This window comes from Myotis yumanensis, unplaced genomic scaffold, assembly GCF_028538775.1.
Source record: "Myotis yumanensis isolate MYYU_CA2020_CCGP unplaced genomic scaffold, mMyoYum1.0.hap1 SCAF_3, whole genome shotgun sequence".
Taxonomy (NCBI): domain Eukaryota; kingdom Metazoa; phylum Chordata; class Mammalia; order Chiroptera; family Vespertilionidae; genus Myotis; species Myotis yumanensis.
Genome location: NW_027223754.1, coordinates 212,057,417 through 212,195,420, shown reverse-complemented (window position 1 = coordinate 212,195,420; position 138,004 = coordinate 212,057,417). Strand labels below are relative to the sequence as shown.

At 58.4% G+C, this 138,004-nt stretch overlaps 6 protein-coding genes across 6 annotated transcripts in view; 2 read left to right on the top strand and 4 right to left on the bottom strand.

Moving 5' to 3' along the window:
• The window catches only part of PARVB (parvin beta), a 66,021-nt gene extending 58,647 nt beyond the window's left edge, over positions 1–7,374 (bottom strand). The window contains exon 1 of the mRNA XM_070411269.1: positions 7,141–7,374. Within this exon, the coding sequence (XP_070267370.1) occupies positions 7,141–7,255 (115 nt within the window). The 5' untranslated portion in view covers positions 7,256–7,374. The remainder of the gene's footprint in view (positions 1–7,140) is intronic.
• An 18,244-nt stretch (positions 7,375–25,618) lies between these two features.
• Positions 25,619–47,187, bottom strand: SAMM50 (SAMM50 sorting and assembly machinery component). Its single transcript, XM_070411268.1, has 15 exons — positions 47,013–47,187; positions 42,262–42,372; positions 41,492–41,593; positions 38,929–39,016; positions 36,764–36,870; positions 36,158–36,288; positions 35,864–35,951; positions 35,564–35,692; positions 34,988–35,059; positions 33,985–34,071; positions 33,753–33,823; positions 32,281–32,348; positions 28,402–28,548; positions 27,631–27,772; positions 25,619–25,767 (listed from the first exon to the last, which is right to left on the bottom strand). The coding sequence occupies exons 1-15, from the start codon at positions 47,031–47,033 to the stop codon at positions 25,722–25,724; spliced, it is 1,410 nt and encodes a 469-aa protein (XP_070267369.1). The 5' UTR covers positions 47,034–47,187; the 3' UTR covers positions 25,619–25,721.
• Positions 47,188–54,206: 7,019 nt separating this feature from the next.
• Positions 54,207–65,751, bottom strand: LOC139006546 (1-acylglycerol-3-phosphate O-acyltransferase PNPLA3-like). The gene is made up of 9 exons (XM_070408861.1): positions 65,511–65,751; positions 62,806–63,038; positions 61,686–61,751; positions 60,706–60,915; positions 58,723–58,783; positions 56,675–56,890; positions 55,635–55,767; positions 54,648–54,752; positions 54,207–54,237 (listed from the first exon to the last, which is right to left on the bottom strand). Exons 1-9 carry the CDS (start codon positions 65,749–65,751, stop codon positions 54,207–54,209), a joined length of 1,296 nt encoding a protein of 431 aa, XP_070264962.1.
• A 9,873-nt stretch (positions 65,752–75,624) lies between these two features.
• Positions 75,625–88,438, bottom strand: LOC139005810 (1-acylglycerol-3-phosphate O-acyltransferase PNPLA3-like). The gene is made up of 8 exons (XM_070408020.1): positions 88,144–88,438; positions 85,585–85,817; positions 85,234–85,299; positions 83,820–84,029; positions 79,971–80,031; positions 78,849–79,064; positions 77,886–78,018; positions 75,625–76,705 (listed from the first exon to the last, which is right to left on the bottom strand). Exons 1-8 carry the CDS (start codon positions 88,391–88,393, stop codon positions 76,591–76,593), a joined length of 1,284 nt encoding a protein of 427 aa, XP_070264121.1. The 5' UTR covers positions 88,394–88,438; the 3' UTR covers positions 75,625–76,590.
• A 9,314-nt stretch (positions 88,439–97,752) lies between these two features.
• Positions 97,753–108,954, top strand: PNPLA5 (patatin like phospholipase domain containing 5). Its single transcript, XM_070408860.1, has 10 exons — positions 97,753–97,945; positions 98,363–98,595; positions 100,523–100,588; positions 100,870–101,079; positions 102,247–102,307; positions 102,444–102,629; positions 104,592–104,724; positions 108,002–108,118; positions 108,449–108,578; positions 108,802–108,954. Exons 1-10 carry the CDS (start codon positions 97,753–97,755, stop codon positions 108,952–108,954), a joined length of 1,482 nt encoding a protein of 493 aa, XP_070264961.1.
• An 8,714-nt stretch (positions 108,955–117,668) lies between these two features.
• Positions 117,669–136,672, top strand: SULT4A1 (sulfotransferase family 4A member 1). The gene is made up of 7 exons (XM_070411266.1): positions 117,669–117,868; positions 127,969–128,099; positions 129,082–129,162; positions 129,713–129,839; positions 131,225–131,319; positions 132,124–132,262; positions 135,275–136,672. Exons 1-7 carry the CDS (start codon positions 117,700–117,702, stop codon positions 135,385–135,387), a joined length of 855 nt encoding a protein of 284 aa, XP_070267367.1. The 5' UTR covers positions 117,669–117,699; the 3' UTR covers positions 135,388–136,672.
• Positions 136,673–138,004: the final 1,332 nt, after the last annotated feature.

Genomic DNA, 138,004 nt, shown 5'->3' with positions numbered 1-138,004 from the left:
TGACACAGAGGCGGCCCTGGCCGGTGTGGCCCAGTGGGTAGAGCGTCGGCCTGTGGACTGAAGAGTCCCCAGTTCAATTGCGGTCAAAGGCAGTCACCTCAGCTACAGGCCCGATCCCCAGCAGGGGCCACGCAGGGGGCAGCGGGTCAATGATGTTCCTCTCTCATCGAGGTTTCTCTCTCCCTCTCCCTTCCTCTCGCTCTAGAACAGCGGTTCTCAACCTGTGGGTCGCCAACCTGTGGGTGCAACCCCTTTGGGAGTCCAACAACCCTTTCACAGGGGTCGCCTAAGACCATCGGAAAACACATACATAATTACATATTGTTTTTGTGATTCATCACGATGCTTTAGTTATGTTCAATTTGTCACAATGAAAATACATCCTGCATATCAGATATTTACATGACGATTCATAACAGTAGCAACATTACAGTTATGAAGTAGCAACGACAATAATTTTATGGTTGGGGGTCACCACAACATGAGGAGCTGTATTAAAGGGTCGCAGCCTTAGGAAGGTCGAGAACCACTGCTCTAGAAGATCGATAACAGAGGCAGGCGGTCATAGAAATCGAGCCCGGCCCCTGCTCCGCCTCAACCAGCTCTGAGGTCTGGCTTCCCGGCAGCCCCTCCCGTCAGCATTATCAGCCAGGAACACGGAGACGGCCCAGGGCTGATAACACCCCACGCCTTCCTCAGATGTCTCCTCTCACCGCCTACGGGCGAGCGCCCCCAGCACCCCCGTGGCCCCAGGAGCAGAGGCTGGGGAGACGCCGCACAGACCCCCGGGGCAGGGTGCGAGCCGGACCTGGTCCCCCTGCATTTCTGAGACCCAGCCGGGTCCCGTCTGCTTGGAAACTGGGGCTGGTACTCCCCCCACAGTCCCGGGCCTCCCACACGAGGAAGTGAGACCCCAAAGCTCTAAAACTCAGAGGGTGACACGCAGCCCCAAACGGGTCCCGTGGCCGGACACTCGGAGTCGGGACAGAATGAAAGGACCGCGCTGCCGCCCAAGACCAGACAGTGCCGGGGCCAGAGGGGACGTCTCCCGTGTGAAGTGAGGCACGGAGGGTCTCAAGGCTGGGGGAGCCCTAAGACCTCGAGCCGACGCAGTCCGGGTCTCTGCTCTCTCCCCGCAGTCCGCAGAGGCGCGGGTTAACGCCGTGGCCAGCCTGCTTGTGCTGCGCCCCCAGCCTCACCAGCGTTTTCCTGCCGCCGAGCGTGCTACACAGTAAACCTGCTCCTCCGACGTAAAGCAGTTTTACTGGAAACCAAAGCATCTCGGCTCGCGGAGAAAAGGTGCTTCTCGGGCTGCGTCCTGCGTGCGTGCGAGGGGGCCGCGCATTTGGAAACAGGAACAGAGCGAGGCCGGCACCGCCCCTGCCAGCCCGGCGGGAGGGTCCATCAAGGGCAGCCCTTCCGACCACTCAGGGCAGGCGCGCGCCCACTTGGGCGGACAGACACCCCTGAATTATTCCGACGACCGACAGGGAGTGCAGTCAGCGACGTCGGGGGTGCGAGAAATCCAATTCCCGGAGTGGAGGCTGCATGTCAAAGCCCAGCTCCTCTCAGGAGTGAGGGTGTCACGGCGACCTGCCTCTTCGGGGACCGGGCAGGTCCAGCCAGATGCCCGGAGAACCACAGGGAGTCAACAAGTCCCGAGAGAGGCCACCCGCCCGCCCCCGGGCACAGGAGGTGAGGCCACGAGGCCACCCCTCTGGACCTGGTCTCACTTCCCTTCTCCACGGAGGCCCAGTGTCCAGGAGCGTCACCGGCGCCACACACAGCCCGCGGGCCCAGGCCGGCGCCTCCGTGCTTCCCTTGTCCACGCCCTGCACCCGGGGGCGGGGGACGTGGAACAAACCCGGAGAAAGGCTGGGTTTGAAGATTATGACCAGAACAATAATCAAAGGAAACTGGACAAAGCCAGGCCAAGCTCTCCCGCCTGGAAGGCCACTTCCGCTCAGCCAGAGAGGAAACAGGCAGCGACTTCCAGGTCCTCCCCCCGCCCCGCCCCCCCGCCCCCGCCCCCAGGAGCCGCTGCCATGCAGGAGGCGGACAGAGTCACAGACGACCTCCGAGCCCCACAGACAGAGGCCGCCCTACCCAAGGAGACGCGTTTGGGTGTTTTCCTCTTTGTTGGCAGGGTCTGCAGAGAACCTTACGGGCCCGACGGGCCCAAACAGCACTTCTACTGGCTTCTCTCCCCAGAGAACATTCTAGAACCCACCATGTGCATGGCTCCTCCACGTCTTACCAGCCGCTCTCTCCCCCTTCTCGGGTCAGGAGTCCAGGACCTTCACCGGGACCGTGGCTCACTCCCTAAGGGCCTCCTGCAGGTGGTCGGCTCCCTGCCTGGAGATGCGAAGAGTCCCAGTCCCGCCCGCCTGGCGGAGGGACACGCATTACACAGCCTCTCGTCTATCTTGCCAGAGAGAAGGTGCTGTTCCTTTCATTTTTAAAGGGAAGTGGAGGAGCTGTTGGGACCTGCTACCTAACGGGACCTGGCGATCCCTTCAAAGTCACTACGCCCCCCCCCCTCACCAGTTCTCCGTGCAAACCATCCGGAACAGGCACTCTGCCTCCCGCCGGGCGCCTCTGCAGGAGCTGGGTGGGTCCTGGGGAAGGCTGCTCCCTCAGCGATAAAACGAGGGGCTCCCTCCCGCCAGGGCTGTCTTCCGTGGCGGGCTACAGGGCAGTGTCAGTGGCTGGTGCTCGGGCGACACAGTGTCCACACAGCTGACGGCTCTGCCTTCAGGGCGATCCGAAGGGAACCCCCCGGGACTAGCAGGGAGGGTTCGGGACGGGGGATTCCTCCCCTGGAAGTAATTTAAAGTCCACGAAGGACCCTGCACACGTCTGACCTTCAGCTCAAGGTCACAGCCACCTAGTGAGTTCTTTAGATCTGGTGGCAGAGGCGCAGGCAGCATCTGGCTTGTTTGTTGCTATTTCTGCATCAGCTGCTTAGCGGACGACCCGGGGCGAGGGACAAGACAGGCCGCAGACCCGGAGAAAATAAGGTGCATCTGATGCAGGAGTCGTATCCAAAACACACCCGGAACCCTTACAGTCCAACAATTGAAAAATGGGCCAGAGAGCTGACACACAGATGGCACCCACCATATGAAAAGGTACCACCCAGCCGAAACCGGTTTGGCTCAGTGGATAGAGCGTCGGCCTGCGGACTCGAGGGTCCCGGGTTCGATTCCGGTCAAGGGCATGTACCTTGGTTGCGGGCACATCCCCAGTGGGAGATGTGCAGGAGGCAGCTGATCGATGTTTCTCTCTCATCGATGTCTCTAACTCTCTATCCCTCTCCCTTCCTCTCTGTAAAAAATCAATAAAATATATTTTTTAAAAAAAAGAAAAGAAAAGGTACCGCGCAGCGTAAGTCATTAGGGGCTGTGACCCTAATTCTGCTCTAAAAACATCTACACTAATAAAAGAGAAAGATGCAAATTGACCGTACCTTCACAACACCCACCAGCCAATCAGGAGTATGCAAATTAACCCAACAAAGATGGCGCGTTAATTTTGCATACACAGGCGCTGAGCGGCCGGGGGCGGGGTGGGGCGGGAAACAGGCGTTCCTCCCCGCCCCAGCCACTCCAGGCCTCTGGACAACTTGGGAAGGCGGAAAGGCGGCTCCGGCCGGAGCGAAGGCGGTGCCGGCAGCCAGGGGAAGGAAGGCCCATTCCTGCACGAATCTTCGTGCATCGGGCCTCTAGTATTTAATAACAACAACAACAAACAGGCAGCCGGGGGCTAGGCACTTCCTTGATGCTTCTCTCCACAGGAAGCCTCTGTGTGGGCTCTGGTGACCTCGGCTCTGGGGGCCTCAGCTCTGGTGGCTCCAGCTCTGGGCAGTCCTGTGCTGGTCCCGGGTGGCTGGGCAGAGCAGCGGGGCCTCGCGCGGTGCATGCATGGAGTGGACTCTGTCCAGTCCCTCCCCGTCAGGGTTCACTGGCCCAGAGCCGGCCTCACCCCTCAAGGATGTCACACAGCAGCTGGGGCATCCCTGGGGCACACCTTCGCCCGCCTCCTGGCCAGAGGGACCTATGGGGCCTCCATCCGTGAGGACAAGAGCACCTCACGAGGGACAAACGGACCGGGCTTTTAGCAGGTTGCCCCTGAGAGTCCCGGCTTTCCACGGGGAGCCCTGGCGTCTTTTCTAAGTGCCCCTCGCCCCCGTCCTCAGTGCCCACAGTCAGTCAGTCCGAGTTCCACTTTCTGAATCGGCCGCCACGTGACATGACACAGCCTGGGTCCCTCCCGAGAGCATGAGCCTGAGTCACACCGTGAATTCATCCACAGATGCTTCCTGCCCGGCTCCGCCAGCGCAGAGCAAACTTCCCTGCAGTGATCGCCCCTGGAGGCGGGCAGGAGGGTCCCCACACACCCCCACATGCCTGTCAAACCCAGAACGCTGTCCACTCAGGCGGGCAAACGCTACAGGCTCCCCGGTCTCTAACTTCTGGGCAATGCTGTGGGGCCTCACCCCCAGCCACCCCCCCCCCCCCCACACACACACACACACACTCTCCTGAACTTCCTAACAAAAAGGAAGTGAAACCCACCGCGCAGCGGGCAGCGCCCAGCACACCTCCAAGCGCCTCTTCCTGACCATCCTGCGGGGGGCAAATCAGTGCCGTCCCACAGGGCCCAGCGCCTGGGCCAGGCCCTGCTCCGGCTCAGGAGCTGAGACCGGCACAGGGCGAGCTGCCGGGCCAGGCCTGCAGGGGCGCTGGCAGCCCGATTCAGAACCGCGTTTCCTAGTCTACACGGCTGCCTCGGCTCATGCTCCTTCCCCGCTTCCCAAGGGACCAGACAGAAGCCACCGCAACCTTCCAAGTCCAGCCCTCCCCCAACCCCTGCATCGGAGCCCAGTTATGCTGTGAGGCCTTAGGTTTCTATGGGGGAACCCCTGAGGGTGCCAGGCACCTCAACCTGAGAACTGAGGCAAGGGATCCAGCGGACGCACACACAAGAGCAACAGCAGCATCTGCTCCTTCTGCTGTGTCCACGTCTCCTCTGCTCCTCACCAGGTGCTTTGCCTATTGGGGTACCTGGTGCATTTAAATGCCTCCTAAGTGAGATGAACTTGGGGTACCTCGTGCATTTACATACCCCCTAAATGAAATGACTTTGGGGTACCTGGTGCATTTAAATGCCTCCTAAGTGAGATGTACTTGGGGTACCTCGTGCATTTACATACCCCCTAAATGAGATGAGCTTGGGGTACCTGGTGCATTTAAATGCCTCCTAAGTGAGATGAACTTGGGGTACCTGGTGCATTTACATGCCTCCTAAATGAGATGAACTTGGGGTACCTGGTGCATTTACATGCCCCCTAAATGAGATGACTTTGGGGTACCTGGTGCATTTACATGCCCCCTAAATGAGATGACTTTGGGGTACCTGGTGCATTTACATGCCTCCTAAATGAGATGAACTTGGGGTACCTGGTGCATTTAAATGAAAGCAGACTGGCCCCCAATATTCCGGCTCACAGGAGTTCATTGAGGCCGGGACCAGCGGCCTCCCCTTTGGAACTGGGGACCCGTCCATGGCTTCAGACAGGTGCTCTTCGCATTCCGAGAGCCTAAATGGCACCTGTGGAATGTGGGAACAGTCCAGGACATTCCACTTACTCGCTATTCTGTGAGGATGTCTTTCCTGGTTCCCAGGTACCCAGGCCTCCCCCAGGCACTCTGACTGGAGAGGGGGGGCTTCCTTCCTGGAACCTGTTATCATGGTCCCCTTGGTCTGGCTAATACAACTGCCTCGGGCTCCCTGAGAGCCAGGGCGACAGTGACTGCCCGTGGGGACGCGCTCGGAGGGCGGGAATGAGGGAGAGAGCGTGACTGTCTGTTGAGGAGGCATGACTTCCCGGGGATCACTCCCGGCTTCGGGTCCTTCAGTGGAGGCTCAGGCGAGGCCCTGACTCTGGGAACTGAATAACCAACCGGTTACAGCCTCCCTCGTGGAAATGTGCCCCCAATCCCCATTTGGAGGGAGCATGGGGTGCACACATCCCCGAGGGCACCGTGTCACAGCCCAAGGATACAGCGGGGCTTCATGTGGGTGCCCTGTCCCTGTGTGTCCGGGAGGGACACGAGCCCGGGGCTGTGCCCATGGCGAGGTGCGCGCAGACCTTCCAGGAGATAAGTCCTCCGCACACTCGCCTCCGGGTCCTTCCCCACCACCGCCTGAGGCGGCCCCTGGGCCCTGCCTTCTCACAGCCGCCCTCCCCCGACTCGGCACCTTCAGGCTGGCGCCCTTCTCCCCCCACACGTCCCCGTCCCCCACCCCCACCCCCCCCCACCCCCACCCCCCACCCCCCGTCCCCCAATCAGTCCCAGGGGAAGAAGCTCCCGCTGAACAAAGGAAATTCAGGAACTTTAGGAGCGCAGCCCCGGGGGCGGCATGAGGTTAAAGCTCGCGCACACAGGCGCCAAGGTGACACCCTGTAACCCTGAAGCACGTGGGTGAGGAGGTGGGCAGTTCTTAGAACGATTTCCAGGGGCGCACGGAGTAAACACTGGGGGCCTCCGTGGTCCTTGCTGGCCAGACCCCTCAGCCGCGGGGCGGTCCTGTCCGCTCTGCGCCCCTTCCCTCCGCGGACCTCCGCTCCCCACCCCCTCTCCCAGCCCCCACGGTGCAGGGCAGGGGCCGCATGCGCACCGTCCGCGGCCACCAGCGGCCAGCCCCGCCGGGAGACAGTGCCGTGGGCGCCCCGGGAATGGGGGGCACGGCGCGGGGCCACCAGGAGCCTCCGGCCCGCGCTGCTGCCCTTGACCCGGGCTCAGCAGGCTGGCGCCGCTCCCCTGACTCTGCTCCAAGCCCCGCCCTCGGCCCGCGGTCACACTACCCGAGAGCCCGGGAGGGGGGTTTAAAGGTCCCCGGGACGAGCGAGGAGCAGGGGTCACGGCCTGGACCAAAGGTCGCGGCTGCGCGCCACCAGCCTGGCGGGCAGGACTCGGGGGGCAGGGGGGGGGACGACGTGCGCGCGGGACGCGGGGACCGGCGGGGAGCGGGGGCGCGCAGAGACCAGCGGTCCCGGCGGAACTGGGTGGCGGTGCCGGGACGCGTGGTCTGCGGGCGCAGGCGCAGCTGCAGGCCCGCGGAGGGCACACTCACCCTCCCTGGCCTTCTTCTTCCTCGCCAACGTGCCGCCAAGCTTGCCCAGGAAAGTCTCCTCCTTCTTCATTTTGGGGGTCCGCAGGGGCGATGAGCGCAAGGACACGGAGGACATGGGCTGCGGGGCACCGGCTGCCGGGCGGGCGGGGCGGGCGCAGCGCTTTGGAGAGCCGCCTGGTCGCTGCCCCGCCGCTGCCCGCGCCCCGGGGAGTGGCCGGAGGGCGCGGCCCCAGCGATGGTCCCCGCCCCGCCCCTGGCCCTGCAGCGCCCGCCGCCAGAGGTCCGTCTGGACCGGATCTGTGGTCACTCCTTCTAGCCCGCGGGCTGCCCACGAGGCAGCCGCCGTTCCCACGCCGCGTCCCTCTGACTCTCCAAGTGGAGGCGGTGCTGCTCCTCGGCCGCAGCTGGGACGCCCCAGGCCCACACTGCGCCCTTTGGTTCTGCGGGGTGAGCCCTGCGCTCCACGGGCTCTGCGGACGCCCAGTGGGGAGCGGGGCGGCCCACGTGCATCAGATAACCACGCAAACGGGTCGTTCCACTGCTGAGCTTCTCCCCAGAACCAGGCCTGGGGCCGGAGGGACCCCTGTGAATTGTCCCGTCTTAGGGGGCAGGGGGGTTTCCTGAGGAGGTGCCGCTGAGCCACAGGAAAGAGGCTGGCAGTGCGCCAGGGGGTGTTCAGGCCCAGGGAAGAGCAGGGCTGGGGGGGGTGGGGGGACAGAATGGGGGCCTGGGGAGGGGAGGGGGCGGGGGAGGGGAGGGCAGGGCAGCCTGGAAGAGGGAAGGGTTTGAAGACCTGAGGTGACAGGGTCCGATCCAGGACCAAAGTTAACTCCCAACTCCCGTGTGCACAGCGGGTGGGGGAGAAAGGCCAGGGGCAGGGACAACCTCCCAGGCCCGAGGGAATTCAGGAGGGAAGTGCACAGATTCCAGGAGGCCCTCCCAGGGAGGAGCCCCAGGCTGCCGGAGCTGGGAGAGTTAAGGCCGGTTCTGGCTGGGCCGGGCATGACGGGTGGGGTCAGCCACCCCCAGACAGGTGCTATCAGGTCTACCTCGGAGGGTGGGTGAGGTTTGTCCCTTCGCCAGGCTCAGAGCCTCACACCCACAGCAACTCCTGTTCCGCTCAGCAAACACTGGTGGTGGCCGGGTGGATGCCAGGCCCTGACCTGAGGGGGGGGGGGGGGGGGGCGGGGAGTGGCGGCGCATGGACCCCAAGGACAGCCTTGCCCTCCGGGAGCCAGTCACCCAGGAGACAGAGGCCCCAGCGACACGGATGCCAGAGTCACAGTCAGGAACCCGGAAGACGAGGGGAGCGGAGGAGGAGAGGGTGCGGGAGGGGGGACTGGGGCCCAGGAGGCTTGTCAGGGAGGGGCCTCTGACCTGGGACAGGGCTGCATCACCTCCTGCCCGCCTTCAGTGAAGCAAGAGAAGTCTCCGCAAGCGAAGGGAAGGGAGAAGGGGACGCGTGGGGCCTCGTCCTGGGGGGTGTGGAGGGCAGGGCAGGACCGGCAAGATGCCCGGGTGGGCAGGGTGAGGGGCAGAGGGAATGAGGTCAGCGACCTGTGCGGGGACCCTGAGCCACTGCAAGCCCGAGCTGAGGCCTGACACGCCCACGGCTGCAGAGACAGACGGAAGCAAACCCAGGGAGGCCAGTCCCAATCCCAATCCCCAAGCCGCCCGGGGAGCAGAGGCGGGGCCAGGGCACGGACAGGTGGGTGGCCTTTCAGGGCCGCAAGCCACACACATGGGCCACAGTGGGATGCGGGGGTTCGGGACGGTGAGGTCAGAGGTCTCTGAGGCGTCCATGGCCCGATTTGGGGCGTCACTCAGCAAGCTGGGGAGAACCCAGGCCGTTGTGAATTGGGCTTTTGAGATCCCAGTGGTGCTGGCAGAGTCCGGGCCGGCAGCGCGCTCTGTGCTGGGGGCGCTGTCAGCCACCCTCAGAACCCACCCACAGGACGGGGGTCCACTCTGGGAAACGCACGAACAAGAGGCTGCGTAGTTTCGGGGGGCCCACGGACGTCCGCCTCCCACTGCCCTGGGCGCACACAGGCCCCCGCTGGGGAGCTGTGACCAGGAGAGGGTGAGCAGAAAGCAGCCTGGGAAAGCAAGGGGGAATGCGGTCCCGGGCCCAGGACCAGGCAGCCCGGTGGCGTGGGCGCGCCTAGAGTGCCCGGGAGACCCGTGTCTGAGTATTCCGTCCCCGGTCCGGCTTCCAGTGGACGCACGGGATTTACAACTGTCATTTGCGAACTGCTACTCAAACCCTGACGGGTAGACTCTCTTTTTTAAAATGTCATGATGGCCACCAGCTGGTGAGCTCAGTGGTTAGAGCAACGGCCCGCACACCGAGGGGTCACAGGTTCGATTCTGGTCAAGGGCACGTACCTGGGTTGCGCGTCGATCCCCAGCCCAGGTGGGGTGCGTGCGAGAGGCCACCAATCAGTTTGACACTGATGTTTCTCCCTCCCTCCCTCCTTCCCTTCCTCCCTCCTTTTCACCCTCTCTGAAAAGCAATGGGAAAAATATCCTCAGGTGAGGATTAACCAAAATTTTTTTAAAAATTAAAAAAAATTAAAATGTTGTGGCGCCGTGAAAGGGTTTCTCTAGTGGGCAACCGCACACTGACAGCTGCCCGCCTGCTTCCGGCAGGACCGCCCACGACAAAGGAGACTCGGCTGGAAGGGGAAGTAGGCTCTGGGATTTTGTAGGCGTCGTTTGTATAAAAAGCATAATCATACGTAAGCGCAAGCGTGGTGCTTTTACTAAGAAATCATACGTCAGGGGGCGGGCTAGACGGGGTCAATGGGGAGAAGAGGGGGACATAGGTAATACTTTCAACAATAAAGATTTTTTAAAAAGAAACACGTGGTTCCCACCCCGCCGAGAGCCGAACCTGCGGTCCGGGGCTGAAAGCCTGCCTCCGCCTGCTCCGTCTTCGCGCACCTGTGGGCCAGAGAAGGGGAGATGTCCAGTTCGGAAGGTGTTTTATTATTGTGTTAGTCGTAGTGGGTTGTCTTGTCCCCTGTGTGCGCGGAGGACAATAAGTGGACTTGCTGGCTGTGGATTGGGTTGCACTTTTTCAGGGCTGGAGGAAGGAGTGACAGATGATCCAAACCCCCTCGCTTCCCCTGCTTCCCCTCCTTCCCTCCGGGCTCCTGGGGGGCTCACTGGCTTCTCTCTGGGGGGGTCCTCAGCCGGGAGGACTCGCCAGGCTGCCTTACAGAGCGGTAACCGTACGTGTTTGCCTGGAGTTCAGAAACGTTGGCTTTTACTAAAAGAGAATTTAACAAGAAGCAGAAATAGGACCTCAGTCCTCATCAGCTGGGTCCTCCACCGCTCGGCATGCTGGGAGAGGAATTATGGAAGTCGGTTGCAGGCAGTGCCGCTCAGAAAAGAAAGCCATTCGATTTGCTGTTGAACGGAGGCGACTTCCTTTTAAGCCGAGTTAAGGCCGAGGCACGAGCATTTCGTGAGCGCGTGCGGGGCCCACGCGCTGTGATCTCATCGGCCTCGGTCTCCCAGGGGCCTCTTCCCCGGGAATGGACGCGCCGGCCGTGCGGGCGGTGGAATTTGCCCGAACATTTCAGAGGACGAACCAGGCAAGCAGCCGTCAAAGGAAGGAGGCGGAGCCCTGGCCCGTGCGGCTCAGTTGGGTGAGTGTGGTCCTGTCTCGGGTTCAATGTCCAGTTAGCGCACATACCTGGGTCCTGGGCTCGATGCCCAGGAGGGGCGGGCAGGAGGCAGCGATCCACGTTTCTCTCACTGAGGTTTCTGTCTCTCTCCCTCTTCCCACAGTGAAGACCATGCAGCAATAGAACCGCAGCGCGGACGTGTCTCAAGACCATGTGAGCGGGAGCGGCCAGACGCCAGGGTCCACGCGGGGTGGATTCACGCCTTCGAAGTTCCAGGACAGGCGGTGCCTTTCCTAGGTTGCAAGTGGTCACCCTCAGAGGGGAGGCACCCTCTGGAGATGCCAGCGGCCCAGGCATGGTCTCCGGTAGGCGAGCAGGTGCGCACCCAAGGAGTCTCTGTCCTTGCCCCGGGCACCAGCGGGCGTGGTGCGGTTCACTGCCTCCCTGCCGCCTCCCAGAAGCCTTTGCGGGGAGAGTGAATAATGACTCCCCCCCCTGCCCCCGCGCGCACACATACACACACACACACAGGGCAACTCGAGGTCTCTCCGTACTCGCTTCGGGTTCCATTCCTCACCAACCTGTCTGTTACGATAGCAGGTGCTGGGCAAGCGCTGAGAGAGGCTAGAGCCGCCTGCTTCCCGCAGAGCTTCCCTTGCTTCCCGTTCACATAACAATAAAGAGTGGTTTCCTTGGAAAACCTAAAAAGAGGCGCTAGCTCTCCGAGAGAGGGAAGGGAACCTGTTCCAGGGAGTGACAGCCTGTGAAGCGCTTTCTTGTGTTGCTTGTTGCAAACCTCCCAGCAGCCGGAGGAACGCGGGCCGCCTGGCAGGCTGCCTCGGTGGTGGAGGCGCTGAGCTCCCGGGGCCTTCCCCGGCCTCCCTGCGCTCCGGGCGGCGTCTGCAGACGGGCTGCCCCCGGACAGTCAGGCAGCCCTCTGAACAGTGTGATGTCATCAGTTTGCTCAGTGACTGCTCGGGCGAGAGTGAGCTGTGGCTTCCGCGGTGAACGCTGGGAACGTGAAGAGATGACCACACGCGCCTGGAATTCTAAAACCGTGCAGCTAACACGTCTCCCCACGCGGGCCAAGCATGCGCCGCGGGCTGCCGCGCTCGACGGCCTCTCACTCCAGTGATTTTGGAAACTTCAGCAAATTTTGAGCCGAGGGAAGTTGGATTTGCATTTTCTAGCAGCTCCTCGGAGTTCTGTTTCCGCATCGTCGGCAAATTAAACTGCAGACGCACTTGGCTCCCTTACATGTTTTATAGATGAGGGATGAATGAAAAGTCGGCACCGGGCGACTGGTTGCTAGTCTTCTGTGGAGACTTGGTGACGGCCCCTAAAAGGTTATACGTTCTGAGGGCAAATGCCTTGGAAAATGTCGGTGCATCCAATGTGTGAAAGAACAAAGGCAGGCCTATTAGACATTCACACTTTAGTCTGAATTTCTTTCCCCATTCATTTGCCATACGCGTAGCACCTGCCTGCAAAGATGGAAGGCTTTGCTCTCCCCCTCCCCCCCCCCACTGGACTTGGGAGCAGTGAGGGAATGAGAGCTGTGCTTGGGGTGAGGGTGGGGCCCTTTGGGACAGCGAGCTTGTCCCGGCTGCTGCTGGAGCAGGAGATGTGGCCCCCACAGACCATCATAAGAACACTGCTGGGGCCAGGGGTCTAGGCAGGCGTCTGTAAGGAGCCAGACTGCTCAGCCAGCATGGCTCCACGGTTGAGCGTCGACCTATGAATCAGGAGGTCACGGCTCGATCCCCAGTCAGGGGGTTGCAGGCTCGATCCCCAGTAGGGACGTGCAGGAGGCGGCCAATCAATGATTCTCTCCTCATTCATGTTTCTCTCTCTCCCTCTCCCTTCCTCTCTGAAATCAATACAAATATAATTTAGAAACCTGTACGGAGCCAGACAGGGAGGATTTTTGAGTTCCGGGGCCACCCAGCCTGTCGCGGCTCCACCACGTTGGTGCTGTGGCGGGAAAGCAGCCACAGACGAGCACACGAGCGTGGCGCCTCCACCGAAGCTGCATCATGCACTCAGGCAGTCGCATCTCCTGTCGCTTTCACACGTTGTGAAATATTCTTCTTCTGACTGTTTTTCAAAACATGTTAAATAGAAACTCATTCCTAGCTCATGGGCCGTGCAAAACCAGACACTGGCCCAGATTGGGGAACAGACTGTGTCGAAACTGATGTCACTTACTGCTCATTTTTGCCTAAAAACCCTAATAGTGGCCGTGATGGTGGCACCACTAAAAACAAACCAATGTTTAAAAGGTAACAGGGCCCGGCCGGCATGGCTCAAAGGTTGAGCATCGACCTATGAACCAGGAGGTCACGGTTCGATTCCCGGTCAGGGCACATGCCCGGGTTGCAGGCTCAGTCCCCAGTGGGGGGTGTGCAAGGGGCAGCTGACCGATGATTCTCTCGTCATTCGTGTTTCTATCTCTCCCTCTCCCTTCCTCTTTGAAATCAATAAAAATATACTTTAAAAAAATAAATAAACATCCAAATGGCCCTTGGCAGAAAAAAAGGCTCCCACCCCTGCTGTAGAGCAAACACCTCATTTCAGAACCACCTAGAATACAGCTGAGCAAGTGGGTCCTCAGGCTGAGCATGGTCCCTGGTGAAAACAGTCACAGAGAAATGAGACACATTCTTCTTCGCTCAGGTCCACAGCGTGGAGGTGGACCTGTGCCCCGTGAGCCTCTGACCCCGCCGGCCGGTGGCAGATAGGACAGGAGGCTGGGCAGCCACAGGCACATTGTGCTCTTGAATCGGGAACGTCGTTTTTTTTGTTTGTTTGTTTGTTTTGTTTTTCGAATTAAAGAGTCACATTTATTGCAATCCGGGACTATGAGAGGCCATTCCCAAATCTCATAGCAATAAGATGGTGGCAAAGCCAGACTTATATAGGCAAAGATCACAAAGGTATTGATTATATCTCAAGGTTTGGAATGAGGAACCTGGTTCGCAAAAAAGCAGTTTACAGAAGCAGAATCAAGCATGTTAATTACAGTTTCGGGTCTCGGGGTCACTGAATTGACAGAAACACATTATCTAGAGCCCTCGGGTCTTGATACCACTGAGTTGCCAGGAACTCTATCTAGAGCCATCGAGGTAATTTAGAGTAATTGTGCTCTCCTGGTCTTGGGACCACTGAGTCAACTGGAACGCATTATCTGTGGCCACTAAAACAATTTAGGATAATTGTACTTTCCTGTTTCCCAGGTACAGAAGAATGTGCTTCGATAGGGAATGTTGAGAGTGGCGCTCCACTCAGCGTGTACGTCACCAGGGACGTCAGCGAGGACATCAGGAAGATGCCAGGCCTGCGGAGACCTTCAACCCCCGGGGCTATGCAGTATTTATTACCAAGAACCACGAAAGCGGGGCTGAGGGTTCTGGAAGCCCTGTGGCAGCCGTGGGGGCCCTCGGGGGACAGAAGTCTCAGGCGCCCTGACAGCCAGCTGGAAACTGCAACTGAAACGCTGTGCCCTGGCCCCGTCCCCTGGCAACCGAAACACATGCAAAGCGGGCCTTTCCCAGAAGCGCCTTGCGCCCAACAGACACTCAGGAAGTATCTGATGAGTCACCAAGTCCTCTCTGAGCAGGAACCACCCTAACGTCCATGGGCAGATAAGCGGGTAAACGAAATGTGCCCACACGGCACATACACACGGGTCCTGACCGTGTGACCACACGGATGAGCCTCGGGGGCTGCAATGAGCCAGACGCCAGGGGAACAGGTGAGGGTCCCACTGTGCGAGGTTCCTGCGGGTGGGAGTCCCACTGTGCGAGGCTCCTGGGGGTGCGAGTCCCACTGTGCGAGGTCCCTGCGGGTGCAAGTCCCACTGTGCGAGGTTCCTGCGGGTGCGAGTCCCACTGTGCGAGGTTCCTGCGGGTGGGAGTCCCACTGTGCCAGGTTCCTGCGGGTGCGAGTCCCACTGTGCGAGGTTCCTGCGGGTGGGAGTCCCACTGTGCCAGGTTCCTGCGGGTGCGAGTCCCACTGTGCCAGGTTCCTGCGGGTGGGAGTCCCACTGTGCCAGGTTCCTGGGGGAGTCCCACTGTGCGAGGTTCCTGCGGGTGGGAGTCCCACTGTGAGAGGCTCCTGGGGGAGTCCCACTGTGCGAGGTTCCTGCGGGTGGGAGTCCCACAGTGAGAGGTTCCTGGGGGAGTCCCACTGTGCGAGGTTCCTGCGGGTGGGAGTCCCACTGTGCGAGGCTCCTGGGGGAGTCCCACTGTGCGAGGTTCCTGCGGGTGGGAGTCCCACTGTGAGAGGTTCCTGGGGAAGTCCCACTGTGGGAGGTTCCTGCGAGTGGGAGTCCCACTGTGTGAGGCTCCTGGGGGAGTCCCACTGTGTGAGGCCCCTGCGGGTGGAGTCCCACTGTGCGAGGTTCCTGCGGGTGCGAGTCCCACTGTGCGAGGTTCCTGCGGTGGAGTCCCACTGTGCGAGGTTCCTGCGGGTGGGAGTCCCACTGTGCGAGGTTCCTGTGGGTGCGAGTCCCACTGTGCGAGGCCCCTGCGGGTGCGAGTCCCACTGTGCGAGGTTCCTGGGGGTGGGAGTCCCACTGTGCGAGGTTCCTGGGGGTGGGAGTCCCACTGTGCGAGGTTCCTGCGGGTGCGAGTCCCACTGTGCGAGGTTCCTGCGGGTGCGAGTCCCACTGTGCGAGGTTCCTGGGGGAGTCCCACTGTGCGAGGTTCCTGGGGGTGGGAGTCCCACTGTGCGAGGTTCCTGGAGGTGGAGTCCCACTGTGCGAGGTTCCTGCGGGTGGGAGTCCCACTGTGCGAGGTCCCTGCGGGTGCGAGTCCCACTGTGCGAGGCTCCTGGGGGAGTCCCACTGTGCGAGGCTCCTGGGGGAGTCCTGTCCGTGGAGGCAGAGGGAGGGGCGGGACGGGGAGTCAGTGTCTAACGGGCAGAGTTTCACCAGGTGAAGAGCCGGGAGATGAACGCTGACAACTGCACCGCGTGTATTTTACCGCGATTTACTTGTAAAAAGAAAAAGTAAACGCGGCTTGTATCTCAGACCCTCCTAAACCAGGCCCCACGCTAAGGGCAACGGAACAAGCTGAACAGCGCTGCCCTGGGAGAGAAGACGAGGCCTTTGTATGCGAAGTGACGAGAGGTGGCCTCCTGGGGGCAGGAAGGGCGGACAGGAGCCGCTGGGGACAGAGATGAGGGGGCGCAGCCGCACAGGGGAGGATGGAGCCCCTCACTCCGCCTCCGGGGAGCCGCGTGCAGCCTGCTGAGCCTCCAGCCAAGCTGCCAGCAGGAGCAACTGTCTCGCAGAAGACGGCCCCTCCTGCCCCTCCTCCCTCGGGCGCAGCCGGCCCTCCCTCCCCCAGCCGCCTCGAGCACCCAGCCCTTGGCCCTGTTGGGGTGTCTGTGCTCCCCAGCAGACAGGCACCGCCTTCCCACCCCAGATGGGGCCTCGCAGCACTAAGCCCGTCGGGGCTCTGGTGGGGGCTGAGGGGCACGTGGTTGGGGCCACGGGCTGGTGCTGGTCACTGAAGGAGATGCCTAGGCCGCGTGGGGTGACTGTGACGCCCCCACACAGAGAAGCCTTCATCTACTGATGCTGGCTGAGCGGGGCTCCCTCTCCCCTCCGCCGGTGACGGATGTGGTGATGCAGGTGTGGGGGAAGGTGTGGCCCCAAAACCGGAGAAGCTTCGGAAACAAAGCTTGGCTGCCTGGCCCTCCTGCTCCCCGTCACCCGCCCGGTGTCAAGGTGTCACCATGGGCTCTGGGAAAAGATGGTGCCAGCCAGGGAGCCACTTGTTTCCTCAAACTCTGCAGTTGATGGCGCTAAAGCAGTGATGGCGAACCTATGACATGTGTGTCAGAGGTGACCCGAGAACTCATTTTTTTGGTTGATTTTTCTTTGTTAAATGGCATTTAAATATATAAAATAAATATCAGAAATATAAATCTTTGTTTTACTGTGGTTGCAAATATCAAAAAATTTCTATATGTGACACGGCACCAGAGTTAAGTTAGGGTTTTTCAAAATGCTGACACGCCGAGCTCAAAAGGTTCGCCATCACTGTGCTAAAGAAACCCCACCTGAACCGGTCCCACAAAAAGAGAAAACAATTGGACCCCAAGCGCCCCGAAGCTTTCTGGACTTCGCAACATATTTTTTTAATTATTCAATTACTTGATTCAAATAGTTACTTTTTAAAAATCGTGTGCTGGCCCGGCCAGCGTGGCTCAGTGGTTGAGCATCAACCTATGAACCAGGAGGTCACGATTCGATTCCCGGTCAGGGCACATGCCCGGGTTGTGGGCTCAATCCCCAGTGTGTGGCATGCAATAGGCAGCCGATCCACGATTCTCTCTCATCATTGATGCGTCTATCTCTCCCTCCCTCTCCCTTCCTCTCTGAAGTCAGTGAAATATATTTTAAAAATAAATAAAGGAATAAAATAAAATAAAAATGGAGCTCAGAGGGCATGCACAGCCGTGCAGGGTGGAGGCACCTCAGGCTGTGCAAGAGGGAACAGGGGCCCCGGGAGGGGCTGGCTGTCCCCTCCGCCACTGGGAGGGTCTCCCTTTCAATCCAGCTTCTCCAGTAAAAGAACCATTGTCCCCAGCGAGGCTCACTGGGACAAGGGTCTCTCCAGCCCGGCCCTCCCTCCACCCCCTCCTGATGCCTTTCCTGAAAGAGCGTTCTGTTCTCTGCCCGCCCATCCCAGCTGCCCCGTGTCCCTGCGGCCTCTCACCCCGCCGCCCCGGCCAGCCCCACAGCCATGGCTGTCCTTCCTGCCTTGTGTTACTTGGTGGCCACCTGTTACGGCTAGAGTGGTTTCCACCGAAAAAACCCTGCTGAAGCCCTAACCCGCCCCTGGGGAGGCGGCCTTACTTGTAAACAGGATCTTTGCAGATGGAACTGGTTAAGATGAGGTAGCAGACGGGCCTCATTGAAGCAGGAATTTTGGGGGGTAAAATAGGCAGGTTGAGGACATGTTAGAAATTAAGGGGACCAGAGCAGCAGCAGGGGTATCTCCCTAGACTAGGGGAGCTGAGGCGCTGCCATGGGCACATGCCCTAGAACGAGGGGTGGGAGCAGCAGCAGGTCTACAGTCACTAAGTGGAAGGAAGCCGTCATTCAGAGGAGGAAGAAGGCCAAAGGGATCGGAAAACAATAAGGGAGGAGGGGAGAGCCTCCCGGGTCCCAGGTGAGGTTTGACCTTTGACCCAGGAGTTACTGTAGTAACCAGTCCAAGGGAATAGTGACCCATCAGAGGGGATGCCAAGGCACAAAGGTCTGCAGCCTTCGTAAGCCGCAGGGAAAAGGAACTCAGGGGCACCCTTTCCCCTCCCCACGTGGGAGTCTGTTCTGCGGGACCCTTCCCCCTCCACCTTTGCTATACACCTTCCGTCCGTGGATTCATTCTTCGACTCCGACAAAGAATCCGGGAACCATCCTGCCCGGGGAACACCGAGTGTTCCAGTCCAAAAAGCCCGCTTCATTGTCCAATACGCCTGGGAGGGCCCAGGTGAGGATGGAGGCCACGGGAGCCACGACCCACTGAGGTCACAAGGGACCCCAGAGGTAAGAGAGGCCGAGCGCCTTCCGAGAGGGTCCCCTCCTCACACCTTGATTCTGGGCTTCCCGCCTCCACAGCAGGGCCATGCCCCTTACACTCTGGGGACAGGAGAGCACACCACACACACACACGCACACGCACACACGCGAGCACGCGAACACACTATGGGCGTGCTGGCAGGTGCGTGGGTTTAAACCCTGAGCTGGTGTAGATGACCCGCAGCCGCATCTCGGCTCCAGGACCAGCCTCGGGGCCTGATTCACAGCCTCGGGGCTCAGCAAGCCTCCTCCACAGCACAAACCCCGCCTGTTCTGTCCGGCCCGGAGCTAAGGTGGCTTCTCTATTTTTAAAAGGTTAAAAAATATCACCACCATCTTCCAGTAATTCACCAAAATGACTAGCACAAAGGGAGAGAGGGGCAGCGCTCCGTGTCCCCTAGGCCTTTTAGGAAACACGGACTTGTTCCTCCGGCCACGAACTGCGAAGCTACAAGGAAGGCGATACGGCGGACATGGAGGGAATGGGCTGTTCAGAAAGGAAGGCCCCACCCACGTGCCCACAGCCACGCTGGACGAGGCTGCGTGCCACCCAGCGCGCCATGGCATCGAGAACGCGCAGGTGAGGGCAAGGTTCTGGCCAAGGGAGTCAGTGTCCGTATTGAGCCTGTTAAGCCCTCAAGAGCCGAGAGAGCTTCCTGAAACGTGTGAAGGGAAATGAGCAGAAAGGAAGGAGGCTGCAGAGGAAGGTGCTGGGTTCCGTGAGCACCCGGAGGAGCCTGCGCCCCAGACCCTCCCCACGGCCCCAGGGCCGGGGGAGTCGGAGACTTCTGTGCTGGTGAAAAGGTTTCTCGTAATCGAGTAGAAGTGTGGCGTCCCTTCCCCCCAAAAATAATTAAAGAGAACTTTGTGTCCTAAAAAGCAGATATAATCAACAAAAGAATGACGCTTCCTGACAACTTCCTGCTTAAAAAACAAAAACAAATTCTTGGCGACTATTGCAGGATTTAACACAAGAACAGTCATTTTCCAGTGCCCCCGGTGGCCCGGCTCTGTCTCCTGCTCCAGGGACGCCCCTTCTCCCAGCCTCCGACCCCCTCCTGCGTCTTATCCAGGCTCCACCTGCAGAACCTCCTCCGGGACCAGCCGACACCGGCTTTTCCTACCTTAACTCCTCACTGCCCAACAACCCTGAGCTCCCGGATCCGTCAGCACTACCCCAGCAGGTGGAGGCTGCGGTCACCGCCTGGCCCGGCCTCTGCGGCCTCCACACCCACCTCTCTCTGGGCGTCTGTTCCCACGGGGACAGGGACGGTGTGGCTCTCCAGGGCGGGGCCACCTCTTCCTCCAGTTGGCGGAGAAGATGGGCGAGGGCGCTGAGCATCTCAAAGCCGAGAACCGCGTTCTCTTCCAGGACGTGCACCATGGAGGCCGCCCTGGCCTCGGAGAGGAGCCTGAGCCAGGCCCTCGGGGCGCTGCAGGCCACGGTTCTACCTTCAGGTCCTCAGCTCTGCGACTTCCTGCCGAACTGCTTCCTGGGTGAGGAGGTGAAGCTCGTCAGGAAGATGGGCGCCACCTGCCTCCCCTCTGGGCTGCGGGCCCAGGCTGGCCGGGCGAGTCGCTCTTCCAAAGGCTCCCCCTCCAGCACCACCAGGAGCCTGTGGGCCCCTCTGCGCCCCCTGGGCTCTGGCTTTCGCCTGAGCCTCTCGCGTGTGCATAACCCACAGACACAGACGGTGGGTATGAAGGCTTGCGGGGGCGGGGGGGGGGCAAGGGGAGAAAAGGCACATATGTAATACTTTCAACAATAAAGATTTATTTTAAAGAGAACGGTCATTTTCCTTGAGGAAAAAAGAACATTGTTAAAGGCGTGGTCTTGCCCTAGCCGGTTTGGCTCAGTGGATGGAGCGTCGGCCTGCGGACTGAAGAGTCCCAGGTTCGATTCCGGTCAAGGGCATATACCTTGGTTGCGGGCACATCCCCAGTGGGGAGTGTGCAGGAGGCGGCTGATCAATGTTTCTCTCCCATCCATGTTTCTAAGTCTCTATCCCTCTCCCTTCCTCTCTGTAAAAAATCAATAATATATATATATATTTTTTAAAAGGCGTGGTCTTGCTTGAATCCGGCTACCGACTGCTTGGAAGTCACCCAGGGCGTGAGGGCTGCGTGTGCAGAGGCGCGTCCACAGCAGCCCCGCAGGCCGCCTGGGCCGCAGGTTTCCATCTGGGGCCGGAGCTTCACCTGGCCCCACGCAGAACCGGGGACCTTCTTACCCAGAAACCTCTGCCTGTGTGTCTGCTGGGACCTTATTCATTTCAGAAACACGTTTTCCATGTCCCCATGAGGCAGCCCGGCGGGAGCTGTCAGGTCTGGGGCAAAGGTGAGACAGAGCCCTTTGGTTCCCGAATGTCCCAGCCCCTCAGCCCTGCTGGCAGCTCACGGCCCCGCCTGTTCCATGACCTTCCACCCCGTCCCACGTGTGAGGAGGGCGGCTGGGCGGGAGCGCCGGGGCCACTACGGTCACGTCACCGGGTCTGCCTGCAGAGCCAGTTTCTATGGACCCGCCAGGCGCTCGGGCACCGCCGCGCAGTCAGACGTGTGGGCAGCACGGGAGGAGGACACTCCACCTGTGTCCTCGAACCCTGACTCCACAGACCTCCTGTTTCCATAGGAGCCCCGGACAAACCCAGAGGAGGGGCCTCCCACAGAATCCCTGCCCGTCCTCCTCACACGGTCACGGTCACTCACACAGGGCCGTCTGAGAAACCGGCACAGCAGGAGGCGCTAAGGAGACACTGGTGTCTGTGGGGTTCTCCTGGACAGGAAAGGGCAGCGGTAAAACCTAAGGAAATCTGAGACTTTAGTCAGTAACAACGTGTCCCCTTGGCTCATTAATCGTAACAAATGTAGCCGGGCTCACAGATGTTATAACAGGGCCAGCGGGGCGGTGTTCTCGAACTCCCTCCGCACACTGTCTAAATTCTGTGAATCTAAAACTATGGGATGGAAAGTTTATTTTTTAAAAATAATATCATCCTTGATTTGTAAAGAACTGTTGTATTTTTTCCACCTTCATTGCAAAATAAAGATTTTCAGGCTGTTCAAAGCGCATGAGGAAGTCAGGCATAAATCAGCAAGACCCTTAGCAAATCAGTCAATACATTCAGAATCCTTTGTCCATTTTCCAAAATGTATTTCCGCTGTTTCCCCCTCTGCCTGCTCTGTCCCGGTCAGCTGGGCCGGGGAAGCGCCGTCAGGGGCACGGAGGGCAGGCCAGAGGCGGGGCCAGGTGTGCACTCAACACTCACCCCGGCCACCTGCCACCTGCGGGGACCTGCACCTGCCCCCTTGTAGCCCGAGGGGAAGGGGGAGGGGGGGGACAGCCGTGCACCAGACTCCTGTCCGTTCCCTGGCCTCTGGCGCGGCCTCTGGTGATTGTGTTTTCATTACCGGCGCCCAGAAAAGGTGGGGCTGACTATTTTCTCTGACAAGGGAATGAAATGCAGGACAAGCCTTTCTTAGCCACTAGTCTCAGATGGGGTTCTGGAAGGGCTGTGTGAGCAGGGTTTCAGAGAAGCAGACCAACAGGAGAGAGAGATGTAGATGCCTCCTACAGAGGCAGAGGCAGGGGCAAGGGCAGGGGCAGGGGCAGTACAGTGTGGGTGGGCCTCGTCCAGCCCACCGAGGGCCTAAAGAGAGCCAAGGGCAGAGGACAGAGGGCCCCCCACGTTTCCCTGCCTCCCTGCTGGAGCGGGGACACCTCACCTCGGCTCCCCTGCTCCCAGCTTGGACTTACGCCAACTCCTGGTTCTCAGGCCTTTGGACTTGGAATGAATTCCACCAACGGTGCTGCCTCCAAACCAATTCCCTACACTCTCCTTTCACAGGCACATGTTTCCTGTTGGTTCCGTTTTCCCGGACAACCCTGCCCTCCAGGTCCTCCCCCAGAGGCCTTTGCACCTGCTGGTCCCTCTTCCTAGAATGCTGTTCCCTGCACCTGCTCACCACTGGCTTCCTCCTACTTAACCCTCAGCTCTCAGCCTGAGAGTCCCTTCTGAGAAAAGCCTTGTCTGACACCCAGCTGGGTCTCGAGGCCCCTGGAGAGCCAACCCAGGCTCCCGGAGCTCCGACGGGGGAGAAGGGTGCCCTGCAGCTGGCAGCGGGGTCCTTGGGAATGGCCGCCAGGAAGGGGGCACCCAGGGTGGGACGGGGATACAGTGAGGAATGAACAGACTCGTGCTGAGGGCCTGTGGGGCGAACAGGAGGCCGTCCGCTCTGGAATCACGCAGGGCACGGCGGGAGCACCAGCCCAGCCAGCGCCTCACACGTGCGTGTTGAGCTCGTGAACGAGGTGAGAGTCCTGAGCGCGTGCCCCTCCTCCTCTGGGAGCTCCCTGCTCCCGAGCCGAGCCAGGAGGAGGGGGAGGAGGCTGTGTTCACAGAGACATGCGGCCCGGCCCTGCGGGCTGAGGCTGGGGCGGGGAGGGTGAGGGTCCAGGCGGCGCCCCGTGGAGGTGCCCCGTCCTTTCTCTGGATTGAGGTGGGGTGAATGCTATCTGACCCGGGAGGACAGATGTCAGCTCCCATCCCTCCGTCCAATGTCAAGGCTGTACCGTCTGTTATGTCTCATTTTTCTAGCGGGAGCTCTGCCCACAGGCATTTCGGGGAAATGACACTGAGATGAGCAGCAATTTCTGGGGCCGATGCTCCGACCGTGGAGCCTGGTTCTGCCTCAGTGTGGGGTCTCCTTCCGCCTCAGTGGCGGTGCCTCGGCACGGGAAGTCGGGGCATTTCCCTGACCGCACGCCCATCTCAGATGAATGCGGGAAAGGCTCCGCCAGCAGACCCTGGTTGCTTGAAAAGGGGAAAAAAACCCAAAAACACCGGGGCGAGGGGGCGGGGGTGCGGGGGGAATAGGCTGTGATTTTCACAGTTGGTCCAAATTCATCGAATGTGCTTTCTTTTCAAAAAAAGACCATGCTGAATCCCCTTCTGCACAAGCGTGCTTTGTTCTTAAAAGTCATCCAACGATTCGGCAAAGGAGCCCAGGAATTCACTCGTCAGGGAACACCATGAAGTCACAGCTGGGCGTGGGGACGAGACGCCCCTCGGGCGAAGCACGGGTCGCTCTCGGAACTGAGACGGCGGCTGACCCAGCACAGCGGTGAGCAGCTGCCCACAGTTCCCCCTCTGGTCTTTAAAAAAAAAGCAGCAAATTAAAAATAACTCTCCACCTGGGTAGCTGCAGGGAGTGGAGGGCGTCAGGTAGCCCGTCCTCCTCGTGGCCTCGACTGTCCTTTGTTCTGTGGCTGCAGACGCAGCCGGGCACACCGGGCAGAGGCATCGCCGGTGAGCACACTGCCCACGGAGCCACGCGTGAGGCCACACGGTGCGAGGAGAGACCACGCGTCTGCGGGACGCGGGACACGAGGCGTCAGGTGGGCTTCTCTCCCGTGAGCACCGTGCGGATCAGGTTCACCTAAGTGAGCTCCTGTTCAAACGGAAGGCGACACCCAGCACGGGACCGTGGGCGTCCCCCGTGGGTGTCCCCCGTGGAGACACGCTGGCTCGTGGCCCCTTCGTGCAGAGTGGAGCATAAGGTTAATTACGCGAATGTCCAACGGCTCCAGCCCGAGTGCTCCGGGATTCAGAGACAATGGAGTAAAACTGATGCAGACTCGCTGAGGCCTGTGGCACTTTGTGTGGGACTTGCTTCGTGTCTTCCTGTCACATCTTGGTGCCTCAGCAGCAGCGAGGCCTCCCGCGCGGCGCTCGCCGGCTCCTGCCTTTCCCGGAGAGCCCGTGTGAAGCCTTCGTCTGCCACTTCCTCCCACCTGAGCACCACAGGGCTCCGATTCCCACTCCACCTGCAGGCGACACGCCCTTCTCCGTGGGAGACAGTGGCCCTGACGGCTGTGGTGAGGGCCCAGCAGCAACCCAGGTGCCGGCCTCGCTCGATTAAACACGCAGCTTTTCACAAGGCTCCTTTGGAAGAACGGTTCCCCGCTGAAGGAGCAGACAGACCTCACAGGTCAGCGCCTGGGACTAGATCTCGGCTGTGTGGCTCTAATTTACAGTCTGGCCATGCCAGGGCTCGAACGGGTTTCTCCCCAAACAAGGAAACTATTTGGGGGGTGGGGAGGGGATCTAGTTTCCCATGTTCCCAATTATAAGAAAGGGAAGCTGTTTCTTCCTACAGATTCTCTGCAAGTCCCCGCAGCTCCTGCAGGCGGAGGGCGAGACAGCCCTCAGGGCCTGCAAGCTTGAGCCCCACGACCTGACCTGACCCCCAAGCTCACTTGGCAAAGACACGAAAAAGATCCGGGAGGACAACGTGAAGGGAAGGGACGCAGCCCCGGCTTGGAGCGGGAGGGAAACCCTGCAGGGACGCGTCCTGGCCAAGGCTGGGGGCGGCACCTCTCCCCTGGACATCTTCACGCGGCAACATTTTTCCTAAGAATTCAAAGGAAGTTTAACTTAAAAAAAAAGTTTCCCACATGTGACTAATACATATATCCCAAATATATCCTTTGAGATACAGGTGGGTTAGGCAGAATAGTAATCGCCTCCCGCACTGCCCCCATGAAACTGTCCACGCTCCCATTTTGGGATTGTGTGATGATGTCACAGAACACGGGGAGGGGTGTGGGCTGCAGGCAAGAACTGAGGGGCCACAGAACAGAGGGCCTCAGAATAAGGAGGGAGCCTGAATGATCGGGTGGCCCAACAGTCACCAGGAGCCATCAAAGGGCAGAGGCAGAGCCCGAGGGAGACTGGAAGGCGCCACGTGCTGGCTTTGAAAACACAGGACGGGCCGTCAGCCCAGGCAGGTGGGACCTCTGGGAACTGGACGAGGCCAGGAAAGAGTGTCCCCAGAAGGAACCAGCCGGCCACTCTGGCTCCAGCCCGGGAGACCCACCCTGGACTTCCGGCCGCAGACGGCACAGTGCCTGCTGTGTGCTCGAGACACCGGGTTGGCGGTGGTTTGCTGGAGCGGCCGCAGGAACCTGGGACACTAACCGGTCTAACTGATGCAGCTCTTGCTCTCCAGGGACACGGCCCTCTCTGCTTCAGTGTCCCCGTTACACACACTTCCTCCTTCCCTGCCACTCACATTCAGTGACTCAACAGGCGGAAGGCGCGCTGGCACATGGGAACCTATCCCAGAAGCCTCGCGTCGGGAAGAGAGGACTGGGGACTGTCTGGCGGGACGGCTCCTGCCCCGGCCCCCGGTCCCCAGGAGGAGCCCGCGTGCGATGCTGGTCCCGAAAAGCAAACCGCGGCCACAGGGCATCTGAGTGTTTGTCTTGAACATTTATTGACAGGGATCCCCACGAGGGCTGCGGCCAGAGAATCGCTCCAACGTGTTTCCGGGGAGGGGCTGGAGGACGCTCGCAGCTACAGGAACCTGATCCCAGCTCCAAACTGGACGCCATCACAGATCCTAGAAAAAGGGCAGGAAATCAGTGCTGTAGCGGCTCAGAGGCGCTCACCCTCCTGGTCTCAGAGGCGCTCGCCCTTCGGCCGAGATGGCCCTTTCTCGCCTCTGCCTGTCACTCCTGGGGCGCAGCTCCCCAGGCGGCTGCCTCCCCGCTCAGCCACACCGTGACAACGCTGCTAGATCTCAGAGACAAGGGGCCGCAATCACCCCCAGCGTTAAATCAAGCGAACATTTCAGAACCGTTTCCATTTCTGTGAAGGCCCGAAATCCAATTAGAGATGCCAGCATGAACTCGGGGGAAATCTGTGATTTGCACACATCCATTGCCAGCCTGCTGCTGCTGAGTTTCAGAAGAGCCGATTACACTGACAACTTCACTCAAATGTTCCCAAGTTCCAATCTGGACGGCACATGAGTGACGGCGCGGCCCCGAGGCACCGCGCCCCCTGCCCAGGATGCTGAGCACAGCGGCACCCGCTGTAGCGCCTCAAGCACAGACAGCCGTGCAGCCCGGGCGCAGGAGCGGCTCACGTTCTGGCCCCTCAACACACGCACACAGCAGGCTCCTTCCTTCCCGAAGAAACCACACTAGACTCCGCCTCTAAGACCTTTCCTGATTTCACCCGGAGGGAGGGAAGCCTGGCCATTCTCTGTGAAGACACAGAGAAAGGGTGAAGGGTCCACTCCACGGGCTCCCACAACCACAGGGCTGCTTCTTGGGGCACAGAGACCTCCAGTGGCCCCAATAACAATGCAGCCTCCGTGGCCACAGCCCGGGGGGAGATGCACCCCACTGTCTGAAGGACAGGACGCCCAGGGCAGGTCCCACGGCCAGGGAGCGCCAGGGCAGGGCTGGCGGCCCGTCCAGGAGGTTGAGCCTCAGGCCGGTGAGCGACGATAAAGCTACAGCTAAACCCACCTGCACTTCGGTTTTCTTTGCAACAGAACATTCGTAACGTATTTCCGTGTGTAGTTTGGACTAACAGTGAACACAGTTAATACACACCAGTTGCCTGACATGGGAACAGCCTGTGTGTTTCCTGAGGCAGGGATTGGTGCAGAATTAGTTGGGACAAAAACTCCAGCAAGGTCAGCAAGGAGAGGTGACTTGTCTCTCCGCAGCTCCGAGCCCAGCAGAGCAGACCCGCGGGGGACGGAGCCCCTGCGCGCTCTCGCACTCGGCTCTCGGAGGAGCAGAGGGGGTGGCGGGGCTCCAGCCTCCGGAACAGGGAGCGAGAAACGTGCTGCTTATGCCCTGAGTCTATGTGTTCTCTTAGAGCAGCCGAGCTGCTGACACGTACACAATGACAGGGATTTCTTAAAGCTTCATCAGGCACCAAATAACAGAGAAGGAACGCGTTTCTGTCACTGTAAATGGCCCTGTGCCATCACCATCCGTGTGGTGGTGAGCACCTTGCTCAGTAAGATGACTGCGGAGAAAGGGCAAGGTGGCGGGTTCCGCCAGGGCCAGGAGCGAGGCTCTGCCCTCCAGCCCGAGTCCCCGGCCGGCGGTCACAAGCAGATCGGTAACGCCTCGCCAGCCCCCGTGGCCTCGCCAGCTCCTGTGGCCTCGCCAGCCCCTGTGGCCTCGCCAGCCCCCGTGGCCTCGCCAGCCTGAGGCCGAGCTGAGGAGCTCCACCACGCGGCAGCAGCAAGTGCAAGCGTGTGAGTGGGGACACATCACATATTTCCCTCCAAACAAGACAGAAAAAAAACAATGGAGGAAAACACGTATACTTTCAATCTCTTGCTACCTCTTCAACTTCTCCTAAATCTTGAATCTCAAAGGCCAATGAGACGACTCACACACCCAAGACAGAGTGAAAGTACAAGGAGGGGCAGTGACTGAGAACTCGCGGCACCTACCTGTCCCCCGCCTGCACGCCCATGGGCACGCAGTAGTTGAGCTCCAGCCGGGCGATGTTGCCCAGCCGCAGCACGATGCCCGCGCCGTAGGACCAGCGGATGCACTCGGCCAGCTTGCGAAGGTGGGCGTTGGGGCCCTCCCCTGAAAGGAGAAGGAGGGGTGACCACGGTGCGGCCCTGCCCTTCACACCTAAACCATCCCGGGCCAGCCTCTCGTTTGCTCTGTGCCCTCCGGCCACGTTCAAAGCCAGGCCTGGATAGTCAGGAGACGCGGATAGGACCCGGATGGAGAGGGCGTGGGACCACACTTCTCCCTGTCCCAGAGCCAAGCTTCTCCATCCTCTGGGCCCGGCACACTCTGTCCCTTTGCCAGATGGCACGCCCCCTCCAGACACCACGCTGAGGGCCTGTGCTGCGTGCAGCGCTGGACACCTCTGACGTCCCGCCGGCTGGATACGCCCCCGGGGTCTCCCCTCGCCCTGAGCGCCATGAGAACGGAACCCAGTCATGGCCTCACTGACGAGCAGGGGAAGGGGCGCCAGGCATGTCTGCTGGGCAAATGCATCGATGTGTCTTTGCAAGACAGCATTCGAGGGGGGTTTTCCATGTGCAACCCACTCACTCAACCAGAGACGTTACTCTGCACACAGTGTCAGGTGTCGTATGAGTTTTTTAAGGAAGGCACAGCCCTAAAATTTACAGACTGTGTGGTCTAGACAGACACCTAGCTGGCACTGTGCTTGCAAACAGCAGTGTCTGAGCCCAGCTTACCGTAGTTGAGGTTGCAGAGGTTGCCTGCGTTGAGGAAGAAGTGTGTTCTGAAGAGCTCGCCGAAGCCGCCCTGGCCGGGCCGGAAAGGTAAGGGGGTGTACAGGTGCAGGCCGCCGGCCCAGTACGCCTCTCCGCCCAGGTAGTCTCCTGCAAGGCGGGGTGCAGAGACAAGGTCACAGTGTACGAGGCCCGGCCACAGTTCCCGTGAGCAGGGGTGTGCTGCGTGCACGCGCACAGCCTCCGGCCTGGCTGCTCCCGACACCGAGGCTGCGGCCTCTCTGTGGATAAGCTTTGTCCCGCTGACTTTGCACTCTGTCTTAGCAGGAAAAATGCCAACGCCGCTTAGAAAGCAGCGAAGTCAGACACACAGCATCCCTGTGAAGTGCCCGAAATAAAACAGGCTCACCGGGGCCGCAAGCACCTCCAGCATTAAACAAAGTGAGGCCTCCTGGGACTCACCGTCCCCTAAGCGCCCATCGCCACCACCTGACAGGCGGCATTTTGCAACAACTCCACATGGAGACAGACGAACGTGTCTCTGCACCCTCCGGACATGCTGCCCGCGCTACGAATCCACAGGCACAGCCCTGCCACTCACGGTGGAGGCAGCACCCAGCGCCACGCGAGAGAAGGGCTCCTTGGTGAGGGCTCATGACTCCGGGTGTCTGCCCCTCGGGTTCTGACAACCGCTACCTGCTCCATTTCAACTACAAACAGCCATAGCATGAAAGTGACAAGAAAACACAACCCTGAAATGTTTACATGTTGTTGCAAAAAACCTTTGTAAATGGTCTTAGGACCTTTGATACGAAACGACAAACCTGTAACAAGGAGAGACGGCTGCCTCCGAGACTAGCCCGGAATGAGCTGCTGGACGACGTGGAGACTCGTCTCCTGTCCCTGCCTCACTGAGGCTCTAGGGAACAGGCAGGACAAAGAGCACAGCCTCTCTCCATCTGATCATAACGTGAGAGGCGGGTGGGAACCTGATAGCACAGGGGTGGGAAGGAGAAACTTTCACTTCTGCTCAGAGATAACCACTACGCCCTGCCGTTCACCCAGTAGGCGGTAAGCAACCATAAATAAGAAAGTAAAATGTGAGCCATTCCCAATCACATAGGGAGCTTTCCGTGCCGCCTGCTTCCTTAGCTCATGTGCTGTAATGAGCTTTCCTCTGACCCCTCCTGCTCCGTGACCAGGTGAGGCTGGTCTGAGTAGTCACCTGCGGCACCACACATACTCATCTATTCCTCACCCACGGCATGCTGGTGTCCAATTTCTTAGTAGTGCACAGGAACCTGTGATGTGTTTCCTTGCACACACATGTACATGTAGACAAATACATACATCCTGAGCGTACAGCCCTAGTTTCCACACACGGACACACCACGAAAGGAGCACCTGGACGGAGCAACAGGCGTGGGCAGCCCCTCGCAGGCCCTGTTCTCAGTCCCACCCGCCAGGCTGCCCTGGCCTCACTGCACAGGTCGGGTAGCCTGACGCCCCCTCACATAAGGGCCACCAGGCACGACCTCTGGGCCAGGCTCCTCGCGGTGCCGCTCCTGAGGCTCCTGCTGCCCTGAGGCAGCCAGAGACGGAGACGCTCGCCCTCACGGCTGAGAAACAGTCCACGTGTGGCCATTCCACTCTTCACCGTCTCATTCTATCGACGGCACCTGGGTTTCCAGTTTTCAGTCGGGGGGGGCACGTTATTAAAAGTCCCTGCACATACAGACTTTAGGCTCTTGATACATACCGTCAAACTGCTTTCATGAAAAATGAGGACAATTTACTTCTTGACCACAGAATTCACCAATGGGCTACCTGACAGCTAACCGAGTGGAATCTCACTGTGTATACCTTTCAGGCCAGTGGACGACTCCTACACTTTCATAGAAGCACTCACAGTGCTTACTTATAATGAAAAATAAAATAAAACTACCCGTAAACTATGTTACTTTTCTAAGAAAATGACACGCCCAGAAAGCACTCCAAAAATAAGTGAAAAGGGATCATCTGCATTTTGTACAAAAGTCTGTGCATGGGCCCTCATTATTTATAAAATATAAAATCGAAGCAACGAAGATATTAAAAAACAGGAAAACCGGGGCAGAATATTTTGAAATGGAATGAATGTGCCCACTGAGTGATGTTTTCGAAGTTTATCATGACGTGTGGAGAGACCCGACACAATGTCAAGTGCCAGAGGCTCAGACACCAAAATTCTCTCACGTCTCAGAGCAACACGCAGGCAACACGCCTCCACACACAGTCCTGCCACCCAGAGCTCCACTTCCACGTCAGACGATGAAGTAAGTTACAGAGGAGCACGAAGACTGCCCTGTACTCACTGCGTCACTGCTTCACAGTCACAGGAAAAAGAACCATTTCCATGTCTAACACTTGGCCTGTTTAGAAGATGTTGGTGTGGCCAGCAGATGACGTGTGCAGCCATGACAATGACACTGTAACAACTATGGAGGCGCCAGGCACTGGGAGCACGGGGGCCGCTTCCTAAAGCATGTGACCGTCTCACCACCACGCTGTGCACCCGAGTCGAACACAAATGCTACTAAAGTGTAAGTTCTCATCTCTGTCCACAGCGGAGGGAATGTAACGCGGTGCGGCCCCTGCGAAGACAGTCGCCCGACTCTTCCCTGTGACTCAGCAATTGTGCTCCTTGGCACTGACCCAAACGAACTGAAACCTATGTCCAAACAGAAACCTGCACGTGAAAATTTCATCAGCTTTGCTCCTAGCTGCCCAAAACCGGATGCCCTGGCGCCAGCCAAGATGTCCTCCAATAGGGGAGTGGATGGCAAACTGGCGTACTGGAACGTTATTTGTAAAATTATTTATGGAACCTTATTTGGTGATAGAAGCATCTGAGCAATCAAGCTATAAACAGACTCAGAGGAACAGTAAATGCCACTTAGTCAGAGGCAGCCTTCAAAGGCTTCGCACTGGACGATTCCAACTACGTGACTTTCTGGAAAAGGCAAAACGACGGAGACAGTAACAAGTTCAGCGGTTGCCGGGGTTGGACAGGTGGAGGGCTGAGCAGGGAGCACGGTGGGCGTGTGGGCGGTGAGGCTGCCATAGGGCCCTGTGCATCTGTGGAAGGCATGGCGTGAACCTAACGTGCGCCACGGGACGTAGCGGATACTAACGCACCGCACCGGCTCAGCAATGACAGCAACAGTGCAGCACAGCAGTGCACGTTAGCAACAGAGGCGCACGGCAGGCCACAGGAACGCTGTGCTTTCTGCTCAGTTTTTCTTTAAACCTGAAACTGCTCTCAACAATAATGTCCATTGATTTTAAAAACTACAGTATGTCACCTGGCCGGTGTAGCTCAGTGGTTGAGTGTCGACCTATGAGCCAGGAGGTCACGGTTCGAATCCCCGTCAGGACACACGCCTGGGTTTCAGGATCAATTCCCCAGTAGGGGGTGTGCAGGAGGCAGCCAATCAATGATTCTCTCTCATCATTGATGTTTCTATCTCTCTCCATCTCCCTTCCTCTCTCTAAAATCAATAAAAACATTTTTTAAAAAAATTATAGTATGTCAAATTATAGAGTCATTTAAAATGATAAAGTATATATTCTTATAAAAATCTTCATTTTTGTTATTGGTGGGAGAAACAAGGTTATCTCCCACCAATAACACTCACACACGCCATCACCGGGAAGTGGGATGACAGGTCGCTCACTGCGCTGTATTTTTGCTTGGATATCTTTTTCCTACAATTCCCTTAACAAGTATCTTCCCAGGCCTGCCGGGTGGTAGGCGCTGTGTTGGTGGTGACACCTACTATTGTGGTGGTTTAAACAAACACATCCTTTCAAAGCTGAGGGTGGGGCTTGGGGAAGACAGACCTTCACTCTGCGGCCCGACGCTGTGCATGCTGAAGCCGCGCACGCTCGTGGGTCCCCCGAGGTAAAACCTGGAAGGGAACGCAGCCATCAGGGGAAGCCGGCGGAACGTCGCACAGGACCTCGCAGGAGGCGCAGAGTGAGCTGGCGTGGGCACGGGGAGAACACTTCAGCCCCGGGCAGGTGCGCAGCGACGGTGGATTTCATAACCATCTAATCCCATTCCTTTCATACTTCCACGTCTTCTTCCCCATGGCTGTGCGGGAATGAGCCCCCTGCTGGCAGTTCTAGAACTTTTGCTATCCTCAACAAGGCTACAATGGGCACCCTTGCACATGAATCTTCCAACACTTCTAAATGTATTTTTGTGCATTATATTCGTGGAGGTGAAATGTTAGGTCCCAGAGTTTAGAAATTAAAAGTTTTTATGCTTCCAAACAGCCAGCCAAAAGGCTAGGTTAAGCTCATGCAAGGCTGAAGGAGCTTCTGGCCCTGGAGAACAGGCGGGGCCTTTCCGAGCAGCCAGGACAACGGCACCCCCTGCTGGCCAGAGCGCAGCCGCTAGCACCAGCTTCTGAAAGGCCAGCTCTGCCTCATCAGCCGGAAAACGTTCCTAGGCCGTGGAGACGTATTTCCACATTTAGGAATCTCTTCTCAGAAAACAAAGTGAACAAAAGTCATTTACAAAATCACATTCTTCACAGTGTCGTTCATGTGCAAGTAAAAAAGCATTACAATGCTGCTTATGAAAAACTTCTCATGACTTGGGGAATGGTATATACGCTATAATTTCTTTAAAACTTTTTCAGTGCTGGCCAGTTTGGTCAGTGGTTAGAGCGTCGGCTCACATACCAAAGGGCTGCAGGTTCGATCCCGGGTTGGGATGTTAACTGGAGGCAGCCACTGATATGTCTCTCTCACGCTGACATTTCTCTCTCTCTTCCCCTCTCCCGCTCCCCACCTTCCACTCTCTAAAAAAAATCAATGGGAAAAAAATCCTCGTGTGAGAATTTTAAAAAAACATACAAACTTTTATGAAAACAGGGAGAACACAAATCTATACACAACATATATGTCAACAACCAACAGATGAGTATATACATTAACATGTATAAACTCACGTCCACAAAAAACAGAAAAAAAGGAAGGCGTCCCAAATGTGAACTCCACTGAGCAGGACTGTATCTTTACCTCCTTAATGTCTATTTTTATATTTCAGCCACGTGTGCCAACTATTTCCTTCCCTACTCAAGAGAAAGTACAAGTTCTTTAATATAACAAAGTTAACTCCCTCCCCCAAAAGGCAAAATGTTAAATAGGAAGTATGCTGGGTATTTTGAAACTCACTGAAACATAAAAACTAAAGTAAAACTGGAAATATTTCTCTCCTAAACGTCTCTGAAACGCCTTACAGAAACCAGCCCAGAAGAGCGGCAGGAAAACACGCGCCATGCCCAGGATCCCTCCCCGCTCACCTGTCGGCGATACTCGACGGTTTGTCTCCAATGGGGACCAGCATCCCACCCCAGAGAGAGGCTGAGACGACCTAGTGAGACATAAGCAAACCACTGTTTCCCTGCAGCTCCCCATGTCAAGAGAACAGTTACACTTGCCCGCGAACCTTCAGCCCTGGGACGGGGGAAGAGCGAGCCTGCAGGCCGAGCACGAGGGATAAGAAGGCGCGACAACATCTGCCCAGAGACTCACTGAGTCAAACGCAAGCTGCTTATTCAACTGAAGCTCAAAATCTTCTTTTATGAAGTTCACGTCCCCTCCGGTGTAGCCGGCCAGCTCCTGGGGGCGAAGCCACAGGTCAAAGAGGGGCAGATGTGCCGCACAGACCGCTAAACCACTCCCTGCAGCGCCCTGTACTGTGCGCTCTGCATCGCTAGGAACAGACCACTGTCTCCCAGAAGCCGTGCCACGCGGTGCAGGGCCTGACAGACAGAACCACCAAACACCCTGAGCAGCTGGAGCTGCCGATCCCACATGAGAGGAACGCGCGGGCGCATGGCCGTCTCATCACAGAGTCTGCAGTGGGTGATACCGCTGCTTGGCCAAATCGGTGTTTGAAAAAACATCAGCCAGGCACTGGCCGATTTAGCCCAGTGGTTAGAGGGTCAGCCTGCACACCAACGGGTCTTGGGTTTGATTCCCGGTCAAGAGCACGTACCTCGGTTACAGGTTCGATCCCCAGCCGACTGGGGCACGTGCAGGAGGCAATTAATCGATGTGTCCCTCTCACATCGATGTTTCTCTCTCTCTCCTCTCCTCCCTCCCCCCGCTTCCACTCTTTAAAAATCAATGGAAAAAATACCCGAGGATGAGGATTAAAAGCAAACACCATCAGGGACTTGCACATTTCCCACAGAAGCCGACTGCCAGCTGCTCCGACCCTGCGATCAGGACAGAGCCGCAGCGCGCAGCCTGGCCGCCTGTGTCCCTGGCACCTCAGCCGGGCCCCCGCCGGCCCTGCGTGAGGAGTTCTCTCATGGGAAACCACTCACGCCAAAGCACCACTGTCCTCCTGGCCCATCAGTGACACCAAGAGGCCAGAGTGACGCTCGCTCCTCTGGGTGAAGGTGGACTGACATCCTAGCGGGCCGTCCTACCACGGCCTTTACAATGAAAGGAAAACGGTCAATACCGAAAACGTGACCCCCACCCCCAGGGGCCCGAGTGCGGGAGGGCCCAGGAGCAGGAACCCTACCTGGTTCACTTTCAGCAAAGCCCCTCTCCTGGGCAAGATGGAGGAGTTCCGGGAGTCGATGACCATGGCGTGCTGCAAGAAACCCGCCCGGTGTTCTCAGTTCAAAAGGGCTATAAAGCCACGGCTCTTATGAAGCTCTAGCTGTGTGCTAGGCCTTGTGCTGAGCACGGCACAACCCTGACATCACTCATCTCTGTGAAGCCCCGTGAGGAAGGTGGGACCGTCACCCCGTGTTGTACAGGAGGGACCTGAGAGAGCGAAACAATCAATTCTCGCTCATGGGGCAGGAGACGACCCGCCCGGGGTCCATTCTCTTAAGGAGCTCACCACCCCGACCGAGGTCCGCTCAGCAGCTCTCAGCTGGAACCCAGCGGCTCTTCCGCACCCCGCTCCCCGTTACACCAATGCTATCTCAAACATGACAACGGGAGCCCATGAATCCAGTGACAGGGCGCACCATCTTTCCACCCAACCTGGGACACCTGTCAACCGCCCCATGTTGGTGAAGGCTACTTCCCAAGGTGCAACGCGGCTGCAGCAGCGTGTGCAAACCGTCTCACACAGAGAAGCCCTTACCGAGAGAGAGGACTTCAGGGAGTGGCCGCTCTCCTGTCGGACGGCGAAAGACGCGGTCCTGGCGAGGCAGCCCAGCTCACGCCACACGCCCTCCCACTTGACGGTGTGGCTGGTCTTCCAGATGGGGAACTGCAAGCACACGGGCGGTCACCTTCCACTGGACGACGGACGGCGCCCACCAGGCCTCAGAACGAGGCCTCCTTAGGTTACTAATTAAACACGTAAGATCCCGGGGAATCGGGGAAACAGGCGTTTGCTCCCACGCGGGAGCAGGGAGGGAATGCCGGGAGCGCCACTCACACTGTACTCGGCTGACACGCCTCTGTCGGTCTCCCGCAGGGAGCTCCACGGGAACTGCCCCGTCACTTTATACAAGTTCACAGAGAAGCTAGGAGACAACGGGACGGAGCTTAGCCGCGGACGCAGTGACTACAGCCCACACACATTGAAAGCCACAGACTCAGAAACACTCTGGGCGCAGCGCTGTGGCTCCGCAGGAGGGGCGCTCACTCTGCACGCTCTCCCCGCAGCCAGCCAGCTCCTGAACTTTAACCCTTAACCAGGCCACCGCACCAGGGCCTGCTGGGATCCTACTTTCTCTCGAAGTGTCCGGGCTGCGGCCTGAAGAAGGACAGGCCGTAGGAAGTCTCTTTTGTGCCGTAGGAGAACTGGAAGGTCACCTTCTCTGCCCGGCCCAGCAGATTGGGGAGCTTGAGGCCAAGTACCTGGGAGGGAAAGAAAGGCCATGGGTTACGATGAAGGAATAACTTCTTAAGAAAGACCCGCTAGCTGAGGGGCCCTCCCACACGGGACGGAAACACGGACTGCAGATCTGGAGCCGGGCAGCCATCATCTGTGGTGGCTTTTGCCTGTAACCCTGTCCCTGCCCAGAGCCCAGAGCCACTACACCCACCAACTGCACTGTGAGGCCCGGGGAAACCAACGCTGGGGTCTGGAGAGCAGGGGAATTTGAACAAGAAACTGAATATGAACGTTCCCCAAATCATTCGTAGTTCACCACTGATGTCAATATTGCCTCCACCATCTGAAACATTATGATCAATCAGGGAGACGAAGGAGAAAGCACGGGTCACCCCACAAATGAAGATCAAGGTGAAGGGTGTGGAAACGACCCCCGGGTTCAGAACAGGCACATTTAGCAGCGCGACGGATGCCCCTGGAGGAGGGAAGCCCTCGTACCATGCTGCCCTCGTTGTTCCCGACCATGGTGTTGTAGCTGCCCGTCAGCCGCCTCAGCTCAGTCACTTCAAAGGTCACGTCTAAGCCGTTGGGAAGTGCGTCGTCACCTGGGAGAGTAAAAAGCACTCAGCACTGAGACTGCAGACACGGCTTCACTCCGGGTCCCCCTGCCCAGCAGCACCCGCAGCGTCTGTTCCGCAGCCTCCCCTGGGAAGCGCACCCTCTGCTGTGGGGCTCAGGGCGCCGCGCAGACCAGCACACCGCCGCCAGGACGCCCGCGCCCACTGCGCAGACCAGCACACGGCCGCCAGGACGCCCGCGCCCACTGCGCAGACCAGCACACGGCCGCCAGGACGCCCGCGCCCACTGCGCAGACCAGCACACCGCCGCCAGGACGCCCGCGCCCACTGCGCAGACCAGCACACCGCCGCCAGGACGCCCGCGCCCACTGCGCAGACCAGCACACCGCCGCCAGGACGCCCGCGCCCACTGCGCAGACCAGCACACCGCCGCCAGGACGCCCGCGCCCACTGCGCAGACCAGCACACCGCCGCCAGGACGCCCGCACCCACCACCGGCGGCGGCGGGAGGTCTCGGAAAGCAGGGGTGGCTGCACGGCCGGAACCACGGCAGCACCTAGGTGAGCACGTTATCTGCCTCTGTTCTCACGTCAGGAAGGGCCTGAAGAGATTTGGGGCCTCGATCAACTGACATTAAAACGTGGACTCCGTGTGCCAAGAGGGACCGTAGTAACCCTGGAAGAGCAGCATGAGCCGCACACAGATGCTCCGGTCGGGGTTGGGGCCTTCCTCAAGCGGGGGCGGGGCCTGGGGGGATGAGTGTCTGAATTCAGTGCAGCCGCCTCATCACCCACCAAGGGCCCTGGGTGCAGGGGACCAGGCCACGCTCTGCGGGGCCGTGGCCTCTCATGGGAAGGAAGCGGCTGGCCCTGACCCTGGCTGGACAGGAGGGTACCTGCAGCTGTCCCTCCCCGACGCCCACCCACTAGCTCCCACCGGCTCCCACTCTGAGTCCGTCCTCAGGGTGGAGGTCGGAGCCATTTATTTTTCTTTAATGAGATTTTATTGTCTAAAGTGGTTTTAGGTTCACTGAGAAATTGAATACAAAGTGCAGTTTGCATACACCCCCTCCCTGCCTCTTCACACCGTTATTAACACCCTGCATTAGTGAGGTACCTTATTACAGCTGAGCCGGCAGTGGGCACTGCTGTGAACTAAAGTGCGGTTTCATTAGGGCTCACGCTTGCTGCTCTCGGTTCTCGGCAGCCCCACCATTACAGAATCATCCGGAATGACTCCTGCTTCCGTTCCCAGGGAGTTCCGGTGTGTGGCCAGGGTGGCTGCTGGCGCAGGTGGGCCAGCTGACCACGCGCACATCACACTGACAGCAGGCGGGGGTGCTAACGCTAAACACCACCAAGACTCGCCGCCTGGATCAGCACGCCAGCATGGTGGCTGGGCGCGTTACTGAACCTCTCCTTTTTCTAAAAGAGTAACAGTGGCACTTGCCCAGCTGTGAGGATTCACTAGATCGAAACGCCTGCGCAGAGCTGGGCTCGGGCATGACTGTCACTCTGAGGATGCAGGCAGCCGGCCTCGCCCCCATTTCTCTCCTCTTGTCCAGCCAGTGGTCTCCATCCTCACGGCATCACAGCCGCCCGGGGCTCATTATGCCAGTTGCTGGCTACACCCTAAGTTCCTATTTTGATCAAATGTGCGTTTCTGCCACGCCCCCGGGAGAGCAGCGCTGCTGGCCGGGACCACACCTTGAGATCCACTGTCCCAGCGTAAGCGGAGCCTCAACTCCTACTGGACCCTCCTCACACCCTGGTGGCGTCCAGGCCGGGCTCCCTCCTCTGGACCCTCCTCACACCCTGGTGGCGTCCAGGCCGGGCTCCCTCCTCTGGACCCTCCTCACACCCTGGTGCCGTGTAGGGCAGGCTCCCTCCTCCGGGACCCTACGCAGGCCCTGGTGCCGTGCAGGCTCAGAGGACATCTTCACAGCCCGCCCGCCCGCCCTCCCTGAGCCTGACACTCAGTGGTGACTCCTGAGGCTGCCAGCTGCCCAGCCTGGTGCTTGATAAGCCCCTGTGATCCTGGAGGACGGGTGGGAGGGGCCGCCACCCACAACACCACAACACGTACCTTGACACGTGTCGATCAAGACGTCCACTTGTCTGAATATTCCCAGGCGGAGCAGTTTCTCACGGGCTTCGTGAGACTTGCGCATCACCTACAAGGGAAACAAGGATGCATTTCTCTATGGTACCGGCATGGACGACAGCCCCGTGTCCAAGCTGGGGGTTACCATGAGGCTTGCTGGCCACTGAGAAGACAGCGCCCCTGTGACAGACATAAAAGAAGGGATGGAAGACGAAGGGGCAACAAGAAGTCCTTTTCAGAGAGCAGGAAGCAGAGCACGTAATAACCCCCTTTTGTGGAAACAAAAGCCCGGTTAAAAGGCCACAGCGCTGCAGGTTCTCCGGGCAGAAGCGCCTCGGCATGAGTCACTGCCTGGAGAAGGGACCCTCCGTGTGCGCACGCGCTCTCTGTCCTGCTCTGCTCTTCCTCCTCATCAGCCAAGAGCATCCTCTCTGGGGCAGGATCCTCCTGGGGGAGGGCGGGGAGCTAAGCTGAAGGCCGGGAAAGGACGAGGAGCAGTGGGAAGGACCCTGTGGACAGCAGTGTGGTTTCGTCCTGCAGAAAAGGGGTTACTTGAGGCTGTCAGCAGGGGCGACAGGACGGCGTTTCCTTAGGGCAGGAGCTGGCCGGGCGGGTGAACACAGAGGGAGGAGGAGGGACCCCACCGCAGGCCGGCAGCTGTGATGGTGGCTGGCCGAGCCGGTCCCTGTGTCAAAGGGAGGACAGACCCACATTTCGCAGGCAGGAGCCGAGGAGGGCCACTGACTGGATGGAGCAGCTGAGTGGAGAGGGGAGGCTACGAAAACGGTCAGCTCTGGGCTCTGGCTTCTCGGGGCCATTGGAGAAGTCAGGGGGGGATGGGCAGGGCTGGTGGGAAGAGGCCAGGAGTCCAGTGTTCAGCCACTAGGGTTGGCGAAGTTTGTGGCAACTCCGTGAGGAAATGCTGGTGGGCAGTTGCCCGTTCAGGGCTAACGCTCAGTAAGGAAAATGGCTAGAAATGAGGTTGGGGAGCCCTGAGGCTGTGGATGAGATCCCCAGGAGGGTGACAGCACCCGGAGACTGACCTCGTGGGTTGGTCAGGGAGGGTGGTCACAGGGAATGAGGCTGCCACCGGCCTGAAATGAATGACGAGGTGGGAAGCAGCCAGGAGAGCATAGATTCATGAAAACCGAGAGGAAGGAAATGTCGAGAAAGGATATAAACACATTCCAAAGACAACAAAGCAAGCAAAACATATGTGAGGTGACAGTCATCATTTTCAACATGCAAGCAGCTTATTAACACAGGCCCACAGTCCAGTGGAAAACAAAGATGCCAACAGGTAATTCACAAGGGAGAAATGTGAATGGCCAACAGGCATGGAAATGTGCTTAATCTCATTCATAATTAAAAAGTGCAAATTGAAACAACGAGATGGTATTTCTCTCCTTACAGGTTGGCACGGATTCTTAAAGTGCAAGGACGCCCAGTGCTGCGAAACAGGCCCTCACACACCGCTGGGAGGTTCGGACCGCACTGCTCTTTGGAGGGCGAGACGGCACAATGTTAAAGCTGGAGCACACAGCCTTGGACCAGAGAACCACTTGCAGGCAAGCGTCCTGCAGATATGCCATCAAGGACACACAGATGCTGGCTGCAGCCTTGCTCGCCTGAGACCCTCTGTCTAATGCTCATCCACAGGAAACGACACAATAACTGATGGGGTACCGGGCAGCTGGTTCGTGCTGACGTGAAAAGATGCCCATGGTCACTGGTAATGCCAGCCGTGAAAGGGGCAGGAGAAACGTGGAGCTTGGGGCTGCTGTGCACAGGCTCGGCGTGTTCTGCCCGGCAGGCGCCATTCCTGAAGGATGCACCAAGCCCTCCGCCTGGCTTTCTCTGAAGGCCGGGCGGGCCTCAGCGAGGCAGTGAGGGAACAGCCCACACTCATTTCAATGCCCTCTACGCCATTAGATTGTTTTATACTGATCTTTGAATTATACTTATATATTACTTCAATCTTTTTTTAAAAAATACTAATTTTTAAAAGTGGGAACGGCCAAACACTGCTGCAGGTCAAGTAGAACGGGGGCTGAAAGCAGCCGCGGGCCCTGCCACGAGGAAGCTGGGGGACCCTGCCCGGCACATAAATGTGGTTCCCAGGTCAGAGGACAGAAGAGACCCCAGGGGACAGAGTAGATGATGCACCCCAGGGAGACTGCGGGAAAGGAGCAAGGGCCAAAGGGACCGCAGGGAGGGTAACCCCGAGGGTCCCCACAGGAGAGTGGGGGGCGCTAAGCGGGGTGCGGTTAGGCGGCAGCACTGGCACTGCAGCCCCTTCCAGTGCTGGGACCTGTGAGAACACAGGGTGGGCGGCCTGGGGAGGGACAGACACCCTGCTCAGGGACAAGGGGGAATGCGAACGTGTCAGTTTGAGGGAGGCACCGGGGAAGTGCGGGGGTTCAGCCTGGGGCGCCCATGCTCCCTTCAGGGCCAGAGGCCGGGGCGGGGCACGCAGCAGTGTGAGGCCACAGGGAGCCCGGGGTCTCCAGAGGGAATGGAAGATGCAAGCAAAGAGAATACTTGCCTCAATGAGGTTTTTCGCCTTGAACACGTCTCCGATTTCATACATGATGATGTCATCCTTGGTCCTCCCGAGCCCGTCGAAGTGAACGTGCTGCACCACCACCTGAGTGACGAGAGGACAGACTGCTGAGGGGACACAGTGTGCAGATGTTTAACTTGTTCAAGAACAAGGAGTTACTTTAAACACAGGATACAGCAGTGAGCAAAACATCAATTCCTGCCTCAGTGGAGCTTATATTTTAGGGGAGAAAAAGGCAATGTGTATAGTATAGTAGATGGTGCTAAGTAACAGAAAGATAATAGGATATACTGGGGAAATTTATAACTTGTAGGTGATTGGAATACCGCACAGAGAAGATCTTAATTTAAGAATTAATGAAAATGTGCTTTCATTTCTTCAGCTGCATTTAATTTCAAAAGCAACAGAGTTCAGGAAAAGTTGCATTCAAGAACCAAGGTCTTTTTTTCTGGGAGCAGGGAATAGAGTATAAACTGAAGCAGAATTTGAGTTAGTCTTTGAAACAATTTTTTGTAATGACATAAATACAAAAATAAAAGTTCGTTTAAACCTTCCACATAAATGATCAAGGAAGAGCCATTTTTCTAAACCAGAAGCTATTTCTCTAAGTCACCGGTCTCTCTAAAACGCAGTCGGCTGCAAACTCTTCTTCGATGGAGTCACGGAGACAGGCCCGTCCTTTCCCTTCCCTGGAGGCTGACAGAGTGACTGTTCCTCCCAGCATCACATCAAGCCCTCGAACAGATACTCACATCTTTGTTTTCAAGAACTTCCTGTTTAGCTTCAGGTTCAACTTCAACAAATTCAGCTTCTTCTCCTAAACCTCCAAAATCAGGCCCACTGGCTGGAAGGGGCTCCAAGCTCTGAAAGGGAGGAAGGAACCACAGACAAATGAACTTGTAACTTTTAAACAACCAAAATCTGTTTTGTCTTTAGATCAGCGGTTCTCAACCTGTGGGTCGCGACCCCTTTGGCGGTCGAACGACCCTTTCACAGGGGTCGCCTAAGACCATCCTGCATATCAGATATTTACATTACGATTCGTAACAGTAGCAACATGACAGTTATGAAGTAGCAACGAAAATAATGTTATGGTTGGGTCACAACATGAGGAACTGTATTTAAAGGGCCAGAAGGTTGAGAACCACTGCTTTAGATGATGCTCCAGAAAACGCAGGGCTGTGGCGCCCGCGGGTCAGTGGAGGCTGGAGCAGGGTGGGGGCCCAGGGCATAAGCTGCTGCTGCTGTACAAGTTCCATATGGGTCTCAGGAGCCTCAGTGTCCAGCGTATTATCAATAAATAAAGCAAATGTGAATTTTCAATTAACCGAAAGGGTCAGGCGTGAACCAATGCCTGGGGCATGAACCGAGGATTACGGCTACGTTAGTTCTGCACATCTGAGGCCCTTTGGAAGACAAAAATGATTTCAAAATAAGATGCCACAAAGACATTATCAGGGAAAAGAAAAGAAAATTTGCTTTCCTGTTGTTAGAGAAATCATCCTAATTTTTTAAATCAAAATTGGCTATTCTATGACAACTAATTACACTGACAACCCAAATTACTAAAACATATTTTTCAGGACCTGGTAGATCTGTTATGGTTCAGCAGGTCTCCCTCGCACACTGAGAAGACTGCGCATGCTCATACAACGGACCGGAGTGATCACCTTCTGCAGCGGGAACTGACATTATCCTGAAGGCATCAAAGCGCCCTCTGAATGAGGACTCCAGGCTGTGCTGGTTCCCCTCCAGGAGACACAATAACAGTGTGCATAACAGCATACATGTTACACAGTGTAAGCCTGCTTAACCACCAGGATTCCCAGACACTCCCAGAATGGGTTCAGCAGGTCTAGCGTGGCGCCAGGTGACTGTACAATCAGGCAGGTTTGGGGAAAACCATGCCAACCGGTTATCTGGCTGCTTCCCGACTCCACTAATTCTCTACAAATAAGCACGTCAGTCACCGAAAGCTCTACACCTGCAGCGAGCAGCGCCATGCGGCCCCGGGCCGCCTTTTCCCGGGACACCCCAGCCTCTCGTCAGTGCGTCCTCTGTCATGTCACTGGTTCTCTGGGAAGGTGATGGCTGACATAGCGAGTCCTCTGTCCCATCCCAGCCCAAGCCTGTACGGTCCTCAAACGTGCCTACAGGGTAGAACCCAGCCAGATCCCTTCGCAGGGCACACTCCTCCGTAAGGCCCGGTCTGCGCCCTGACCCTCACACTCATGTTCGTGTACACCCTGCTCTCTCTGCCACAAGTGCCCCCCTAGTAGCTTAAAAGCCACTTCAATGGCATCTCCTCTGTGAGCCGCCTCTGACTTCCTCAGGTAGAACCAGTGCTCCCTTCACAGGGACACTCGATAGCAGAACTTTATGGCCTTCGCAAGGACGCCCTCTTTTTCTTATTTTTATCTGCCTGGTCCATCGGAAGAACTCAAGTGTTTGTGAACTGGGAGAGTGAATGACTTTTCTCTTGTTCATTTAACACACATTTACTGAGTGCCGACTGTATGCTGAGCACCGGGCCAACAGCAGGGACTGCCGCAGTGAGCCACACAGACCAGGTCCCTGCCTGGTAGTGTGGGTCGTGGAACAGTACGTAGGGAAAGGGGAAGAGGATGCTAGCAAAGAATATGTCACTTATTTCCTATCACTATCCTCTCACTTTTGTTGTGTAACATTTTTAAAACAGAATCATTACTTTATTCCTCAAGTATATTAACAAACTAGTAACTTTTTCCTGTGCCGCTTCATGTTATCTTTCAGTTTACACAGTGCAGATCATGTACGCAGAGTGAACACTGTGGTTATGAATATGCGCACAACTCAGCCTACTTCATCTGACAGCCAAGCAAAATATGCTCTTTCCAGGCACAATGTTTATATTCCATTATGTCTTTAAAAATCCTACTGTGTTTCCTGAAATCTCAAAGCATGAAACGAGCTTCACTAAAGGCCGGCCAGACCCGTTTGTATTCTTTAATCTGAAACGCAGGCTTTCAGAGATGATGTCTTCATGGTTTTAGTTATGTCAAAGATTGGTGTCCTAAATTAACTCTTACCGAGAAATTTACTCATTCACCAAATGTTAACAACCTACTACGTGGCGAAGACTTATGAGATCCTCACCCTCAGAACTTCTATTTCAGTGTCTGAAAGAGTCGGCATGGTGCTAGGTATCTGGTGAAATGGGTTAAAATAAATGTCTGGATCTAGCTTCTAATCGTTAAGCAGATCAGTCTGCCAGCCAGTCAAATTTTTTTTTTAAGGTTTTATTGATTTCTTAGAGAGGAAGGGAGAGGGATAGAGAGTTAGAAACATTGATGAGAGAGAAACATCGATCAGCTGCCTCCTGCACACTCCGCACTGGGCATGTGCCCGCAACCAAGGTACATGCCCCCGACTGGAATCGAACCCGGGACCCTTGAGTCCGCAGGCTTACGCTCTATCCACTGAGCCAAACTGGTTAGGGCAGCCAGTCAAATTTTATTGTGGCAGGCACTGTAGTGCTAACTGAAGGGATCGGTCATAAAATGTTTCGTTATGAAAAACATCTTTAAAGTGATACAGCCTAGAATCTAATAGAAAATATTTTTAAAATGCCCAGCTGGGCCCTAGCTGGTTTGGCTCAGTGGATAGAGCGTCTACCTCCGGACTGAAAGGTCCGGGTTCGATTCCTGTCAAGGGCACATGCCAGGGTTGCAGGCTCAATCCCCAGTAGGAGGTGTGCAGGAGGCAGCCAGTCAATGATTATCTCTCATCATTGACGTTTCTATCTCTCTCTCCCTCACCCTTCCTCTCTGAAATCAATAAAAATATATTTAAAAAATAATAATAAATAAAAATAAAATGCCAGCTGGTGTGGCTCAGTGGTTGAGCATCAACGTATGAACCGGGAGGTCACAGTTCCATTCCCTATCAGGGCACCTGCCGAATTGTGGGTTCGATCCCCAGTAGAGGGCATGCAGGAGGCAGCCAATCTGTGACTCTCCCTCATCATTGATGTCTCTCTCTCTCTCCCTTTCCTCTGAAATCAATAAAAATACATAAAACATTTTAAAAATAACAGATATTAATGATAAAGTGTTTCACATAACCTTTGTTTCACACATGCTTGAGGATACTAGACAGAAAACATACTTTTACTACCGTGAGTCTTGACCAACAAGTTCATATAACACTGACTAGTGAAACAGACAAGCCAAATTAAATTTAGACCTTTTTTTTAAAAATCAATACATTAATCGAAGCAGCAGCAATTCTAACACCAAAAGAGCTCAATAAAAACAGAGACTTTCATTCTGTACCCCTAGCACCTACAACAGCACCAGGCACAGAGCAGCCCGTTGGCCAATTTCACTTGAATGAATGAATGAATGAATGAGTGAATGAATGCTTACTTTGTTTAAGATGCTACAAGGGATGCAAGCCATGTAAGATGCAGTTCCTACTGCAACATCTAGAACCTTACACTCCAAAAGGATAAAACAAAAAAAGGCAAACACAGCTAAACTGGGCACCGAGCTAAGGAGAAGGTCTCTGTAGGAAGTGACCTGAGCTGAGTTCCCAAAGACAGGAACTCCTGACAGCTGGTGACGGCTGCGCGGTGGGCGATGGAGGAGGACGCTGGTGTCCGAGTGAGTGAGTCGGAAGAGCAGTGTTTCTTTCACTTGAACGAGAGGTCTGTGGAGTCCTGGTCCGGAGGCCAGGACCCCTGCGCTCCCTTCTTTTGGGGAAGACAACGGGGAAGCTGATAATTTGAGCTGTCAGTGAAGCCAGCCCCGTCGTCGTAGGAAAGTTGCATGAAGGGCTGGGACTCAGAGACCTGCGTTTTGGGACGTCCCGAGGCGCTAACGGTGTGACCTTGGACAAAACTTGTATTCCCGGCCCTCGGTTAAAGGGTCAAGAGCAGCAGCTGGGCAAGCGGGTCCGTTCGCCCCAGCAAGAACTTAACATGCACGTGCCGCCGATTCTCGCCACAGCCCGGGAACGCCTCCTCTTTACAAGGCGGGGCTGGCGCACTGAGAGGTAAAAAGGGGGGCTTCCGGAGGGGTCTGGGCCGGGGAAAGAGGACACCGGGTGCTCCCGGAGGCTACAGATCGGGAGGCCGGAGAGTGACCGGGGAGGAGACGCTGGCAGCGGCCGACGGTAGAGAAGCCGTGGAGAGAAGAGCGTATCGCTCGGCTCCGGGACGGCGTGGGAGCCCGGCTGCTCCCTCCGGCCCCGCGGCCCTGCTCAGTGACCTTGGGCAAGTCTCGCCCTCCTCTGCGCCTCGGCCTCCTGCTCCGAGGTCTGCGGGACCCACGGGCGGCATCGCGGCGGCCTCGGGCACAGGGCCGCGGGGCGCTGCAAGCGGAGAGCCCGGCCCTTCCACGGCGGCCTCGGGGCGCGCTGCCCTCGGAGCCCCCTAGCCACGGGACCGCCCCCCGGGCGCCGCCGCGAGCGCGCGTCCCCGCGGCGCCCACCCAGAGGTCACGCAGCCCGCTGGGCCTCTTACCCGGGCGTGCACCGTCCCCATGGCTCCCTCTCCGACCGCCGCCTCACAGAGCTGCCAGGGTCCAGCCCAGGCTCACGGGTGACGGCAGAGGGCGCGTCCGCGCGGCGGAGCTACTGGGCCGCGCACCACCCACAAGCCCTGGGACGCGGCGCGCTGGGGGCGGCCATGTTGCCCCGCCTTAGCCCCGCCCCTTGGCTCGCGACGCTCTTGCTCATTGGTCCTTTAAGGGCCTGTAACCCGGATGTGCACGTAGACGCCGGGAAGCCCTGAGGCCTGGAGAATGCGCAAGCGCAGAGCGTCCGCGGCCGCCCGGGAGGCTGGAGGTGCTCCGGACGCAGGTGATCTGCGTGCGGCTCCGCTCCTGGCAGGTGCTCGGTTGCCTCTCGGAGCGACCTCACCTGCTGATGGGTGCGCCAGGGCGTCACCCACGTCTTCCTCCGCCTCCTGCACCCCGGCCCAGGGGGTGATGGCCCCCCGCGCACGCGAAGCGCCCCGGCTCCCCACGCGGGGCCTGTAGCGGCGGCGGGATTGTCGCCGGGCGCCCGCCTGCTGGCCGCCCGGACCTTTGAAAGTCACTGAAACCCCTCCGGCCTCGGTGTCCTCGTGGGCAGGATGAAGGTGACGGCCACGTCTGCTTCACAGGGTGGGGTAGCAGGGCTCCTGCCGGGGAGAGGGGATGCAACGCGCCTGGTCCTGCGCAGGGCGCCCGGAGCCGAGGATAAGTGACCGTCATTCGTTCAGCTGCGCTGCAGCCGGTAAATGTTAGAGGGTCATCCGGGGCTTCCGATGCGGCCGTTCACAGTGAAGAGCAAGAGAGCCTTGGGCCTCGTTCTGGTGGGGAAACAGCCACCCCCTAAAAATATTGTAGTAAATAATAGTTGTACGTTGTGTTAAGAGCGAGGAGAGCTGCCCGCTAGTCATCCTGTCTTACTCGCCGCACATTCCTAGCTCTCCGTGCAGCGCTGGCTCGGTGTGTGCATTGGTGCATGCATTGGTGTGTGCACTGGTGTATGCATTGGTGCCCACGTAGCCCTCAAGGCCCAGCCCACACCTGGCTACGCTGCCCAGGAGAGTCGGCCCCAATCCCACAGTCAGAATGCTCCCACCCCAGCAGGGTTCCTCTCAGCCCGGGAGACCATGCAGAGACCCCTGTAAAGATGCACCTTCCAGGCCTCAGTCCTGCCCGAATCAGGTTCTCTGGAATGAGGAACCTGGGAATCCGAACTCTAAAGGGGAGTGTCAGGTAATTCTTTTGCCCACATGTTTCTGCACCGCTAGTTTCAAAGGTCTTTGCAAACATGGGTCTGCTCAGCTACTCGTGGGGAACCTGGTCAGCAATCCTGGAGGATGAGCAGGGGAGAGGCAAGGAGGAGCAGGGCAGCAGGAGGAAGGGGAGGTGGAGGCAGGGCGGCAGTAGGAGGTGTGGGACAGGGATACAGGTGCAGGCAGGCAGGCAGGCAGGACAGCCTCCCAAGAAAGGACAGTGTGGGGGGCTAGGCCTGGTGGGGAGCTTCTGGGCCTGGGCACAGACTCGTGAGGCAGAGGAAGGCAGGGCTGGAGCTGCAGGGAGACAGGGCTATGGTTAGCGGTGTGACCTCTGGCAGGTCACCACCTCTGAAGTGTCAGTTCCTCCCCTGTGAAATGCTGGGATGGGGTTGCTACGACAGACATGTCCCACTAGGAGCAGGGGGCCTGGCACCCCATGCTTTTAAGCCCATTTGGATGCCCACTTGCCAGGAGATGAGGAACGCCGCATTAGCCCCCATTTGATGACAAGAACAGCTTCCTGGCACCACTGCAACTCAGTCGTGCGTCTCCCTGCCCCTCCCAGGCTGTGGACCTTCTTCCAGGCACTGCCTCTCTGGGTCAGTTTCCTCTTTTGAAAAGGGAGGTGGTAACAGTACGCACCTCGGAGCCTTGCTCTGAGGGTCAGCCAGTTAGTAGATGCAATGCTGTGTGTGCCCAGTCCAGAGAGAGCGCCCACCGAGCACTGGCCGTCTCCAGCTGTGTGCCAGGCGCGGTGCCCAGTGCTTCTCACCAGTGGTCTTCTTGAACCATCCCAGTGGGGTGGCCTTGTGTAGGAGATGAAACTGAGGCTCGGAGAAGCTGACACCCTAAATGCAGGTGAGTCTGGTGTGGGCTCACATTCCTGGCCGCCTCTGAGCAATGCCCACACAGCCAGGAACTGGGGAGGGCACTGGGCTGACCCAGGTGGTGCTCAGAAGCTTCCCAGCTGTTGTAAAAGGAGGGGGAGGGGTGCAGCCACCAGGGGGCGCTGTGGAGAGACTGAGTGCCCTGGGCTCAGCACCCACATGCTCAGCTCCTGGGACCCAGGAAACGGGCGCTGGCCACCAAAGTAAAGGTTTGGGGGTCTCTCTGGCCCCCAGCTCAGACCTAAAAGGCTACTTTGGGTGTGGAAACTTCGGCAGAGGTTACCAAAGGTAAATAACCTAGGAGACGGCGCAAGCTGTCAGCACGGGCCACCCAAACTGGACACTGACTTGAAATTGATTGTGCCGCTACCGCAGCCTCAGTTTCCCCATCTGTAAAGCGAGGGTGAGAGCAGTTCCCAAGGCATGAAGGTGTGGGGGGGTTTAGTGTGGGGCCTGCACACGTAATCACGGAACAACGCAGATCTTCTGCCTGTCTCCTCCCTCTGTTCTCGGGTAAACCTCTTCTCAGGTCAGCCAGGAGGTTGGTCTGCAGAAGGCAGGAGTCATGAGCCAAATATTTGAGAACCTATTGTATACAAGGCACTGGGCCCGGGGACAGAGGACACATCAGGAAGACAAAGTCACAGCTCCACCCTGAAACATCGTGTCTGACAGTTACAATACACATCCATAGTTTAAAGGCTCTGAGAAGTCCTGCAGCACGTGTACCTGCCTCACTTTCTTTAACCCGGTATTTCCTGAATAGATTGCATCACAGGGACCTTTTGGGGATTGAGGCTGGATGAGGCCCTCAGTGGTTCACCAGCATTTCCAGGTCCTCTTTGGGGCAAAGGGCAGACGTGTTTCCCCGCCCCCATCCACAGGACTCTTGGTCCACAAGCTGTGAGCTGAAGGGAACCCTTTAAGCCCTGTGGACAGAAGGGGCCACATGCCCACCTGACAGCTCAGAGGAGGCCTGCATGGCGGCCTTGCAGACTCAGATCTAAAGTCACCACAAAGGATGGTCTGAAATTAAACTTTTACTAAAGGCAGTGATGGTGGGTGGTCACCTCCTAGGCCGGTATCTTCGCTGACAAGGTCAGCCTTTACCTTCACTGAGCCTGTCTGTCTTTTTGCATCTATGATAACATACCCTTGAAATCTCTGGGTAACTTGTAACTTCCCTTTCTTTTTCTGGACCCCTTGGGGCACAACCTAATGTGCTGGGCGCCCAGACAGGGACCACCAATTCCTTCATTATCATGTCAGTTGCTCCTGCACCCACCTAAGTATGTGTCCATCATTTTACTTTTTATCCAATCCCAGGGGTTTCCCTGCTTTGATTTCTCCCGCCTCTCTAGTCTATCACCAATGGATTTAATGTAACCCACCTACTTCCCTCCTTTGATTGCAAAGTATAAATACAGATGTAACCCGCCATTCTCCGGAGCATTATCTCAATTCATTGAGGTTCTGCTTCCTGGCATATGTCGACAGTTTGGCTCAAATAAACTCACAAAAATTCCTTACAGGTTTCAATGGTTCTTTACGTCAACAACACCAAATCTTCCCTCCCTCCCCACCGTGGCTCCAAAGGGTGGGGCAGCTTCAGGCTGGATCATCAAGACAGAGCACGTAGAGTGAGAAGTGGCCCGTTTGGGGGCTTTTGTTGAATGTACGTACCCCAGCCTGTCCTAACTGATCACAGTGACATCTGCCAGCACCCCAGAACTCGGTGTGTGAAGTGCCGATCAATCGGACCCGTCGGCAGCAGGGACGCAGTGTGGTGGCTGCACTGGTTCCGGGGAGAAAATCCGTCTCTTGGCCACAAGGGAGGCTGAGCTCCGGGCTCCTGACTTGGAGTTGAGACACAGGGTGGCTGAGCAGGGAGCTGAGCTCTGTCCTGTGGGGCACGTTAGGATGCGGCCAAGGGATGGCCAGTGGGTAGGTGGAGCCGGCCAGGGGGTAGGTGGGCATTCGGGCTCCACCCTCACCTGCACCAACCACTCGGAAGACAAGGCCTGCTCACTCCAAGCCTCCCCCTCCCTCCCCCAGGACCAGCTTTGGGGAAGAGTCGGGCCCGCGGCATCTGGGAAGGACAGCTGAGGGAGAGCACTGTAAATGCCACATTTATTATGAGCTCTTTTCTGACCAAAGAAATGCATGTTCACATAGAAATTTGGAAAACACATAAAAGCACAACAAAGTGAAAGGGCGAGGACTACGCCCTCCATCTTGCCCCAAGGTAAGGGCTACGCCCTCCATCTTACCCTGGGTCCTCCATTTTTGGGCAAAGCCATGTGCTTGGCAAGGCTTCTTCCCGGAAGCCCAAGCCTCTGCTAGCCACACCCAGGACTTCTTTAAACTAACCAATGACAATCAAGGGAAGTGCACACCATAGATATGACCACATCCTGTGTAACAAGACACCGACTTGCGCCTGGCCAATCGGCAGGGCCCACAGTCCTTACTCCAACCCCCTATAAAACCCCTCTTCCCACAGGGCTAGCTCTCTGCCACTTGCTGCTGCGTCAGTAAGGAGGGTAGGGGAGCCAAGCCCGGGCTTGAATAAAGACTCTTATGCCTTTGCATTGGACACAGCTGGCTCCCTGGTGTGGTTTCTTGGGGATCCTGAAATCTGGGCATAACACAAAGAGTTATAGATAATGGCAGAATGCTAGCCACTGACAGTATGGGGTATGTGCCCTTCCGGTCTTTCTTCACACACACACCTCCACACTGTCCTTAACGAGGCTGGCCCAGGCGCTGCGCCAGGTTTTGCCATCTGTGTGCCAAGTAAGGCCGCTGTTCCCAGGCATTAACTAGACCAGCGGTCCGAGGACCACCGGTTGGGACCGCTGAACTGGAGTACGCGTGGATAATGCCTGACGGAGAGCTCCAGAGCCTGCATGTGCCCCAGAGAGAGGAAGGGAGGGTTGTCTGGCAGGCAGGAGGGACTGGAGGATGCTTCCATCTGCAAGTGAGACACCCTACAGAGCTGCAGAGCCGAGGCCTGGGGGCTGCGGGGAGGGTGGCAGCTAAGGCCCAGGCCGGGGATCCTTGGCCATTTCTCAGTGAGCACTGCACTTCCTTGTCTTCGAGCTCATTTTTAAAAATGTATAAAACATGCTCATTGTAAGAAGGTCGAGCGATTTTTAAAAAGTGGAAAGAAAATAAGTTTCGTGTAATTTGATCAGCCATTGAACATATTTATTTCCTGATGACGATCACAAAACTCATGCGTGTACCATCTATAAGAAAACACAGGGTCACTGTGAAATACTGTTAGTGTTACAGCCGGTGGGGAAATGAGGCGGGAGGTGTGAGGGGGGTTACAGGAGTCCAGGTGGTGGCAGGCGTGGCCTCCCCGCCTCCCTCCAGCTCAGCAAGGGGCAGAGCTTTCACTCACCAGCCCCGAGACACGGGAGCCAGCAGGGAGGCCCGGGATGGGGTCGGGGGTGGGGGATCCCTGTGCTGGGCAACAACCCTGTGTCATCACAAGTCGCCTGCTCCTAGTTCACGGCTCATCACAGCTCGAGAGAATGGGGCGCACACGGCAGTGGCCCCGGAGCGCCTCCATGTTGAAGGGTGTGCCTGTGAGAAGTGTCCTGTCTGGACTTGCTGGTTCTCTCCTCTGGGACACTTACCAAAGTGGGGGAGAGGTGCCACCCTCTGTCCCAGCGCCTGGGCTGGACCTTAGCACTGATTCTCTCTGTGATATCTGCATGTGTTAGAGCAACGGACACCCACGTTTCCCCTGGAGGGCAGTGCCATGTGCCTGCCAGCAAGTTAGCCCCTGGGCGAAGGGAGCTCCCTGTCCCCCTTCTCACTAAGGCAGGGGGTGGGGAGGGGAGCAGAGAAGAAAGGAGAGCAAGCTGGAGGCTGCGGGGGGTGGGGGGGGGGGCAGCAGACAAGAGGCCAAGCTGCGGAGTCTGGCTCCTGCCTGGGGCCCAGGGCCTGCCTTGTGCTCCGGACTTGTGAAAAGCCTGTGCTATAAACAGCTCCCTGATCCCCTTGACACATGGCTCAACAGACAGGAAGCTGCCCTTATGTTTCTAAGTCACTGCCATCGTCTAAGGGCCCTGACCTCGGTGCCCTTCCGGAGAAGGACACGGCTCCTGCCGCCCCGGAGCTGGGCCAGTGTCCCCACCCGGCCTGCCAGCCTGTGGCCGTCCCAGCCTCCGGGACACCTCCCCCTGGCCTGCACAGCAGGATGGAGCCCATCAGCTTCCTCCACACAAAGCAACTCCCGGCAGGGCAGGGCAGGGCAGGGCAGGGTAGTGCAAGGTAGGGCAGGGCAGGGTAGGGCAGGGCAGGGCAGGGCAGGGTAGGGCAGGGTAGGGCAGGGCAGGGTAGGGTAGGGCAGGGTAGGGCAGGGCAGGGCAGGGCAGGGTAGGGTAGGGCAGGGCAGGGTAGGGCAGGGTAGGGCAGGGCAGGGTAGGGTAGGGCAGGGTAGGGTAGGGCAGGGTAGGGTAGGGCAGGGTAGGGCAGGGTAGGGTAGGGTAGGGCAGGGTGCCCCTGAAGCCCTGCCGCCTCCTTCTGCCTGGCTGCCCCTCCCTCAGGATGCCGCAGGCTCCAGGGCTTGCAGCAGCACCTCCTTTGGGCCCTGGAGCCTCTGGACACCTGTCAACCCCACGCTGTACTGAGACCAGGCTCCTGGTCTGTGCCTGGGCCAGGGTGGCTGCCCTCTCGCTGGCGAGCCTGCTGTCACTCGGGCCCAAGGCCAGCCTCCTCCACAAGGTCACCGTGGTCACGCCCAGTGCAAACCGGATCCTGCCACCCCCCCTTTTAACCCCCCATGTCTGCCAATAACAGTAGCAACAGAGGCCCCGCCTCCTGAGTGCCCACCCCGTCCAGTACTGGGCCAGGGGTGCCCAGTGTCTCACAGAAGCCCAGAGGAGGTGCGGGGGACCACCGTTGAGCAGAGAAAGCCAAGACCCAGGATTTTCAGGATAAGATCAGCCCTCGTAACCAGAACAAGGCCCTCCTGGCTGCACATCGGGGTACAGATTTCAGAGCAGCTACGTCACCAGGCCATGCTTCAGTCTGGACTTCGGGATTCCACCACCAGCCTAGGATTCCGCAAGTCTGAGGTCAGAAGGAATCCGCTTTAACATGACACCCCACCAGGCCCCGAAGCCCCACCCCACCCTGCGCTGCAGGCACCCAGAGCGACTTCCTAGAGGCAAAGCCATGCTCCTGACCCTTCTGACGGGGACGCGTCCCCGCTGCCCCGCTCAGCTCTCCATCCAATCTGGGCCCAATGTAAGGCCTTCCTGCCCCCCCTGGGCCCCGCAGCCCCTGTGCCGGTGGGCGTGGCGAGCTTTCCGCTGACTTACTCAGCTGCCTCACACAGGACAGCACCCCTGCACTGAAAGATACGCTCCTCGTCACCTACTGGGTGCCCCACCATGGTTCTAGAAGGGCCCACAGGCCTGATCAGGTGAAAGGAGTGCCCATCGGACCCACACAAATCATTTACCTGAGCGTGGGGAGCAGGTGCGTCATCAGTCGAGAACAAACCTGGGAAGTTATGGCCTGCAGCCACTGGACGTCGTCAGGAATGTCGGGGAGCCACTGCACCAGTCTGCACAGACACACACACACACACACACACACACACACACACACACCCGTGTCAGCAGGAAGACAAGTCAAAATGAAGAGAGCCAAACAAAAGCTGAACAACAGGCAGCGAGCTTACAGCAACACTCCTTGTCCCGCTAAATTGCCGGCGCACTTCTACTTCCAACCCGATCAATTCTCACGGGGTGGATTTAGGCCCCTCTGTGTGCGTGTTACTCCTCACGTGAGAATATTCTTTCCACTGATTTTCGGAATGTGGCAGGGAGGGGACGAGACTGAAAAACTGAGACCTATCAATGTACTGGGGATCCCGCAACTGAGGTATGTGCCCTTAACTGGAATCGAACCCTGGACCCTTCACTTAAACCACTGAGAAAAAGTGGCCAGCGACCAAAGTTAGGCCACTTTTGATTCAGGAAAGCTCAAGGGATTAACGTGGCAATTAAAGGAGAAGCCTGGTTTTCCCAGATTCAAGATGCCTGAAGCTTGGAGTGGCGACACCACCCGCTCCACGAGCCCGACTGCCCTTGGCCACGTGCGAGTCCAGGAGAGGAAGCCTGACCACGGCCTCCAGACTCCGTGGCCGTGGACACTAAAGGACCCCACGCCTGGGCCCTGATAAACGCCTGGGCCTTCATGCAGGGCAGGCGGTGTGGGAACAGGCGGCTCATTTGTTGGGGCGGGAGGGACCAGGAAAGGTCCACCCCAGGGTGGGACCGAAGAGCTGGATTTTGAAGGACGGGTTGGACTTTAGAAGATGGACTGAAGGACATGCTGGCTTAACTCACTTAAAAGAAAGGAGACACCCAAGTCCATCTGAAGAAAGCCGAGTAATGCACATGCCCAGGATTCCAGCGCAGACTAAGCCGCCCACACCGCTCACCTCTGGGCCACCGCGAGCGCGGACTCCACGGGCAGCGTACAGGGCAGCACCACGTAAGACATGACCTTCACCGGTAGGAACCTGCAGATCTTGCTCCAGCAGCCACCTCGGGGTCTAAGTGCCTCACTCAGGCCTGAAAGATACCATTGGGGGGAGGGGCGTTCCCCCAGTGTAACCTCACCCAGGTGCTGCCTGCAATTCCAGCGAAACACACAAATCCTGCTGCCAAAGAATCAGAAGCCGAGCCCATGCCATGGAGCAGGGAGTGCGGCCAGAACAGCCCTGGGACAGCCACGGGCCCGGGATCAACTCTGTCCCACTGGCAGCTCCCCCTGGAGGAGACACCGACCCCGAACCCCACCCGCCTTACGGGCTCTCCCAACACGCCCTCTTCTGCCTGGAGCCCTGGCTTCTGTTTTGCTGGGGTCCAATCCCGACTCCGTCCACACCTTTGGGGACCCCCGGACCCGCTGGGGTTGGACCCCGGCACTGTTTCCCCTTCGTCGTGGCCTCAGGACCCTCAAATCGTAGCAACCTGGGCACCAGCGTCGTGTTTATCTTTGAATTTCTCCCAGTGCCCGAATGCATCTGGTCTGCACTCCTGGCCCACCTGGTGTCTGACGACATGATCAAATGCACTACCGTCGCTCAAGGACAAGTTCAAAGCTGAGGGTTCGGGGAAGGGGGAGGCAGACAGGCTCCTCCAGAAAGAAGGCGTGGAGACGGGGGCCCAGGCAGAGAATGTTGTTCTGGAAGAAGGGGCCCACCCTCGGGCCCCCCAAATCCGGTGCGCCCAGACCCAGGAACTGGGCGCATGCCCGAGTAACTCCCAACGGGCTCACCGGGAGTGTGGCTTTTTCTGGCTGTGCACACGGGGAAGGGAGGCTGAGCAAGGCGCCTGGGTGGGGAGATGGTGCCAGGAGGTGGGGCCTCATCTCCTCCCCGTGGCAGCATCACCCTCCTCCCCAACCCGCCAGAGAAGCCCCCTTAGTCTCAGCAACAGAAAGCAACACCCCGCTGTCCCGCCAGAGGCGTCTCACCTGCAATGAGCTTGGGCGACAACGTCTCCAGGATGCTCTCGTCCCAGGGCAGGAGGCTGACACGCAGGTGGGCCAGCAGCTTGGCCACCTCGGGCCTCCTCTGCCAGGCAGCCGCCCCCGGGGAAGCCTCGGGGCTCGCGGTTTCCCAGGAGAAGGGGAGGAACTCGGGCGCTGCCGAGGGCACACTCGGGCTCGGACGGGGCCTGTCACAGATGCCTACGCGGGGCACGGAGACAGGGGGCATGACTCACACACCCACCCACCCTGACAGGAGGCCAGCAGCCACCGGACACTGCAGGCCTGGGATCAGCTCAGTAGCAGGCGGGACGGACGAGGGCAACGGGCTTCACCGGGAGGAGGCGGCACGGGGCTCTGAAGCCACAGTGAAAGGAGCCGAACTCCTGGCCCCGTCACGCACTCACTGTGGGCCGCACAGCCACTGTGGCCTGGGAGGGAAAGGTGACTACGGCTAATGTGCACTGACTGTGGCGCCGCTGGTGGAGCCTATGTCCCCGGCCCTGATAGGAACGGCCCAGCCAGGCCTTGCAGCAGCCATTCAACTGCTACTATTATCAGCGTCTCCCCTTTTCAGCTGAGGAATGGGAAGCACAGAGAGGTTAAGAGACTCATCCACAGCCACACAGCCCGTCTGGGGCAGAGTGGGATTTGAACCCAGGCCTGACATCAGTCATGGCCCTCTTCCACCACACAACCCTGAAAGCAGTATTAGGCACGGGAGTGTGTGTGTATGCCGGGGGTTGGGGGTGCTGCCCCAGGAGTTGGGGCGCAGTAGCCAACACCACAGGGGCTCCCAGCTCCCTCGGAATTGGCACACAGGGTGGAGGCGCTCTGGGGGGGTGGGGGGAGGGACAGTAGTTTTAGAGGCCCGGGTTGCCCTGGCTCACCTGTTGCCTCCACCCTCAGGTTACAAAGACCAGGGGCTGCTCCCCTTTATGCTTCTCTCTCGATCTTTCCCGGGGCCTCCCTTAGACATGCTGCTCACCCTCTGGGTCATCACCTGCCCTAGGTACAGATCTGTTCCCGGAGGACGTCACCTGCCCTAGGTACAGATCTGTTCCTGGAGGACGTCACCTGCCCTAGGTACAGATCTGTTCCCGGAGGACATCACCTGCCCTAGGTACAGATCTGTTCCCGGAGGACGTCACCTGCCCTAGGTACAGATCTGTTCCTGGAGGACGTCACCTGCCCTAGGTACAGATCTGTTCCTGGAGGACATCACCTGCCCCCCGCCGCCCACGACTCCTCTGCAGGACCCCAGGGACCAGCTGCCTGAGGACCTGCTCACGTATTTGATCCCAACACGGCACCGCGCCTGTAGATGCTGGGCCACGTGCCAGTCTTTACAATGACCAGGAATCACCTGGACGTACTTGCATCCCAACTCCCCTCAATACAGAGGTGGGAACAGGCCCAGGGAGGGGGGTGGCCTCCCCAAAGCCTTCCGAGTGCTTCCCTGAGCCCAGACCATTGGGCCATTGAAAGCCCTTGTGAAACTAACAGGGGACACTGTGCCGGGAGAGCGCCCCGGAGCAGAGACATCCCGGGTTCCCATCCCAGCTCTGCCCCTCAGTGGGTGGAGTGTGGTCCCTGGCTCGCCTCTCCAAGCCTCCGTTCCCCCACCTGTAAAATGGGACAGAGGGTTCCTATGTAGCTGAGCTCATTGGAGGGCTGAGCCCGACAGATGGTGAAGGTGGGGAGCACCACGTGATGTCACATCGCCTGGCGCTCACCAAGGCTGCTAACAAACGGCTGATGAAAAGGGCACATCTGGCCCGGCCAGTGCTCTCAGTGGTTAGCATCAACCCATGAACCAGTAGAACACGGTTCTATTCCCTGTCAGGACACGTGCCCGAATTGCGAGCTCAATGCCCAGCAGGGGGCATACAGGAGGCAGCCGATCAATGATTCTCTCTCATCATTGATGTTTCTCTCTCTCCCATTCCCTCTCCCTTCCTCTCTCTGAAATCAATAAAAACATATTTAAAAAAAAAACAAAAGTGCTCATCTGCTCCCCAGGCCACACATACCGTTTTCTTCCAAGAACCTGACCGCGTCTAAATACCCTCGTAGGAATAACTCTGCAAGCACCTGTAAGGGAAGCAAGTGAGTGAACTACTGGGCAGGGTCACTAGCCTCACTCACTTAAACCGAAGACCCTTCAAACTCTGTGCTGCCTCCACGGGCCAGGCACGGCCTCTGTGTGGGGGGATGCTTGGGGCTGTTTTGACAGTAATTGATTTCTACTTTCCTAACACTGTGATCTGAGAAGACGCTTGCAGAGACTTGTTTTGTGTCCTAACATGTGGTCTATCTTTGTGAATGACCCATGTGCACGTGAGAAGAATGTGTACCCTGCAGCCGTGGGGTGAAATGTTCTATAAATGTCAATTAAATCCACCTGATCCAGTGTGTCCTTCGGAGTCACTGGTTCCTTCTTCATTTTCTGTCTGGATGATCTATCCAGTGAAGTCAGCAGGGGGTTAAAGTCCCCTCCTGTAACTGTATTGCTGTCGATCTCTCCCTTAAAGTTCCTTATAAGTTTTTTTTAATATATTTAAGTGCTCCTATATTGGGTGCATATATGTTTACCAGGGTTATATCCTCTTGTTGGATTGATCCCTTAGTATTATGCCGTGACCTTCATTGTCTCTTGTGATGGCTTACATTTTGAAGTCTATTTTGTCAGATATGAGTATTGCCACCCCAGCTTTTTTTTGTTTGTTTACTTTTGCATGGAAAATCTTTCCCATTCCTTCACTCTCATCTTATGTGAGTCTTTTGTTCTGGAGTGGGTCCCTTGTAGACACCATGTAGTTGGATCATCTTTTATATCCATTCAGCTACCCTGTATCTTTTGATTGGAGCATTTAATCCATTTACATTTAAGGTTATTATTGATAGGTAGTTATTTATTGCCACTTTAATCCTGTATGCCTAGGTTTCTCTATTTCTTCTCATTACAGCAGTCCCTTTAGCATTTTTTGCAATGCTGGCTTGGTAGTGATAAACTGTCTTAGGCTTTTTTTTTGTCTGGGAAGCTGTTTATTTCACCATCTATTCTGAATGATAGCCTTGCTGGATATAGTAATCTTGGTTTCAGATTCATGCTTTTCTTTACTATGAATACTTCTGCCATTCCCTTCTGGCCTGTAGAGTTTTTGATGAGGAATCAGTTGACAGCCTTATGGGAGCTACTTTGTGGGTAACAAATTGCTTTTCTCTTGCTGCCTTTAAGATTATTTCTCTTTAATTTTTGGCATTTTAATTATGATGTGTCCGGGCCAGGGCCTTTTTGGGTTCCTGCTTGGGATTCTCTGTGCCTCCTGAACTTGTGTGACTTTTTCCTTCACCAGGTTAGGGAAGTTTTCTGCCATTATTTCTTCAAACACGTTTTCTATCCCTTTCTCACTTTCTTCCCCTTCTAGCACATCCATTATGCGAACATTGTTACGTTTCACATTGTCCCACAGCTCCCTTAAACTGTCCTCTTATTTTTTAATTGTTTTTCTTTTTGGTTCTCTGATTGAGAGATTTTTTTCTACCATCTTCTAATTCACTGATCTCATTCTCAGCTTCCCCTAATCTGCTGTGTATTCCTTCCAATGCGTTCCTTATTAGTGCTCTGTCAATCTTTATTTCTGACTGTTCTTTTTTCATATTTACTATATCTTTTCTCATGCTGTTGAGCATCTTTACCATCATTATTCTGAACTCTGTATCAAATGAATTTCTTATCTCCATTTCATTTACCTCTGCTATTGGAGAATTCTCTTGTTCTTTCATTGGGGGTTGTTTTTTCATCTCTCCATTTAGGGTGCCAGTTTGGATTTGTGACTGTGTATTAGGTAGATCTGCTACGCTTTGGGCAGCACAGTTTAAATGTCCCCAGATGATTTTCAAAATCAGAGTGGGGCACCTATTCACTGAGGGGTCTGCTTTGGTTTGTCTGTGTAGTGAACCACACTAGTGGGTCCCCAGGAGCACAGAGCTGAACAAACAGCTCCACTCGCCTTGACATCCGGGGGGAACACCATTTGCTTTATCAGGTGGATGTTCTCTAAGCAGAAGCGGAGACTGATCTTGGACACGTCCATATACAGGAAGTTTGTGGACTTGACCTTAGGACAGATGTCATGCTCCCCAAGGAACGGGGACACGGTGATGGTCATCTTGTCATCAAAGCAGGGTACGCTGTTAGTAAGCCCTCCATCCACGTACCGCTTGTAAGGGAGAGAGAAAACACATTCTGTCAGAGGCTCTGGGCAGGGGCTTCTCAGAACCACAGCTGACCCAGGAGAAGACCAGGTTTGGGGAGCCTCTTTCAACATTTTCGGCTGGGCAGACAGGTTTGGTACAAGCTAGACAGTCTGCACCTGTCACACCAATGCCCCATGTGACATCCTCAACTGTCCACAGACAAGACAGATGTCCCAGGTGGGGATCAATCATCTCAGTGGGTGACGGCTGCCCAGGAAGGAGCTGCCCCTGGTGCTGCACAGCCCAGCACGCAGCCCAGAGCCTGCAGAGCACACACTCCACTCGGACTCTGCCGGGCAGGGCTCGCAATCAGCCGCATGTGTCTACAGAGAGTATTTGCTGATGGAACTGAACCGTAGCTCTGTCGGCAGCTCAGCCCCAAGCCACGGGCTGGAAGGACAGTCAGTCCCAGAGGGGACTGAATCGCTCCACCCTGAGAGCGAAGCTCGACTTAAGGGAGTGGCTGAGTCTTAAGTGTCGTATTCCTTAAGTAGACCACGGGGCACCTGTCCTCGGTGCTCAGGTGAATATGACATGAACCAGCTCACCTTCCAGAAAGCCAGATAATGGGTTCTTGGTGAGGCTGGTTGGGCTGGGGGTGGGTGGGGTGGAGATGTGGCAGCTATGGAATCACTGTCTCAAGGCTGAGCCGCAGAAGGCCCTGTGTTTGGATGCCTGCGCCCAGCATTGTGTAGGCAGGAGCTGTGCAAACACAGTATAAAAGCAGACTTACCACGCCTCTGAAGGTCGGAGGGATTAAGCCACAGAAGTAAGGGATGAAGGAGGTACAGATCAAGGCCTGTGAAGATAAAAGGAAGTGAAACCACAGGCAAAGCAGTAGGCCCTTCATTCCCCTGGGCCTCCCTGAACCTTCTCTCTGTGAGTAAGAAGAGCAGCTGGTCTGAATATGCTCTTTGCACACAGTAGGCACTTTATTTAATGGGTTGAATGAACGATGAACTACACAAGTGTATTTCAGCCCCAGTATTTGTCCCTGCTGCCCACGAGAGTCACAATGGCCATCGCAGACCGGACCTGGAGCTGTGGACGTGATGACTGACCGGGAAGGACTGGATCAGACTCAAGCTGCTTGACCCGCTGGCCCTGGACCCCAGCCCGGGATTCTGAGGCAGCAGCTTGGAGGAGGGGCCTCAGACTGCAAGTCTCCCAGGCTCCCAGGTGATGCCCACGCGGGTCCAGGGACCACAGTGGAGTAGCACAGGCTGGAGAGCATTAAGCAGCACCCAACACTGACTCACAAAGAAAGGACTCCTGTGGGAGGGACAGGTGCTGGCTGAAGAGAAGAAACTTCCAGAAACAAGGTTCAATGACAGATGGTTGGGGCTGCTGAGATGCTGCTGGCTCTATGGGCCAGGCCGCTCTGCTATGCAGACGTGTGTGAAGAGAAGTGTCTATTGAACCCCCATGAAGGCATCAGGCAAATGCACTGTATTGTGACCTTGCAAACAAGCTCCTCTGGGCTGGGCCCCGAGGACAGAGGCTCCGCCTCTCGCTGCTTCCCTCAAGCTGTTCTCCTGCAGGAACACGCATCCCGTGCAGGAGGGACACCGAGGGACAGGGCCCTGAGGAGGTGGACAAAGCCAAGCCTGCAAGGATGGGGAGCCATCCTTTACATGGAACCTGTGCTGGAACGCCCGGGGTTTCCCAGGCTCTGGCCCAGACCACGGGGGGCACAGCGTGTACGTCACAGGGTGTGGGCAGCAGACAGCGTCCCGGCCGGCCAGTGCTTGTCCGTGTAAGAAAGGGGGCAGGTGGCCCGCGCCAGCCTGTCCGTGTGACTCCCAGAATGAAACAGCCCCTCACTGACAGCACCAGACAGGCCCACCGCTTACGTCCACAACGTCGTCTTTGGACTGAAACTCGGACACCAGGACGTTTTCCCAGTCGGACACTCTGGTGAGCGAGATGCACATTTTGCCTGAGATGAGCTGGTGGACGTTGTCCGGGAGGTGTCTGTGGAAGGATTCTCGGAGGAACCTGACTAGGTTGAAGGATGGATGGAAGATGCCCATGGCCCGGCTTCTGGTGGATTCGACAAAGTCTCTGAGGACCTGCAGAGTGATGTCTGTTGGGGAGACAAGCGCACAGGGGGATGGATGTGCCGCCTGGGACAGGGGCCGACTGCGGCAAGACCAGAAACCGGTGGAGGGAGCTGTGTTCTCACGTGGCTGCAGAGCCCTTACAATGGGGATCATCCACATTGAGATGTAGTTAGAGGATCTCAAAACTTAATGCATGCCGAAACCAGTTTGGCTCAGTGGATAGAGCATCGGCCTGCAGACTGGGGGGTCCCGGGTTCGATTCCGGTCGGGGGCATGTGCCTGGGTTGCAGGCACATCCCCAGTGGGGGATGTGCAGAAGGCAGCTGATCGATGTTTCTGGCTCTCTATCTCTCTCCCTTCCTCTCTGTAAAAAATCAATAAAATATGTAAAAAAAAAACTTAATGCAAAACAGAATGTAAAATATCTCAACTCACTCTTATACTTACTAAATGGGAGCAGGGTGCTGTTTGGTGATATTGGGATGAATGAGACTGACTTCACTGTGCCTTACTTTTTGCTTCGTTTCTAGGAAACGTAAAATGACAGACAGCGCGGCTTGCACTGTTTCTGTTGCACAGCGCCCTCCCGGCCTGGCCTTGGGAACGAGCCTCCAGAGGTCCATGTGGGCTCTCCTCCAACTCTCCCCTCAGAGCCAGAGCCATGGAGGCCTGACTCCAGGGAGCAGAGAACACCAGGCCAGCACCAGGGCGGGAAGTCTGTCTGCACCTCTCACCAGCCTCACCTCTCACCTGCCACCACCTCCCACCTGCCTCCCCCTCCCACCTGCCACCACCTCCCACCTGCCACCACCTCCCACCTGTCTCCACCTCCCACCTGTCTCCACCTCCCACCTGCCACCACCTCCCACCTGCCACCACCTCTCACCTGCCACCACCTCTCACCTGCCTCCCCTTCCACCTGCCTCACCTCCCACCTGCCTCCCCCTCCCACCTGACTCCCCTTCCAACTGCCTCACCTCCCACCTGCCTCCCCCTTCCAACTGCCTCACCTCCCACCTGCCTCCCCCTTCCAACTGCCTCACCTCCCACCTGCCTCCCCCTCCCACCTGCCTCCACTTCTCACCTGCCTCACCCTGTGCTGCAGGCACAGCCCCAGGCTCGGCCTGTCCCCTGCCTATGGGAACCCCTGCACTGCTCTGCACCTCATTGGGGTCCTGGGGTCACAGCTGCAGTTAAAAGTTCAACTGCGTGGGTGGCTCCAGGTCACCTTGGGGACAAGGACTGGCTTTAGCACTGCTATAGCCCGGGGGGTGGGGGGACGTGAACTGGCCATCCTGGAGGTCACATCCTGCCCTTTGCTCCCCTCCCCCTGCAGGGAGAAGGCAGCCAGGGTGGCCCCCTAACGCCACCTCCCACTCAGCCCAGGTCCCTCCAATGGCAGGGCACCCTCCTGGCAGGAGACTCCTGTCACCAGAGCAGAGGCAGCCCCACTGGCTGCGTGTCCCCCCACCCCCCCCCCCCCCCCACCCAGCCCTGGTTACAGCCGAGAGGAAGCCCCTGAGGAGCCCAGGGAAACGGGCTGATGAGGGGCATCCTCTTCCTCCTGGGGACCTTTGGGTGCCAACAGCTCCACACTGCCCCTTGCTCCCAGCTCTGCCCCCTGATGGGGAACCCCAAGCCGAGGAGGCTGCACCCCAGTCCTTTAGGCCAGCTGGGCACCAGCCCACACCCTCCCTCCCACTGGCTTCCACAAGCACAGACGTTAATCCCGACAAAACTTAAAGGGCTGTCATTTCTGAGGCGCTGAGTGGGTGTGGAGGGTGAGCATGGTGTGGGGGGTCCAGGGGCCACCCAGCCCCGAGGAAGGGCCTGAAACACTGGGAAGGAGAGGAGATAGCTCTCGTACCCTCCTGCACACACACTATCCATCATGGCCCCACAACCTCCTCCAAGCCTACTCAGCTGGTCTCCAGGAGCCCTGGCCCTCTTTCTGCCTGAGATGTCTGCACCCGGAGGGCTGGGCTGCACCAGTGGTGCCAGGAGCAGGGAGAAGCTGTGGTGCTGTCTCCAGTCTCTTAAGTCCCCAAAGAGAAGAAGGTGCCCACCCCGGGACATAGGCCACAGCCCTCGTCCGGGTCGGTGGGACCCAGGGAGAATCAACTCTCCCTGTTGGCTGCTCAGCTGGCCCAGAGCCTCCCCAGGGGACCTCAAGGATCAGCTCCACCCCGCGCCTCCTGGGACAAGCTCCCTTCCGCCTGCAGCTCTAGGTGGTGGGGAACAGGCTTCCTTCAAGCCCCGGCTCCAGAAGGGGGTGGGGCGAGGAGATGCTCGGGATTCCCACGCCCAGAGGAGCCGCTCCCAAGGCGCCCCCTCCCAGACTCGGCGACAGAGCCCACGCGCACAAGGCGAGAGGACGCAGTGGAGGGGGCATCTGTCTGCAGGGTCCCCCGGATGCACCTGCAGTTTGCGTGTCCAAACTCGGATCCACCGGGCACCCCGCAACCCTTAGGAGTCGCCCGCGGCCCTGGACGTACCAACGGGAATGCGGGCGAGGAAGGTGACGCCGTGCAGCGCCCCAGCAGAGGCACCGAAGAACATGCGCGCGTCGCGGAGGACGTGCGGGGCGCGCTCGCTCAGACAGCGGGTCGCCCCGAGGTGGTAGAAGCCCAGGAAGCCGCAGCCAACGAAGGACACGCTCCAGCCACGCTCGGAGTCGCACAGAGCGGCGGCGGGTCGGGGTCCGGGAGGCGGGGTCTGAGGTGCAGGGTCCGCCATCCTCCCCGCCTTAACCTCACGAACTCTGGCTCTGAACTAGGCCTCCCAGCCGCCGCCCAGGTGTTCCCTGCGTGACGTCAGCGCGCCTGGCCCCGCCCTCCAGGGCGGAGTGGAGGAGTCGGCGGGCGGACCAGTGGTCCAATCTCGGGCAGGTGCCCACCCGTCAGTCATTGCACCTCCTGGATGGGTAGGATTCTGGGGCGGGGCCTAGGAGGAGCGGACGGGCTGTGGGGCGGGGCCTAGGAGGAGCAGACGGGCTGTGGGGCGGGGGGGGGGGGGGCGGGGGGAGGTGGGGGGGGCCTAGGAGGGGCAAACAGGCTGTGGGGCGGGGCTTAGGAGGAGTGGATGGGCGGGGGGCGGGGCCTAGCGGGGGCAGATGGGCTGTGGGGCGGGGCTTAGGAGGGGCAAACAGGCTGTGGGCGGGGCTTAGGAGGAGCGGATGGGCTGTGGGGCGGGGCCTAAGAGGAGCTGACGGGCTGTGGGGCGGGGCCTAGGAGGGGAAACGGGCTGTGGGACCAGGCTTAGGAGGAATGGAGGGGCTGTGGGGCGGGACCTAGCGGCGGGCGGGGGGCGGTGGGGGACAGGATGTGGGCGGGGCTTGGGAGGGGCAAACAGGCTGTGGGGCGGGGCTTGGGAGGGGCGGAGGGGCGGGGCCTGGGGGGCAGACGGGCGATGGGGAGGGGCCTGGGAGGGGCCCACCTGCGCCTGAGGGAGGGTGGGGGAGCTTTCCCTTCTCCAAATGACAGGCATGTCCTGGAAAGAGACAGCGCCCCCTGCAGTTCCCCTTGATCCCGTAGTCAGGGAGGAAGCAGCAGTGGCCACTGAGGTCTTTAATGTCTTCCCGACACGTGGTCGTTCCCCTTTTCACAGCCGTTAGGCGGCACCGGCATCTACACGACCCGCGTGTGATGGCTTTGCTCTGGTTTCCTGCAGTCTGTGTGTGTGATGTCTCAGTGCTCGGCAAGTGGTGGCGATTCTCATTTCAGGACAGTGACGCCAAGTTTCCATTTCAAAGTTTCGCTTCTAAGTTTATGTAGTGACGGGTGGACCAAACTGTTGTAGCCCGAAGCTTGCAGGACCCGAACCCTGGATTTTCCCAAGGGGTGACGACTCAGTCCATAATGAAGCGAAAGCGGTGACTTCCAGAACCACCCACGAGACTCCGGACCTTCTCAGAGGGCAGCAGGCGGTGCGTGGACTGGGCCTGGTTCCCGGGGTGGGACGTGCATGCAGACAGGCGCCCGCTCTCCCTGTGCTGGCTCAGCGCGGACCCAGGGGCTCCGGGGGCCCACTCACTGCCTCCCTGCAGTCCCGCAAAATGAGGGCAGGCACCCCTCACCCAGTTACCAAACCCCACACCCGTGGGAGGCCTGGGCTTCTCTGTCCCCTGCCAGGTCCTCCCTCAGTGCCCCAGGCTGGCTTCTGACCTCCCACAGCCACGCACCTTGCCCAGCCTTCCCTGCCCAGGGACAGCCTCGGGCAGGCAAGGGAGCAGCCCTGTGTCAGCCTCACCTCCCCCCTGCAACCCCCACCCTCAGCCCAGCCTCCCAGCCCCGGCTGTAATTCACACAAAGTTTACCCTGGTAGCCTTTTTTTAAGGCACAGTTCAGTGTCCTTAAGTGCGTTCACAAGGTTGTGCACACATCACCATTGCAAATTTGCAAATTTGTTTCATCTTGCAGAACAGAAACTCTGCTGTCATGAAACACTAAGTCCCCTCCCGCCGGCCCAGCCCCTGTGGCCAGCATTTACTTTCTGTCTGTGAATTCCTCGCTGCAGGGGCCGCAGAGAGATGTGGAGTCACAGGGGAGGTGTCCTCCTGGGACTGGCTGATGTCACTGAGCATAATGTCCTCAAGGGTCACCGGGTGGTCGCCTGTGTGGGAATCTTCCTGGTTCAGCTGCCTCACAGTCCACGGTATGTACTGACGGGGTTCAGGACACACCACCCCAAAGACGGCCCCCTCGAGTTTGGGTATTTGAAGCTGAAGGACTTGAGAAAGAGCAGGGCAGGCAGGACTCACTGCCAAGTCCCTGGGCAGGTCATGGGCCCTGATGTGAGAGGTGCTGCCCTCTGCAGGCCGAGGCCATACTTGTCTCCAGACTCAGAGCCAGGGAAAGGCATCCGAGTGGACAGGTTTTGTCATGTTCCTCCAGGTCCCCACACTGACCTCATTGCCTCTGTCCCGTCACAACTTTCTAGAACTTTCCACCCTTCACCCAACCAGCATAACAGTACCCACTGAGTCATTTCCTTATGCAGGCTCCTGTGTTTGGTCAGACTTATACCAAACTAGAGGCTCCGTGCACGAAATTTGTGCAAGAGTAGGCCTTCCTTCGCCCAGCTACCAGCACTGGGTTCCCTCCGGCACTCAGTACCCGGGCTTCCCTCCAGCTGCTGGCAGGAACCCGGGATCTGGGCTTCCCTTGCAGCCCCGGTTTCGTCTGGAAGGTCGTCTGGTCTAATTAGCATATTATGCTTTTATTATTATAGATAATTTCTATGCTTTTTTTCAGAAATCTGTCTTTTGATTCAAGGGTCAAGAACTTCAAGGGGTCAATTAGTCAAGAATTTTAAAAAGTAGAGGGATGGAGGATGAGGGAGGGCTAGAGGGGTCAATGGGGGGAAAAGGGAGACATGTAATACTTTCAACAATAAAGATTTAAAAAATTAAAAGGGGAAAGGGCAGGTGTATTGGTAATCAACACGAGGGCAAAGAACAAAAAGCTGCTCCCCCTTTTAAAGCCTTGGCTGCTGTTGCTAGATGACAAGGAAGGGAGAGGGATTTGGGCCTGGAGTTGAGCAGACCTCAGGTGGGTTATCTTTGAAAACTTTGCCTTTTTTTGGTCTGAGCAAGGTGTCTTTATCAGCATCTTCACCCAGAGTAAAAGTTATGAAGAGTTCAAAAGGGGCTGGTTTGAAAAGGAGGAGGGAAGGAAACTTTCTACTTATTATCCCTGAGCTGTAATCCAGCAGGGAGGAGGGGTATGCAAGAATGTAGCCTTGAGAGTAACTCCTCTTGTCTTACAGTTTGAACAGAGGGGCTGTTTGACTCAGTGGAGCTAACAATCTTGGAGTTTATTTACCAGATGCATCTTATAAATTTGTGGAAGGCCACAGCAAAGAAAAAGAAAGGCTTTTTTTCTTGTTCTCACACTCACATTTAACACGTAAAGTTCAATGGGCCTAGGGGAAGGTGCCCAGGTTCCAGAGTGAGTGGGATGGGGCCTGTGACTCAGACCGAGTGCTGTGGGAGCTTTGTTGGTGTCGGCCTCTTACTGGGGAACGGGCTGGATCAACACTTACCGAACCCATGCATGTCTGCCAAGTTGACCTGGCTGGGTCCCAGACCGGGTCCTCTGCTCCCCGCCTGCCATCTGCCGGATGAACTCCTACTCACCCTTTAACGCTCACTCAGATGCCACGTGGGAAGCCGGCCTGTCCATCACTCCGTACCCTATTGCAGCGGTTCTCAACCTGTGGGTCGCGACCCCTTTGGCAGTCAAACGACCCTTTCACAGGGGTCGCCTAAGACCATCCTGCATATCAGATATTTACATTACAATTCATAACAGTAGCAAAATTACAGTTATGAAGTAGCAACGAAAATAATTTTATGGTTGGGGGTAAAAACATGAGGAACTGCTTTAAAGGGCCAGAAGGTTGAGAACCACTGCCCTATTGGATTGACCCCAGGCCCCAGCTCCAGTGCCCCATGCTTTCAGGGCTCCCCCACGCCCGTGGCAGTGTGCCACACTGTCCCAGCACCCATGGCTGCTCTTCTCGCTGGGCCCCAGGAGTGCTCTCCTCCTCAGCCTCACAGACCCCAGAGCTACCTTCGCCCAGCCCATCGCCCGCCTCTCTCCATCCACCCTGCTCTGGTGAAGTGGCCGTGTGCCAGCCTGAGGGCCTCCTGGAGGTCCCAGCTGAGGCAGATGGCCACCCTGACCTGACTCACCTGTGTGCTTCCGGGGCCTTGGCCTCTGTCTGCGTCTGCCGTCGGACCGGTCACACCGGGTATTGCACCTGTCTCCCAGGCTGGGTCTGAAATCTCCCGGACTCTGGCTGGGGCAGGTGTCACACCTGTCTACTTGGTGCGACAGGAATGCAAGAGGCTCAGTGGTAGCCGGCACGCCCCAGGGGGTTAATGACCAGATGCATCTGCCAGGTGCTGCACAAGCGTCACCCTTTTCAATCCCCGTGACAACCCTGGGAGGGACGTCACACCCCATTCACCGATGGAGGAAACCAAGGTGTTAACTGCCCATCAGCAGAGCCGGGGTCAAGAGGTAAGCAGCGGACGAGGCCGGATGTGAACCCAGGCTTCAGAAATGACATTCACATCTTGGGCCGAGCACGCCTCCAAGGTGCGGAGGGTCTGGGGCCCTCAGTAGGTGCTCTCCCCAAGAGAAGGGAGGGGACAGTGGGGCTCCCAGGGAAGAAAAGGTGGGGTCCCGGAGGCAGAGGAGGTGCTTGGAGGCGACTCGTTAGAGAGGCTGGTGGCTGGAAGGAGAGGCTTATATTTTAACTTTTTAAAGTGAGGTCTTGTTTTTGTTTATTTGTTATTTTTTTAAAATAGTTTTTATTGATTTCTAGAGAGAGGAAGGAAGAAGGGGAGAGAGACAGAAACATGGATGTGAGAGGGAAACATGGAGCATGTGCCTCATGCACGTCCCCTAGTGGAGCATGTGTCCTGCACTGGCATGGAACGGGCAACCTTTAGGGCACTGGGTGATGCCCAACCCACTGAGCCACCCCTTCCAGGGCTAAACTGCACGTACCCAGGGCCAAGTGCGCTGGTTTTGAATGAACACCCGGGCGAGTGTTTTAGAAGTGAACTTACTGATGTAATCATGTCAAACTGGCGATGTCCAGCCCCGGGAAGCCCCGTTCATCTCCCAGTCACCGCCTCCTAGATCAACGGTTCTCCACCTTCCTAATGCCGAGACCCTTTAATACAGTTCCTCATTTTATGGTGACCCCCAATCTCATTGTCACAAATTGAACATAATTAAAGCATAGTGATTAATCACAAAAACAATATGGAATTATATATGTGTTTTCCGATGGTCTTAGGCAACCCCTGTGAAAGGGTCGATCGACCCCTAAAGGGGTTGCGACCCACAGGTTGAGAACCGCTGTCCTAGATGGACAGAGACTGAATGGGGCCGGCAGGAGGGACCCGGGGTGGGGTGGAGTGTCCTCGTGGCCTTGAACAAGCTTGGCTGTCACCTGTTGTGCAGTGGCCTTCTCTCCGCCCCCTCACAGCGTCTGAGGGCCCCCAGTGCCCTGTGGGGGTGAACCCAGGTTCCACAGGATGTGTTTCTCTGCCAGACTGGCCTCGGGGTAACCATCTCCAGAGAGCTCAGACAGCCATCCCCAAACTTGCAAATCCCAATTCCTGATGCACAAAATACACAGGAACCCCGACAGCCCCAGGCCTTCACCCCTCCCCCAAGCCTGCCCCAGGGGACTCTCACCCTTTCGACCCCTCTCTGCCTCGGTGCCTTTGCTCAGACGCTTCCCTCTGCTCCCCTCTCCTCTTCCCTCCGGGCAAATTCTCACTGAACCTCCAAGGCCCAGCTACCATGTGGGGCTGTCTCTGAAGGCCCTCGGTCTTGTCCCCACTGAACACCTGCCTGCCCCCGCTCCCCCCGAACTCTCACTGCATCACGGCCTGCTCCAGCCTGTGTGTCTCCCTCGCTGGACCGCGGGCTCCCTGGAGGCAGCCTCCTGCTCTCTCGTCTCAGAGACACCGGGGCCTGGGAGGCAGGAGGTGCCGGAGGCGTCAGCTTCTCCTCCTCGAGTTCTAGCCACACCCCGTCCAGCAGGATCGCCAGGGAGCACTTCACCTGTGGCTGATGCACCCAAGCGACTGAATTTGTTTTATTTTCCGCTTTTAAAACCTAAATTTACGAACCGAAACCACGTGCCATGCTTTCCCAGTAAACACAGTGTATTGTTCTGGTAGGATTACATTTCACTTCAGCCGACGAGAATTTATTATCTGGATTGAGATGCGTTTTCAGAGCAAAAGGTTTCGAAGACGGAGGGAAAAAAAGGATAAATTCTCTTATAATACTTTTCTATATTTATGACAAGTCATAATGGTAATATTTTGGATTTACTGAGTTAGATAAAATCCATTATTGAAGATAGTCTCATTTTCTGGCTGGAAATATAAAAGTAACGTAGAGGCTTGCTTTATATTTCTATTGGACCGTGAGGTTCTCCATTTGAAGGGCGGAGGGGAGGTGCCTGGTAGACGTGGAGCAGGCGGGCGCTAGGCAGCCTTGGTGAAGGGGGCGGGGCATTTCAGGGGCTGGAAGCAGCCTGCCAGCTCTCAGCCTGACAAGGCGTCCGCAAGGCCCACGCCCGAGGCCACATGACCAGGAGCAGGGTCCACAGTGCAGGAGGTGACGATCAACTGCCGCCACCCGGGAGGGCGTTTTCTATGCTGGGTCTTGCATCTAGAGTGCCACCGACCCCCGGGACCAGGGTCAGAGGACCTGGGACCCGGGCTGAGACACCGTGGCAGGAGGTCCTGTTTGGGGTCCCGGGTACCCGTCTCTGCAGGGCTGCCCCAGGCAGAGGGGGCGAGTCAGCTCCGGCTCTCAGAAGGCTGGGCTGGAACCAGCAGTCGAGGGGACGGGTGGGGAGGAACATTCTAGCAGTCAGCCCTGCCTCGTGGGAAGGAGGGCTCCTCACCAGCAAGGCTGGCCGAGGGCGGGGTGATGGAAAGGGGACTTGAGGATGAACTGGGTCCTTAGCGGTCCCCCGGGCCCCGCGGGGTCTCAGGCGGAGCCCCTCCGAGGCGGGCCCAGCCGGGTGAGGGGGTCCTGGGCTTCCTCCGATGCGGTCGGGTCCCTCCCAGGGTTCAGAGCCATCACAGCCTCTGACCGCGCCCGGCTGGGCCCCCTGCACGCGGCCCCAGTGACCTGCCTGCAGGTGAGTCAGTGCAGGAGGGACAGAGACGGGGCCTCGGTCACATGGGCTTTCCCGGGGTCCATGCTACCCACCCACTGGCTCTGCCCTCCCTGGCCCCCTGCTGCTCCCACCCCAGCTCACAGAGGTGGCCCTGCTCAGCCACACGGAGTCCGTACCAGCTGGTGAGTGCACAGTGCTCTGTCCTGGCCCTGCCTCCCCCTGCACCCACACCCTCCGAGCCGGGCTCCTCACAGCACAGTGCACCCCTGCCCAGGGAGAGGGGCGCCGTGAGGGTAACCCCATCCCTCTCACACGCACACATGCGCAGTGCTCCTCATTGGAGGCAGGGACTGGGCTCCCAGAGCGGCCATGGATGCTGGCCGCCGAGCCCAGCTGTCCAGACCCAGCCTCCTGGCCCTCGGCTGCCCTCCCCTGAAACCGGACACAATGGGTCCAGGCCGCCTGTCACTCCTGGAGCCACTGAAGCACAGACGGGGCTCAATCGAAAAGGAGTGTCTATTCCAATCCTGCCGGCAGGATGGGGAGCATCGGGTCAAGCCATTTGGCAGCTCTGGGCTCCAGTCCCTTCAGCTGGGACATGGGCATAAGGCCCGGCTTCACGGGACTGGGAGGGCGGCTGGGAAGCCCTGTGCTCGGGGCCCGGCCCTGGAAAGGCCCCTGACACGCACTGGCCACCCTCGCCTCCTCCCTGGGACCATGAGGAGTTGGGTGCTGAGGGAGCCCTGGGGGCATCCCCTCCCCCCTCCTGGCCTCTCTGTCTGGGTCTGGGCCTCTCTCTGCCCTGAACACACCAGCAGCTCTGCTGGCCGCGCATCCATGTGTCCAGGGCAGCTCCGGTCCAGGTGTCTCGTGGCAAAGCCTCTGAGCCTGTGGCCTGAAGACTTTGATCAGTGTCTGTGGGCGGCTTCTCCTCGGCTCCTCAGAGTGGGACCTGGGTCTGCCCCCTGCCCCCTGCCCGTCTCCCATGGAGCTGGGCTGCCTGTTTCTGTCCACCTCCCGGGACAGCGTGTTCCTGGCACAAGCACCTCCTGTGCACCGGGCTCCATGCTGGGCCTGGGCCTTGGGGAGGGGCCACCCGGCCCCGCCAGCCTGTGCTGCAGGCGGACAGGACGCTGCGCACCCACAGGACAAGCTTCCTAGTGCTTGTTGTGCCCCACAAACTGCCCCCCCTTTTCCACAGCGTGACCGAAGCCCCAGCAGCTCATGGCCACTCCGCCTCTTCTCCATCGACCGATGGACAACCATCCACAGGACACCCAGGGCCCGTGTGTGTGTTAAGTCGGACCTCATTCTTACAAAGGTTGCAGATCAATTTCCCGACTTGCAGGTGGGGGACTGCGGCCCAGAGGGGCAGTGACTTCTCTCAAGCAGAGGCCTCTGCGGGCCCCAGGGAGCCGCGAGTCCAGCTCTCCAGTCTGGGTCTCGGGTTCTGGGGGAAACGCTCTGGGGAGATGCTGACCCACTAGGAGCCCGTGAGGCAGCCCGGATGGAGCCGGAGCTGGGGGCGGGGAGGGGCAGGTTCTGTCTGCTTCCGGGCTGGGGGCAGGGAGGGTCAGGTCCTGTCTGCTGCCGGGTCTGGGGGCCGCCAGCCGCTCCTTCTCCTGTTTCCCAGGCGCCTGGGCCTGTGGCTCTCTGACCCCATGTGTAAACCCCAGGCTCATGTCTCCTTCGCTCAGATTCTCCAGCCAGCGGCCTTTGCCACAGAAACCTTTGCTCAATAGTCCTGCAGGTAGAGGGAAGTATAGATGGCGCTAGAGATTGATTTTCTGGAGCAATAATTAGGTTGGGACACCATGTCTCTTTACTCCTAAATATCTCGGTGTTTTCCCTAAGAACAAGGACTTCGCAAACTTGGAAAGTGTACCATCAACACAGTGCTATTGTTTCATTCTCAGCTCACACGTACATTTTGTCAATTGTCCCTTCAGGCCAAGTTCAAGTCAAGAGCCAGGGATGCACTAAGTTGCCATGTCCCTTTAGTCTCCTTTAGACTGCCCTTGTCTTTCTTTCTTTCTTTTAAATATATACTTTTATTCATTTCAGAGAGGAAGGGAGAGAGAGATGGAAATATCAATGATGAGAGAGAATCACTGATTGGCTGCCTCCTGCGCGCTCCCTACTGGGGATGGAGCCTGCAACCTGGGCATGTGCCCTTGACCAGAATTGAACCTGGGACCCTTCAGTCTGCAGGCCAACACTCTATCCACTGAGCCAAACCGGCTAGGGCTAAACTGCCTTTGTCTTTCATGATCTTAACTTTTTTCAAGTGCCCTGGCCTGGGTGTTAAGGTGGTTAGAGCGTTGGCCCTCACACTGAAGGGCCGTGGATTAGATTCCCGGTCAAGGGCAGGTAGGTGGATGCGGGTTCGATGCCTGGCCCCAGTCAGGGCACTTGCAGGAGGCAACCAATCCATGTGTCTCTCTCACATTGATGTTTCTCTCCCTTTCTTGCTCTTTCTCTTCCTCTCTCCCCCTCTCCCTTCACCTCTTTCTTAAAATTAATGGGAAAAATATCCTCGGGTCAGGATTAACCAAAAAAAGAAAGAAAAGAAAAGGGTATAGGTAAGTTATTTAGTAGAATGTCCCTTAATTGTATTTGATCCCTTAAATCATGTTTCCTCATAATTTCTCTCAAGTTATGCATCTTCGCCCAGAATTCTACAGAAGTGATGTGCATTGGTTTCCTGTTGCCATTAGAACAAATGACCATACACTAAGTGGCTAAGAAAACCACAGGTTTCCTGGGTCGCAGTGTGGGCGGTCGCAGTCTGCAGTGGGTTCACTGGGTCACAGTCAGTGTCCGTGGGGCCGCCTTCCTTCTGGAGCCCTTAGGGAGAACCCCCTCCCTGCCTTTTAGAGGCGCCCACATTCCTTGGCTCTTGGCCCCTTCCTCATCTTCAAAGTCAGCTCTGTGGGATCTTTAGACACCTTTGCCGCCCTCTCTACGTGTGAGTTAGAAGTACAATTACATGCCCCCCATCCAGGTAATCGAGAATAACCTCCCTATTTTTAAGATCCTTAATTTAATCACATCTGCAAAGATCTTTGACACGTAAGATAACATGTTCCCAGATTCTGAGTGTCAGGATGGGGACATCTTTGGAGGGTCACTCAGTCTTTCACATACGTGTCCTCCTTAGGGGATCATATCTGGAGGCATGTGATGTTCGTCTGCCCCATTATTGTGGCTATATAAATGTGATACTTGTTATGGTTGTATTTGCAAGGTTAGCCCACTGTAACCTATTTTTAACTTTTGTAATTAATAGTCAATGTGAGGGCGATACTCTGAAACCAGGTCAATATCCTGTACCTGCCTCTATTGATGATTATTGGCTTCTAGGCCTTTATTATCGAGAATCTTGCAAAGGGATTGTCCATTCTCTACGGTGATCACTAAGCACTTAACATAGGGGAGAGCTTTGCCTTCTGCTCCTTGTATTTACTCCTTCATCTCGTTTATTGACTCGCAGACTCCTCTGGTGCATGGGGGACGCTCAATCCACTGAGCCTCGCCGGCCGGGCTAGACTCTGATTCCATGAACAATCTGTTATTCAAATGATGTGTTTTGGTCCCACACTGTCCCAGAGTTAGCCAAGCTGGCTCCCGAATCCTTTGGACACGTCCCCGTCATTCCTTCAGCACTTGCTTCCTGCCGTCCCGTGTTCCAGGCTCGCCTTGTGCTTGTCCTGCTCGGCCCTGCAATCAGTCATTCCCCCAGAGTCTCCCCTGTTTGCGTGGAATGGTGTTTAGAAACCAAGGTCTTGGTGCTGGGTGTGCTCACTCCTTTTGGGCTTCTAGGTCCTGTCAGAGGACAGAGCTTCGGGATATCAATAAAACTCAACCAAGAGTAACTGACACACAGCAACAGCTGTTTCTCTCTTTGTCCATCTATAACCGCAAGGAAGTGGGGAGCAGACGCGTCATTCCTCCAGAACAAACCTGGGAGGTTATGGACAACAGCCACCCGACGTCGGCAGGAATGTCGGGAAGCCACCGCACCAGTCTGCAGGAATAAAAGCAGACAGACAGACAGACAGACAGACACACGCCCACACACACACACACACACACACACACACAGTGTCAGCAGGAAGATGAGCCAAACGAAGAGAACCAAACAAAAGCTGAACGAAAGGCAGCCAGCTTTACAACAAGGCCCCTTGTGCCACTAAACTGCGGGGCTCACGTCTAATCCCAGTCGGATAAATCCTCAGAAGGTGGGTTCGGACAAGCCACCCTAAAAGCCCCAAACTTCGGCCGCTCTTTAGTCAGGAAAGCTCCAGGGGTTTCCATGGGAATCACAGGAGAAGGCTGGATTTCCCGGATTCTGCTTGTCCGGGGCAAGATGCCTGAAGCTTGGAGTGGAGACACCACCCCCTCCTCCAGCCCAACTGCACGTGGCCACATGCAAGTCCAGCAGAGGATGCCTGACCACGGCCTCCACAGACTCCCTGCCCCTGGACACTAAAGGACCCCACGCCTGGCCTTTTTTTTTTTTTTTTAAGCTGAGTGAAGGCACAGAACTCTTTTTAATTTTTTTTTAAACTTTTTTTTTTAATATATTTTATTGATTTTTTACAGAGAGAAAGGGAGAGAGATAGAGAGTTAGAAACATCGATGAGAGAGAAACATCGATCAGCTGCCTCCTGCACATCTCCCACTGGGGATGTGCTCGCAACCCAGGTACATGCCCTTAACCGGAATGGAACCTGGGACTCTTCAGTCCGAAGGCCGATGCTCTATCCACTGAGCCAAACCGGTTTTGGCTCTTTTTAATTTTTAAACTAGATTTCAGAGAGGAAGGGAGACGGAGAGAGCTAGAAACATCAATGATGAGAGAGAATCATTGATTGGCTGCCTCCTGTGTGGTCCCTACTAGGGACTGAGCCCACAACCCAGGCACGTGCCCTTGACTGGAATCAAACCCAGGACCCTTCAGTCTGCAGGCCGATGCTCTATCCACCGAGCAAAACGGGCTAGGGCCCATGCCTGGGCTTTGGTAAATGCCTGAACTTCCGCACAGGGAAAGACGGCCTCAGCACGAGGCACCTGTCAGGGACAGACCCTATAGACTGTGACCCTACTGCACCGCACAGGAGCCAGGCCCAGGCGTGGGGCCTTACGTGAACTCTCCCTTAACCCTCACTCAACCGCCGAGACACAAAGCCGCCCACACCGCTCACCTCTGGGCCACCGCGAGCGCGGACTCCACGGGCAGCGTACAGGGCAGCACCACGTAAGACATGACCTTCACCGGTAGGAACCTGCAGATCTTGCTCCAGCAGCCACCTCGGGGTCTAAGTGCCTCACTCAGGCCTGAAAGATACCATTGGGGGGAGGGGCGTTCCCCCAGTGTAACCTCACCCAGGTGCTGCCTGCAATTCCAGTGAAACACACAAATCCTGCTGCCAAAGAATCAGAAGCCGAGCCCATGCCATGGAGCAGGGAGTGTGGCCAGAACAGCCCTGGGACAGCCACGGGCCCCGGATCAACTCTGTCCCACTGGCAGCTCCCCCTGGAGGAGACACCGACCCCCAACCCCACCCACCTTATGGGCTTTCCCAACACGCCCTCTTCTGCCTGGAGCCCTGGCTTCTGTTTCCCCTTCGTCGTGGCCTCAGGACCCTCAAATCGTAGCAACCTGGGCACCAGCGTCTTGCTTATCTTTGAATTTCTCCCAGTGCCCGAATGCATCTGGCCTGCACTCCTGGCCCACCTGGTGTCTGACGACATGATCAAATGCACTACCGTCGCTCAAGGACAAGTTCAAAGCTGAGGGTTCGGGGAAGGGGGAGGCAGACAGGCTCCTCCAGAAAGAAGGCGTGGAGACGGGGGCCCAGGCAGAGAATGTTGTTCTGGAAGAAGGGGCCCACCCTCGGGCCCCCCAAATCCGGTGTGCCCAGACCCAGGAACTGGGCGCATGCCCGAGTAACTCCCAACGGGCTCACCGGGAGTGTGGCTTTTTCTGGCCGTGCACACGGGGAAGGGAGGCTGAGCAAGGCTCCTGGGTGGGGAGATGGTGCCAGGAGGTGGGGCCTCATCTCCTCCCCGTGGCAGCATCACCCTCCTCCCCAACCCGCCAGAGAAGCCCCCTTAGTCTCAGCAACAGAAAGTAACACCCTGCTGTCCCGCCAGAGGCGTCTCACCTGCAATGAGCTTGGGCGACAGCGTCTCCAGGATGCTCTCGTCCCAGGGCAGGAGGCTGACACGCAGGTGGGCCAGCAGCTTGGCCACCTCGGGCCTCCTCTGCCAGGCAGCCGCCCCCGGGGAAGCCTCGGGGCTCGCGGTTTCCCAGGAGAAGGGGAGGAACTCGGGCGCTGCCGAGGGCACACTCGGGCTCGGACGGGGCCTGTCACAGATGCCTACGCGGGGCACGGAGACAGGGGGCATGACTCACACACCCACCCACCCTGACAGGAGGCCAGCAGCCACCAGACATCCAGAGGGGCCTTCCCACGCTCCCCTCTGACCTCCCTCCCTCCTGCTTCAGCAGCCCTCCGTGGCTCCCTACTGCTGCAGTGCCAGCTTCACCACGTGCACGGGGCCCAGCTTGCGCCTCTCCTCTGTCCATCTCTCAGCCACTGCAGTTACACAGGCCTTCTTCCCCTCCTATCCATCTCCAAAGTGGAGTCACCTCCTCCTGGAAGCCCTCCTTTCCCCCAGGCCTTGCAGCTCCCTCCTGTGTGACCCTGTAGCATCCCACATCCTGTCACGCCCTCTGCATGTCATCCCTCCACACGTCATCCATCCACAGAGTGAGCTCCGGGTGGCAGTGCCCCCCGCACTCAGCCACGTGCGTGGACCTGGAAGGGACACAATGGGCACTTCCTGAGTGGGTAACACGTGCAGGTCCTGGTGACCAGAAGGTCTCCTTGGTCTCAGCCTCAGAGTAATGGACACGGTCACTACAGGAGCCAACGTTTAGCATCGAAGAAAAGCAGCTCCGAACACATCTAACGGTGGGCTCCACGCTAATGTTTCAGGAGCCCGACTCCTCACCGAGTGACGTCACAGACTCTGGGGCTTACCAAGGCGGCTAACAAACAGTGGAGGAAAAGGGCTCATCTGGCCCGGCCAGTGTGGCTCAGTGGATCAGCCTCAACCCATGAACCCGGAGGGCACGGTTCTGTTCCCGGCCAGCACACTGCCCGAATTTCGGATTCTCCTTCCCTCTCCCTTCCTCTCTCTGAAACCAATAAAACCATATGTATTTTTTCTTTTCTTTTTTTTAAAGAAAAGGGCTCGTCTACTCCCCAGCTCATACGTACCTTTTTCTTCCAGGAACCTGACGGCATCCAAGTACCCTCGCAGGCATATCTCTAGAAGCACCTGTAAGCCAGGCAAGTAAGTGAACTACCGAGCCGTATCGCCAAGCCTCATTCATTTAAACTGAAGACTCCTTCAAACTCTGAGCTGCCTCCATGGGCCGGGCATGGCCGGACAAGGCACTGGGCAGGAACGACACCCCTCCATGGGGCCTTTGCTGTCACCCAGCATGACAGGCCTGTCCTGGTCCTCGGGGGACAGTTACAGCTGCCTCCCCTGCTCTGTGCACAAACCACCCACACCAACCAGCTGGTGCACGGCCTTGCCTCCAGGGGGAGCCCTTGAGGGCTGCTCACTGTCCTGCCCACTTCCCTGCAGCCTCCTGGGCCCCCCATCCCTGTTAGGGCCCATGTCCACACATCCCCTTACTGCTGGGGTGGGGAGGCATACTACAGCCACCACAGTGCTGCGTGGTTCGTGAGCGTGGCCACGAATAAGATCATGTGGGTAACTCGACACATCCTACTGCCCAGGCTGCACCCACAGAGTCTCCCCAGGATCTGTGGGGGTCTGGTCCAGTGCTCCTCTCAGGTACCGGCATTCATGGATGCTCTAGTCCTTCACGTAAATGGTGTAGGGTTTGCACACAGGCTACAGCAGGCACCCTACACTCCACGTCACTCCGTGGATTCGGGTAGGGCGCGGCAAGGGGCAAATTCAAGTTTTGCATTTTGGGACTTTCTGGAATACACACACACACACACACACACACACACACACACGCTTAAGCAACCAAACGACCGGTCGCTATGATGCACACTGACCACCAAGGGGCAGACACTTAATGCAGGAGCTGCCCCCTGGTGGTCAGTGCGCTCCCACAGCAGGCGCAACCTCAGCTGACCAACCCGTCCCGGCGGCCCACCACACTCCCTCAGTCTTCCTGCAGGTCCAATCTCCGGAGAACGGGCCAGGCACTGACAGACCACTCTGCTGGCAAGATCCCCAACAGCACCACCAGCCTCCTGGAAGTCGGCCTCAGGTGCCATGGCCGCTTCCCCTCCCTAGATGCTCAGCAAGGATGAAACAATATAAAAGCGGCCACCAGGTGGCTCCCAACAAGTGGTATGAACGTCAGCGGGATGGATCCTGATCCGGGGCCGGCAAGCACGACCCACCGCCTGCCTGGAGGGCTGATCACTTCCCAGGCCGCCCCACCTTGGGTGGGCACCAGATGCAGGGCTCACGGTTAGTGAGCACTGCTGGGCGGTGCGAGCCTCTCCCGATCGTGACTGACAGGCTGTGAGCCTGTGGCAGGTGCAGTAGGGCTGGGATGAGCAGGAGCGGCAGGTGGTGTTGGACTGCTGGTTTTGGCTCGATCCCCGCAGGCCACCCCCAGGGACCCCACCTGTGCACAAATTTGTGCACTGGGCCTCTAGTCCTATATAATAAAACCCTAATATGCAAATTGACCAAACAACGGAACGACCGGTCGCTATGACGTGCACTGACCACCAGGGGGCAGACGCTCAATACAGGAGCTGCCCCCTGGTGGTCAGTGTGCTCCCCCTGTGGGCTCATGGCCTGAAGCTGGGCTCACAGCTGGCCAGCACAGCAGTAGTGGCGGTAGTCTGTCCTGCCTCCGCTGCTGTGCTAAGGACCCCTAGGGGGATTTCCAACTGCTGGCTTAGGTCCGCTGACATCTCCCGTGGGGTCCCAGACTGTGAGAGGGTGAAGGCTGGGCTGAGGGTAGCCCCCCCCCCCCCCCCCGGTGCACGAATGTCATGCAACAGGCCTCTAGTATATATACTAGTGTGTATATATCCTATCTAATAATAGAGAAACATGGTAATTAGCCATACCTCCGCTACCCTTCCCATTGGCTAATCAGGGTGATATGCAAATTAACTGCCAACCAAGATGGCGGCCGGCGGCCAGGCAGCTTGAAGCGAACATGAGGCTTGCTTGCTTCAGTGTCGGAGGAAGCCAACGTTCCCCGCCTGCGGCTGCTGGCCTCTGAGCTTGCAGTTTGAAACATTGTTACAAATATAGAAGCTAAACAAAACCCCAGAAACCTGCTTTGAGCCAGCTGGGATCTCAGAGCTGGAGTTGAAACAGTGTTTCAATTATAGAACCCAAACAAACCAGATACCTGCTTTCAGCAGCCTTGGCCTCAGAGCTGGAGCCAAGCCTCAGAGCTAAAGCTGGACCAGAATAAAAAAAAAAGAAAAAAAGGACAGGTTGGGAGCTTCAGTCACCCGCCAGCCTGAAAACGGCCCTCATCCCCTCACCCAGACTGGCCAGGCACCCCAGTGGGGACCCCCACCCTGAAGGGGGTGTGACCAGCTGCAAACAGCCATCATCCCCTCATCCAGGCTGGCCAGGCACCCCAGTGGGGACCCCCACCCTGATCCAGGACACCCTTCAGGGCAAACCAGCCAGCCCCCACCCGTGCACCAGGCCTGTATCCTATATAGTAAAAGGGTAATATGCCTCCCAGCACCAGGATCAGCGGAGCCTCGAGGCCTCCCGGCACCAGGATCAGCATGACAGGGGGCAGCGACCAAACCCCCTGATCGCCCTGCGGCTCTGTGTGTGACAGGGTGCAGCACCCTAACCCCCTTATCAGCCCTGCTCTGTGTGTGACAGGGTGTGGTGCCCCAACCCCCCCCCAACCCCGCCCTGGCACAGGCTCTGCTCTGTGTGTGATGTGGTAGAGCCATAACCTCCCCATCGGCCCTGCCCTGAGTGTGACAGTTGCGATGCCCCAACCCCCTGATCGGCCCTGCTCTGTGGGTGATAGAGGGTGGTGCCCCAACCCCCTGATCCGCCCTGCTCTGTGTGTGACAGGGGGCGGTGCCCCAACTCCCCTATCTGCCCTACTCTGTGCATGAGAGGGGGGAGCTCCCCAACCCCCTGATGGGCCCTGCTCTGTGCGTGACAGGGGGTGGCGCCGCAACCTCCCCATTGACCCTGCCTTGAGTGTGACAGAGGGCAGTGCCCCAACCCCCCAATCGGCTCTACCCTGAGCGTGACTAGGGGTGGCATCGCAACCTCCCGATCCGCCCTGCTCTGTGCATGACAGGGGGCAGCGCCCCAACTCTCCAATTGGCCCTGCCCTGAGCCCGACCAAGGGCTGCACCTAGGGATTGGGCCTGCCCTTTGCCAGCCGGGAGCAGGCCTAAGCCAGCAGGTTGTTATCTCCTGAGGGGTCCCAGACTGCAAGAGGGCACAGGCAGGGCTGAGGGATCCCCCACCCCCCCGAGTGCACAAATTTTTGTGCACCGGGCCTCTAGTATATATATATATAAATCCTCACCCAAGGATATTTTTACATTGAATTTCACAGAGAGTGGAAGAGAGAGGGCAGACAGAGAGAAACACTGATGTGAGAGAAACACATCGATTGGTTTCTGCCTACCCAAACACGGCCAGATCCAGGCTGGGGAGGAGCCTGCAACTGAGGTACGTGCCCTTGACCTGAATCGAACCTGGGACCCTTCGGTCCACAGGCCGATGCTCTATCCACTGAGCCAAACCAACTAGGGCTAGAATATTTTTGATGTGTGGTTGGTTGAATCCACAGGTGGGAAACCTGTGAAGCGGGAGGGTCGACTGCACTAGGACCACAGCCCTGAGGGGCAGCAGAGTTTAAATGTCCCCAGGTGATTCGGGGACACCTCCTCCTGGAAGCCCTCCTGGGGCACCACTGACCTTCAGGGACAAGTGACTCTTCTCCGATCCCTATTCATTGAGGGGTCAAATTTGGTTTGTTTGCGTAGTGACACTGTTGGGTCCCCAGGCAAACAAGAGCACAGAGCTGCACCCCCAGAACAAACAGCCCCACTCACCTTGACATCCGGTGGGAACAGGACTTGGTTGATCAGGTAGACGTTCTCCAAGCAGAAGCGGAGACTGAGCCTGCACACGTCCATATGCAGGAAGTTCGTGGACTTGACCTTAGGACAGATGTCATACTCCCCAAGGAAGGGCGACACGGTGATGGTCGCCTTGTTATCAAAGCAGGGTGTAGAGTCACTAAACCCTCCATCCACGTACCGCTTGTGAGGGAGAGAGAAACACATCCGGTCAGAGGCTCTGGCAGGGTCCGTGGTGCTCAGATTATGGGCAGAGGCTATGGGGGGAGGAAGGGCTTGAGGAGCCTCTGTCAACACCTGCGGCTGGGCAGGCGGGTTCGGTACAATGTGGAGAGTCTGCACCTGTCAAACCAGTGTCCCCTATTGTGACATCCTCAACTGTCCGCAGACAGGACAGATGTCCGGTGGGGGGGGGGGGGGGGGGGGGCAGGCAATCATCTCAGTGGGTGACGGCTGCCCAGGAAGGAGCTGCCCCTGGTGCTGCACAGCCCAGCACGCAGCCCAGAGCCTGCAGAGCACACACTCCACTGGGACTCTGCCGGGCAGGGCTCGCAATCAGCCGCATGCGTCTACAGAGAGTATTTGCTGATGGAACTGAACCGTAGCTCTGTCGGCAGCTCAGCCCCAAGGCACGGGCTGGAAGGACAGTGGCCCCCGGGCACCTGTCCTCGGTGCTCAGGGGAAGATGAAGTGAACCTGCCCTGGCCTGGGTGTGTCAGTGGTTAGAGTGTCAGCCCGAGCACCACAGGTCTCGGGTTCCATTCCTGGTCATCGGCACCTACCGGGGCTGCAGGACAGATCCCCGGCCTCGCTCTGAGTGCTGGATGCACCCAATTGATGTGTCTCTTTCACAAGGATGTTTCTCTATCTATCTATCTATCTATCTCTCCCCTCCCTCCTCCCTTTCACTCTATCAATGGAAAAAATAGCTTCTGCTGCCCTAACCGGTTTGGCTCAGTGGATAGAGCATCAGCTTGCGGACTCAAGGGTTCAGGGTTCTAGTCCCGTCAAGGGCATGTACTTTGGTTGCGGGCACATACCCAGTGGGGAGTGTGCAGGAGGCAGCTGATCGATGATTCTCTCTCATCGATGTTTCTAACTCTCTATCCCTCCCCCTTCCTCTCTGTAAAAAAATCAATAAAATATATATTTAAAAAAAAAACCCTTCTGCTGAGGCTTAACAACAAAAATTAAGTGAAGCAGCCTGTCTAGCAGAAAGCCAGATAGTGGATTCTTGGTGAAGGTGGTTGGGCTGGGGGTGGGTGGGAATGGAGCGGGCAGCGATGGAATCTCTGGTTCTAGGCTGAGAGACACAGGGCTCTGCTTTTTGGGGACCTAGGATCCCTGCACCCAGCACCCCGTGAACACAGTTAAAAAGCAGACTTACCTCGCCTCTGAAGGTCGGAGGGATTAAGCCAAAGAAGAAAGGGATGAAGGAGGTACAGATCAAGGCCTGTGAAGACAAAAGGGAGTGAAACCACAGGCAAAGCAGTTGGCTCTTACTTCCCTTCAGCCTCCCTGAGCCTTCTCTCTGTGAGTGAGAAGAGCAGCTGGTCTGAAAGTGCTCTTTGCACACAGTAGGCACTTTAATTAATGGGTGCAGGCAACAGACAGCGTCCCAGCAGGCCAGTGCTTGTCCGTGTAAGAAAGGGGGCAGGTGGCCCGCGCCAGCCTGTCCGCGTGACTCCCAGAATGAAACAGCCCCTCACTGACAGCACCAGACAGGCCCACCGCTTACGTCCACAACGTCGTCTTTGGACTGAAACTCGGACACCAGGACGTTTTCCCAGTCGGACACTCTGGTGAGCGAGATGACCATTTTGCCTGAGATGAGCTGGTGGACGTTGTCCGGGAGGTGTCTGTGGAGGGCTTCTCGGAGGGACCTGACTATGTTGAAGGACGGATGGACGATGCTCATGGCCCGGCTTCTGGCGGACTCGACAAGGTCTGTGAGGAACTTCAGGGTGATGTCTGTTGGGGAGACAAGCGCACAGGGGGATGGATGTGCCGCCTGGGACAGGGGCCGACTGCGGCAAGACCAGAAACCGGGCGGAGGGAGCTGTGTTCTCACGTGGCTGCAGAGCCCTTACAATGGGGATCGTCCAAATTGAGATGTAGTTAGAGGATCTCAAAACTTCATGCAAAACAGAATGTAAAATATCTCAACTCACTCTCATACTTACTAAATGGGAGCAGGGCACTGTGTGGTGATATTGGGGTGAACAGACTGACTTCACTGTGTCTTACTTTTTGCTTCGTTTCTAGGAAACGTAAAATGACAGACAGCGCAGCGCGGCTTGCACTGTTTCTGTTGCACAGCACCCTCCCGGCCTGGCCTTGGGACCGAGCCTCCAGAGGCCCAGGTGTGCTCTCCTCGCCCCACTCCCCTCAGAGCCAGAGCCAGGGAGGCCTGACTCCAGGGGGCAGAGAACACCAGGCCAGCACCAGGGCAGGAAGCCTGTCTGCACCTCTCACCTGCCTCCACCTCTCACCTGCCTCCCCCTCCCATCTGCCTCTACCTCCCACCTGCCACCACCTCCCACCTGCCTCCCCCTCCCACCTGCCTCTCCCTCCCACCTGCCTCCCCCTCCCACCTGCCTCCCCCTCCCACCTGCCTCTCCCTCCCACCTGCCTCCCCCTCCCACCTGCTTCCCCCTCCCACCTGCCTTCACCTCCCACCTGCCTCCACCTCCCACCAGCCTCCCCCTTCCACCTGCCTCCACCTCCCATCTGCCTCCACTTCTCACCTGCCTCCACTTCTCACCTGCCTCCACTTCTCACCTGCCTCCACATCCCACCTGCCTCCCCCTCTCACCTGCCTTCCCCTCCCACCTGCCTCACCCTGTGCTGTGGACATAGCCCCAGGCTCCGCCTGTCCCCTGCCTATGGGAACCCCTGCACTGCTCTGCACCTCATTGGGGTCCTGGGGTCACAGCCCCAGTTAAACATTCAACCGTGTGGGTGGCTCCAGTCACCTTGGGGACACGGACTGGCTTTAGCACTGCTATAGCCCGGGGGGTGGGGGGACGTGAACTGGCCATCCTGGAGGTCACATCCTGCCCTTTGTTCCCCTCCCCCTGCAGGGAGAAGGCAGCCAGGGTGGCCCCCTAACGCCACCTCCCACTCAGCCCAGGTCCCTCCAATGGCAGGAGGTTCCTCCAATGGCAGGGCTGCCCTCCTGGCAGGAGTCTCCTGTCACCAGAGCAGAGGCAACCCTGCTGGCTGCGTCCCCCCAGCAGCCCTGGTCACAGCCGAGAGGAAGCCGCTGAGGAGCCCAGGGAAACGGGCTGATGAGGGGCATCCTCTTCCTCCTGGGTACCTTTGGGTGCCAACAGCTCCACACTGCCCCTTGCTCCCAGCTCTGCCCCCTGATGGGGAACCCCAAGCCCAGGAGGCTGCACCCCAGTCCTTTAGGCCAGCTGGGCACCAGCCCACACCCTCCCTCCCACTGGCTTCCACAAGCACAGACGTTAATCCCGACAAAACTTAAAGGGCTGTCATTTCTGAGGCGCTGAGTGGGTGTGGAGGGTGAGCATGGTGTGGGGGGTCCAGGGGCCACCCAGCCCCGAGGAAGGGCCTGAAACACTGGGAAGGAGAGGAGATAGCTCTCGTACCCTCCTGCACACACACTATCCATCATGGCCCCCCAACCTCCTCCAAGCCTACTCAGCTGGTCTCCAGGAGCCCTGGCCCTCTTTCTGCCTGAGATGTCTGCACCCGGAGGGCTGGGCTGCACCAGTGGTGCCAGGAGCAGGGAGAAGCTGTGGTGCTGTCTCCAGTCTCTTAAGTCCCCAAAGGGAAGAAGGTGCCCACCCCGGGACATAGGCCACAGCCCTCGTCCGGGTCGGTGGGACCCAGGGAGAATCAACTCTCCCTGTTGGCTGCTCAGCTGGCCCAGAGCCTCCCCAGGGGATGGCGGGGACCTCAAGGATCAGCTCCACCCCGCGCCTCCTGGGACAAGCTCCCTTCCGCCTGCAGCTCTAGGTGGTGGGGAACAGGCTTCCTTCAAGCCCCGGCTCCAGAAGGGGGTGGGGCGAGGAGATGCTCGGGATTCCCACGCCCAGAGGAGCCGCTCCCAAGGCGCGCCCCCTCCCAGACTGGGCGACAGAGCCGCCCCGCCCGAGGCGAGAGGACGCAGTGGAGGGGGCATCTGTCTGCAGGGTCCCCCGGATGCACCTGCAGTTTCCGTGTCCAAACTCGGATCCATCGGGCACCCCGCAACCTTAGGAGTCGCCCGCAGCCCAGGCCTGGGGGCGCCCCCTCCTGGCAAGGAACCCGGTGTCGGCCCTGGACGTACCAATAGGGACACCTGCGAGGAAGGTGACGCCGTGCAGCGCCCCAGCAGAGGTACCGAAGAACATGCGAGCGTCGCGGAGGAGGTGCGGGGCGTGCTCGCTCAGACAGCGGGTCGCCCCGAGGTGATAGAAGACCAGGAAGCCGCAGCCCACGAAGGACACGCTCCAGCCACGCTCGGAGTCGCACATTGCGGCGGCGGGTCGGGGTCCGGGAGGCGGGGTCTGAGGTCCACGGTCTGCACTTCCTGGCATCTTAACCCAGTGCCCACAGGTGCGCTCTGCGCGGCCTGGCAGCTGCTCCCCAGGTGTTCCCTGCGTGACGTCAGCGCCTCTGGGCCCGCCCCTTCGGCCAGCAAATGATCTGCGGGCGGGTGGGCCAATCAGGGGCTCGTCGCCCACACCTTGCTCCTTCACCTCGCGGGCTGGAGGCGCTGTGGGGCGGGGCCTGGGAGGGGCAGGCCGACTGTGGGGCGGGGCCTAGGAGGGGCAGACGGGCTGTGGGGCGGGGCCTGGGAGGGGCAGACGGGCTGTGGGGCAGGGCCTAGGAGGGGCAAACAGGCTGTGGGCGGGGCTTAGGATGGGCGGAGGGGCGGGGCCTGGGGGGCAGACGGGCGATGGGGAGGGGCCTGGGAGGGGCCCACCTGCGCCTGAAGGAGGGTGGGGGAGCTTTCCCTTCTCCAAATGACAGGCATGTCCTGGAAAGAGACAGCGCCCCCTGCAGTTCCCCTTGATCCCGTAGTCAGGGAGGAAGCAGCAGTGGCCACTGAGGTCTTTAATGTCTTCCCGACACGTGGTCGTTCCCCTTTTCACAGGCCTTAGGCGGCACCGGCATCTACAGGACCCGCGTGTGATGGCTTTGCTCTGGTTTCCTGCAGTCTGTGTGTGTGATGTTGTTGTAATGTGCCCGCGAATCACAGAAGGACACCTCAAGAAGCCAAGTTAAAGAGTCACATTTATTGCAATCCGGGACTACGAGGGAGCCATGCGCTCCAAATCTCGAAGTGATAAGATGGCCGCAACACCAGATTTATATAGGCAAAAATCACAAAGGTATTGATTACATCCCAGGGTTTGGAATGAGGAAGCTGGTTTGCACAAAGCAGTTACAGAAGCGAGATTGAGCTGATTAGTTATCTACAAAGATTAATTATTATTTTAGGTCTTTGGACCACTGAGTTGACAGAAACACATTATCTAGAGCCCTCGAGTCTTGGGATAAGTGTGCTGTCCTGGTTCCCAGGTACAGAGGAATGTGCTTTCTAAAACCAGTAAGATCACAATCAATGGGATAGTCACGTTACAATCAATAAGGCATTCAATCGAATGGGATGATTTATACAATTCAGAAAATCAAAGTAACTTTTCTATTGTTAAACAAAGCAAATAAGTACAGAAGCCAAACAGCAGGGTTAAAGTTAAACTATAGTTTCTACCTGAGATGGTTGCTACCATACTTCCATGTCTCAGTGCTTGGCAGGTGGTGGCGATTCTCATTTCAGGACAGTGACGCCACGTTTCCATTTCAAAGTTTCGCTTCTAAGTGAAGAGGGTGAGTGACAGGTGTTGGGAGCAGTGGAGGAACATCGGGCCTAGACGCGTCCCGCTGCCCCTGGGAAGTGGCTAAGCTGCCCATAGAGATGTGTGTCCCGGCTGCACAGAGCGCCTCCAGGTGCCAGGAAGTGGGGCGGAGACCCAGCGTGGCGGAGCCGGCAATCAGCCTACCGGGCCTCCCTCCCCCAGGTTTCCAGCCGGAGACGCCCCTCCCTCTCCACCAAGCCAGCGCGCGTAGAGCACCGGCTTAGAATCAGGCCTCCCCCCTCTGTGCCTGTGTGTCCGCATCTGCAAAATGAGCCCCGGAGTGGCTGCCGGGACTCAGCACGTCCCCTGGGCAGCGCCTGGGCGTCATGGCCCCAGGCTGTGGGGTCGGCGTTCCCCTCACCCACCTCGGATACCGGTCCCGTGGTGTCTTTCCCAACACCAGGTCCGCAGCTGCGGCATCAGCTGTTTAACGCTCCTTCCTGTGTCAGCCGGTCCCTGAGCTCGCATGTCTGTGCTTTAATTGCTGACTCTGCTGTTTGGAGTGGCCCCCAAGTACAGTGTGCAGGGCCGTGGGCAGTTCCCGAGTGCACGGGCTGCAACGTGCCTTACCGGGACATACACGTGTTGGATGAGCCTCATTCAGACACAACTTTCACTGCTGGGGCTGTACGTTCCATTCGAATGAATCATCAATAGCTACCAAAGAAGCTGTCTTTACACTGAAAACACACCCAAGTTTCTGTAGTGACGGGTTGACCGAACTGTGGCATCCTGATGCTTGCAGGACCCCAACCCTGTGTTTCCCCAAGGGGTGCCCACTCACAACTCATAATGAAGAGAAAGCGGTGACTTCCAGAACCACCCACGAGACTCCGGACCTTCTCAGAGGGCAGCAGGCGGTGCGTGGACTGGGCCTGGTTCCCGGGGTGGGACGTGCATGCAGACAGGCGCCCGCTCTCACTGTGCTGGCTCAGCGCGGACCCAGGGGCTCCGGGGGCCCACTCACTGCCTCCCTGCAGTCCCGCAAAATGAGGGCAGGCACCCCTCACCCAGTTACCAAACCCCACACCCGTGGGAGGCCTGGGCTTCTCTGTCCCCTGCCAGGTCCTCCCTCAGTGCCCCAGGCTGGCTTCTGACCTCCCACAGCCACGCACCTTGCCCAGCCTTCCCCAGCCCAGGGACAGCCTCGGGCAGGCAAGGGAGCAGCCCTGTGTCAGCCTCCCCTCCCCCCTGCAGCCCCCACCCTCAGCCCAGCCTCCCAGCCCCGGCTGTAATTCACACAAGTTTACCATGTCAGCCTTTTTAAAAAATTTAATCCTTACCTGAGGATATTTTTTTCCATGGATTTTTTTAGGGAGAGTGGTTGGGAGGGGGAGAGACAGAGAGAGAAACATCAACGTGAGAGAAACACATCCATTGGTTGCCTCCCACATGGGCCCCAACTGGAGCCAGGAATGGAGCCTGCAACCCAGTTATGTGCCCTTGACCAGAATCGGACCAGCAGCCCTTCAGTCTGCCGCTCTAACCACTGTGCTAAATCGGCTAGGGCTGTCCTAGCTATTTTTAAAGGCACAGTTCAGTGGCCTTAAGTGCGTTCACAAGGTGTGCACACATCACCATTGCAAATTTGTTTCATCTTGCAGAACAGAAACTCTGCCGCCATGAAACACTAAGTCCCCTCCCGCCGGCCCAGCCCCCGGCGGCCAGCATTTACTTTCTGTCTATGAACTCCTCGCCTGCAGCGGCTGCAGAGAAGTGGAGTCACCTGGGATGTGTCCTCCTGGGACTGGCTGGGTCCAGAACCAGGTCAGCGCCCAGCTGTGTGAAATGGAGAACACAGGGGCGCCTGATGGGGAAGGGGTGGGCGGAGGCGGGGTGGGGGTGCGCGTGGGGGTGGGGGCGCGGCTCTGACTCATCACACTCAGAAGGCCTCCCCATCTCAGAGCTTTCACATGCAGACCTGCCTGGATGGCTCCCAGGTCCCCGGGGCACCTGTTACACCAGGCTGCTCAGTGGGCGTTAACAGGGTCACCCCCAGGCTGTCTTGGTGACACAGGGAAGAGTTGGTCCCCTCTGTCCTTGCGAGACTGAGCCAGTGTTTGGGGCTCAGCATGATTCTGGTGGCCCAGCACCCTGTCCGGCTTGGCCCTAACCAGCGAGGCGACTCAGGCCAGACACTTGGCAGCTCTGGGCTCCAGTCCCTTCAGCTGGGACATGGGCATAAGGCCCGGCTTCACGGGACTGGGAGGGCGGCTGGGAAGCCCTGTGCTCAGGGCCCGGCACTGGGAAGACCCCTGACACGCACTGGCCACCCTCGCCTCCTCCCTGGGACCATGAGGAGTTGGGTGCTGAGGGAGCCCTGGGGGCATCCCCTCCCCCCTCCTGGCCTCTCTGTCTGGGTCTGGGCCTCTCTCTGCCCTGAACACACCAGCAGCTCTGCTGGCCGCGCGTCCGTGTGTCCAGAGCAGCTCCGGTCCAGGTGTCTCGTGGCAAAGCCTCTGAGCCGGTGGCCTGAGGACTTTGATCAGTGTCTGTGGGCGGCTTCTCCTCGGCTCCTCAGAGTGGGACCTGGGTCTGCCCCCTGCCCCCTGCCCGCCTCCCATGGAGCTGGGCTGCCTGTTTCTATCCACCTCCCGGGACAGCGTGTTCCTGGCACAAGCACCTCCTGTGCACCGGGCTCCATGCTGGGCCTGGGCCGTGGGGAGGGGCCACCCGGCCCTGCCAGCCTGTGCTGTAGGCGGACAGGACGCTGTGCACCCACAGGACAAGCTTCCTAGTGCTTGTTGTGCCCCACAAACTGCCCCCCCCCTTTTCCACAGAGTGACCGAGGCCCCAGCAGCTCATGGCCACTCCGCCTCTTCTCCATCGACGGATGGACAACCATCCACAGGACACCCAGGGCCCGTGTGTGTGTGTGTTAAGTCGGACCTCATTCTTACAAAGGTTGCAGATCAATTTCCCGACTTGCATTGGGGGACTGAGGCCCAGAGGGGCAGTGACTTCTCTCAAGCAGAGGCCTCTGCGGGCCCCAGGGAGCCGCGAGTCCAGCTCTCCAGTCTGGGTCTCGGGTTCTGGGAGGAACGCTCTGGGGAGATGCTGGCCCACTAGGAGCCCGTGAGGCAGCCTGGATGGAGCCGGAGCTGGGGGCGGGGAGGGTCAGGTTCTGTCTGCTGCCGGGTCTGGGGGCCGCCAGCCGCTCCTTCTCCTCCTGTTTCCCAGGCGCCTGGGCCTGTGGCTCACTGACCCCATGTGTAAACCCCAGACTTAAAGGGGTTGTCACGGCTCAGAAACCACTTGCTACTGTGTCTTCTTCTTTTTGGGAGGTTCCCTGTCCCCACTCTCCAGGGAAGCTCTGGGCTTCTTGTCCTTCATGCTCAACCAGGGGCCCCTGGAGAGGTGGCCTCAGGTTCACCCTCGCTCGCTTGCTTGTGTTTGCTCTGGGCTCATGTCCCTCGTGTCCCTCGTGTCTGCTCTGCTCCCATGACCGCCTCCCCTGTGGACTGCCCAACAGAAGGGATCTGGCAACTGTCAAAGTCTCCGACCCGCTCTCCACGGAGGCCCGGCTGCCCCCTCGGTGAATCCGTGATCCCTGGCAAATCTAAAGCCACCACAGAAACACCAACAGGGGCAGAACTCCCCACTTATGGCCACAGACCGACCGCCTCTCGCGCCCTGAGCCAACCAGGAAGGCATAACTGCCCGCTGTCTTTCTTCTTCTTATATTGATCTGAGCTCACATTTTTAGAGAGGTTGCAAGAATTATGCAAAAATGGAACACTCACGTCCCCTTCACCCAGAATCTCCCATCAGTGACATTTGCCGCATACACTTACTTCTAGATAGAGAGATAGATGGGTAGCTAGATGGGTAGCTAGGTGGGTAGCTAGGTGATAGACAGACAGAGACAGGGGCAGAGAAGGAGACTTCATCTGGGGAGTACTGGAGATTAGGTTACAACACCACGCCCTGTGCTCCTACTGAGATAGTGCCTTTTGTAAGAGCCAGGACTTTGATGATGTAATCACAGTACAATTTTCAAAATCCGTCACTGGGCCAGCAGCTCAGGACTATGGTTCAGTTCGCAGCTCACATTCACAGTTTGCCCATCGTTCCTTCAGGCCAGGTTCAAGCCCAGGGCCACACACATTCTTAGTTGTCATATCTCTTTAGTCTCCTTCAAACGGCCTTTGTCTTTCACGATCTTTTTTTCAAGAGTACAGGCAAATTATTAATTAGAATGTCCCTTAGTCTAATTTAATCCCTTAAATCATGTTTCCTCATCATTTCACTCAAGTTATGCATCTTTGTCGAGAATTCTACCAAAGTGATGTGCATTGGTTTCCTGTTGCCGTTGTAACAAACGATCACAGGTTTCCTGGGTCGCAGTGTGGGAGGTCTCAGTCTGCAGCGGGTTCACTGGGTCACAGTCACAGTGTCCGCAGGGTCGCCTTCCTTTTGGAGCCCTTAGGGAGAACCCCCGCCCTGCCTTTTAGAGGCGCCCACATTCCTTGGCTCGTGGCCCCTTCCTCTTCTTCAAAGTCAGCTCTGCGGGATCTTTAAATCTCTCTCTGATTCTTCTGCCTCCCTCTCTCCTTATAACGTAGAAGTACAATTACATGGGGCACACCCAGATAAGCCAGAATAACCTCCCTGTTTTAAGATCTTTAACACAAACAACAGTGTGGTGATTGCCAGGGCAGGGGTGACCTGGAGGAGAGTATTGGGGAGAGAAGTGGAGATGGATGGAGGCCTGACTGGGGTGGTGAACACACAGCACCGCGTACAGATGATGTGCTGTAGAATTGTGCACCTGCACCTGTATAATTTTGTTGACCAGTGTCATCTCAATACATTCATTTTTTTTAAAAGATCGTTGATTTAATCACATCTGCAAAGATCTCTGACACGTAAGATAACGTATTCCCAGATTCTGAGTGTCAGGATGGGGACATCTTTGGAGGGCCATTTGGTCTTTCACGTGCATGTCCTCCTTCGGGGACCATGTCTGGAGGCATGTGATTATTGGGGACAATGTGACTTGGGCACTTGGTTATGATTATATTTGCAAGGTTAACCCACTGTAACCTATTTTTCACTTTTGTCATTAATAGTCAATGTGAGGGCGATACTCTGAAACCATGAACTGTTCCTGGTTCCCACCAGATTTGGCCTCTATTGATGATTATTTGCTAAATCAGTTTTTACTGAGAATCTTGCAGAGGGATTGTCCATTCTCTACGGTGATCACTTAGCACTTAACACAGGGGAGAGCTTTGGTCTCTCCTCCATTTATTTATTCCTTTACCTCATTTATGGCCTCGTCGACTCTTATCTTATTTCATGAACATTCTGTTCTTTTTTTAAAATAAGTTTTATTGATTTTTTACAGAGAGGAAGGGAGAGAGATAGAGAGTTAGAAACATTGATGAGAGAGAAACATCGATCAGCTGCCTCCTGCACACCCCCCCACTGGGAATGTGCCCGCAACCGAGGTACATGCCCTTGACTGGAATCAAACCTGGGACCCTTCAGTCCGCAGGCTGATAAAATTTTTTTAGTGTATAAAAGACTAGAGTGGTTCCAAAATCAAATTTATATAAAAAGATAAACTCAACGCGGTATTGCTCTCCACTCTTTGCTCTTTCCCACCCACCCCTGGTAAATACCAATATCCTATCCGTGCTTCTCTCTCTCTTTCTCAAAAAGAAAAGGGAATAAAAGGAGATGCACCAATATTTTCTTTTTTCCTCGTATTTCTTCTGCAAAAGGCAGCATCCGACGTACACTGTTCTGCACTTTGCATTTGTCACTTAACTGTAAATCTGGCAAACACACCGGAACAGTTCATGGAGTTCCGCCTCATTCTAGGGCCTTTTATTTCTATCCTCACCTGATGATACCCTTTCCACTGCTTTTCAGAGAGAGGGAGGGAGGGAGGGAGAAAGAGAAACATCGATGTGAGAGAGACACATCGGCTGGCTGCCTCCAGCACACACCCTGACCGCACCCTGAACAGGGGCTGGGAGCCAACCGCAACCCAGGTATGTGCCCCTGACCTGGAATTGAACCTGAGACCCTTCGGTGCATTGGCCGGCGTTCTGACCACTGAGCATGCATCCAGATCGAGGACATTTATTTATTTATTTATTTAAATTATATTTTATTGATTCTTTACAGAGAGGAAGGGAGAAGGATAGAGAGTTAGAAACATCGATGAGAGAGAAACATCGATCAGCTGCCTCCCGCACACTCCCCACTGGGTATGTGCCTGCAACCAAGGTACATGCCCTTGACCAGAATCAAACCTGGGACCCCAGAGTCCGCAGGCCAACGCTCTATCCACTGAGCCAAACTAGTGAGGGCGGCTTTTTTTTTTTTTTTAAAGCACACACTCTCCCAACTCATCCGCCCAGTGCCACCTGCAGCTCCCTGTCTTCCCACAGCTCACCTTCCTCTCACCTGGAAGTCCCAGGGGCACCCACTCCCCGTGTGCCCCACCTCCCACCAGCCTGGGCCGCCTCTCTCACCCACTCAGTGTGTCCTGGGGCCTAGTCACTGCGTCTGCCAGGTCCCTGCCTCCAGCCTCCCACACTCAGGCCCTGGGAGAAGCCCTGTCGTCCTGACTCCTGCAGAGAGGCCTCCCTCCCTAAGTCAGGAGCCCCACGGCCTGCGGCCCGGTCCCTGTGGGCGCCTCTGGCCTGAAACGTGGGCTCCCCCATCTCCACGTTCTGCCCCCACCCCACTCAGCCTCTTACTGGCAGAGCTCTCTTGGGGCGTGGGTTTTGTCTCAGTTTCTTCATCTGCAAAGTGGGTTGGCAATGCGGTTTATGTCACAGGACTGTTGCAAAGCTACCACAGAATGCCCTGGGAGACATGCTTACCCAGTGCCAGGGCGGTCAGAACTCCCCTCCCCCCCAGAGCAGCTCCGGAGCATCAGCCCGCCTCCCAGGAGAGAGGTCTCCAGGCGCTGTGTACCCTGCAGGGAGCCGTGTGGGTCCTGGAGGGTCTGCCCTCCTGCCTGCCTCCGCTCCGTCTGGGGCTGGTACAGGGCAGCCTGAGCAGGGGTTTGAGTCCGGCTGGCAGGGGCTGGGTTCCAGCTCTGCTCCCTGCTTCCCAGCCCTGTCCCCTCCCCTTCCCTTGAGCTCCTGGGGTGCATGTCCTCCGTTTTGCTTTGCTATTTCGTTCATTCTCCTTTGCTCCCCATCTCCTTTCCCCTCGCCTTCCACTCCCCATAGAGGACTCTCATAGATGGAACGGGTGGCCTCCCAAGCCCTCTTCCAGGCAGTTCCTATGTTATTTAGAGAAACACATGAGCGGCCTCAAGCACTGACCCTCATCGGTCTTTGGCCCATCAGCACCAAGGCTCGGCCATGCGGCCATCCGGTGGACTGCCCTGGCGGGTACTCATCCTTGGGGGCGGAGTGAGGGAGTCTGTCAGACCCCCCGCTACCCAGCATCGTGGGCCCCGCCCCTGGGCCCGCCCCCATCACCCTCGGGGACACAGGGAGTTCCTCTCCGTACTTCAGGCCACGAGCTGCCCCCAGTGGCAGGATGCGGGCAGCTTGGTGCCAACCAGCCGGACGTGGGCACGGAGGTCCCTAGTCACACGGCGTTGCGAAGGCGACTCCAAGGAGAGCGCGTGGCCCGGGCGGAGCCTGCTGGCAGCCCTCGGCTGCCCTGGGGCCGGGCAGTGCTTGCGGGCAGAGGTCAGGCGGCAACTTGGTCCCATTTTCCCGGGGCCCCGTCCCGGGTACCTGGAGCCGTGATCCCGGTGACCCAGATGCCGGGCAGGCTGTGGGGGCGGCGCTTCTGGGACACACCTGGTGCGCACCTGGAGGAGAGGGGGTGGTCGCAGCCCGGGACTTCATTGGCTGGGGCGATGGGTGACACAGCCCAGGGGCCAGCCGGGCACCAGGGGCGGGGCCGGCTCCCCCGCCGAGCTCCACATCTGGGCTGCCCTGCCCCGCGCCACGCCAGACCTGCGCCCCATCCCGCAGCGCCCGCCACCAACCCCCCTTCCCCGCCCTATTCGGACCGGCCCCGGTCCCGGCCCCGGTCCCGGCCCCACCGCCATGAGCTGCTTCGAGGAGGAGGGCGGCTGGAGCCTGTCCTTCAGCGGCGCGGCCTTCCTCGGCCTCTACCACGTGGGCGTGACCCACTGCCTGCAGGAGCGCGCCCCGCGCCTCCTCCAGGGCGCCCGCCGCATCTACGGCTCCTCGGTCGGCGCGCTCAACGCCATCTGCATCCTCATGGGACGGCCCGTCGGTGCGTCGGGGGCCCAGGCGGGCGGGGGGACCCGGGATCTCCCAGCCTCCTCGGACTCTGATTTGGAGGGACTGGAGGGGGGGGGGCGGAGGGAGGGGTGTCCCAGGGCCCGTGGGTCCTGCCCAGCGGTCCGTCCCGTGTAATGCATCTGAGAACCTGGGCACTGGGACTAGGGTTCCCCCCTTTTCACAGAAGAGGGGTGCCACGCTCGGAGCCAGGAAGATGCTCTGAGGGTCACCTGGGGGCAAAAGGTGGGAGAGAGCATTTGAACACAGGGCGGGGCACAGGAATTCTGAGAAGAAGGGGGCCACTCCCTGGCCCCCAGGAGGGAAGGCCAGCCTCCCAGCCCGCAGGGCAGGCGCGCCTGGTGGCTCAGGACCTGTCCACACGCCCCCCCCCCCCCCCTCCCGCCCGCAGAGTTCTCCTGCGACCGGCTGCTGGACCTGGCCAAGCAGGTGGAGCAGCTGAGCCTGGGTGTGTTCCACCCCGCCTTCTCGCCCATCGAGCACATCCAGCGGCAGCTGCGGACCTTTCTGCCCAGTGACATCCACGTCCGGGCCTCCCAGCAGCTGGGCATCTCCCTGACCCGCTGGCCCGACGGCCACAACGTCATCATCACAGACTTCGCCACCCGCGAGGAGGTCATCCAGGTGAGTGGGCTGGGGCCTCCGGGCCTGGTGGCAGGTGGGGGGACGCCAGCTCCTACCAGAGTGACTTTCGGGCACTCCCCGGGGGCAGACGCATCTGCAGGGTGGGGGAGGTGTCGAGGGGGGGGGCAGTGAACTCGCAGGCCTCAGCTTGTTTACAAAACAGAGGGGCGGTGGCCAGGTGAGGATGGACAGGTGAGGTGGGGGACCTTCAGCTGCACACAGCTTGGATGGGGAGGGGGCAAAAGTCCGTTGTTTTTTAAAATTGATTTCAAAGAGGAAGCAAGAGGGAGAGATAGAAATATCAATGATGAGAGAGAATCATTGATCGGCTGCCTCCTGCACGCCGATCCAGTAGGGGATCAAGCCTGCAACCAGGGCATGTGCCCTTGACCAGAATCGAACCTGGGACCCTTCAGTCTGCAGGCTGTCGCTCTATCCGCTGAGCCAAACCAGCTAGGGCCCATTTTTTAAAAAATCAGAGCCCCCCAAAGGGGCTGCTCTCCAGAGAGGTGCCTGCCCAGCCCTACCCCACCCGGTCCTCCACGCATTTCCGGACACAGTGGGCAAACATTTCCTGAGGGTCTGTTCTGTGCCATCACCGTGACTGTAACAGGGAAGGACAGACCGACATGTCGCCTGACTCCTGGGGCTTCTAGTCTAACGGGGTGCAGGGAAGGACCACATCCGCCATGAACGAAGAAGCAATCCAGGACTGAAAGAAACACGAGTATGTGACAGCCGCGCGGGGCAGGAGGCGGATGCTCAGGCAGGGGCACAGGTCCTACCTGGGGAGGCCAGCCAGGAGACCCGTGCCTCCCCCATCGCGGCTCTGCCCCCCCTCCCCAGCAGGGTCTGCACCTTCCACGCAGCCTGGGGCCCCTGCTTCGCCCGCGTGTCCCCAGTCCCAGCACGGGCCTGTGTCTGAGTCTGTGCTGACCTGAACTCTTCGTGCAGGGAGGGGCCTGTCCCTGGCTGCCGGCTGTGTTCACAGCTTCCCCAGGGGGCCACAGGGGACCCCAAAGTGCACCCACCATCTTGGCCTGTGTGGCACATAGTAGGTGCTCAGTAAACACTAGCAGCTGTTACTCTGATTGTTACTCTGCGGGAATGCGGAGCTCACCTGTGCCTCGGCTGCTCAGAGCCAGGATAGGTTCTGCATCGCGGAGAGCGAGCGCGCGGGAGGGATTCTCCCAGGGTTCTGCGGGGCAAGGCTCTCTGCTGCAGGAGTTTGCTTTTCCCCTTCGGGCCAGTGGGCAGCGCTGGGGACATTTTGGGTGTCACACGATGAGAGTGTGTGTGCGCCTATGTGCGTGTGTGTGCGTGTATTCACTGCTCGCGTCTGGGGGGAGAGGTCCTGCTATGCATCCTTCAATGCGCAGGACAGCGCCCCCACACTGCACAGCGGCGTATTGTCCAGCCCTGATGCCACTAATGCCACTAGCATCAGAGTCCACGGTAGGGTCTCTTCTACACAGGACGTGTCAGAGCCTCTCTGGGAAGATAGGCCATGCTTTCCAGGTGGGCGGAGAAGTCAAGGTTTCTCGTTGGAGGTGCCTCTGGTTGGAATAGTGTCCAAGGAATGCACGTTGGGCGGCTTTCCTAGACTCTCGGCGGAGCGTTCCTGGCGCAGCGGAGAAGGAGGAGGGGGACCCGGTGCCTGTCTGTCCCTGGGAAGAGCTCCGGCAGCAGCCCCGGTCCGCAAGGGTCCCCTCAGCAGGAAAAGGGCGGAACTTGAGAAGGGCCTGCGTTCAAATCCCTTAACGCTGAGAATGTGGCTGGGACGATGGCCCCTGCGCCTCAGACCTCTCCTGGGACCCAGGACCGATAACACCCACGTGGTGGGCTCTCCTGGGGTTAGACGGTGCTCGGAGCAGTTCTGAGCAGAAGGAGCGTGAACAACTGTTTCCGTGGCCTCTTGTCTTCCCAGGCCTTGATCTGCACCCTGTACATCCCTTTCTACTGTGGGGTGATCCCCCCCGAATTCAGAGGGGAGGTGAGTGGCCAAGGCCCTGCCCTGTGCGTTCAGCCCCAGGCACCTGCTGGGGAGAGGTGTGGGTGGAGGGCACCTGCACACCTTGAGCACCTACTGTGTGCCAGCCTCGCCCCTGCTCCTGGGTTGCTCAGAGAGGGTTCTCTACGGTACCCTGAGCTCGACAGACCGAGTGACTCGGGCAGCCTCAGGGTCACCCGCTGCGGCCCGCCACTGGCGGGTGCTCCTCGCGGCGTGGCCGGAGGGCGGGCGTCCTGAGGGCCGCACTCCTGCCCCAATTGCAGCGCTACTTCGACGGGGCCCTGAGCAACAACCTGCCCTTCTCGGACTGTCCCAGCACCATCACCGTGTCGCCCTTCACCGGGACGGTGGACATCTGCCCCCCGAGCGCCTCGGCCAGCATGCTCGAGCTGAACGCCTTCAACGCCAGCTTCCAGTTCTCCACCAGGAACTTCTTCCTGGGGCTCTCCTGCGTCGTCGCGCCCAGCCCCGAGGTAGGCCTGGCCCTGGCGTCCAGCCTCGGCCATGATCCAGGGCCCCGTGTCAGACTCTGTGCCCCTGAACCCTCCCCGCAGCCTCAGGGCCGTTGACACACATGTCCCGAGTCTTACAGGCCAGGTCTCGAACCCACAGCCTGAAGCGCCCCAGAGCGGGTGTGGCGTTAGGCTGGCCCCCGCCGGGGCAGCGCCAACCATGCTGGGCCCGCCGGTGCTCCCCTGGGCCAGGCTCTGTGAGAAGGCACCGCTATCATCTCCGTTTCTCAGGAAAGGACACCGCAGCTCAGAGAGGTTAAGTGACTTGTTCGAAGTCACACAGCCCAGAAGCTGCAAAGCCAGGTTTCCCATCCTCGGCCAGCCGCCCCATGCTTCCTCCTGCTGCCCTAGACTGTGGCCAGATGACCCGCTGTGTGGAGGCGAGGCGTACGCTCAGGAAAAGGCGGACAACAGACCCACTTTTCCTGCGTTTTGCCCCTCAGTATTTCTGGAAAATAGGTTGTTTGACAACCAACAGGTTTTCATCAGAAGGTGCTCCCCCCCCTCAACCAGCCGGGCCCCCGCTGCTCTCCACACTCTCCCGGTCGTGTAGGGTTTTATAATATAAGGACCAAGTCGTGGGACACGGGCTCATTTTCTCTGACCTCCAGAGGGTGGGTGGACAGACGTCTCAGCCCGTTTCACAGACAAGGCCGTGAGGCGCTCAGGAAGGTCGCATGGCCGTCCCGAGGTCACAGGGCAAGGGGAGGTGGAGCCACGTCCTGGCCTGCAGGGGCCTCTTCCCCACTGTGGGGCTCTGACCGAGCAGCTGGGCAGGCCCCCGGGGTTCCTCGGCCATCTCAGGCCGGTCCTGGCAACGGAGACCGAAGAGATCCATCCTCCACTGACCTCTGGGCACCAGGCACCGTCCCAGGCACCGTCCCAGGCACCGAACCAGGCATCCTGGGCCCCAGGAGGGAACTGAGGCCAGAGAGGGGAGGGGCTGGAGCAGGAGCCCCAGCAGGGGAGGGAGTGGAGGGAGGTCCCAGGTCCCTCCCTGCCCAGTGCTGGGCCCAGGGCCCTTGCGAGGTCTCCTTCACTCCCAGTTGAAGACAAGTGTCCGGCCTGTGACCATCAGCCTAGGGGGGCCCGGGCCTCCCTCATCCCCCCTGACCTGTGTGTTGGCAGATGTTGGTCCACTACTGCAGACAAGGCTACCTGGACGCCCTGAGGTTCCTGGAGAGACGCGGTAGGTGACAGCGCCTCAGAGCGGAGTTTGGCCCTGAGAGGTGCCGACAGGGTGGCGGCGTGGAAAGCGGGGGAGTCGCTGTCACGGGGAGGCTCTGGCTGTGCTGACCGCCACATCCCGCCTCTCGCCCGCCCAGGACTCACCAAGGAGCCGGTGCTGTGGACGCTGGTGTCAAAGGAGCCCCCGGCCCCAGCCCATGGGACCCGGGACACTGGCCAAGACAGAGGACAGAAGGAGGGCCTGTCGCTCAACTGGGCAGTGCCCAGCGTGCTGGTCAAGGACGTGCCCAACTTCAAGCAGTTGTCGCCGGAGCTGGAGGCCGGTACTGCCCCTCCTCCTGCACTTGCTCACCCGGCAGGCACTGACACTCAGAGGCACTGCGCCAGGGGCGTGGGTGGGCCCCTGCCCTGGAGGCACTCTGGCCTGGAGGAGGGTGGGACTCTTTTTGAGTTCCTGCTAAGTGCCAGGGGTGCCAAGGGGCTCTTATACGCGGTGTCACTCACTTCTCACTATGCTGCGGGCCTGAGGGGTTTCCTCACCCCATTTCGGTGATGAGGCTACAAGCTCAGGGCGAGGAGGGACTCACCAAGGCCTCAGAGCCTGCAGCTGGGGGATTCGGACCCAAGTCTGCCTGAGAAAGCCCGGCCTTTGCCCACTGCCCGGGGGGTGGGGAGGAGGAGGTACTGAGGGGCACGGCGGGGGGGGCACATACGAAGGATCTAGACTCATTTCATCATCTCAACAATCCTCTGAGGACGGCACTGAGTCGTCCCCGTTGTACCAATGTGGAAACCAGAACACCAAGCGGTTAAGTGACTTACCCAAGGTCACACGGCCAGCACATGGCAGAACTAGGCATTCTGCGTGGTGACCTAGATGTCACAGCTGCAATCAATCACAGGTGTCCCACACACACCTGGAATGGTGCTGGTGGGGGTGGGTTAGCATCTAAGTGAAACATGGAAGGAGCTAGCCAGGCAAAGAGAGGGGAAGACAACAGCATGTGCAAATGTCCTGGGGTTGTGTGGAGGGGAGAAGAGCTGGAGGCCCCCGTGTCTGTAACACAGTGGTTGAGGGGCAAGGAAGCAGAGATGAGCTCAGAGAGGCTGGGAAGGTTGGGTACGTGGCCTAGAGGAGAGAGATGGGGCTGCTGAGGGGTTTACTGAGGGGCAACCCCTAGTGATTACGGACCAGCGAACCGTAGGCCCAGGCCCAGTCCATGACTGACGAATGGATCACTCTGTGTGGCTCCTTTATTGTTAGCTTGGGGGGACAGGCTGAGAGGCAGGAGGTTGGGAGGAAAGATGGTGGTGGGGAGGCCAGAGCAGGGTCAGTGAGGTGGGCGAGGGGATGGGGGGATGAGGGACCACACAGAGCAAGCAGAAATGGGCTCCAATGTGTGCTGAGCCCTGAGTACGAGATTGATTGCCGTTCTGCAAACCTGGCCCCATCCCTGCGGCCACACGGGGGCACCAGAGAGCCGCCTCTTCGATGGGGCACTGCAGCCTGCACGTGGGGTTGGCGAGGGGCGCCCCCTTCCGGGAAGGGAATTGTCATCGGCCTGGCCCTCACTGGCATCCCTTAGTCCTCACCTACCTGCCAGGAAGGTGGCTCCTATCATTACGGGGAGGCGGCCTAGGCTGGGGAAGGGAAGGGAAGGCACGGTCCCGGCCACAGCAGGTCATCTGGGGGCTGTCTCGGACTTGCTGTATGAGAACCCCCCCCCCCCCCCCCCCCCCAGTATCTGTGCCTAAAAGCACCAGCCAGAGTCAGATTGGGGGCAGGTGGCTGTGCCATGGTCTGGCGCAGGGATCTGGGCTCTGGTTCTGCCCCAGCCAGGATGCAGGCCCCTCCCACCAGGTCAATGAAGGGGACAGAGGGCTGGGGAAGGGGTCGTCCAGCCCCAGCTGCAGCCCCTGCTGTGGTTAGTAACTGCTGGGCTACTGTTACGGAGGGAGGTGCAGTGTGGGCACCTGTTCCTGCTTAGGCGGCCGCCGCAGACTTTCCGGAGAGAGGGGCGGGAGAGGGGTCCATCCTGGCCCTGCCACCTCCTAGCGACGGTCTTTGGCAAGTCCCTTCTCCACTCTGAACCTCTGTCTCCTCTTCTGAGAAAGGGGCACCCCCTGCCCATTTCTCGGACGATGATGAACAGCTGAGGGCCTGGCCCCTGCTGGCTCCCGGCGGGGGCCTGGTCTGTGTTTCTTGCTCTGCGGGTGGGGGTGGGCACCCTCTCTGGGCTGCAGGGTGGAGAGGAGCTGGTGGGCATGCTCCCCTTCTCTTGCAGCCCTGGAGAAAACAAGTAAGAGGGACCCCAGGCCCTGGGCCCGCTTCCGCCGCTCGACGCCCGGGAAGGCGCTGACCTACCTGCTGCTGCCCTGCACGCTGCCCTTCGAGTACGTCTACTTCCGGGGCAGAAGGTGAGGCCGGGCAGGGGCTGTGGTGGAGACCAGTGCCCAGGGCAGGAAGGGTGGCTGGCACACCAGCGGGCAGAGCCTGGCTGGTCTCTCCACGCTGCCAGGTGTTGGCTGAATGACCCAGAGGGTCCTTGGGGGCTGGTTCGGAGGCTGTAGCTGCTGTGGACCAACCGGGGCCTCCTGGTCAGCGCCCTGGTCCCTCCTGTCTGTAGGACCTTGGGCCCATCTGTCAGAGCTTCAGAGACCATGTGCTATTTTTGAAAATAACTCTAGGGGCTGGGCTGGCTCAGATTTGCTGTGTGGCCTGGGCCAGGTCTCTTACCCTCTCTGGGCCTCAGATTCCTTTTCTATACAACAAGGCTCTTCCATGGCAGGCTGGCTGTGGCTAAGCCTCTCTACTCATTCTAACTCTGCTGACTAGTGGATCACTGTGTTGTTCATTTATTCTAGTAAGAGTCCTCGAGGGCTTACCAGGGGCCCGCCCAGGCTGGAGGCCGGGAGGCAGCACTGACCCGGCCCCAGTCCCTGGCCTTATGGAGCCTGGCAGGACACAGGTCATTGCACGTTCACCTGTGTAATCACCGCTCTGCCTGGAGATGCCTAGGGAGTCTCCACTGGCTGTGAACCGGGATGGCTTACACTAGGCCAGTGGTTCTCAACCTTCTGGCCCTTTAAATACTGTTCCTCATGTTGTGACCCAACCATAACATTATTTTTGTTGCTACTTCAAAGCTGTCATGTTGCTACTGTTATGAATCGTCATGTAAATATCTGATATGCAGGATGGTCTTAGGCGACCCCTGTGAAAGGGTCGTTCGACCGCCAAAGGGGTCGCGACCCACAGGTTAAGAACCGCTGCCCTAGGGACTGCCTAGTCATGGAAGGCTGCCTAGAGGAGATAACTTAAAAAAATTTTTTTATTATTGATGTCGAGAGGAAGGGAGAGAGAGAGGGATAGAAACATCGGTGAGGAGAGAGAAACATTGATCGGCTGCCTTCTGCCCATCCCACATTGGGGATCGAGCCCGAAACCCAGGCATGTGCCCTGACCAGGAATCGAACTGTGACCTCCTGGTTCATAGGTCGATGCTCAACCACTGCGCCACACCGGCCGGGCTAGAGATAACTTTTGAGCTATAATCTGAAAGACAAATAAGAATCCACTAAGCAAAGAGGGAAGGGAAAAGCATTTCAGATGGATGGGACAGCATATGCAAAGGTCCTGGGGCAGAAGGGAGTAAGACTTGTTTGAGGAGCAGAAAGGGAAGTCGGTGTGACTGGACCTACAGGTGGAGAGCTGTCCAAGATGGGGCTGGGGAGGCGGCAGGGGCTAGGCACACAGGGCTCCGTAGCTGTGCGAGGAGGGTGCTCTTTACCCAACGTGGTCGAAGGCAGCGAGGAGACACTGGTGTCCTGGGAGATCTGCATTTTAAAAACTCTCTATTCCCCGGAAGAAGGCCTATGACAGGGGCCAAGGTCTCTGCCCTGCTCCACATCGCGGTGATGACGGGGCCAGTCCTGCCGTTTAAGCGGCTGGTGACGCAGAGCTGGGAGAGAGCCTTCCGCTGACTGCTCTGCCTCGTGCTGAGCTGTGAGACTCAAACCACCGTTTGAAATAAAAAAGGATAAAGGCAAATTCTCGCCTTTTCAGTTAAAAAGAAAATCCACTTGTGCGCACTGCTGGGGAGGCCTGCCCAGACCACGGGAACGTCCTGCTGGTATTCTGTCCCCTGCACGTGGGTGTAATCATCGAGGCAGAAGGGCCAGACGAGGGAGGTGACAGTCCGGCTGATGTGTTGCTTTTCGCACGGCTCTGGGACTGTCTGCCCAGTCCGAGGCCTGGTTTAGAGGCCCCTCTAAGGGCCTGCCGGGGGGAGGGGAGTCCAGTGAAGGTGCCGGCCACGTCCTTTCTCCGCCACAGCTGCGTGGCCGGCCCTCTGCCTGGCAGGGTCCCGTGGAAGCAAGAGAGGCTCTGGTGGGCTCTGTTTCAGGTGGCCCGCGATGTGGAGCAGGACAGAGACCTTGGCCCCTGGCTGCTGGGCAGAGAGTGCATGCAGGGGTGCGGAGTGGGGAACTGGCCTGGGGAGGGTGCGTGCAGGGGTGCGGAGTGGGGAGCTGGCCTGGGGAGAGTGCGTGCAGGGATGCAGGGGTGCGGAGTGGGGAGCTGGCCTGGGGAGGGTGCGTGCAGGGGTGCGGAGTGGGGAGCTGGCCTGGGGAGAGTGCGTGCAGGGGTGCGGAGTGGGGAGCTGGCCTGGAGAGAGTGCATGCAGGGATGCAGGGGTGCGGAGTGGGGAGCTGGCCTGGAGAGAGTGCATGCAGGGATGCAGGGGTGCGGAGTGGGGAGCTGGCCTGGGGAGGGTGCGTGCAGGGATGCAGGGGGTGCGGAGTGGGGAGCTGGCCTGGGGAGAGTGCATGCAGGGGTGCGGGGTGGGGAGCTGGCCTGGGGAGGGTGTGTGCAGGGATGCAGGGGTGCGGGAGTGGGGAGCTGGCCTGGGGAGGGTGCGTGCAGGGGTGCGGGGTGGGGAGCTGGCCTGGGGAGGGTGCGTGCAGGGGTGCGGAGTGGGGAGCTGGCCTGGGGAGGGTGCGTGCAGGGATGCAGGGGTGCGGAGTGGGGAGCTGGCCTGGGGAGGGTGCGTGCAGGGGTGCGGGGGTGGGGAGCTGGCCTGGGGAGGGTGCGTGCAGGGGTGCGGAGTGGGGAGCTGGCCTGGGGAGGGTGCGTGCAGGGATGCAGGGGTGCGGAGTGGGGAGCTGGCCTGGGGAGGGTGCGTGCAGGGATGCAGGGGTGCGGAGTGGGGAGCTGGCCTGGGGAGAGGTGAGAAGGGGAAGGAGATGGGGGGAGGCTAGGAGTTGCAGGCGAGGTGATGGTCCTTATTTGGCAGGTGAGAAAGCTGAGGCCCAGAGAGTTGGCCACCGCCCCCCCCCCCCCCCCCCCCCCCCCCGCCCCAGGTCACACAGCTGAGAAGCCGTGGGGCTGGGCTACACCCCAAGCCAGCCTGACCCCCGAACCCTGCCCTTTCCTCCCCTGCACTTTCTACTGGTGCCTGTGGAGTCCAGTCTCAGGGCCTGGCCACCCACTGAGTTCGGAGTCCATTCCGTTTCAGTCCCCCAGCCCCTCTCTCCCTGCAGGAGCCCCTTGAGGCTGAGCCACTCCCGGTGGCTCTGGCTGCGTCTCACCCCAGCCCTTTCCTGTAGCCCTGGTGCCTCGGGGACCAGGGATCCAGACTCTGCTCTGGCCAAGGTGGGGGGAGGGTGGGCTCAGCTGTTGCTGCCCCTCCTCCAGGCTGGTCCTGTGGCTGCCCGACCTGCCAGCTGATCTGCGGTGGATGCGAGGCGAGCTGCTGCGCGGGGCCCTGTGGGTGTGCTCCGGGCTGAGGGACCAGCTCCGCGCGAGGCTCAGGTGAGGCGCAGCCGGGTGGGCAGAGCCCAGCACCGTCCTCGGGGGAGGCACCAGCTGCTCCGCTGACCCTGGGCAGGCAGCTCACACTGCCCTGGGCCCGGCCAGCCTGCAGGACCCTGGGGGCACTCGCCATGCCCCCTGGAACCTTCCCCTCACTCCCAGCTAGCCCAGAACAGGGGCTCGGTCCTTCCTTCCTCATCCCGGAACTTGGGGGAGGAGTCACCTGGGCTCACTGGGGCCAGGCTGCCCCTCGTGGCTTCCCCCTGCCCGCCGCCCCCCCCCCCCCCCGGCTCTGACCACTCCTCTCACTGGCTTCTGCTTCCTCTGCAGCCCACCTGTCTCCAGCCCGCTCCCACCGGAGGCAGCTCCTCCCCCCGCACCCGGCCCAGAAACGAGTGCCCCCCTTCCCATCGGGCCTGAGGGGCACCAGGCTGGCCGGCCCAGCGACTGGCCTCTCCCGGTCTGTTGTGGTCCTTGTCCTGGGTGCCCACATCCAATCCTTGAGTGAGGCCTGGTTCTGACTCAACCTCCAGAGCTCAGAGCCTTGCCCCTGACCCTGGGGGACCGAGGGGCGGCCTCCCTTCTTCCTCTCAGGCTCTTGTCCCGGATGGTGTGGATGGGTGGCCCTCAGGAGCCAGAAGGGACCCGCCAGCCCCCCTGCACCCCCTGCTCCTTGGGCCCAGCTCCCTGCGGCCCAGCACTTCACCTGGGGAGAGGCCCAGCCTGTTGGTGCGCCCAGGTCACCCGCCCCGTCTCATCAGAAAGGAAGCAGAAGCTACGCACATTGCATCGTGGTTCTGGCACTGCGCTCTGGGGCCTGGCGGCGGCCCTGCTGAGGAGAAGGGCTGGTGGGGCGCCTGGCAGGGCTGCTGGCAGAGTGAGCTGAGCGCTTTAGAAGGCGGGGAAGATGCTCAGCCCTGAGATCGGGAGCAGATGGGGGGATGGGGTGCTGTGCCTGCCCTCAAATCCTTTCTCTGAGTTCTCTGTCCGGCACCAGCCCTCAGGCATGACCCCCATGGTCTGCTCACTCCTCAACCTTGACCTCTCCCTTCCTACTGGGTCCACCCAGCGAGAGCCCAGAGACGGAGGGGAGAGGAGAGAGGTTAAAGGGATTAAAATCTTTTCGGAATCCCAGCTGTGCGTGCCTCTTTGGGGTGCCCACCGGCGGCCCCTACGACACCAGGCAAGTTCCTTCCTCATCCAGTCCCTCGTTTCCTGTCTTTAAAACCAGGGTTTGGACTAGCTGGTTTCCACGGGGCCTCCAGCTCTACTCTGAGCCCAGAACATAAACAGGACCACGCGGTCAGATGCAGCAGAGGTGACTCCAGGAGGGACTGGCCACAGAGGAATGAGTTTCTGACTGGGTCTTCGTGGACGCCTAGAATGTGGGTTGGCAGAAAGTCATTCCAGGAGAGGGGCCTGTGGGGGCAAGAGCAGGCTGGGGGCGACCCGCGGTGAGTTCCACTGACGGGGAATCTGAGGCTCAGGGGGGCGAAGCGCCTTGTCCCGGGTTCCACAGCCAGTCGGTGACGGAGCTGCCATTCAGGCTCAGGTCTGGCTGTGGCTCCGTCCTGTCTGCACTTTAGTTACTGGGGACACATGGCGATTCCGCTCAGGACTCTTCTGCCCCAGAGAGTCCGATGTCACTGATCTTGACTTGGACCTGTAGGAGCGGGAGTGTGGTTGGAGCCTGTCGTTCGTGGGCCCTGGTGTCCTCAGGGACCACCCTGTGGGTGTGACCACCGGCCTGGGCCAGCACCCTGCACCTCAGACTTGCTTGACGTTATCTCTGGCAAGCAGGCTGGTGTGTGCCAATCTGTGGCCGTGGTCACAGGATGCTAGTGGGGCCACCTGTGTGCCAGCACTAAGTCCTGGTGACCTTAGGTATCCCCAGGCAGATACCTCAGCCCCGCGGAGCTTTGCATCTCACCCACACATCCGGTTGTGTACACTGACCGCATGTGTGGTGATGTTAAGGGATAGCCATTAGCCGAAACCGGTTTGGCTCAGTGGATAGAGCGTCGGCCTGCGGACTGAAAGGTCCCAGGTTCGATTCCGGTCAAGGGCATGTACCTGGGCTGCAGGCACATCCCCAGTAGGAGATGTGCACGAGGCAGCTGGTCGATGTTTCTCTCTCATCGATGTTTCAAACTCTCTCTCTCGCTCCCTTCCTCTCTGTAAAAAATCAATAAAATATATATTTTTTAAAAAAGGGATAGCCATTACTTTTGAGTTGTGTTAATGTATTGGGAATATGTTTTCACGTGGTTCTGATCCTTTAGAGATCACCCTGAAATAGTTATGAATGAAATGGCACAATGCACGAGATTTGCTTCACAATAATCCCGCGGGGGGAGGTGGGTGAGAGTTTGATGAAACATGAATGGCTAACACTTGTCACTAGGTGACGAGTCCATAGAAGTTCATTACACTCTTCTCTCTAATTTTATGTGTTTGACGTGTCTGTAATAAATGAGTACTTACCTTAAAACTTTGAGAGTACATACAAATAGGAAACTGCATCAAGAAAGACCATAAAACAAAGCAAAAGCTGGGCGACCAGCAGCCATGGCTTCCCGGAGTCACCGATGGGGAAGGGCGGGAGGACCTGGGGAGCTGTCCGGTTCAGCACCGCGGACAGCGACCCGCGGCCGCCTTTCCGCCGGGCCTTCCAGCCGCTCAGCTGCCTCAGGGATGTCAGAGGGCAGAGCGCTTCCGGGCCCACCTTATTTGGGAAAAGGCTTTTCAGGACAGAGGTCTCCAGCCTCTTCCACACGCGGAGATGGAGCGTCTACGCCACCGGGCAGACCAGGCCTTGCTGGGCAGCTTTGCTTCCTAAGAAGCTTCTGTTCCCTGCCCATAAGGATGTCAGTCAAAAAATAAGCCATCATACATGTGTGTGCCTATTTCCGGGCTCTCTATTCTGTTCCATTTAAATATATGTCTATGCTTATGCGCATCCCACAGTGTCTTGATTTATAGCTTTCCTATATAGCTTTTAGAAGCAGCTTGTTAACGTTAAAAATATTTTTTTTATTGATTTCAGAGATGAAGAGGGAGAGAGAGAGAGAGAAGAAGAGAAACATCAAGGATGAGAGAGAATCATTGGTCGGATGCTTCCTGCACACCCCACACTGGGGTTCCAGCCTGCAACAGGGCATGTGCCCTGACCAGGAATTGAGCAGTGACCTTCTGGTTCATAGGTGGACGCTGGCCAGGCACAGCTTGTTAATCTCTACAACAGAGCCCATTGGGATGTTGCTTGGGATTGCATAGACTCTATAGAGGAATTTGAGGAGAATGAGGCTCCTAACACTGGGTCCCGGTGCAAGATTGAAATGTAGGCCTTCTTGTTCAAAAAGCAGGGAAAATGCTATTCAAGGTACTAAAATAACTCCACAAGCTCTCAACCTGTCAATGTGGTTATTGTTTGCTACAGGTAGTCCATGTCACTCTCACAACACTGCATTACTCGTAGGGCACCTGCAGACCCTCACAAGAGCCTGGGGGACAAGCCCCATGACCCCGAGAGGTGCCCATCGGCTGTCCGTTTCCTCCTGTCGGCTGTGGGACCCACACATCACGCCCTGGCTGGGAGTGGGGAACTCAAGTCAGGGACCTCCCCTTCCCACAGGCCTGCCACCCCAAGAGTATTGCCACCTCCACACTAGACAAATGGGCACCTGAATTGGGGGTGGGAGAGAGGCTCACTTTGGCTGATTCACCCACCAAATGCCCCGGCTGCTGCCAGTCTAGGACAACGATGACAACGACGGCTGTAATCATGCCCCACTCTGAGATGCCATGGGGGGTGAGCGTCCTTTTCAGGCCCCACGGTCCATGGGGAAGGATGAGGAGAGAGGCCGGGCAGGGCTGGGGCACTGAGGACAGGGGAGCGGGCAATCAGGAACTTGTCCGGAGGAGGCAGCAGTGGGTGGAACCACTCGTGCTCCGAGGCTCCAGGTCCTCAGCACGCGCTCCATTACCCCGTCAGACTGCACGTATAGAGCACAGGTTCAAATAAAAGGATCACAAATCTTGAGATGGTGACCACAGAGCACTAAACTCCAAGTGCAGGGCCCTCTGGGGCTCCTCTAGTGGCATGACCATGAGGCAGGCCCTCCAGCCCTATCTGTCCATCTATGTACCCATTTCTATCTCTTTCCATAGCTGCAGTATATGTATCTATCTGCACATCTATCTCTATGCACACTATGTCTAAATCATCACATAACCATCACTGGGAGCAAGCTCATGTTCCCAACAGGCTGGAGGGCACTCCTGTGTCTTTTCCCATTCAACCCTTGTTGGGGTCCAGCCCCAGCAGGTCCAGGGGTTCCCAAAGGTGTGGATGGAGTCGGCAAAGAAGGAATGACACTGAGACAGCGTTTAGTTGATCAGCAGCTTAGCCAGGTTCTCTAGCCAGGTTCTAGCCAGGTCCGGTCTTTATTGTCCTGTTACATCTGAATTTATACCAGTTGATTTTAATCCTATCAATTATATTCCAAAGGTTAGGGCAGGGGTGGGCAAACTTTTTGACTCGAGGGCCACAATGGGTTCTTAAACTGGACCGGAGGGCCAGAACAGAAGCATGGATGGAGTGTTTGTGTGAACTAATATAAATTCAAAGTAAACATCATTACATAAAAGGGTACGGTCTTTTTTTTTTTAGTTTTATTCATTTCAAACGGGCTGGATCCGGCCCACGGGCCGTAGTTTGCCCACGGCTGGGTCAGGGTGTTTGTTAATCTAGTTCTGTTGAGTTTAATCCTGTCTAGGTTAATCTCTGTGTTCCATTATAAGGGCTATTCCAAGGTCACTGCTCTACTGATAATCTACAAGAAAGTGACTGAAGGTGATTATCCTATCCAGTAAAGGTTATGTCCTCCCAGCCTCGCTGCTTGCCTTCCCTGGGACTGCCCTGTGTCAGTGAGTCTCCATGGGTATAGGCTTTGGTGCTTTCCCTGGTGGGCAGAACCCTGGGGATGTGGGCCCAACAAGTCCCAAATTTATTGCCAACAGTCTTAGTCCAAGTTCTTCATAAGTAGTACATGGTATTTCTGTAACACTAGGGGGTTTCACTGATTTATTCTCTTCCTTAGTCCTGTTAATCCCTAACTCCAGGGAAAAAATCCCCACCTGGGGAAACAACCTTTCTCGGAGAGATGACCTTGGTTAAAACACATAGTGCTAAGAAGGGAAGCAAACATATTAAGAACAGTATGCCATATACGCCAGGTCCCTTGAAACATATTCTGTGCAGATGTTTCTTCCTTGCAGCGACTGTGTCAAGCAGCAAGGATGGACCGGCTTCCGGCAAACCCTCTCCCTCAGGCCCACGTTAAGCACTTTTCTGGCCTCTACCACCATATATTAGTTTTGTTTGTCCTTGAACTGTACGTGAATGGGATCATATGACATATCCCCTTTTGTATTTGGCTTCTTTCATTCATCATTTTTAAAAAATATATATGAAGTATGGTAGCAATCATCTCAAGTAGAAACTATAGTTTACCTTTAACCCTGCTGTTTGGCTTATGTACCTATTTGCTTTGTTTAACAATAGACAGGTTGAGACCAAGATGGCGGCGTAGGTAAACACCGGAGACCGCTGCCGCAAACAACCATTTCAAAAATACAACTAAAAGACTGAACGGACATCACCCAGAACCACAGGAAGGCTGGCTGAAGAGAGACTCTACAACTAGAAGGAAAGAGAACAGCAAATCGAGGCTCAGAGGCGGCGCAGTGTGGAAAATACAAAGGTACCGAGGTGCGCGCGCAAAGCGGGCTGGTGGCTGAGGGCGCGGTTGTCGTTTTCTGTCGGGAGTGAGTCTCAGACTCTGGGCTCCAGATCCGGGCGAGTCTCTAGGGACCCAGACTCAAACGGGAGAAGCGGGATTATCCGGCATCAGTTGGGACCTGAGGGCAGCTTTCTCTCCGAGGTTTGCAGTGGCTGCCGGGGTTCTGAGAAGCAGAGCCTCTGGGAACGGGACTGAGCGTGGCCATAACTGCTCCCTCCGCCCGCCCTGTTGAGCCCGCCCCGCCCAAAACCTGCGCACAGCCATTTGCCGATTGCCTCAGGCAAAGGCTGGATTAGCACCTCCCCAGAAGGCAGACGTTTTCCACACAGCTGATTTCCACAGCCAGCCGGCCTGGTGGTCAAACCCCTCTAGTGTTAACTACAACAATTAAGGCTTGGCTAGAACAAGACTGCGCACAGAGACCACAAGGGGGTGCACCAAGAAAGCATAAAAGATGCGGAGACAAAAAAACATGACAGAAATGGAGGATATGGAGCTAAGAATCGCAATTTTGAGGGCTTGCCATAAATTTGTGCAGAGCCTCACGAAAACTAATGAGACCCTCGATGCTACGATAAAGAAATTAGAAAGTAAGCATACACGGACTGAAATAAAGAATATTACACCCAATAGCAGACCAGAGGAGTACAATAATCAAACCAAAGATTCGACAAAAAACACCCAATTGGAAAAGCAAAATGAAAAAAGAATCCGAAAGTGTGAAGATAGTGTAAGGAGCCTCTGGGACAGCTTTAAGCGGACTAATATCAGAGTCATTGGAGTGCCAGAAGATGAGAGACAGCAAGATATTGAAAACCTATTTCAAGAAATAATGGCAGAAAACTTCCCCCACCTGGTGAAAGAAATGGACTTACAGGTCCAAGAAGCGCAGAGAACCCCAAACAAAAGGAATCCAAAGAGGACCACACCAAGACACATCATCATTAAAATGCCAAGAGCAAAAGACAAAGAGAAAATCTTAAAAGCAGCAAGAGAAAGAGGCTCAATTACCTACAAGGGAATACCCATACGACTGTCAGCTGATTTCTCAACAGAAACTTTGCAGGCCAGAAGGGAATGGCAAGAAATATTCAAAGTGCTGAATACCAAGAACCTACAACCAAGATTACTTTATCCAGCAAAGCTATCATTCAGAATTGAAGGTCAGATAAAGAGCTTCACAGATAAGGAAAAGCTAAAGGAGTTCATCACCGCCAAACCAGTATTATATGAAATGCTGAAAGGTATCCTTTAAGAAGAGGAAGAAGAAGAAAAAGGTAAAGATACAAATTATGAACAACAAACATGCATCTATCAACAAATGAATCTAAGAATCAAGTGAATAAATAACCTGATGTACAGAATGAACTGGTGATTATAATAGAATCAGGGACATAGAAAGGGAATAGACTGACTATTCTTGGGGGAAAAAGGGGTGTGGGAGATGCGGGAAGTGACTGGACAAAAATCATGCACCTATGGATGAACACAGTGGGTGGGGAGTGAGGGTGGAGGGTGGGGTGGGAGCTGGAAGGAGGGGAGTTATGGGGGGAAAAAAGAGGAACAAATGTAATAATCTGAACAATAAAGATTTAATTTAAAAAAAAAAAAAAAAAAAAAACAATAGACAGGTTATTTTGATTTTCTGAATTATATAAATCATCCCATTCGATTAAATACCCTATTGATTGTAATGTGGAATCCCATTTGTAGTGGTCATACTGGTCTTAGAAAGCACGTTTTCCTTTACCTGGGAAGGACAGCACAGTTATCCCAAGGTCAGAGGGCTCCAGTTAACGTGTCCCTGTTGACTCAGTGTTTTGGAGACCCAAAACAAAAACTGTAATTTAGATAACATGCCTAAATTTAACCCAGGTTCCTCATTCCAGACCCGAGGGCTCTAGATAATGTGTTTCTGTCAATTCAGTGACCCCGAGACCCGAAACTATAATTAACAAGCTGCTTCTGCTTCTGTAAACTGCTTTTTTGCAAACCAGGTTCCTCATTCCAAACCTTGGGATGTAATCAATACCTTTGTGATCCTTGCCTATATAAGTCTGTCTTTGCCACCATCTTATCACTATGAGATTTGGGAAAGCAAAATGGCCCCTCATAGTCCCGGATTGCAATAAATGTGACTCTTTAATTCGACTTCTTGAGGCGTCCTTCTGTGATTCGCGGGGTACATTACAACATATATATTTTTATTGATTTCAGAGAGGAAGGGAGAGGGAGAGAGAGATATATAGGAATATCAGTGATGAGAGAGAATCATTGATCAGCTGCCTCCTGCACGCCCCACCCTGGGGGATTGAGCCCGCCACCGGACATGTGCCCGACAGGGAATAGAACCGTGACCTCCGGGTTCACAGGTGGACGCTCAACCACTGAGCCATGCTGACTGGGCTTCTTCATCATTTTGATTGCGAAGCTCACCTGTGCTGTTGCATATACCAGTAATTCTCATTTTTAGAACACTGTGTAGTAAGTATCCTCTTGTACAAATATGTCAGGGTTTAGCCATTCTACTGCCGATGGACTTTGAGTTGTTTCCAATTTTCGTCTAACATGTGCAAGTTGTTCCTAATTCGCCTTTCAAGCTGGCTCCTGTGTCCCTTCCACAGATCCCTATCACCTCTAAAAACACTTTTTTTTTTTTTTTGCCCAACAAGACGTTTCAGGCTCATCTTGTACTTTCTTTGCCCAGCCCTGGAATGGACCTTTTCTTCAAGAAACCGTGTTTCCTTCTGGCGGGGAAGTATCTAGAAACCAGGAGGGTCTGGGCACTGGGTGTGCCTGGTATTACTGGAACCCCGTGCCTCTGGGCCTTGTTAGCAAAGATAAGAAATAGTTTTAAAAATAGCAAACTCATATCAGTACCTCAGGTTCCAGTTCAAAACCACACAGCTCTTCCTTGCCTTCTTCTGCAGTGAGAAGCCCCCTGCATTAGCATTCATTCACGTGATATATTATATATATATATATATAGAGAGAGAGAGAGAGAGAGAGAGAGAGAGAGAGAGTGTCGATGATTGGATGAGGGTTTGTACTAAAACCTCTTTAGAATTCTGTTGTTCTCAAGTTGCTGTCTGCTTAAGAAGGGCCTCATTCAGCGCAGAATTGGGGGCGCTATCTGGAGAGCGTCCTTGTAGGTCTGCCATGGGTCCTGGAAAGCTGCAGTAACACCCCCGAACCTTCTGCCCTAGGAGATTATGGGGCCCGTCTTCCATAGCGCATGTCACTACCTGAGATTTTCCTGGTTATGCACAAATGTAAGCCCCAGAGGGCCAGGAGCCTGGAGTGTGCCTGGCACAGGTCAGAAGCTTCCTGAACATGCCCGGGGAGTGAAGGAATCGCTAAGGTCACCTCTGGCTGCAGCGCTTCTAGCCTGTGTTGAGCGCTTGCGGAAGATGGGCCCTGCGGTGGGCGGATGAGAGCGTGATGGAGGGATGCGGACGGCAGGCTGGGAGGCTGGGAGGCTGGGAGGCGGCGGGCGGGGGGCGGCCGCGGTCCCCCCGGGGGTGGGGACCCGCCGCCAGGTGTGTGCGGGGCGGGGCGGGCCCGGAGGCCTCGAGACGTCACGTCTGCGGAGGGCAGGGCGCGGCGGGCGGGGCCATGACGTCATACCGGCGAGCGCCGTCTCAGCGCCGGTGGGTGAGGCGGCGCCGTGACGTCACGCCTGCGGAGGGAGCGGCGCGCGGCGGGGCGGCGGGCGTGGGCGCGCGGGGCGGGCGCGGCGCGGGGCGGCGGCAGCGGGGCGGCGGCGGCGGCGGCGGCATGGCGGAGAGCGAGGCCGAGACCCCCAGCACCCCGGGCGAGTTCGAGAGCAAGTACTTCGAGTTCCACGGCGTGCGGCTGCCGCCCTTCTGCCGCGGGAAGATGGAGGAGATCGCCAACTTCCCGGTGCGGCCGAGCGACGTGTGGATCGTCACCTACCCCAAGTCCGGTGAGCCCCCGCCGCCCCGCCCCGGCTCTGCGGCGCCCGGGGACGCGCGGCCGCGTGCAGTCTGGGCTGGGAGGGCCTGGCGCCACCGCCCGCCCGTGCCCGGGACCCTGTAGGCGGGATGGGGGTGGGCGGCCCGCATCTGGGGAAACTGAGGCCGGAGACCGGAGGTGAAGCCCGGTGTCCGCGGCTGGAGGCTGGACAGCGTCCCGTGGGGGTGGAGGGGGGGCGATGGAGCCTGTTTGGCTGGAGCTGCCCGGAGGCCAGGCCCGGGCAGTCTCCTCCCCTCCCATCCCGCTGCGGGCTGTGTGACCTTGGACAGTCACTTAACCTCTCTGTTCCTGGACCCAGTGCGGCCTCGGATGCGCGCAGAGTCCAGGGGATCGTCTGGGAAGGGGATCGGGCGGGCGTGGGGACTGTGGACCGTCCTCCTCCCCTGCGTGGGCTCCGGTGGGGGAGGGCCCGCCTTGGCCGGAGCGTGTGCCCGGTGTTCCCTAGCTTCAGGGCCTCCTGCGTCACCCGGGTAACAGGCAGGACCCCGGGGCCCCCTCCCCCAGCACTGACTGATGTCATCTTCCTGACAACCCACCACAGTCTAGGCGCCGAGCGGGGAGAGCCCAAGGTCGCAGCTGACGAGTGGCGGGCGGGAATTTAAAGCAGGTCTGCGTGCAGGGCCTGCTGCAAGGGGTTGTCCGCCTGTGAGGTTCGGAGGGAGGGAGGCGGGCGGCTGTCTGGCTCTTTAAACATCCCTTCAGGTCTCCCTCGGCCTGTGTGTGGGAGGGAGGAGGCGGCTGCACCCACACTGGGTGCTGGGTCTGCAGCCCGTGGGAAGGAGGGCTGGAGGTCATGTGGGACCCACAGGGAGGGAGGGAGGGAGGCAGCGAGAGCTGTGGCCTGGCTGTCATGGCCATGCAGGTCCCCGCCGCCCAAGAGCTGGGCCAGTTCCTCTGAGGAAGGTTGGGGAGGGGCTGCCAGTGGAGGGGGGAGCCGTGTTGGTGGGGGCAGCTTGGGGGGATCTCGAGGCTTTGCCACTGCTCTGCGGCCTCTGCAGGGGCCCAGTTCACATTGCCTTTCCCTTCCTTCCCTCTCTCCTCCCCACCAGGGTGGGTCTGTAGGAGGCACCAGTGCGTAGAGATTAAGAGCCTGGCTTGGGAGCTGGAAGTCCTGGGTTTGAATGTAGCTCTGCTGCTTGCCGCCTGGGTGACCTGGGCAGGTGACATGCCTGGGAGCTGTGGTTTCTGCAGGGGTAGGAGGGACCACCTCCCTGCCTGATGGGCCTGAGGCTCAGTGCAGCGAGGCCCCTCCAGCTGCACGGCAAGCGCATGGTGTTTGATGAAAGTTGTGTAATTCTTTGGTCCTCTGTGAAATGGGTCTTTTTTCCCCTCTGGCTGCATTCAAGATTTTCTCTTTATCTTTGGTTTTCAGCACTTAATATAAGGCCAGGTGTATTTTTTTTCAGGGTGGGGTTACTTGTCTTGATTTGGCAGTGGGGGGGGTGGTGCTGAACTTCTTAGATCTGTGGTTTGATACCTTTCACTATTTGGAAAAGCGCTCAGCCATTATCTCTCCAAATATTCCTTCCATCCCGTTCTTTCTCTTCTTTTGAGATTCCAGTGATCATTACAGTTTCTGCTGCCCGGTCTTCGGTGAACTGATTCTTTCTTCCACTGTGTCAGGCCCATGAGGTCAGGCTGTGAGCCGTCAGCATTCTGCATTTCTGTTCGTGTTTTTATTTTTCCTTTAGCATTTTGAGGTCTAGTTTCCACCTCTCTGCTGAAATACCCCCCGTGTTCATGCATGTTGTTCACCTTTTCCATGAAATCCTTTAACATGTTACGCAGACTGATTTAAATGGAGTCTGATTCTGTTGACTGTTTTGTCTGCTGACAGCGGGCTATTTTAGAACGAGTAGTGCTTTTTGCTTGTTTGCTGGACATGGTGTGCTGACCTTGGAGCCAGAGGTCAGTGGCATCTGTGCTTGGATGCGGGCTGTCTGATCTGGCCAGGCCTTTACGTGGGAGCTGGGCTGCGTGTGGGTTCTGTTGTTGCTCCGACCACCTGCTTGACCACCAGTTTTCACTCCTGTGGCTCCACCGTGTGCCGAGCTCAGGGCTGAGTTTCCAGGGGGTCTTTCCTCGGTGTTCCTGCCCCCCGTCAGCTTTTGGTCTGAGCCTTAGAAGGGCTTCTCACCACACCCGCGCTCCATCCCCAGTCTGGTGGGGTTTAGGGTTAGCGCTTCAGCACTCCTGGCCTTGGTTTTGCTGCCCACTTTTATGAGTCATGTGTGTGGTGTGTGTGGTGTGTGTGTGCAGTGTGTGTGTCGTGTGTGTGTCGTGTGTGTGTGTGGTGGTATGTGTGTGTGTGGTGTGTATGTGCATGTGTGGTGTGTGTATGTGCGGCGTGTGCATGTGTATATGTGTGCATGCATGTGTGTGATATGTATATGTGTGACATGTGTGTAAGTATGTGGCGCATGTGTGGTATGTGTGCATGTGTGGCATGTGTATGTGTGTGGTGTGTGCATGTGTATATGTGTGCATGCATGTGTGTGATATGTATATATGTGTGGCATGTGTGGTGTGTGGATGTGTATAAGTATGTGATGTGTGTGTGTGTGTGAAAACACTCTAGTTCTGGAGTCAAAGTGGTGGGTGCCGGGTCCCCGGCCAGCAGACTGTGGCCTTGGGCAGCGCCCCGCTGACCCCCGCTGAGCCCGCTCTCCGTGTGTGAGACGCAGTGGAAGGAGCCGCCTGGGGCTGGTGAGGAGCCGTGAGGAAGTGGCTACCAGTCCCTGGGACATGGCGCGCTGCACTTGGCTGTCACTGGGTGACAGCTGGGCCCCCATGTGTGCACTGCTTAGGGCTTCTTGCCTTGGCTCGCCATCCATTCTCAGCCATGTGCCTGAGCAACACCTGTCCTCTGAGGTCCGTGTCCCCGTGCGTGCCGTGGAGATTATCCTGAGAGACAATCAAGAGACGATCCTGAGAGATGTCTGATGTGGCACCTCCTAGGACGGGATGCTGCCGAATGAGAGGTAGAGACCGCCCTTGCTGCTTCCTGGCCCGGAGCCTTCTCGGTGTCTGGGAGAGCAAGTCCCAGCCCGGTGCAGGGCTGCAGGAGAGAGGGGGTAGGAGAGAGGGGCTGCAGGAGAGAGGAGTGTAGGAGTGCGGGGCTGCAGGAGAGAGGGGCTGCAGGAGAGAGGGGGTAGGAGAGAGGGGCTGCAGGAGTGCGGGGTGCAGGAGTGAGGGGCTGCAGGAGTGCGGGGTGCAGGGGCGAGGGGCTGCAGGAGTGCGGGGTGCAGGAGTGCGGGGTGCAGGAGCGAGGGGCTGCAGGGGCGAGGGGCTGCAGGAGTGCGGGGTGCAGGAGTGCGGGGTGCAGGAGTGCGGGGCTGCAGGAGCGAGGGGCTGCAGGAGTGTGGGGTGCAGGAGTGAGGGGCTGCAGGAGTGAGGGGCTGTAGGAGTGCGGGGCTGCAGGAATGAGGGGCTGCAGGAGTGAGGGGCTGTAGGGGCGAGGGGTGCAGGAGTGCGGGCTGCAGGAGCGAGGGGCTGCAGGAGCGAGGGGCTGCAGGGGTGAGGGGCTGCAGGAGTGAGGGGCTGCAGGAGTGCGGGGCTGCAGGAGTGCGGGGCTGCAGGAGTGAGGGGCTGTAGGGGCGAGGGGTGCAGGAGTGTGGGCTGCAGGAGCGAGGGGCTGCAGGAGCGAGGGGCTGCAGGGGTGAGGGGGTGCAGGGGCGAGGGGCTGCAGGAGTGCGGGGTGCAGGGGCGAGGGGCTGCAGGAGCGAGGGGCTGCAGGAGTGTGGGGTGCAGGGGCGAGGGGCTGCAGGAGTGCGGGGTGCAGGAGTGCGGGGCTGCAGGAGTGTGGGGTGCAGGAGTGTGGGCTGTAGGAGTGAGGGGCTGTAGGAGTGTGGGGTGCAGGGGCGAGGGGCTGCAGGGGCGAGGGGTGCAGGGGCGAGGGGCTGCAGGAGTGCGGGGCTGCAGGAGTGTGGGGTGCAGGAGTGTGGGCTGTAGGAGTGAGGGGCTGTAGGAGTGTGGGGTGCAGGAGCCCGGGCCTGGGCCAGCTCCGCAGTGCAGCTTCCAACGTTCAGCTGCTGCTGCCCCCGAGGGAGCGGGCCAGGTCTGGCGGTGATGGGGGTCCTGTGGCTCTGGGATGCCGTGGCTCACGAGGGGGTGGGGCAGGTTGAACGCAGGTGCATCTCTGCTGCCTCTAGAAACCTCTCCACATGCTAGTCACGGAGTGGAGCTCGAACCCTGGGGAGGAGGAGAGTGGTGATGGGTCGGCTGTGCCAGCAGGTTCTGGAAGGTCAGGTGTGTGGCTGAGCTTCCCTGGCTGAGCGGCAGAGCAGCTAAGGGCCAGCAGAGGGGGCGGCGGGGCGCGGGGACCAGTTCCAGCGGCAGGGCTTGGGGCTGGGGTCCGCCTGGCAGCGGAGGGTGGCGGCCTGATGGGGATTAAGGACTTAAGGACGGGAGGGAGGCTGCTGCAAAGGCGGGTTTTTCTGGGGAAGGAGGTGCAGAGGCTGTGGGTTGGGGATGGCGGGCACAGCGACAGGCGGGGGTACGGTGCCATATCGGACATGGGGATCCCGGAAAGCTACGCCCTGAGAGGGAGGCTCCCAGCCCCTCCCCTGCTTGGCTCCGGGGATGCTTGTGGTCCTGCAGGGCAAAGAGAGGGGCATGTTCTCCGGAAAAAAGAAGAGTCGGAATATGTGCACATGGCACCTCCCATCTCAGCCGTGAGAGCACCTCGCGGGCTGGGCTGCTGTCCCAGACACACAGCCCGTGTCAGCAAGCCTCGCCCCCGCAGACGGCTGATCCGCATTGCTTTACCTGTGGGTGGACTCAAGGTCACCAGGTCTTAAAGCCGCCAACATCAAGGACAGATACTGCAAAAACAAAACACAAATCAGAAAAGAGAGCTTGGAAGAATGAAAGACACTGTACAGAGCAGAAGAAAAACCAAAAAAAAAAAAAAAATCAAAACCCAAAACTCAAAAAACACCACCCGAAACCCTCGCTCTGTGAGGGGTCCGCGGAGAGGGAGGGCAGCTGCGCTCCACGGAAGAGCAGCGGACGAGGAGGGCGCGGTGGCTGGGCCCGGCCGTGCGGCTTCGTTGGTTGGCGCGTTGCCCATGCACCAAGGCAGCAGGTTCAGTTCCCAGGCGGGCACATCCCTGGGTCGCGGGTTTGGACCCTGTGGGAGGGTGTGTGGGAGGTGGCTGACCAGTGTGTCTCTCACATCGATGTTTCTCTCCTTCTCTCTCTCTTTCATCAACTAGAAATAGTTAACAGCATGGCAGCTGGGATTTTAAGATCTGACTTGTGAGGTTTGGGTGGCCAAGTGGAGGAAATACCCCAGTAGGTAGAACAAACATTTTACAAAATGAGGGCAAATAGGAGCCAAAATACGAAAATGAAAAGATCTCAGAATTGCAGAAGGAAGGGAGTGTGGAAGAGGAGTGATGGAAACCAGGATTTTCAGAACTCACGGACACGAGTTAACCCCCGTGTCTGGCACGGCCACGGGTACAAGGCCACACTGAAGCATCTGAATTACTGTGAAATTAAAAACGGAGATAGAGAAGATCGCGAAGCTTCCAGAGAAAAACGGGCCACGCTCAAAGGCTGCGAACCAGGATCTTAGCGTCTCAGCCCAGCGCTGGCCGCTGGCGGACGGGACGGCGCTTTCAGAATTCTAAGGGAAAAGGCTCCCAGCCAGGAATTGTGCCCAGCCAAGCTGCCAGGCACCTGGCAGAGAGGGTCTCAGCCTCATGCTCCGGAAGCAGCTGGAGGGCGGGTCCTGCCACCAAGGAGGGGCACCTGGATAGCGGACAGCGGTCGTGGAGCAGGAGGGGCACGACCTGGGGCATAGAGAGCTGAGCGAGCCCCCGTGTGCTTGGCCGCGTGGGGGGGTTTGTCATGGAGGGGGAAGGCTCACTCATCCGCACAGAAAGCTGAGCGGGCACCAGAGCAGCCGTGGGCTCTAGGAAAACAACCCCGTGCAGGAAGGAGGTGTGGCCTTGACTGTGCGCTGAGCGAGACACTCAGAGGCTTCGCATCGTCAGGCCAAGTCCTGCTCTGAGGCTTGGGGGGCGGGGGGCGGGGGGCCTTGGCGAGGTCCGCACCTTCCCCAGTTGGAATCAGCACCGTGGAAACATGGAAACGTCGCGGTCGTGAAACAGCCACCGACCTGAGCACCTGCGGAACTCGCGGTGGGAGGACAGTCGGCAGGAACTTGCTCTGGGTGTGGGAGTGGGGAGGGGAGGGGGAGGGCCTGGATGTTCTGTTACAGTCCTCCGGCTTCTTAAACCAGGTGCCTGCGAGACTTTGGTTAATAAAACAAGAAGAGAGCTCTAACCCCAGGGTCTGGATCCTGGGGGTTGGGAGCCAAGTTCCGTTGGTTCTGACCCGAGAGTGCTGGTCACTCTCTCCCCAGGGGTGGGTGGACATGGCGATGGGCTCCCTCCGGCCTGTGACCGGCCGGGCCCCATTCCCGAGGAGTCCCCCCAGGACGCCGTGGGCCTCAGCCCAAGACCCAGGGTCAGAGTTCATGCCCGCCCGCCGCACGGGGGTGATTTCCCGGGGTCTGCGGAAGCTCTTCTGCAGGAGGTCCCCTTCAGTAAAAGCCTGTGGCGTGTTCCTCCCCGCGAGGTGGCCCTGCGGCCCCCCCAGTTTCAGGGTGATAGCTGGACCCCCCCCTCCCCTCTCCTCCCTTCCCCTCCCCTCAGACTCGCTGGGACTCAGCCTTCCTGCTGCCCTGCTCCCTCCTCTGCTCACCTCCCCCAGGAAGTGGTTGGGGTGCTGGCCACGCTCTGCCCCCACCTGCTTTTGTACCCCTGGTTGGGGGGCTGCAGGAGTGGAGGGGCACCCAGCACAGCTGTGGCCCTGCCCCCCCATCTGCCCACAGCCCACCCGCAGGGCCTCACACACCCTCCTGCTCCCCCGCGTGCTGGGAGGAGGTGCAGGAGCGGGGCCTTGCCTCCTTGGGGTCCCACTGCAGATGTAGCTCTCCCCTCCCATGACCTTGACTAGGAATCTGAACTGAGCTCCGTTTCCACATCTGCACAGGAGATGCTCATAAACCCTCCCTGTGCCCGGCCGTGCGGGTGGCCCCAGGTGTCACCTGTTACCGGGTGTGGCTGCCGTGAGGCCGCGTGTCCCGTGTGGGGAGGAGGCTGCCTGGTTGGCTGGAGGCTGTGGTGTGTCCTTGCGGGCGTGGTCCCGTCAGCGGTGCTCATGTGTCTGGAGCTCAGAGTGGTTGAGCCCCTCTGGCCTGCGCAGGTCACCTGTGGCCTTGACCCCGCCAGCCTGTGAAGGAGGGCAGGCATCGCCTCCATGGCCCAGGAGGGAGGCAGGGCTCCAGGGCCAGCCCCTGTCGAGTGAGCTGAGGGTGGGAGGTAGCCAGACGTCAGATCCTGAGAGGCCCTTGCAGGCAGGAGGGTGAGGCTCTGCAGAAGGAACCCAGGCGGGACTCGGGGGCTGTGTTCAGGTCCCGCCTTCCCTCCCCATGCCTGTGGGACAGGGGTGGTAGCCCTGCCTCGCAGGAGACACGGGGAAGTCCGGGGCGGGCTCTGCTAAGACGCGCTCCCTGCCCTCATGAGCTGCCCTCGAGGTTGCTGCGCTGGGGGCTGGAACAGAAGTTCTGGTCCTGCGGGGCCAGGACAGGCACCCGATGGCCCAAAGGTCAGGGCCCAGTGGGCCCGGTGGGCAGCAGCCTGTGGACAGCTTCGGCATAGCAGCCCCAGCCCCAGCATCGAACGTGGGAGCGCGTGGGGAGGGGGGACGAGGCTAAGCAGGACGCGAGAGCCACTGGGGTGTTTGGGGGCCGCGGCAGCCAAGAGAGTGGATGGAGGCTGAGTGGGCTCCAGCTCACCCCCAGGGGTGCCTGGTGCTGGGACCTGGGAGGGGGGGCAGCGGCATGGAGAGGAGCGGCGAGCCCGGAGGACTGCGCCCTGGTGCCTGGCCGAGAGCCTGCAGAGCCGGGCGGTGCCGAGCGGAGCGGCAGGAACCTCGCAGTGCCCGTCAGTGCCCGTTGTCCTTATCACCTCTGGTCGGGCTTTTTCTGCGATCGTTTAGTCACTTCTCGCCTGCCGGCCTGGGGCTGCTCCCTGCACTTGTGCCGTGTGCCCCTTCCCCGCCCTCGGTGCGGGGCACTGCCCTCCTGTTGAGGCCCTGAAGGCTGGAGGAGGGGAGCGCGCGTTGCTCAGCCAGGAAGTGGACCCGGAGGGGCCACTGGGGACAGGCCGCCCACTGGCTCTGGCGAGGCTGGCCTTCCGGCACAGAGAGCTGATGGGGCTTTGGAGTTGACGAGTCGATATTGATAGAAATCGATGTTAATGTGCAGAGAACATCGGTTTGGGTCCTTGCCTGTGGGGGCTGCAGGGGTGGGGGTGGGGAGCACTAAAAATAGGCCCTGAGGACGGCCCAGGAGAGCCATTTCGGGAACTCTGCCCACAGTCGTTCCTGAGGGCACAGACGCCCAGTGCAGCTGCCCTGAGCTGCCGATGGGTGGGCCTTGGGAGGAGGAGGGTGGGCCACACACTGGCTCTGTGACCTTGGGCCCACTTTGGCCTCAGGAGCCTCGTCTGTGAGGGAGTGATGGCCCTGCCTCTCAGGTTGGTGGGAAGCTCCCAGGGTTAGTAGCTTTTCTGTCTGAATTGAAGAGCTGCTGCACCACTTTTCCCCTTAGGGTCTTTACTCCGAAGCTGCCTTCTCCAGGAAGTCTTCCTTGATCAACACACCTCTTTCTGATTGCTCAGCACCCAGGGTTTGCTTGTGCATTCAGAATAAAGGATGTGCAAGTCATGCCTGGGCCGTTGGCGCAGCAGGGACAGGGTGAGGGCGGGGGTGTCAGTTATGTGGCTGGTCAGGGACCCTCACCTCTGAAGGACTTGAGGGAGGGAGGAAAGGGCTTTAGGCAGGGGACCAGCCCGTGCAAACAGCACGCTCCGGACCAGCAGGGAGGCCGTAGGAGCTCAGTGGATGAGGCGCGGGGGCCGGGGGGAGAGGCTGCCAGGCGCGGGGGGCCGTGGGGGGAGGCTGCCAGGCGCGGGGGGCCGTGGGGGGAGGCTGCCAGGCGTGGGGGCCGTGGGGGGAGGCTGCCAGGCGCGGGGGGGCCGTGGGGGGAGGCTGCCAGGCGCGGGGGGCCGTGGGGGGAGGCTGCCAGGCGTGGGGGCCGTGGGGGGAGGCTGCCAGGCGCGGGGGCCGGGGGGAGAGGCTGCCAGGCGAGGGGGGCCGTGGGGGGAGGCTGCCAGGCGTGGGGGCCGGGGGGAGAGGCTGCCAGGCGAGGGGGGTCGTGGGGGGAGGCTGCCAGGCGCGGGGGCTTGGGGAGGCCTCGCTTTACTGGGGAGAAGCAGGTCCTGGGAGGGTCTGCAGTGGGTGGAATGCCATCTGGGTCCGTGTCAGCATCGTAGCTTGTCTCACCCGTTGCGGAGCCTCATGTGGGTGGAGTCACCAAGAACCAGACACGAGGTGGCCCGAGGGTCGGGCTCCTCTGGCCCAGCGCTGTGTGTGGCGCGCAGCCTCGCTGAGCGCAGCAGGGTTCAGGGCCGCGGCGGCTCGTTGCCCTGGACGAGGATCAATCACACTTGCTCTCCTTCTGGTGTTGCCCACGGTGCCGTGGTTTCCCAGGCCCGGCTGTTCTGGGCGGCGCGGCCAGGATCGCCCTGGTGCGTGTCTGCAGGCGTCTCCGTGTAACCTGGGAGACTCTGGGATTACAGGGCGCCTGTGTAGCTGTGGGTGCTGGGCACACAGCGCCGCAGTGTCAGACGCCGGCTGGGAGTCCTCCCGCTGGAGCCTCGTGGCTGCTGTGTGAATGGCAAGTTGAGCTGGAAGCCTCGGGACTGAGCACCATCCATTGTTACAGCCCTTGGGCCGGACAGCAGGCGCTGTGCGTCCTGTTCATCCTCTGACAACCTCAGAGGCACTCCCCAGTCACCGCAGGGTGGGACTCAGGCCGAGTTGCTGGCCCAGGCCAGTGTTCTCTGCTAGACTCAGGCGCTCCTGGGCGCCCCCCCCTCCCACCCCCCAATGGCCCTTCAGCCCCTCCTTGGGCGAGTGCTGAGCTGAGAGGGCCCCGCCCTGGCCTCTGAGCGCCTCCCTGGCCTCCCTCAGGCACAAGCTTGCTGCAGGAGGTGGTCTACCTGGTGAGCCAGGGCGCGGACCCCGATGAGATCGGCCTGATGAACATCGACGAGCAGCTCCCGGTCCTGGAGTACCCGCAGCCCGGCCTGGACATCATCAAGGTGACAGCTCCTCCCGAGGGGTGGGGGTGGGGGGGCCCTGTGGGCGGAGGACGAGCCGAGAGCTGCCGGCACCCCAGGTAGCCAGGAGACAACCTGAACCCGTGACGGTGACCTGGAATCGATGGGTGGGTGATGTGGGTGACTTCAAGGTAGAAAGGAGACAGGTGCCAGGAGTGGGGGCAGGAGGCAGTGGGGGTGCGGGCCTTGCGTCATCTCCCCTGCCCTGTGGTTTACCCCGTCTCTTCAGGGAGCTGGGTAGGATGCATTTGCATCAAATTTTTGGTGTCAGGAATGAAATAAACACCCCAATTTCCTGTCCATTCCATCCCTCCGATGCATCCGGAATGTTCTCTCCACCCTCCCCTCTGCCACCTTAGTTCAGGTGGCATTTCCAGCGTGGACCGCCTGTCCCTGTCCCACTGGTTGAGTATTCTGTGTTGACTCGTCCGCAGAGCCCGTGCGTAGTGCTGCGCTGGGCACCCGTGGCCGGCACTGCCCTTGGCATCCGGGTACAGCGCTCAGAGCTGACATGCAGTGAGGGAGACGGACCGGGCGGCAACAAGGAGGAGTGGCGGTTAAAGGGGTGACCAGTGTGCCCAACGGGGAGCCAGCGGCACTGGATGGCCGAGTCGGGGCAGAGGGCCTGGCACGCTCCCGGAGCCCCAGGAAGGCGTCCTGCTGAGACGGTTGAGGGCCCAGCTGCCCCTCTGCCTCGTGCCTCCCCTGCTGCCCTTCAAGGCCGGCCCTGGTCCTCCGGGCAGACCCTGGTGACTGACAGGCCGACTCGGGCTGTGGGTGCCCGAGGACGGGCGCATCTTGCTCACATCTGGCCGGAGCTTCAGCCCGGAGGGTGGTCCTGCCTCGGGCGGGAAGTTTGTCAGGCGGAGCGCTGGTCCCGACCGTCCGACACCCTCGCCGCCCGCCCCCATGGGAAAGGCCCCGAGGCCCGTGGGACTGACCGCCTCTCCCCGACCCCCCGCAGGAACTGACGTCACCCCGCCTCATCAAAAGCCACCTCCCCTACCGCTTCCTGCCCTCCGACCTCCACAACGGCGACTCCAAGGTAATGCCCTGCCCCTCCCGCTGGCCTGGGCCCTCATGGCCCCTGAGGATCCGGGGAGTGAGACCCTGGTGCCGGTGCCCACCCTGGCAGAGCCAGTATCTCTAGCGTTTCATTCACACTTTAACCTGGGTTTTCCCTCATCGTTGAACTTGGGCTGCACCAGCCTAGTCCAGCCTCTGCCTGTGGAAGGCCGAGCGTTTCAGGCTGAGTTTTCTCGTTTCTCCACTGCGTGACGTTTCTGAGCCCACAATTCTCACCACCGGTGTCAGGACTGTCCTCCTGTCTCCTCCCGCTGACTCTGAAGTAGAGCTGGAGACAGAGATATGACAAATGGCTCCGCTCTCGGACCTGCCCCAGCAGGATGCCCCGTGTGGGCGAGGTCGCACCCCTGCTCAAACGCAGCGGGAAGCGTTCGGTGTGGGGCGGCGGGTGGGGCGGCCTCGATGCTGGAAGGGTCGGGGTGCAGGAGCGGGTGTGGCCCGTGGACCTGCTGGCGGGAGGAGGGTGTCTGACCCCCCCCCCCCCCGCCCGCTCCCTCCCCGCCCCCTAGGTCATCTACATGGCGCGGAACCCCAAGGACCTGGTGGTGTCCTACTACCAGTTCCACCGCTCCCTGCGCACCATGAGCTACCGCGGCACCTTCCAGGAGTTCTGCCGGAGGTTCATGAACGACAAGCGTAAGTGCGCCAGCCCCGGGACATCACCGCAGGGCGCTCGCTGTTCATGCAGCACCGGCTGTGCTGGCGCTCCGCCCGCAGCCCCGGTCTGGCCATCCCTGTGCCCGTCGGGCCTGCTTTCCCGCAGATGGGCGAGCAAGCCGGGCTCCAGGGCGGCAGGACGCCTGTCCAAGGCCATGGCTCATGCGCAGCAGAGCGGGCGTCCCCCTCAGAAGCCCCTCTCTAGCCTCGGTGTTGGGTTCTGAGGCTCCCCAGTTCAAAGCCTCTCCCTGCCGGCCTGGATTCGGAAGTGAAAACGGGGCCCAGACGTCTCCGTGACTGGTGACAGGCCCAGTGCAGGCCCTGGGGGGACCCAGCGGGATGAGGGTCAGGCAGGGAGCCCCGCCCAGGCCAGTGTGACCAGGGAGGGGCGGGAAGGCCGTGCTCCGCGGGAGTGGGGGGAAGCCGCCCTGGGCAGCGGGTCAGCAGGTCCTCACGCAGTTCTGCCCCTCACCCGCGGTGGCACCGGGTGTTATACACTTCCTGTGAGATTCCCCAGCTCCAGCAGTGCCAGCCGGACTGCTGCAGGGGGAGCAGGTGCCGAGATTAGGGTCCAGTGTTTGGTGGATACTCAGCAAGTTCCAGTCGCCAGTGGGGTAGGGCAGAGCATTTGAAAGTGATCCCAAGGCAGGCCCGCCCGCGTCTGAAGGTCACCGCACCGTCAGGCACTGACGGCCAAGGCCATGGGCACTCCCCGTGGTCCTGCAGGTCTTCCCTTTACTCCCTCTTCCCAGACAGTGCCTGCATCGGGGCTAGAAGGGCCCCTGCCTGGCTCTTCTCTGTCCAGGGTTCTGAAAATTTGAATAAGAAATGACAAGAGCAAGGCCAGAGGACCCGCCGACAGCACAGGGTGTACCCATGCACTTTGGGGGCGTGCCCAGGCCACGGGAGCGTGTGCCAGCCCTGTGCTAGGATCTGTCTTCTGCACCCATCACCCCACCAGCAAACCGACTGGCCCGTGTCCCTTTTTCTGGCATCGTTTTCTTCCCAGTGGCCATTGTTAAACACAACCCCATGTGCCAGGGACCGTCCATGCCAGGCGAGCAGAGGCCTTCACCCCCATGTCGGGTATTTAGGGCATCCAGAGGTGGCGGAGGGGGGGTGTGGGGGGGCTGAGGGCTGTTTCCTGGAGAGACTTGTGCAGAGAGCAGGTAACGTGGGACTTCAGAAGACCTTGTCTGTGGGGCTCTCTTCTCGCCCTGTACCCCGCCCCCCCCCCCCCCCCCCCCAATCCCTGGGACTCCCTCCCTCCAGCCAAGAGCTTGTTTTTCCATCTGGAATCCCAGCCACCCGTGGGCACGCCCTCCCCCCCCAGTGAGGAGTGACCCCCTGTCCTTTCTCCGCAGTGGGCTACGGCTCCTGGTTCGAGCATGTGCAGGAGTTCTGGGAGCACCGCACGGACTCCAACGTGCTCTTCCTCAAGTATGAAGACATGCACCGGGTGAGTGTGCGGTGCCGGGAGCCGGCGGGAGAGCCTGGGTGGTGGGGGCCCCGCCCCCCGTGGTGGGACTGACTGGAGCGTCCGAGAGCCCCCCGGCCTCAGGTGTGCCCAGACTTGCCCCCCCCTTTGCCCACTGGAAGCCCCGTTTGCCAGAAGTCCTCCCTGAACAGTGTGGATGGGCTCTGTGGCCATGTGAAACGACTTATAATGACGCCCATTATCGCTACCGGAGGCTGATGGACATTAGTAAGAGTTAAGTTCCTACATCCGTGCTACCGTGGAACAAAACTGAACACAGGGATGTTGTCATGCAAGGACCGGCTGTATCCCCTGGGAGCGAGTGGCAGCCGCGGGGAGCCGCGGGAGGGCTGCGTGGTGAGCAGGTGTGCACGCAGCTCCGGGACCCATGGCTGGGTCAGGCCGCTCCACAGTCAGGAGCAGCGCGCTGGGCCAGCTGTGAGTGGATCCGGCCTCAGACCCAGCCAGCTCACTCCTTCCTGCTGAGGGCAGGCAGCCTGGGCCTGTCAGGAGAATGGGGAAGAAGAGAGTGAGCCGGTGGGCTTTTCCTTTGCTGCTGTCTTACAGTGGCCACAGCGACATCACGCTCCTGTCTGCTTCACATTCCCGAGGACCTGGGTTTGAATCCCGGAGCTGCCGCTTGAGAGTGGCCCTTGGGCCATGTCCCAACCCCGGGGCTTTAGTTCCACTTGAGGCCCATCTCAGACTGGGCTCAGGACCAAGTACGGCCCCTCGAGGGGTCCAGCCAGAGGTCAATAACGGCACCACCTCTGCTCTTACTTCCAGGACCTGGTGACGATGGTGGAGCAGCTGGCCAGGTTCCTGGGGGTGTCCTGTGACAAGGCCCAGCTGGAGTCGCTGATCGAGCACTGCCACCAGCTGGTGGACCAGTGCTGCAACGCCGAGGCCCTGCCCGTGGGCCGGGGTACGCGCCCTTGCCGCCCCTTCCTCTGCCCAGGGCCCGTGGCCCCCCACCCCCGCCCCACTTCAGTGTCCCGCTGCCCGTGTCTTGTGTGGCAGAGCCCTCTGCTGTGCGTGGGGCGCAGCCACCTGGAAGCGGGGCCGTGCAGCTGTTTGCGTTGTGACGGAGCAAACGGTGTCTCGGTTCACAGGAGGGCCCCCCGGGCACGTGCCAGGTTCTGTGGGCACGATGTTCTCAAGCAGGTGTCTCCCCAGATGGCCCCACAGAGCCGAGCCCGGATGGTCTGGGCTGTGAAATCGCAGAGCCCACGTGTGCAGATGGATTCCCCAACCTGTGGGCCGGGGAGGGCTTGAGTTCCCACGTGAGGAAGTGCTGGTTCCTGCACGCACCAGGAGTGCCAGCGGCAGTCAGGCAAGCCCGGCCCGGCAGGGGGTGAGAGCAGAAAGCGCAGGGCCCGGGCTGGCTGCTCCGGGAGCTGCTCTGGGGCAGGCAGCAGTTCGAGATGGAGGAGATGCTCCAGGCAGGAGTCCTCTCCCGGCCCCGCTGCCCTCCGTGTCCTCAGAGGCGGTTTGACTGGGGAGCGGGGGCAGGAGAGCCCCGTGGTCCCCAAGGGGTTGCTGTGGCTGTGGGAGAGCGGGGAAAGGGGTACAGCCTGGTGGTGGTGACCTGACGCTGGTTCCTGGGTGGTGAGTCTGGAGCTTTCTCAGGAGACGACAGTGCTTGAGGGAAGGGGAAGAGGTGCCATCAGATCCATGGGAGACCCTGGGTGGGCGGAAGGGTGGGCTCCCTCACAGCTGCCACGCCCTGGGGAGGGGCCTTCGGTCAGGCTCTGAGCTTGGACAGCCTTGTCCTTTCTCTGCAGATGCAGAGGGCTCCCGGGCTGCTCTGAAGGTCAGGGGCACAGTGCCCTCCTGTAGGGGCAGAGTGGCCTGCTTTTCCAGGAAGAAACAAACCCAGCGCCTCGCGTTTGTTTCCTGGCTGCATCCTCACATGTTTATGGTTTACATTTTTTTTTTGCTCCTTTTTGGTTTTGCATTTGCTCTGTTGCCTGTGGGTGTGACCGTCCCTGCATCCCCCGTGGTTCGTGTGTGTGTGTGTCCCAGGGCTCCTTCCATGGATTTGCTTTGTCTTGTTGCCTTGGTTTTGCTTTATTTCAGTTCTTTGATTTTGTTTTCTTTTAGCACATTGCCTCTTTGCTCGGAAGACCTCCTTGCGCTGGTGAGAATGCAGGGCCTTGAGTAGCCAGCTGCATTGCTTAGATTTGATTCATATCCCAGCATAAATTCACTGTCTTGATTCCAAATCCTAAACCAGGTGGGTGACTCCTCTGATGCGCGCTCAGCTGCCTCAGCTGAGAAAAACAATCATGGAAAAGTTATTTATAGTGGCTTGGTCTACAGGCTCCTGATTTCCTCCCTTGGGTACCATTAACGGGGAGCAGAACAGTTCCTCTTGTTTTTCTCCTCCCCACACTGACGTAATCTTCATGGCCAAAGGGGAACCCTGTCCTGTTGGGGTGTGAGCTCCGCACTCGCAGGGGTGGGTTGGTCCCGAGGTCCTGCTGGGGGCGAAGGAGGGGTGTTTGCTCCGACCTCGAGCTCTGATCTCAGAGATGCTGAAAGGGTTCTGAGCAAACATCTTAGTCCCCGAGGCCGTTCCCGAAAAGCACGGCGACAGCTGGCGGGTCACAGCTTCCCAGCTGGGAGGTCTGCACCCCACTCCTGGCATCTTCACGGTCACCGTTAACGTTTTATTTTTATTTGTTAATCCTCACCCAAGGACATTTTTTCCATTGATTTTTTTAGGAAGAGTGGAAGGGAGGGAGAGACGGGGAGAGATAGAGAGAGAAAGATCAACTGGTTGCCTCCCGCTGGCTGGCGCTCAGACCGGGGCTGGGTGTCGAACCTACAACCCAGATATGTGCCCTTGATCAGGAATCCAACCGAGACCCTTCAGTGCCTGTGTCGACACTAACCATTTAGCCACACCAGCCAGGGCACCATTAACCCTTTGAGTGCCAACCAATATCCTAGGAACTGTGCTAAAATTGCCAAGGCATTTTTGCTGATTTTACAGCAGTTTAGGAAAAAAATTATGAATCGCAAGTAAATGAAGTTACATATTCAAAAACTTAAGGAAACCTTTACTACATTGACATATTTAGCAATATCCTCATCACTAATAAAAGCAGACTTAGAACTGGACGCCATTGCGAAGCTTTGATAGCGCTCCTGGCACTTTTGGCGAAAGACAGGAGGAGCGCTCCCCGGCACTCAAGGGGTCAATATTTGTCCAACCAACTGCAGCTGTTGTAGATGACAGGAAAGTGGGTGGGTTCTGCAGTTTGAGTTTTTTTGGGCTCCATCTCCCAAGCCTGCTCGTCAGTCTGGGGCTCCGTGCTCCTGCCTGGTGGCCAGGGTCACAGTTTTTGACCGCCTGCTGCGCTGCAGCCCCAGCGGCCAGGGAGGGGCAGCCCTGACTCGCTTGTTGTGGAGTCGGGAGTCTGGCTGCCGCACACGCTCTGCATCCAGGCAGGAGAGCTGGCGGGCACCGTGACAGCCATTCCTCCCGGGCTGCGCGCAGGCTTCTCAAAATCTCCCTCCTTGACCTGGAGGCTGCCTGTCGCCTCAAGGGTCTGCCTTTGGATGGTGTTCCCTTCTTGCCGCCCACAGCAGCAGGGGCCCCTTGGTGGGGCTGTTGAGCCGTGAGTGGGGACATCCGGAAACCCCACTTCCCCACGGTCCACAGACCTGGCCACACTCCCTGTGCTGAGAATCACACTCAGAGCCTGGGTGCAGGGTCATATCCCCGCCCCCACCCCCCCGCCCCCCGTGGCCGGGGCAGCCTGCAACTCAGCTCCGTGCATTAGGAGCACTGGGCCACCCCGCGGGAAAGGACCCCAGGATGTCAGACTCGGGGTCCAGCCTGTCCGGTTCAGAGGGCCTGCAGGCTTCCTGTGCTTGGGTAGCTGCCTGACAGCGCACACGTGCAGCACGCTCTCTCGTTTGCTTTCAGGGCGCGTGGGGCTGTGGAAGGACATCTTCACCGTGTCCATGAACGAGAAGTTCGACCTGGTGTACAAGCAGAAGATGGGGAAGTGCGACCTCACGTTTGACTTTTATTTATAAGCGCAGCCCCGGCAACAGCCCTGCATGCTCGCGGTCCCCAGACGCCACTAGCTACGGTCCCGTACACGCATTCGTTACTCGCTGGACAAGCCCCGGCCGCGGTGTGGCCACGCGGGGAGGGGGCCGCGCGGGAGGTGGGAGGGGGCTGCCGCCCGGAGCAGCTGTCCCGCCTTCGGATCTGAAGTCTGTCCGTGTCTGATACAAACATTGTCAGGGTCGCCGTTCCGTTCCAACGGTGGCACCGTGAACACAAAGCCTGTAACGTATGCAGCCAGACGCCTGCCTCTTACAGCCCGCATTCCTGCCTGCGTTTGATAGAGCTTCCCACTGGAGACCGGAACAAGTGTCAGTCCGAACCAAACCAAAGTTCACTCCCGAGGGCACCCGGGGTGAGCCACACCGAAGGTAGACGGATCTCAGGTTGCAGTTTATTTTTGTAGTTTTCTCCTGTGAGGCAGCCCTTCATTCTCACCTGGTCTGGGAGGAAGGTGAGGGCTCGATGAGGTGGGGGCCGAGGGGAAGCTGTCCCGATGGCGCGCAGTTCTCTGTCACCTGGAAATGAGGCAGGAACTGCCCACCGGGCGTTCTCAGAGGGGATGCCCCTCAGCCAGAGACTCGCTGGGCAGAGCCAGCGGGACACGGGGGGGAGCCTGCCCCAGGCCAGCGATGGGACAGTCCACCCGGACACACTGGGAGTCTGAGGCCTCGCCACCATCTTTCTCTCGTTCCCTGAAGCGGAAGCCTGCTGCTGGGGAAGCAGATGCTCCGCAGGGAGTTCCTGGGGCTCCCGGTCCTGAGCCTTCAGGTGGTTCTGCCACCGGAGGCGCTCAGCCCTGAGCTGCCATGTGGCAGGGTTAGCGCCCTGTTCTCAGCCCCAGTTGGCAGTCTCACCCTGTCTCTGTCCCCGCACCTCCGTGTCCCCGGGGGAAGAGAGGTGGAGTCTGTATCCCCATTCCTCCCCGTCTCCCCATCACCTGGCCCACCTCTGGCTGGAGGAGGGAGAGGCGGGGTGGCCTGTGGCTGGGAAGTGCCCTGAGAGGTGGCCAGGCCGCTGCTGGAGGGGCTGTCCTGTGCTGCATCCCTGAAAGGTGTTTTACTGTGAAGGCGAGCGGCTGGGACCGGCAGGTGGCGAGTGGCGGTGCGCGTGGGCTCGGCGGCCCCTTTTCCGCGCATCCGTGAGGGAGGCTGCTGTCTGTGAAGTTTCTTTTCTATTTTTCTATTTCAGTGCTGTATGGACATGAGACTTCTGTGCTTGCTTGCATCTTTAATAAAGACACGTCCCAGGCCTGGTGTCGAGCGTGTGCTGCGGGAAGGGGCCCCCACGTGATCCCCTCAGCACTTCAGGGCAGCACGAGCATGAGCCCCAGGGACACCCTGTCCCGGGGGCTGACCGCACAGGGTCACAGGCCGGGTCGGGGTTGGCTGTTCCTCTCGGGCTCAGCGTCCCAAGCATGGAATTCACCTCGCTCTTTGTCCGCCACCTTTGATACCTTCTGTAAGCGGAGATGAGAGGCAGGGTGGGGGGAGGGGAATGCCTAGGAGCGATCTGGGGGACGCAGGTGTCACCCTCTGCCTCGGGAGGTCCCGTTGTCAAGGTGGCTTTCCTGGGGTGGCAAGACAGCACTGCACTGTGGGGTCCACAGCTGGTCTCCTCGTCCCCGTGGAAGGAAGTCCGAGCCGTGGTTTATCGGGTAAAGCTGGGCTTTCGGAAACCCTTTACTTCCAGATGGACTGGTTCCTGTCAGTCTCACGTGAGACCCAGACTGACTGGGCCTTTAGAATTGCCCTAGGCCCCGAGTTAGTTTGTGGGCTATTCGGTCTGCTGTGACCCAAACCACAGACAAACACCTAAAGTCAGGAAGTCCAGGGACACCGGTCAGTGGGAGGCAGGGGAGGCGGTGCTGATTGGTGAAACACCTCCGCTGGCCCCGACTGGCGATCCCTCACCTGTGGGTGCCCAGCACCTTCTGCCTCGATGGCTTTGTCTCAGCAGGAGCACAGGGGGCAGCCCGCGCGCACCGCCCGCACGTGCTCAGCACCGGACTCTCAGGTCAGAAGGAGCTCGTCCACTCAGCAAACACCTGAGCACCTGCAGGGGGTGTGGCAGACCAGTCATCACCAAACCCGCGGGAGGGAGTGCAGCCCCAACAAGACTGGGGGGACCCAGTAGACCACATGCTGGCGGGAGCGCGAAGGAAGCGAGGGCCCCAGCTTGGAGCTGGGGGAGAGGCCAGGGTGGGCGGGCACCAGCCCCGGGAGGGGGCTTACAGGTCAGGAGAGTTTGGGTTTCTGGCAACAAAAAGGAAGCCTCGGAGGGTTCCATCAAGGGAAGGCGACCTGTGTGCATGTTGCAAAGCTCGCCTGGCTGCTTGCGAATAGGTTCCAGGTGGAGGGTGAAGGGCCTTCCCCTGGGGTGTGAGTCAGCGTCCAGGACATGGGGGCGGGGGGGGGGGGGGGAGCTGTGTTGTACCATCTCTAGGCTCCTTCTGACCTAACAGTCTGGGGCTGAGCAAGTGCGGGCAGTGCGTGTGGGCTGCCACCTGTGCATCCTGCCTGGCACACGACACTGAGACAGCAATCAAGGCAGGAGGTGCTGGGGGCCCACAGGTAAAGCCAG

Bases quoted from the DNA above. Each gene is read 5' to 3' on its own strand.
- SAMM50 (XM_070411268.1), bottom strand. From the start codon at position 47,033: ATGGGGACGGTGCACGCCCGG. The intron at 41,594-42,261 runs GTGAGTATCTGT...CTCGTCACTCAG, and splicing joins AAGTTCTTGAAAACAAAGAT to GTGGTGGTGCAGCACGTTCA. The intron at 25,768-27,630 runs GTAGGTGCCGCG...CCCTTTTTCTAG, and splicing joins GGCGTGCAGGCGGGGGACAG to GATCTGTGATGGCGTCCAGT.
- LOC139006546 (XM_070408861.1), bottom strand. From the start codon at position 65,751: ATGGCGGACCCTGCACCTCAGACCCCGCCTCCCGGACCCCGACCCGCC. The intron at 61,752-62,805 runs GTAAGCGGTGGG...TTATCTTCACAG, and splicing joins CCAAAGACGACGTTGTGGAC to GCCTTGATCTGTACCTCCTT. The intron at 55,768-56,674 runs GTGAGACGCCTC...GGTATCTTTCAG, and splicing joins GTCGCCCAAGCTCATTGCAG to GCCTGAGTGAGGCACTTAGA.
- LOC139005810 (XM_070408020.1), bottom strand. From the start codon at position 88,393: ATGCCAGGAAGTGCAGACCGTGGACCTCAGACCCCGCCTCCCGGACCC. The intron at 85,818-88,143 runs GTACGTCCAGGG...TCTCCCCAACAG, and splicing joins CCTCGCAGGTGTCCCTATTG to ACATCACCCTGAAGTTCCTC. The intron at 79,065-79,970 runs GTACGTATGAGC...TGCCCCGCGTAG, and splicing joins CAGGTTCCTGGAAGAAAAAG to GCATCTGTGACAGGCCCCGT.
- PNPLA5 (XM_070408860.1), top strand. From the start codon at position 97,753: ATGAGCTGCTTCGAGGAGGAGGGCGGCTGGAGCCTGTCCTTCAGCGGC. The intron at 101,080-102,246 runs GTAGGCCTGGCC...GTGTGTTGGCAG, and splicing joins TCGTCGCGCCCAGCCCCGAG to ATGTTGGTCCACTACTGCAG. The intron at 102,630-104,591 runs GTACTGCCCCTC...CTTCTCTTGCAG, and splicing joins GTCGCCGGAGCTGGAGGCCG to CCCTGGAGAAAACAAGTAAG.
- SULT4A1 (XM_070411266.1), top strand. From the start codon at position 117,700: ATGGCGGAGAGCGAGGCCGAGACCCCCAGCACCCCGGGCGAGTTCGAG. The intron at 128,100-129,081 runs GTGACAGCTCCT...GACCCCCCGCAG, and splicing joins CCGGCCTGGACATCATCAAG to GAACTGACGTCACCCCGCCT. The intron at 132,263-135,274 runs GTACGCGCCCTT...GTTTGCTTTCAG, and splicing joins GGCCCTGCCCGTGGGCCGGG to GGCGCGTGGGGCTGTGGAAG.